Source organism: Oncorhynchus masou, chromosome 19 (genome assembly GCF_036934945.1).
Source record: "Oncorhynchus masou masou isolate Uvic2021 chromosome 19, UVic_Omas_1.1, whole genome shotgun sequence".
NCBI classification, from domain to species: Eukaryota; Metazoa; Chordata; class Actinopteri; order Salmoniformes; family Salmonidae; genus Oncorhynchus; species Oncorhynchus masou.
Genome location: NC_088230.1, coordinates 14,155,767 through 14,299,945, shown reverse-complemented (window position 1 = coordinate 14,299,945; position 144,179 = coordinate 14,155,767). Strand labels below are relative to the sequence as shown.

Below are 144,179 nucleotides of genomic sequence, written 5' to 3'. Positions count from 1 at the left end.
ACCGCTGGCTCTGCTCACACTGCCCTACCCTGTGCTCTGACCTCTTTCTCCCCTCTCTCTCCAGATGAAATCTCGCTTCTTGTGACGGCCGGCCGCCCAACAACCTGCCCGCTTGACCCTATCCCCTCCTCTCTTCTCCAGACCATTTCCGGAGACCTTCTCCCTTACCTCACCTCGCTCATCAACTCATCCCTGACCGCTGGCTACGTCCCTTCCGTCTTCAAGAGAGCGAGAGTTGCACCCCTTCTGAAAAACCTACACTCGATCCCTCCGATGTCAACAACTACAGACCAGTATCCCTTCTTTCTTTTCTCTCCAAAACTCTTGAACGTGCCGTCCTTGGCCAGCTCTCCCGCTATCTCTCTCAGAATGACCTTCTTGATCCAAATCAGTCAGGTTTCAAGACTAGTCATTCAACTGAGACTGCTCTTCTCTGTATCACGGAGGCGCTCCGCACTGCTAAAGCTAACTCTCTCTCCTCTGCTCTCATCCTTCTAGACCTATCGGCTGCCTTCGATACTGTGAACCATCAGATCCTCCTCTCCACCCTCTCCGAGTTGGGCATCTCCGGCGCGGCCCACGCTTGGATTGCGTCCTACCTGACAGGTCGCTCCTACCAGGTGGCGTGGCGAGAATCTGTCTCCTCGCCACGCGCTCTCACCACTGGTGTCCCCAGGGCTCTGTTCTAGGCCCTCTCCTATTCTCGCTATACACCAAGTCACTTGGCTCTGTCATAACCTCACATGGTCTCTCCTATCATTGTTATGCAGACGACACACAATTAATCTTCTCCTTTCCCCCTTCTGATGACCAGGTGGCGAATCGCATCTCTGCATGTCTGGCAGACATATCAGTGTGGATGACAGATCACCACCTCAAGCTGAACCTCGGCAAGACGGAGCTGCTCTTCCTCCCGGGGAAGGACTGCCCGTTCCATGATCTCGCCATCACGGTTGACAACTCCATTGTGTCCTCCTCCCAGAGCGCTAAGAACCTTGGCGTGATCCTGGACAACACCCTGTCGTTCTCAACCAACATCATGGCGGTGGCCCGTTCCTGTAGGTTCATGCTCTACAACATCCGCAGAGTACGACCCTGCCTCACACAGGAAGCGGCGCAGGTCCTAATCCAGGCACTTGTCATCTCCCGTCTGGATTACTGCAACTCGCTGTTGGCTGGGCTCCCTGCCTGTGCCATTAAACCCCTACAACTCATCCAGAACGCCGCAGCCCGTCTGGTGTTCAACCTTCCCAAGTTCTCTCACGTCACCCCGCTCCTCTGCTCTCTCCACTGGCTTCCAGTTGAAGCTCGCATCCGCTACAAGACCATGGTGCTTGCCTACGGAGCTGTGAGGGGAACGGCACCGCAGTACCTCCAGGCTCTGATCAGGCCCTACACCCAAGCAAGGGCACTGCGTTCATCCACCTCTGGCCTGCTCGCCTCCCTACCATTGAGGAAGTACAGTTCCCGCTCAGCCCAGTCAAAACTGTTCGCTGCTCTGGCCCCCCAATGGTGGAACAAACTCCCTCACGACGCCAGGACAGCGGAGTCAATCACCACCTTCCGGAGACACCTGAAACCCCACCTCTTCAAGGAATACCTAGGATAGGATAAGAAATCCTTCTCACCCCCCCCCTTAATGATTTAGATGCACTATTGTAAAGTGGCTGTTCCACTGGATGTCAGAAGGTGAATTCACCAATTTGTAAGTCGCTCTGAATAAGAGCGTCTGCTAAATGACTTAAATGTAAATGTATGTAAATGTGGGGTATCTGTATCCTTGCCCTCATACGAAAATAAATGTAAAGTATGCTGGGTTCAGAATTAAACTAACACAAGATGCAGATTGTCCTGCCAACACAACAGGGAGAAGGTTACCTTGTCAATAAACTTGACCCCTTTCCCATGCATTTGTTTGTCTAAAAATAAGGAACAGGCATCCGCAATAAACACTTTTTTGCATTGCTGTGATTGAAACCCAACACAATACCAGACCACTCAACATAAGGAACAAGACAAGTCAACTCGCCACAACAAACCCTGATCCAGACACAGAAAGAGTCTGACCAAGCACAGGAGAACTACAAGCCTGAACACTGTACTTGGAATGACTCACAGTTTCCATTGAACAGTCAGTAAATAAAGTAACATGTACAAATGGATCCATTTAGACCCATTTCCTGATTAATAAGATACTGTACTCCAGTGGAGGCTGGTGACTTGAAGAATTGAGGAGGATGGGAGAACCACTGTATACAAAGTGTGTTTCAAAAATCATATTTAGACTAATTATTTTAACCTAAAGAATTTTAATAAAGACATCTATAGTACAATATTATGGGGAAGGGGAATGAGAAGGCTACTTACACAGTGTCGGAAAACGATCACAGCAGTGTTTGAATGAGGTTATGTGGCATGCGTTATGGTGTTCAGAGGCTTGACCAGTGCAGGACAACATTTTACTGGGAAGACAAAAAACAATAACACAAGACACTACACACTACTACAAAAGAGCTAAGAATTAGTTAGTCCAAGCAAGGAGAAAAATCTTTGATGTGTAATAATGTGATTGAGTCTACATACAGTAATGAGAGAAAATTGATAGGGGTACTCACAGTGCTTGGAAGGGAAACATTCAATGTGCAGTGGATGAGCGGGCACATGAGACGTTGTGGCTTCAGTTCATGTCAGGAGAAAGTTGACAATGGTAGTGGAGTGGAGTAGTCATCACCTCTTAATCATGGACCATGAGGGGACTTAGCAGTAAATACAAATAGCAGATACATTCCATTACAGCTGCACCATCGTAGGTCTCTATGATGTTAAACTCAGATATCTCAAAATTCATTAAGTCAAACATAGACTGCACATCTCGCCCACTTGACACATCAAAGTGGCCCAAGAAACGTTCCTGAATAAAGCCCTGATCATCCACATACCTGACGAGAACTGACAACTGCAAGCGACTGGTGGCACCATAGGCCCCAGAGCGGTGGGGCAATATTTACCCCTGGGGTCTGGAGTTTTTCCTTATATGTTAACCTAACTAGGAACACTCTGGACCCTATAAGGTATGACAGTGATGAATCAGTTCTAAAAAGGTGTTATATGGGCTATGATGGGACCAGTTTTTCCTAATCATGTTTTTAAAAACTCTTGAAAAAAACTCCTGGCCTTGGGGGGTGTGAAAACCCTGTCAAACTGCAGCTACCTTATAATTGTTCATATAAATTATATTTAGACTAGATTAGGAGGGCGATTTCCTCTACCCAGATACATAGACAACAACTGATAGACAATAGAACTCACAGGGTTGAGCTTGCTTTATGCATGTTTGCATCATGCAAGCATATGGAACTGTAGGTCTTATTAACAAAATACTCATTATGTCGATTGATTAATTCCAGGTAATCATTTTGGATTAAAAACGTATAGGCAGTCTAGCCAGCCCATTTTTGAATATAATCTCAATTTGATCACATTCACATTTTCTCCTGACACACAAATGAACTGTTTGTTCAGATGTTCAGCATGTAAAGCATCTTAACATGCAATTACAGGCGGCTTGATGATAAGCTCCCTGTTAACCAGCTATACATTTGATACCAGTTGATACCATTGAATACCTTTTCATCCTTCTTCATGAAACTGATCTCAGGCAGAGGTCAACCCTCGCTTTTAATTCGCACCGTGTACCCCAGAGAATGAAAGGGGTTCTTCAACAAAAACTTCACCACATTTTCGGCAGCTTTGGCAATTCTACCATTCTGGAGGAGAAAACTGCACACTGGCACTGGTAGCTAGCTAGCTACTGAAGTTAGCAAGACAAATTTGAATAGATTGCACTAACTGAACACAAAAACAAAGTTCTAAACCCATAAAACTATTTATAATATACATCTCCTGTAATTTGAAAAAACTAATTTGAATTGAATAATGTCCCACAATGTCACCAACCTTCTCAACTTAGAACCCCCATAATATTCTGTGGCACAATCCCAATACAGCACACTAGGATGATCCTACATCTATGATTGGATGGACAACATGTCAGTTCATACTGCAAAAGCTTTGATTGGTTGGAGGATGTCCTCCGGAAGTGGTCATAAATACCATGTCTATGGAAGGGGGTGAGGCCTGTTAGCCTCCTAGGTTTTGTATTGAAGTCAATGTAGCCAGAGGAGGACAGAAGCTAGCTGTCCTCCGGCTACACCTTGGTGCTAGCCCAGACAGTGCTGTTGAAGTTACAGTAGACCTTCATTGTAAAACAGTGTATTTTAACCAATTATTTGGTGACATATGAATATATTTAGTATAGTTTTAAAAAGGATAACTTTTTAAATTTTTCAGTATAAAAACAAATATGAAATTTCACTGAGGACGATAGTCCTCCCCTTCCTCCCCTGAGGAGCCTACACTGCTGTACTCACACGTTTTGGGATACCTCGCTATTACTCCCAAGAGCTCCAGCTATTTATTTTGTTGTTCAGTGCCCTCTGTCCCTCTTAAAAAAACTAGGCCAGCTCCCCCTCAGGAGCAATCTGAGCTACGAGGGGGGAAGAGAAAAAGTTGGCCCACAACCCTGGGAATATCATGTGAAGCATCCAGAAATATCCTAGATGGCTGGAGCAGAAGCCCAGGCTCAGACACCTCCACTGACAGAGGAGGGGAGAAGACTCAGTGGAGGAGAGCGAGACTAACCAGAGAGGAAATCTTTTGCCTTTGGATAACTAAGAACTACAGGGAAAGGTAAGACATTTTCATTTACGTTGTTATTTGGAAATAGCATGAGGAAAAATGAGGGAATGTGTCCTTTTAAAGTAAGCATAATAAATAAATTAATAAAAAATGACTTTTTGTAATTAGGGTGAAATACCGCTTCAATCATGGTCTCTAGACAAAAGATACTGTGTCCCCTGCGAGGACCAGGCTTGGCCACCCCTGGTGTACTGTAGGTGCTTAGGAATGGTCCAACATGGTTGACATAATGCATAAAACATACTGCGTAACTGATACACTGTATGCTCTCTTTTTCTCTCCAGATCTAATATGGCAGTTGCCAGCATGTCCATGTCTGGCTCCACAACCAACCTAGACTCAGATGTTACATAGTAAATGTAAATATGTCTCTCTCCATTTAGTCATTACAACGTAGCTATAGCCAATATGACATATGGGCAACAATTGCCAGTCACGGTATGTTCAAGAAAATAATATTATAGGGCTTGAGGAAGAACATGTGCCACTATACAGACATCTCCATCAATTTAAATATACAGTTGCATTCAAAATGATTGGCACCCTCGATAAAGATGAGCAGAAAAGACTGTATAAAATAAATAATAAGAATACTGAGCTGTATTGTATGCTACATTTTTTGGAGGAAATTATCTTCTTTTTTACTCATACAATTGCTTAGAGATAGAGATTTTGTTTAACAAGTAATACTTTTTTCAGAAAATTATTGGCACCCCTGTTTTCAGTACATTACATTGCGACGATAACAGCAGTGTCTTTTTCGAAAATGTTGTATGAGATTGGAGAACACATTGGGAAGGATCTTAGATCATTCCTCCATACAGAATCTTTCCAGGTCCTTCATATCATTTGTCTGCGCTTATGGACTGCCCTCTTCAATTCAAACCACAGGTTTTCAGTGGGGTTAAAGTCCACTGATCCTGGGTCGAGGGCATCTTGAACTTTACCCTGTACCAGGACATTGTAGCCCAAGACCTGGTTGCCTCTGTTAAGAGGCTGAAACTTGGGCGCAAGTGGATATTCCAGAAAGACAATAACCCCAAGCACGTATAAAAATCCAAATAAATATGTTAATTGACCACAACTGTAAATTTTCCACTGTCCATCTCAGTCTCTGGACTTGAACCCCATTGAAAACCTGTGGTTTGAATTATTACCTATTACCTTTATTCTGCATTGTTGGGAAAGAGCTCACAAGTTAAGTATTTCATTGTACTGTTTTAAACCTGATATATCCAGTGCACATAACAATACTACTTTGAAACGTGAATGACTCATGTCTCATGTGCAAACTAATGACTTTACTTGTGCAGAGTTTACACCTGCTTAGCTAACGTGACTAATCAATGTACTCACTAATACTGCTAGCTGGCAAACCGAGACGCCCAGAGTATTGGTTTTGATATACAACACTTGGTTAACAGGCTGGCCACGTGCGAAACACCTGTCCCATAGCATCTCACAGCACTGGCCTCTTACCCAACGGGCATTTTGGGAATAGATCCAAATAACACGGTCTGAAGTTCACATGTCACCAAGGGGGAAAACAACACCACTGACGAAAACAAGTCTCCGTGCTGAGTTGGATGTACAGTTAGAGGCTCTAAAAGTTAGCTAGGTCAGGTTGCAGTATTGGCAGAACAATTGCTACAAGTGTACAACACGGCGCTCTAGCATCTCCTAGCGATAGTTTGTGTCATGGTCCCCTGGAGGTTTTTTGTCTTGTTCCCGGTTTGTTAGGGGGACGTCTCCAGGGGCATTTAAAGGACGTTCTTTCAGCGTTCTGTGCTGGTCCCCTCTGAGTTTTTGTCTAATTCCCGGCATTGAGGACAGGGACAGGAGATTATTAGGCAGGACATTCAGTGTATAAGTCGTCAGGACATCGTCTTATGGTCAAAGAGAAACGATCTCCTCCACCCCCAAGAAATTTGACCCGCCTACCCGGGCATGCTCATCCTCGTTTCATTACACATCACCGCCGGTTACTGTTTCAGAGCCCATCAAGGACCTGATTGGTGAACCACTGATCCATTCACAGCTTTGGCTGTTGACAAGGTTAGGAACTACCACACACAGTGCTTTTAATATACAGTGTTTTCAACTTACATATTTTAAATATATAATTGCATTGTGTATGTTAATTTACAGTAATTATTATTATTCCAGTGTTCTCACCTGGAATTTAAACTCACAACCTCGTGGTTCACAGATTTCCAATCTTCCTGTTACGCCACCGTGTCTGTGTCAACGCCAACTTTCACCTGTATTGTTACACTTTGCACTTCAAAGTAAATTTCAGATCTGTTAAAAATACACGGAAGAAAAACAAGTTTATTTTTACAGTGATTCAGGAGTAACATTAAAAAACACTAGATAGCTAACTATACAGTACATTGCACAGCCTCAAATGGCTGAAATAAGTCAATCAAATCACTGATGAGAGATTAGTCTGATTAAAACTTCTTCGGGATCGGTGTCCCTTCCACGGAACGGTTGAGCTAGCTTGGGCTAATGCAATTAGCATGAGTTTGTAAGTAACAAGAACATTTTCCAGGACATAGACATATCTGATATTGGCAGAAAGCTTACATTCTTGTTCATCTAACTGCACTGTCCAATTTACAGTAGCTATTACAGTTAAATAATAGTATGCTATTGTTTGAGCTATTGTTTGAGGTTTGTACATGAAAGTTTATTAATAAACAAATTAGGCACATTTGGGCAGTCATGATACAACATTTTGAACAGAAATGCAATGGTCATTGGATCAGTCGAAAACGTTGCACATACATTGCTGCCATCTAGTGGCTAAAATCGAAATTGCACCTGGGCTGGAATAATACATTATGTCCTTTCTCTTGCAATGTCAGGCATAGGTGTATAGGTGGCAGGGAAGTCAGGCGCAGGAGAGTCAAAAGGAGTGTAAAATGGAGTCTTTTAATAAAGTCCACATAGTATGCTCCATCACAAAAAAATGTACACAATCAAACAAACATGGGTACGAAGACCCGACACGCACCTATTCAACAATCAAACTACACTGACAATAAAACAATCTCTGACAAAGACATGAGGGGAAACAGAGGGTTAAATACACAACAGGTAATGAATGGGATTGGAAACAGGTGTGTGGGAAGACAAGACAAAACCAATGGAAAATGAAAAATGGATCAATGATGGCTAGAAGACCGGTGACGTCGAACGCCGAGCACCGCCCGAACAAGGAGAGGCAACGACTTTGGCAGAAGTGACATGCAAAACAAAGATGATAATACAAAAAAATAAAAATACAAAAGAGCGGGTAGTTTTTTCTTTTTATTATCTTTCACCAGAACTGTTGTGTTATACTCTCCTACATTCCTTTCACATTTCCACACATTTCAACGTGTTTCCTTTCAAATGGTACCAAGAATATGTGTATCCTTGCTTCAGTGCCTGAGCTACAGGCAGTTAGATTTGGGTATGTGAATTTAGGTGAATATTTACAAAAAGGGGCGTATCCTTAAGAGATTTTAACTGATGACTGAAATAGCAGTGCACTCTTTTGCTAAGTGCAGAGATGTGTTATAGTTAATTAATGTGTAGGGGACTTATGAAGAATGCTATACACTTACAATGTAGAAAGATCAGTATACTCCAAATCCAGAGATTGTGAATTCAAAGTCTAGCTGGAGTCTTATCAAAGTCTGTACTATAAAAGTGAAAATGTCAAATGTAATCATATTGTCATTGTTTAAAGTTTTGCACTATTTTAGCTGAGTAGCATCCTACTTACCTTGAAAACACCAATCCCATTTGATGACTTTACTTATAAAACAAATGTCCTGAGAACGTCTTGAAGATGTCCTCCCATGGTCCTCAACGACGTCCTAGTAACTTTCAGGGAACTAGACAACGTTTCCCTGTCCTCAGTGACGTCCTGGTAACTTACAGGGACCTACAAAAGGTCCCCCAGAGTACATTCCCTTGGGACCATAACGCAACGTCCTAATGACTAGTAAAATAAAAAAGTCCTGAACATCCAAAAAAAAGTATTGACATGGTCCTCAGTGATATCCTGGTAACTTACAGGAAACTACAAGAAGGTCCCTCAGGGGACGTTTCCTTGGGAACGTCATGAAACGTCCCCTTGTGGTCATTGAATGTCACATGGATAACTTCCTATCAGAAACAATTAGGAACCTATTCCTAATGTTCCCTAATGGACATCAAAATACCTTATTATAACATTATACTGCAACTTAACCGGGACCTGTACTGAACGTCCTCTTATGGTCCCGAGGTTAACCTCATGTTTTAATGTTCCTAGAATGCTCTCAGAACATCAGTGTGATAATGTCTCACCAAAACACTAAAAGGAACCTAATGGGAACGTTGCCTAAAGTCCTTAGGATGGCCCCTGTTTGCTGGGAACTTACTATGCATGTCTCAAGCCTACCCCTTAGAAAAGCTTTCAGAGGAACACGAGATTTGAACTAGGATTGTGGTAGTGGAGAGATATTTTACTTTAGTGACTGATACAGAGCTTTCCATAGTACGCATGTCAGTAATGAAAATTGATTAAGAAATCCAATAGTCAACTGCTCCTGTAGCAGGAGAAGGAAATGTGATGAAAGGAAGAAATATGACAAGGCTGTGGTGAATCATTTTGTCACAGGCAATGGAAAGCACATGCTGGCATATCAGAGGGGCGATGGCTCCTTTCAGTACATGCCGGAGACAGAGGATCTCCTTTCACAAAGTGACTTTTAACAACACATCTGTCCATAAACCATAAAACCTAAAGGATATGTGTATTTCGTTTAATCAATTATCCATAACTCAATGACACTAAACTTAAACAAGGCAATAGTAAACATGTCTTCCCGCACAAATGATGCAGAGCCTCACCTTGGACCAATCAGTGACAATTATTCAAACGTATGAGAGAGAAAAATGAGAGAGAAAAACTTGATAGCTCACAATGGACACGATGTCAGAGAACCAACTCCACTGCTTGATAGGGAGATTACAGGAGAAAAGCAAAGATAACAAACTTCATGGCGTGTGGGGAAATGTATTTATTTCACATAGTGTTTATACTTTTTTTTTTCCAAATCTCAATATCTGTTATCAAAAAATGTCGCTGCAACCAGCAATTCCAGGGGCCAAGCACGCTATAGACATATTGAAGCCACCATGTGGTCAATCGGAGTGACCTATCATTGTTCAAAGTTTTGTGACAGAAGTTCAGGCAGCTTTTAAAATAATATTTTTGTATACACTACTGTTCAAAAGTTTGGGGTCACTTGTATTATACAATGTCCTTGTATTAGAAAGAAAATCACATTTTTTGTCCATTGAAATAAAATAAATAAAATAAAATTGATCAGAAATACAGTGTGGACATTGTTAATGTTGTAAATGACTATTGTAGCTGGAAACGGCTGATTTGTTATGGAATATCTACATAGGCGTATCAGCAACCATCACTCCTGTGTTCCAATGGCATGTTGTGTTAGCTAATCCAAGTTTATAATTTTAAAAGGCTAATTGATCATTAGAAAAGCCTTTTACAATTATGTTAGCACAACTAAAAACTGTTGTCGTGAATAAAGAAGCAATAAAACTGGCCTTCTTTAGACTAGTTGAGTATCTGGAGCATCAGCATTTGTGTGTTCGATTACAGGCTCAAAACGGCCAGAAACAAATAACTTTCTTCTGAAACTCGGTCTATTATTGTTCTGAGAAATGAAGGAGATTCCTGCTAGAAATGTCCTAGAAACAGAAGATCTCATACAACGCTATGTACTACTCCCTTCACAGAACAGCGCAAACTGGCACTAACCAGAATAGAAAGAGGAGTGGGAGGCCATGGTGCACAACTGAGCAAGAGGACAAGTACATTAGAGTGTCTAGTTTGAGAAACAGATGTCTCATAAGTCCTCAACTGGCAGCTTCATTAAATATTACCTGCAAAACACGTCTCAACGTCAACAGTGAAGAGGCGACTCCGGGATGCTGGCCTTCTTGGCAGAGTTGCAAAGAAAAAGCCATATCTCAGACTGGCCAATAAAAAGAAAAGATTAAGATGGGGGAAAAAACATAGACACTGGACAGAGGAACTCTGCCTAGTAGGCCAGCATCCCGGAGTCGCTTCTTCACTGTAATAAAATTAATAGAAAATGGCTGAAATATTTTGAGTCTGTAAGTATTCAACCCCTTTGTTATGGCAAGCCTACTATAAATACGTTGTATGGACTCGTTCTGTGTGCAATAATAGTGGTTAACATGATTTTTGAATGATTATCCCATCTCTGAACCGCACACATACAATTATCGGTAAGGTCCCTCAGTCAACTTGTGAATGGCAAGCCCAGATTCAACCACAAGGATCAGAGAGGTTTTCCAATGCTTCGCAACGAGGGACACCGATTGGTAGATGTGTGTAAAAAAAAAAGAAGACACTGAATATCCCTTTGAGAATGGTGACGTTATTAGGCTTTGGACGGTCCCAGTCACTACAAAAAGGCACCCTTCCTTACTGTTGGAAGGAAAACACTCAGGGATATCACCATGAGGCTAAAGGTGCCGTAATTTAATGGCTGTGATGGGAGAAAACTGAGGATGGATCAACAACAATACTAACTTCAGTGAACCTAACTGAAAAGAAGGAACTCTGTACAGAATAAAAATATTCCAAAACATGCATCCAGTTTGCAATAAAGTAATACACAAAGTTAAACGTTTGGGGCAAATCCAATACTGAGTACCACTCTTCGTATTTTCAAGCATGGTGGTGGCTGCATCAGTTTTGACTTAAATCGGCTTGAAAATCTATGGCAAGACTAGAAACAATGGCTGTCTAGCTATGATCAACGACCAACTTGAAAGAGCTTGAAGAATAATGCGCAAATATTGTACAATGCAGGTGTGCAAAGCTCTTAGAGGCTCACAGCAAAAGTCTAACAGCTGTAATCCCTGCCAAAGGGGTCTCTAGCATGTATTGACTCAGGGAGGTGAATACTAATCTAATCAAGATATATTAGTGTTTATTTTTCATAAGTTTTTAACAAATGTTAAAATTTGTCTTCAACTTTGATATTAGAGTATTTTGTGTAGTTCGTTGACAAAACAATGACAAATCCATTTTAATCCCACATTGAAACACAAAAAATGTGAAAAAAGTAAAGGGGTGTTCATACTTTCTGAAGGCACTGTATGTACAAAAGAGCATGACTGTAGCTCAAACTTGGCAGGAGATAAACTTCTTCAAATTTTGGTTGGGGACAAAGTCAAATTTTCAGAAAGTATAATGGGCAGAGCTTATAGGCCTTATGGGAAACTTGTTTCTCATTAGGAGATGTGTTTATAACATGTTTTAATTAACTGCAGCTAAAAAAAGGAAAAGGAGATACAAAGTGTGGAAGTTCAGATTATTACTATAACGCCCTCCTTGGGCCAATCATTGTAATATTGTAAATGCCGGATCTCTATGGCAAGACGCATCATTCAGCCAAGTTTTGTCAAAATCGGGCCAGTGGTAAAGTTTGTACTCACGTACAGTGCGTTCGGAAAGTATTCAGACCCCTTGACTTTGTTGATGCACCTTTGGCAGTGATTACATCCTCAAGTCTTCTTGGGTATGACGCTACAAGCTTGGCACACCTGTATTTGTGAAGTTTCTCCCATTCTTCTCTGCAGATCCTCTCAAGCTCTGTCAGGTTGGGTGGGGTGTGGCTGGGCCACTCAAGGACATTCAGAGACTCGTACCGAAGTCACACCTGCGTTGTCTTGGCTGTGTGCTTAGGGTCGTTGTCCTTTTGGAAGGTGAACCTTCTCCCCAGTCTGAAGTCCTGAGTGCTCTGGAGCAGGTTTTCATCAAGGATCTCTCTGTACTTTGCTCCGTTCATCTTTCCCTCGATCCTGACTTGTCTCCCAGTCCCTGCCTCCGAAAAACATCCCCACAGCATGATGCTGCCACAATCATGCTTCACAGTAGGGATGGTGCCAGGTTTCCTCCAGACATGACCCTTGGCATTCAGGCTAAATATTTCAATCTTGTTTTCATCAGACCAGAGAATCTTGTTTGTCATTGTCTGAGAGTCTGTAGGTGCCTTTTGGCAAACACCAAGCGTGCTGTCATGTGCTTTTTACTTAGGAGTGGCTTCCGTCTGACCACTCTACCATAAAGGCTTGTTTGGTGGAGTGCTGCAAAGATGGTTGTCCATCTGAAAGGTGCTCACAGAGGAACTCTGGAGATCTGTCCGAGTGACCACCAGGTTCTTGTTCACTTCCCTGACCAAGGCCCTTCTCCCCTGATTGCTCAGTTTGGCCGGGCGGCCAGCTCCAGCTCTATTTCTTCCATTCAAGAATGATATGAAATATGTGACTCGTTTCCAGAAACTAGGCATATGCCGAGCATCACTAATTCACAGGAGAGCCATTTGAACATAAACTTTTTTTTTTATCAAAATGCGTTTTCTGGCAGAAATGCCTTCTGGAACATGTAAACTTTCACGTGCCTTAATAACAAATTTGTATGACATCTATAAATTCGAATAAAATTGTTAAGTTACGAGTCTCGTTGGTTTAGCCACAGAAAAAATAAGCAACCTTCCCGCTAGCCATGATTGGCTGAGATAATGAGTGGGCTCGACATGCTGAGAGATGAGTTCGGATTGGTTGGCCATGTAGGATTCTTCTGTCAATGACATGAGCTGGTCAGTATATGTAGGTAATCCTTTCTAACGGGTCTTTTTTTTAAAAGATATCACGTAGTTGCTCTCCACTTTCTGGAGGACCGAGTTTTGAAATCAGTGGCATTATGGCAGAATTATGTGGGATACAGCGATGGGGTAGTTATTCAATCTAGCTAGCTACATTTTTAGATATTACACGTTTCTAATTTTGTCAGAAAGTAATTTTCATTTCCAGTTACTGTACTGTTAGCTAGCTGGCTAACGTTAGCTGGCTGGCTTGCTAGCTAACGTTACGTGCATGATCTGTGTAGTTATATTATTCGTATCTCAGAACCATTTGCATTGCTAGTTATAGCCTGGTTTTGTTAGCTACCTGCAGATTCATGCAGGGTAGAAACATTATGAGTTGGGATTTATGTTCATTGTTTAGCTAGCTAGCTACATGTCTATACAAAAGACTCCCTTATGCAAGTAACCATTTCAATAGAATGTTAATTATGTTACTGCGACAACTGTCGATAGACGTACAGTAGCTGGTAAATTCACTCTGGCTATCTGCTCCGATTTCAGAGCACTCTAACTGATGAATTTCCGAACGCTCAACACCCATTGAATATGGTCGGTATCAGTAAACATTGACAATTTTTTTTAATTACATTGTTGCCAGCAGCACAGTTGCAGTCACCAACACTGAGTAACATAAAAACAGCCTAACCAGCTCTGCTAGGGCGAGTAAAAAGGTCAGATTTAGCTGTTCTCTGTAAACTAGCAAATGTTAGCCAGTTAGCTTGGGTGCTTGACTGCTGTTGTTAGGTCAGAACTCTCGGATCAACCCTACTCCTCGGCCAGAGCGTCCAGTGTGCGCTCTGAACACTCCGAGAGCAAAACACTCTGAATTTATGAACAGACAATCTGAAAATGCTCTGAGTTTATGGATGTCCAGAGTGCACTCTGAGCACACTGGCACTCCAGATTAAATGTGCGTACCCTCCCGTAGCATAAACCAGCCTTTAGTCTTGAAATCTTTGGTTGTTTAGTACATGGCCTCACACGTGAATCCTTAAAGAGATGAGTGGGGCTAAGGCTTTAGAGAATGTGAACGATGCTGAAAGGGTGTAGACAAAGAAGAGTTCTCCATTAGGTGTACCAGAACATTCAAGGGCCATTTTCTCAGAAGTAAGTTTGTCAACTTTCAAAGCAGAATTACTTTCCCATATACTATTTTCTATCTCTGAGTCTCTACTTTTCTCCAACATAAAAAAAAGGACAACGTAAGACTACTACGGTCTTGCTACATCGAGCCGGTCAGTGACATATGGTACTCAGTGATGTGTTGTGTTGTATTTGCACCAAACACAATGCTTTGTTTTCAGGACAAAAAGTTCATTTCTTTGCCACATTTTTTTGCAGTATTACTCAAGCCTAACCTTGACCGTGTGGCATTAGTTTTTATTATGTTTTAAACTAATTGCGCTGTGAATTATGGGCCTGCTCTGACATATGTGATAGTTGGCTTCTAAATGAGTTGGAAAAAGTGGGTTTGGTGTCAATTGATATCAGTTTGGTGTCAGAATGACATCTAATTGACTGATGGACACTGACTTGCTAGTTGACTTTTGTTAACTTGCAATATGTTTAAGCGGAGAGGGACCATCACCAAAATGGCATTCTGAAATCAACACAAAAAATGGCATCACCATAGTGTCCTGACTGTGCCGAGTTCAACGAGACGCCCCGCTTGACCGTAGCTCGCTCGGTCTGAGCGCAGCGACCATGAGAAAAGTAGGCCCAAAATGAAGCCTGCACGACAATGTCATTTGATTTTGGGTGACAGCGGCGGAACCGTTAGGTTTAGAAGGACAATTCAAACACAGGACTGTTCCTAAGGTCCTCCCGATCTGTGCAAGCCTAACCTTGACCATGTGGCATTAACCCTTCACAGTTAAAAGAAGGTGTTTACATCAAACAGTTTGCATTGACTTCTCTCCCCATAGGAATACATTGCCTGCTCCTCTGAATTCAACCTGAGGCCTATGTGGGTTATGAATGTCATATGAACCTGTCTTTGATGACAGTCCATCGGGACACTATGAGGTCTACCTGTGTCGATTCTAAGCTTCCTGGACCAACCGGAAGTGCTTAAAATCACCCTTAAAGTGTATATCCATACACTGCCTGCAATTTGATAGACATAGTGCATTGAACCCTGTGTAAATCAGTCAATTCTTAACGTAAAGACTTAAAACTCAGGATTCTGTAAAAGCATACCCCAATGAGGATATGTGTTGACTTATAGCTTCCTGTGCCAACCGGAAGTTCCATAATTGGTGTCTCAGGGGCTGTTTGGAAGGGTTAAAAAAATCAGATCTGTCCAAAACTTCATATGTGTGATTAGGCAACCCCCATGAACTGTAAATCAGTCATTTTCCCATAAAAATTCAAAGGAAAACTAAATAACACAGATACACAACTTGGAAGGAGGGACGTATTGGAGTGCGTAGAGACTGACACTGACCCAAAATAGTTAGCTTTGTTGGAGCTAAAAAAGAACCGTCAGACCTAGAGTTCCGAAACTTTAGAAACTTGTTCTAGACCTCAGGTCGATAGTGCGTGGTGAGTTAGGTGCCTCTAGAAGGTTCTCGGACCGAGAAACAGCCTCGTACATTTGCAATGACTTCAATTCATTTTGACCATTACAAAAATGGCGACATTTAGAAAAGTCTCAGAGACACAACACTAGGTGCATTGAAACCGGCTCGGCCCATAGAGACGGACCCCAACGTTTCTGTCCGATAGCTCATTCAAGAACCCCGTAGCAAGTAATTGAAAAAAGTGGATTTTCAGCACCAATTAGGGTTTTACTCGGGCAACGAAGGACCTATCGAGCCGAAACTCGGGATTCGGGGTCGCCTCACATAGGACTACACATAATGTCCAAACTGGACCCGCAGCTAGAACGTAACTATGTGTTTTACGTTTTTATTATGTTTTAAACTAATTGCGCTGTGAATTATGGGCCTGCTCTGACATATGTGATAGTTGGCTTCTAAATGAGTTGGGAAAAGTGGGTTTGGTGTCAATTGGTATCAGTTTGGTGTCAGAATGACATCTAATTGACTGATGGACACTGACTTGCTAGTTGACTTTTGTTAATTTGCAATATGTTTAAGCGGAGAGGGACCATCACCAAAATGGCATTCTGAAATCAACACAAAAAATGGCATAACCATAGTGTCCAGACTGTGCCGAGTTCAACGAGGCGCCCCGCTTGACCGTAGCTCGCTCGGTCTGAGCGCAGCGACCATGAGAAAAGTAGGCCCAAAATGAAGCCTGCAGCAGAAGGTCATTTGATTTTGGGCGACAGCGGCGGAACTGTTAGGTTTAGAAGGACAATTCAAACACAGGACTGTTCCTAAGGTCCTCCCGATCTGTGCAAGCCTAAACTTGACCGTGTGGCATTAACCCTTCACAGTTAAAAGAAGGTGTTTACATCAAACAGTTTGCATTGACTTCTCTCCCCATAGGAATACATTGCCTTCACCTCTAAATTCAACCTGAAGCCTATGTGGGTTATGAATGCCTTATGAACCTGTCTTCTATGACAGTCCATCAAACCACTATGAGGTCTACCTGTGTCGATTCTAAGCTTCCTGGAGCAACCGGAAGTGGTTAAATTCACCCAAAATGTATTTGGATGTACATCACCAGCAAAGGTGAAAATGACTGCATTCAACCCTGTGTAAATCAGTCAGTTTTTATGGTAAAGACTTAAAACTCAGGATTCTGTAATCCAATACCCCAATGAGGATGTGTGTTGAGTTATAGCTTCCTGTGCCAACCGTTAAGTGCCATAATTGGTGTCTCATGGGCTGTTTCGAGGGGTTAAAAAAATCAGATCTTTCCAAAACTTCATATATGTGATTAGGCAACCCCCATGAACTGTAAATCAGTCATTTTTCCCATAAAATTTCAAAGGAAAACTAAATCACACACACACACACAGCTTGGAAGTAGGGACCCATTGGGGTGCGTAGAGACATACACTCCCTGCATTAGTTAACCTTGTTGGAACTTTTAAAGAACCGTCAGACCTAGAGTTCCGAAACTTTAGAATCCTGTTCTAGACCTCAGGTCGATAGTGCGTGGTGAGTTAGGTGGCTCTAGAAGGTTCTCGGACCGAGAAACAGCCTCGTACATTTGCAATGACTTCAATTCATTTTGACCATTACGAAAATGTCAAAATTTAGAAATGTCCCAGAGTCACAAGACTAGGTGCATTGTGACCGTCTCGGCCCATAGAGACAGAACCCAACGTTTCTGTCCGATAGCTCATTCAAGAACCCCGTAGCAAGTAATTGAAAAAAGTGGATTTTCAGCACCAATTAGGGTTTTACTCGGACACCAAATGACCTATCGAGCCGAAACTTGGGATTCGGGGTCGCCTCAGCTAGGCCTACACATAATACAAGAAATGGACCCGCAGCTAGAACGTAACTCCGTGTTTTATGGTTTTTTTATGGTTTGAACCGAAGGCGTTATGAATTTTGGGCCAGCTCTGAAGTATGTGATAGTTGGCTACTAAACGAGTTGGGAAAAGTGGGTTTGGTGTCAGTTTGCATCAGTTTGGTGTCAGAATGATATCAAATTGACTGATGGACGGTGACTTGCTGGTGACTCTTGTCCATTTGCAAAATGTTTAAACGGTGAGGTACCATCACCAAAAGTGACATTCTGAAATCAACCCTAATGAGCGATGGAGAGGTACCAGAATCACTGCCCAGCCATCCTGAGTTCATCGGGCCAGTCAATTTGGCATTCCTGCACGATTTTTATAGCATGACAAATTCGTGATGGTGAATGCCCAGTTAACCATATTGCAAATGCACAGTGACTTTGCAAGAGTGAGAAAACATAAACAAATGGACATTCTGAAATCAACCCTAACGAGCGATGGAGAGGTACCAGAATCACTGCCCAGCCATCCCGAGTTCATCGGGCCAGTCAATTTTGCATTCCTGCACGATTTTCAGTGACTTTGCAAAAGTGAGAAAACATTTGCAATATGTTTTAACAGTGAGGTACCATCACCAAAAGTGACATTCTGAAATCAACCCTAACGAGCGATGGAGAGGTACCAGAATCACTGCCCAGCCATCCCGAGTTCATCGGGCCAGTCAATTTCGCATTCCTGCACATTTTTTATAGCATGACAAATTCGTGATGGTGAATGCCCATTGAACCATATTGCAAATGCACAGTGACTTTGCAAAAGTGAGAAAATATAAACAAATGGACATGATGAAATCAACACCACGAGTGATGGAAAGGAACAACAATCACTGCCCGGCCATCCCGAGTTCATCAGGCCAGTCAATTTTGCATTTCTGCAGGATTTTTGAGCATGTCAAATTTCTTATGACATTTGGCCCCCACAAAACATATGCCACTTTTTAAGGGTGTGTTAAGTTTTTTTTATAAAATTTAGCTATTTTTGACTTTTGACTTCCTATGAAATCATATTCCAAATGGAGAAAACATATGCCTAATGCACAAGTAAAAAAAAAAAATATATGATAATAAAATATGACTAAAGTATGTTGATACAGTTCTTATACGTGTGTAATTGACACAAAATTCTAAAGAATTTCGAAAAGCGGTCCAGAAAGCACTTTTTTAGGGGTGTGTGAAGTTTTTGACTTTTGACTTTTGACTTCCTATGAAATCATATTGCAAATGGACAAAACATGTGCCTTATGCGCAAGTAATAAAAAAAAATATGATAATAAAATTGGACAAATGTATATTCATACAGTTCTTACACATGTGTAATTGACAAAAAAGCGAAAGAATTTCGAAAAACGGTCCAGAAAGCACTTTTTTAAGGGGTGATAAGTTTTTGACAAAAAATTCATTTTTTCAAAATTTGGCTTTTGGATGTTGACTTGGGGTCCATTTCCTATATGAAAAACCAAGGTGGAGCGCACACACCACCTGTTGGATTTTTGAAGTGTTCCAACTGGCAATTGCCATATGGCATTTGCAAAACATTTTGCATGAATCAACGCCGATTTGGGTGGTATTGTCCATCGTGTACATGGTTTGTACTATGCCAATGGTTTCCCACCATTTTTATCCATTTCAGGGGGGTATTCCCTTACATTATTTAAGGGGTATATGACTGTGTCACGGACCCCTCTGGAACTTTCATCACGCACATCTGTCCCCTATTCCCACTGATTAGTATATATGTTACCTTTGTTTTCCATGGTCTTGTCGGTTATTGTTACAATGTCCGTTGGTGTGTGTGAATGCCTGTGCTGTGTGTTTTGGGCTTTCGTGCCCTTGTGGATTTTGCAGATGATTATGGGTCTCGTCCGTGCGTTAATCATTGTGCGCATGCGTATTTATTTTGGGTTTCAACCCTGTGTTTTGTGTACGTGTTTGTTTGGTCTTTGTCCCCATGTCTTTACACAGTACGCCGTAATTTGGCCTGAATAAAAACTCTATTACACATTCCTTTGCCTGTCTCCAGAATCTCTTCAAGCCAACATGACAGACTGAAGACCACCTCTAGGAGGCACCATTCTCTCTTTACTCAGCCAGGGGGCAGAAGAATCATGTCTAAACCAAATTTGGATGGAGAGAAATGCTATAGTGAAACGCTGGAAATGTCTGGAAATACAATTTAAAGTTTGGTGCAGATAGTCTTTCTATGTCTTTCTCTATGTGAGTTTGTACATTTTATCAGGAAACGTTTACTTTGCCATATACATTTTAAAACCGCACTATGAATTTTAGCCCAATAGCCAGAATTGGGAGCCATGGAAAGCATTGAACTACAAAAATTCAGCCGTGACAATATATTAGTATTGACAAAAGATATTCTGCTGGTTAAAGCAACTGATATATTATTTCATCTACTGAGGTCAGATTCAATTGATTTGAGCATTCTGTTAAAGTTTCTAGCAATGGCTTCATTCCAAGGACGGAAATATATCTACTCCCAAATGTATTATATTCATAATTTTGACAAAAACTACACTAAATCATGAATCAAATGACACAAATATGACTTACATGCTAACCACACTGCTCGTGTCACGTGCGCGATAATAAAATAAATGTACACATACATGTTATTCAATCATTACACCCACACTGCTAGCGAGTGTCTGCGTGGCCAGGAGCTAAAATAGAAATTGGTTCTAATTGTGACGCTCAACGCAATGCAAGTCCGGCCTCTCCCATCTCCTCATTGGTTTTTAGAAGCATATACCCACGTGGGTGATTGAAAGATGAACTTAGGTCCACACTCCGGTTGGTTGTAGTAATGCTGTAAAGTTGGGTGCCAACCACCATATAAAGTCCAAAGAAGAAAAAGAAGCCCGAAGGAAGGAGAAGAGATGATGAGAAACAAATTCAGTTTACCGTTTTATCTGTGGATTAATTGTCAGAGTAGAGGACCTTGTGCATTTCAGGTAAAATAACAACCCAATGTTTATATACCAGGACAAATTAGCTAGCAACAGCAAGCTAGCTCGCTATATTTCCATAAATGTTTAAAGCTTTTTGACCTGCCCCTAAATTAATCTAATTGGTTCAGAGTTTGTTTTGATATTTCAACCTGCATTACCTGATCGCTTCTGGTGTGGGTGAACAAAATCAATGTGCGCACGGACGCGCACATCTGGTTTGGTCAGCAGGTTAGACTTAATGATATTTTAGTAAAAATGACTAATACTAGACTAAATATAAAAAAGAGTGCCAAAATTAACACTGTGCTACGGTTAGGTTAAAATTATAAAGTAAATCTCAATGTGGCTTTTAAAGGAATAGACGTGAGACTGGTGAAAAAAAATATGGTGGAAGAAAACTCTTGCCCATGTTTACACCAATTCAATGCTTTTTTACTTTGGTAGTAAATACAAGAAGAATCAAGTTAGCTACTTAGCCGTCTTTGTTCACAAATATTGGGGTAAAACAAGCTCATATTATCACAAATCAAGGTAAGACCCAGATGCAGACTGTCGAAGTAACAATGTTTAATGTTCCAACAGAGGCAAGCAGAAGACAGGCCAAGGCAGGCAGAGGTCGGTAATCCAGAGGGAGGCAGAGGTACAAGTCGGCGGGCAGGCTCAGGGTCGGGGGCAGGCAGAGTGGTCAGGCAGGCGGGCTCAGAGACAGGACAGGCAAGGGACAAGACCGGGAGGAATAGCAAAAACAGAATAGAAGCAGGAATACTGGAAAACACGCTGCTTGACTTGAAAAACATACAAGACAAACTGGCACCAGACAGACAGAGAACACAGGTATAAATATACAGGGGATAATGGGGAAGAAGGGCAAAACACCAGGTGGGGGTGGAGACAAGCAGAAGGACAGGTGAAACAGATCAGGAAATGACACATTTTGGTTTCTAATGGGGTACGACAGTTGAACTAAGCTCATGAGTCGTTTATAAGTTTATAAGTTATATTCATTAATGGGCACATATCATTAATGTATAAGTCCAAAAATGTATTTAGCAACACATTTAAATAGACCACACAGGCTGATATAGGAAATATGACAACTAGACATAAACTGGCACCCAAGTCCTATTTTCCAGTCCACAAAAAAATCCCAAAATTATTACAAACATTCTCAAATTCAAATAGGTTCAAACTCCACAGAAAACAGTATATATCAGCCTCTGGTTTAGAGTTTACAGTAAAACTCGGAAATGCTTAACATTATATTATCATGCAATAAATAGAAGCTCTTCAATTGTCATGCAGTCAATAAAAGCTTCAATAATTATGCAATAAATAATCGAGTTATATGTGTTCTATGGAGTGGGCAAAGAAACAATAACAGCGAGAAACCGGACTGTACTGTATGCCCTGGGCCAGTTTTCTACGAGCAGCACCACTCGCTAGTCTACAAGCAACACCAAAGAAGAAAACAAAAACAAAGTAAAGCTAAAGCATTTACAAAATAGCTTTGATCCATATATCCCGGCCTAGAAGCCTACGTGTCCTCTTGCAGGCTGGACCGAAGTTTCCAATATTCCACGCCTTTAGCAGTCCATTGTTCTCAGGTGCGCATGACCCCGTCTCTCTCCTGAGAGAGGATGAAGTGAGGGAGAGACCACACTGCTGCAACTAGACACTAGGAGAAGCAGAAAATACCACAGGATGAGTGCCATTGTCTGGATGAATACTAGTAACTTACTCACTCCAAAATTGTAGGTCATCTGAAGATCGTCCCTTAATAGTACGGCTATAGAGGGTTGTCTGGAAGGCTGTAGTCACGGGTAGTATTGGCATCGAAGATTCGAGGTGAAGATGCTCTACGTGGGTGGCGAGTGGAGCTTCCCGTGTCTGGGCTGGGAGAAGGGGTCAGTTTCTCCTTCCCGGAGTTGCTTGGCTCTGTTTTGAATCGCTACTTTTTTATGCAGGTAACCAGGCAATGTAGAAACGCCAGGTAGAGGTCTGCTAACAATACTTCTGTGTCAAAACCTACAGAGGGGAAAAGTTCTCCAAACAATAGCACAAGCACTATACCTCAATCATTCAAACGAGTCTATGCTCAGTTCATAGTAGGTGATTGTTTGTTAATCAGTTCATGTCAGATCAATCAGGCCTGGGTACGGTTAGAGCGTTGGGCCAGTAACTGAAAGGTCGCTCGTTCAAATCCCCTAGCCGACTAAATATAACAATCTGTCAATCTGCTCTTGGGCATGGCACTTAAGTCTAATTGCTCCAGGGTCACTGTTGATAATGGTTGACATTGGCTGTGACCCCACTCTCCAAAGGTGTATAAGGGGGAGTTGGGAAATGCAATAAACACACACCAAATGATTATCAGTTCCATTCATTCTCAGTGTATGCACATTACCCACTGAGCAAAAACTGTTTGAATCAACATTGTTTCCACATCATTTCAACACAAAAATGTAATGTGATGACGTAAGGGGATTTCGGCTTTTTTTACCCAACCTTTAAACCTACATCCAATGACATGGTAAAACGTTTTGTTGATTTCACGTTGAATTCACGTTGGTTGAAAACTCAACCAAATGTAAATTAAAACTAAACGTTGAACTGAAGTCTGTGCCAATGTAACAGGGTTGGTTATGTTTCCACTTGCCTCTAAAGAAATGTGTATTTAATGTTCAAGCATTCTTATTGGTTAGTTCAACTCTGATGACAATAATATGATTGCTGTAAATAAGTGTGTTAGCTAGCATACACCGATGTAATGGTCACATAAGCCACTGCTAACACAGTTGTCTTCATGCTACAGATTTTGCCATCGACAGCCATCAATACCGTTCAGCCCTGCACAACTAACTTGCTGTTTCCCATTTAACAACAGGTATTTACACGTTATATTTTGTATTGTATTTTTGTATTTTGTTCGCCCAGTATGAAAATGTGATGCAAGGGATTTTGCCATCGATAGACATCAATACCGTTAGGCCCTGCACAACTAATGTGCTGTTTCCCATTTAACAACAGCAGAAATAAATGATGCTCAACTGGGACCACTGGCCGAAGTAATTTATTTTGAGAAAACACAACGCATGGAGAGTACATATAAATCTGTTACACCCAGTGGGTAGTTCATCACATTAGTTGATCTTTCATGTCTAAAGCGTAACGGCGCATACCAAAGTAGCACCAGAGCTTGGACCTCCTGATCCTCTTCAAACCTCTGGGGTGTGACTCAACTCAGACCCTGACCCTTCTGAAACAGACCCCACCGGTGGAACTCAACCTCCCAGGCCTATGTGGCTTAGCTACGGGATGTGTGCAGGCTGGCTCAGGAGAGGCAGAGGTTACAGAGGGCCCTACAGGAGGCACTATAAAGGAACCTCCAGGGGGCCCTATAGCCAGTGCTACAGGTGAGATTTCTACAGATGGCCCTACACAGGTGCTAAAGGGGGCCTTACAGGGGGCTCTACAGTCGATGGTACAGGTGGCCCTACAGGGGATGCAAGAGCAGGAAGTGTGGCAAGTGGCAGCTCCCTAACAGCAGGTCCTGGTGGAGGCAGTACTAGGAAAGGAAGTGCAGTGGTACAGGTAACTGGCAAAATAATGGTAACAATTGAGTAACTGAGATATCCAAAGTATATTGAAAGCAGGTTTATCCACACAGGTGTGGTTCCTGAGTGAATTAAGCAATTAACATCCCATCATGCTTATGTATAGAAATGCTGGGCAAGCCATTATTTTGGCTACGCCCCATAGGAAGGCAATGCCCCTATCCACAAGGCACGAGTGGTCACTGAATGGTTTGATGAGCAGGAAAATGATGTAAACTATATGCCATGGCCATCTGAGTCACCGGAGGTCAACCCAATTGAACATTTATGGGATATTCTTGAGCGGCGCCTGAGACATTGCATTTTCCATCACCATCAACAAAACACCAAATTATGGAATTTCTCGTGGAAGAAAGGTGTCCATCCCTCCAATAGAGCTCCAGACACTTGTAGATATGCCAAGGTGCATTGAAGCTGTTCTGGATTGTGGTTGCCCAACGCCTTATTAGGACACTTTATGCTGGCGTTTCCTTTATTTTGGCAGTTACCTGTACCTGTTCCTGAAGGACAGTGATGCTGTCTCATTGCAACCTGATGGGGCTCCACTGGTTCAGCTGGCGGATGTTCTACTTCAGCATGAGCAATCTCCGAATGGGCGGAGATTGTTGTGATGGATGGTACCGGTCCGACCCTCCCTCCCTTCAGGGCGAAGTGTATAGCAAGCACTATACCTCAATCATTCATAATAGAGTCTTTGCTCAGTTCATAGTAGGTGATTGTTTGTTAATCAGTTTGTCAAGTTAATCAGTTCTATTCATTCTCAGCCTATGCAAATTAGTTAATCTTTCATATCAGACGGTGAGAGCAAAACAGTAGTTGTCATTTGATAAGTATTGTTGATTTACCAAAATAGATTTCATTGCAATATTTACAGTTTTTTAATGACCACTGTGGAATTTCTTCTGATAATTGGGTATATTCTGCTTGAAGGTGACTTCCATGTATTTCTGATCACAGAAACAATCAAGTATATTTTGGTGGGGTGGGGAGATAAACTTTTTCTATGGGATTTCCTTAAATATGGGTATGATTGATCATCAATCATGCAATAGTCCATTTGTCCAGTAATTAAAAAATACTAATCGATTGTATTCATTAGGATGTGTAATAATTACATAGTTTCCATGTTTATGTGTTTCCACTTTTATGTGTCCAGCATTCCTGGATAAGTAATAATTGTTGATTAGAATGTGTGTGTGCGTGCTTGCACTTCACTTCAGACAAACTCCTCATGAGGGCGCCAAATAACTTTACAGAGCGTCAAACTACTATGGCTGACCCTGTAAAACACATTTCACACCACTTTTATTTTATTTTACTGTAGTTATATTGTTAGACTGTAGCATGGCTTTACCACACAACCCAGTCAAGTGCATTACTCATGCAATGTACTGTCCATGTTATGATGGCCCACATTTTTTCAAAAATAATCATCTACATTGTGTACATCTACATTTTATCTTGAAATGTTTGTCAAATTCGATCATGATCAATCATTAGATTAAAAATGTATATGGTAGAGGCAGACGTTCTAGTCTTGAAACACATCTGAGAAGCAATCCATTCTTTATCCATGATTGAGAACTACATTGTTCGGCATTCTAAACTTAGTACGGTATGTAATTACAAAACCTGTCAAGGTAAAGGAAACTAATAATCAACTGTTGATTGACAGATGAACAGCCCACCTTTTCTGCATAATCCATCACATGTGATCCATCCAGTACATATACTGTAAGATATGGGAGTCTGGTTCCACTTCCAGCACAGTGGTCTACTCTGTCTGAACTGAGGAAAGCCACATAATTTAATATTTATTAGGATCCTCTGACTCCGTCTTTACTAGCTCACAGATCATTTCAACTTAGTAAGAGCAAATCATAATGGTAAGTTAGGAAGCAGACATTTTATATACATGCATTTTGATATATTGTTTTTAAATATAAAAATATTTTGACATATTGTTTTTACAGATGATAACACACAATAGATTTATGTGACATTGCTGTTGTTTGGTTTTACTTGAGTTGAGTGCAAGACATATCTATGTCATTTTACATTCTGGATTGTTTGGTGCAATTTTTATCATGCTGCGCTAAATGTGAATGTAGAGATAACAATTTCATTGCAAATGTGGTCGAACTATAAATCACACTATTGTTTTTTACCACACAGTAGAATTTTATGGGTTGATAATACAACCACGCTCCTTCGTTGAGCAAAGGTTTTATTTCACTCACAGCGTCAGTCGTGTCAAGCGTTAGCATATAGTTGTCTAGTGCAGTCTTTACAATACATACCTGCGTGTTACTATACATACCTGTGTGTTACTATCTTTTCTATACATGCCTGTGTGTTACTATCTTAACAATACATACCTGTGTGTTACTATCTTTACAATACATACCTGTGTGTTACTATCTTTACAATACATACCTGTGTGTTACTATCTTTACAATACATGCCTGTGTGTTACTATCTTTACAATACATGCCTCCTGTGGCTTGATTATTCCACCGAGTCGATGATGAGGCTGCTTTAAGATACTTGAGGAGGTTGTTGTTGACCTTCTGTCTTGTCGCGGTGTTCTTGTTCTTTTGTTTTCCTGTTGCCTGGGCCCTAATTCTATCACCAGAAGGTTGGAGAGTCAAGCATCTCCTGTGTCTTCACTGAAGGTTGTGATGCATGTGTGTGTGTGTGTAAGAGAGGGAGAGAGGAAGTGTGTGTGTGCACGCACGCATATATGTGTGTTAGAGACCATCTACCAGGTGCATAGGATTAGGCTCTTGGCAGCCATTCAAAAATGATCAAATCAGCGTTTCGCTTAATTGCTAATTAACTCAACTAGGCTTACTTTGTGCAGTGCACTTGAGTCCGAGCCAGGTCTTTGTGGGGTTATTAGAGGTTGTGTTGTAAGTCATTGGGATCATGCTAACTAAGGTGGCAGTCCTGGCAAGTACATGTCCTTCAAGGTGTAATATTTCAAAGGTATCAATCTACTAACCGTGTTGAATAGGTCATGTTATCTTCTGAGGTGGTTAGCATACAAGATTTGCTGTTGTCCTAGGTTTGAATTAGACATTGACTGTTGGACGTACTAATGGACTGAACCAATGCTAACCCACTCACGGGGTGCCGGCGCTAATACTTTGATATTTGCTGGGTTTCCGTCATTGGTCATTCACTTTGTGAATGCCTATCACCCCTAAAGTAAGTTTTAATACTGATCTTTTAATTTGGTTTCATTACGACAGGAAAGAATGAAAGTCGACTATCTACAGAACGTGCCTTCATCAGATGCAACCAGAAGCTACACCTTCACCAGCAATGAGGGGAAGTGCTGTGCGGCATGGAGACGCTATGATGGGTCTATGTATTTCACTGCTGAGTCTGAAGAGTGAGTATGCCTCAACTTTACTATAGTATGTTCCCATATTACAGTATTTTAAGTACACCATAAAGGAGTAATCACCTAACCATGGATATGTTAAAACTAGCGGAACCCCTCGACAACATCCGCTGAAAAGGCAGAGCGCAATATTTCAAAAATATATTTTTTAAATATTTAACTTTCACACATTCACAAGTGCAATACACCAAATTAAAGCCTAACCTCTTGTTAATCTACCCATCATGTCCGATTTTAAAAAGGCTTTACAGTGAAAGCACACCATATGATTATGTTAGGTCAGAGCCAAGTCACAAAAACACTTACAGCCATTTTCCAGCCAAGAGAGGAGTCACAAAAAGCAGAAATAGAGATAAAATTAATCACTAAACTTTGATGATCTTCATCAGATGACATCATAGGACTTCATGTTACACAATACATGTATGTTTTGTTCGATAAAGTTCATATTTATATCCAAAAATCTCAGTTTACATTGGAGCGTTATTTCCAGTAATGTTGTTCCTCGAAAACATTGGTGAATTTGCAGAGAGCCACATCAATTTACAGAAATACTCATCATACACTTTGATAAAAGATACAAGTGTTATTCACAGAATTATAGATATACTTCTCCTTCATGCAACTGCTGTGTCAGATTTCAAAAAAGCTTTACGGAAAAAGCAAACCATGCTATAGTACGGCGCTCAGACACAAAAACAAGCCATACAGATACCCGCCATGTTGTGGAGTCAGTAAAAGTCAGAAATGGCGTTATAAATATTCACTTACCTTTGATGATCTTCATCAGAATGCACTCCCAGGAATCCCAGTTCCACAATAAATGTTTATTTTGTTTGATAAAGTCCATAATTTATGTCCAAATACCTCCTTTTGTTCGCGCGTTTAGTTACCAAATCCAAACTCACGAGGCGCGGGCAAGTCCAGGTTCAGACATAAAGTTCAAAATTATATTACAGTTCGTAGAAACATGTCAAACGATGTATAGAATCAATCTTTAGGATGTTTTTAACATAAATCGTCAATAATGTTCCAACCGGAGAATTCCTTTGTCTTTAGAAATGCTATGGAACGCAGGTCGCTCTCATGGACGCACGGTCAGCTCATGGCCTTCTGCCAGACCTCTGGTTGAAACAGCTCTCATTCTCTCCCGCTTCAGAGTCGAATCCTGAAACAACGTTCTAAAGACTGTTGACATCTAGTGGAAGCCTAAGGAAGTGCAATATGACCACATAGAAACTGCATATTCAATAGGCAATGAGTTGAAAAACTACAATCCTCAGATTTCCCACTTCCTGGTTGGATATTTCTCAGGTTTTCATCTGCCATATGAGTTCTGTTATACTCACAGACATCATTCAAACAGTTTTAGAAACTTCAGAGTGTTTTCTATCCAAATCTAATAACAATATGCATGTATTCGCTTCTGGGCCTGAGTAGCAGGCAGTTTACTCTGGGCACGCTTTTCATCCGAACGTGAAAATGCTGCCCCCTGTCCCAAACAGGTTTTAACTGAAAGTTTCATAGCTACCATAGCACTTAACTCCTCTTGAATACACAGCCCCACATCAGCAAGGGAGTAACAAAAATGTCAAATCAATGTTGACGGTCAATCGTCTGTGAACTAAAAAAACTGAACTCAACCGTCTGTTTGCAAATGTCTATGTTCTATTCTTTGCATCACTTGTTATTGAATACAACTCAAGTAGAGAACCTGCACTTAATTTTCTCTATTCTCTTTGAGGCTGGTCGACCCGGTCGTCAAAGCCATTAAGGGTGGTGCTGTGGGTGCACTGACGGAGATGGTGAAGACTGGGAGAAACCTGATGGAGAGGAATAAGTTGGGGTGGCTGCCTCTCCATGAGGCCGCAACCCATGGGAAGAAGGAATGCCTTGATATCTTACTGGAAGGTGAGCCACAACATTTTGGGATTGTGCCAATCCCCATACCATCACACCCTATTAAATATCAAAGCTGTTTTTGGAATTCCTGTTGCATCTGTTATTAGTCCCCTTCAACCAGGCATTGAATGTAAATAAATTAGCACTAGTGTCAAAAGAGACCTTTCAACTCACAATACTTACTGTATTAATTTCAAAACAACTTCTTGCTGAATACCAATGAGTGGATAGGCTAGCGATAATGTATGAAGGTTTACTGTGCTAATAAAGTGCCATGCCAGGTTTTTGACTTGACACGGTCTGATTTCACAGTATCTTCTCAATTCTGCAACGTCTAAATGTCTAAATGCCATGTGATTCTTAAACACCCAACATTTTAAACTGTCATTATGATCACACTTGCTCACACAACTACTAATCCTGTCCTGTCATTAAATCCAGCCCACCCTGAGGTGATTAACAGGCGCACAATGAAGGACCAGACTCCTCTCTTCCTAGCTGTGGTGGCTGAACATTTGTCCTGTGTCCAGTGCCTGCTGGAGAAAGGAGCTAACCCCGTCATCGCTGACAAGGACAGGGAAACCCCTCTATATAAAGGTACATACCTTACCTATGCATAAAGGACACCCGCATGCCATTCTTTGAGACAATGGTTGCAAGTTTGGGTAATGTGACGTTATTAAGTCACATAACCAATGACATAACAGTCTTACAGTGTCCATATTAAGACAGCATCAATCTTGCTCATTTCGTTTTTTAACATTCAGATTTATAGCCATAGGATGATCGGGTTATATTCAACAAAACATGTGTTCACTGTTTCTCTCCCTCTCTCTAACAATCCATCCATATGTCCCGTTCAAAGCTTGCGAGGGAGAGAATGTTGAGATGGTGGCAATGCTTTTGGGCTTCGGGGCCGGGGTGAACAAGCATTGTATTCAGGGCTGGACCGCCCTCCACGAGGCTGTGATCCGCAACAACATGGAGATATGTGTGCTGCTGATGAGGGCGGGGGCCAAGCTCAGTCCAGTCAACATGTATGGTATCACTCCCCTGTTCGCTGCAGCCCAGACTGGACATGCTGAAGTCCTGAAATTCCTCATCACCAATGGTAACCAGTATGCACTGGCTTGGGCGTTGATTTGTGCGTTGATTGGCTTAAGTGCAGATAAAAGCTTTTGTCATCAGCTTTATTAGATATGTGATTCCTATCACATTCCAGGTTGAATTTATTATATTTTTCGAAGTGTTTTTTTCTCCCGCAAGACAATGTGATCATTAAACCGAACGGCATGCCACTGAAGTCATACATCCTAAATGCTAAAGAAAGTTCCTAGTGACATTTGTCTCATGTAAAACATCTGTGTGGGCCCTTTGATGATACAGGTGCAGACGTTAACAGCCAGGCGAACGATGGGGCAACACCGCTCTATGAAGCCTGTAAGAATGGACATGGGGAGATCGTGGAGCTCCTACTGTCTCAGAAAGCAGATGCCAACAAACCCACCAAAGCTGGACTTCTGCCCATTCATATCGCTGCCCAACGTGGATATGATGAGTAGGTGGAAATATCATTCATTCTCATACAATAACTACATTGTTACGACATTATGAATGGATTTGATGACAATGAAATCGGCATTCAAAGATTTTGTGCGAGTAACGGTATCTATTATCGTCTCCCTTTTCACTTTATGGTGTTATGTGTATCGTCACTAACGTTTGTGAGGAAAGACCACACCTTGAAACATTTACATCTCCTCCCCTCTCGACAATCAATGTCTGTATATATATATACCACAGATTACCCATTATATAACCAGATATTCTAGTGGCCGTTCTAACAATGAAAATAAATGTCTTCAAAAATGGAAGGCAGTCGGGAGAGGCAAGATCAAGTGGGAACAACAGGCACTATGGTTTCTACTAGTTACCACAGCAACAAAGCCAAAATGGACTATATCCTAAAAATGTATGAAAACAAAAATTTGCTTTTTGGTTTTAATTTAAGGTTAGGGTTAGGCATAATGTTTGCAGTGTAGTTAGGGTTAGGTTTAGAAATCACAGAAATTGTAGAATCAGGTCAGGTTTATGACTTTATGACTAGTGACGACCAGGCACAATTCTGATATAAAGTGTTATTTCTCAAAGTTGCCGCGATGTCACGTTTCCTACTTATATCAGTATACTCGTACTTGTAAGCTAATGCACTTCTTAACATAGTAACAACCAAAATATTACAAAACTTATATTCGATCAAATCAAATCAAACCTGATTTGTCACATGCGCCGAATACAACAAGGTGTAGACCTTACCGTAAAATGCTTACTTACAAGCCAATAACCGACAGTGCAGTGCAAGAAGAGCAGTAAAAAAGAAGAAAAAAGAAGTAAAAAATAATAAAAAAAGTAACACAATAACATAACAATAACAAGGCAATATACAGGGGGTAGCGTGAGGTAATCTTTACATGTAGATAGGGGTGAAGTGACTATGCATAAATAATAAACAGCGAGTAGCAGCAGTGTACAAAACAAATGTAATAGTACGGTGGCCATTTGATTCATTGTTCAGCAGTCTTATGGCTTGGGAGTAAGCCAAACGTAACAAATCAGCCATTACATTTTATGTGAACTAAAATCGACACTCTCATGGACATCCATACAAAAACTTGTTTAAATGGAGAAAAAAAACGTATCGTACTGGAAAAGACATATTTTGGGTTGAGATATCCCTCTCGCTTCACCTCATCTTCTTTGTATATACTCACCCTATTCTGTTCCTGTTATTGTAATCTTTCGTTGCATTTCGAACTTGCTCCTGTCAAGTCTTCTCTGTTTGTCTCACAACCCCGTGATTGAAATCAGCTGGCTCTTGGGATTCATGCTTTAGAGTTTTATTTTGGTTAGTTTGCTACCGTCAGGCTCTTTATCCTCTCATTTCACGGACCAGCAAGCCTCCAGCCTTTTTGACATTTACTCTTCGACTCCAACATGTCTCAACCAGGGTGTATGCAGCCCATACTCAAGACCGCGCTTCCCCCGAGCACATCTACCTACGAGCACATCTACCTACCGACACCTCCACGGCCCTGCTTCAACAAATGCAAAAGAGCATCTCCCGGCATCATGCTCGGTGGACGAGTGAAACTTTTCTGAAAACAGCATACAAGTCCCGGCAATTCATTTATATATTCATTTTTATATATTTATTTTTATTTCACCTTTATTTAACCAGGTTGAGAACAAGTTCTCATTTACAACTACGACCTGGCCAAGATAAAGCAAAGCAGTGTGACAAAAACATCAACACAGCGTTACACATAAACAAACATACAGTCAATAACAAAATAGAAAAATATTTGTACAGCGTGTGCAAATGTAGAAGAGTAGGGAGGAAAGGCAATAAATAGGCCACAAAGGCAAAATAATTACAATTTAGCATTAACACTGGAGTGATAGATGTGCAGATGATGATGTGCAAGTAGAGATACTGGGGTGCAAAAGAGTAAGGGGATAAGTAACAATATGGGGATGAGATAGTTGGGTGTGCTATTTACAGATTGGCTGTGTACAGGTACAGTGATCGTTAGCTGCTCTGACAGCTGATGCTTAAAGTTAGAGATGGAGATATGACTCCAGCTTCAGTGATTTTTGCAATTCGTTCCAGTCATTGACAGCAGAAAACTGGAAGGAAAGGCGGCCAAATTAAGTGTTGGCTTTGGGGATGACCAGTGAAATATACCTGCTGGAGCGCGTTCTGCAAGTGGGTGTTGCTATGGTGACCAGTGAGCTGAGATAAGATGGGGCTTTACCTAGCAAAGACTTATAGATGACCTGGAGCCAGTGGGTTTGGTGACGGACATGTAGCGAGGGCCAGCCAACGAGAGAATACAGGTCGCAGTGGTGGGTAGCATATGGGGCTTTGGTGACAAAACGGATGGCACTGTGATAAACTACATCCAGTTTGCTGAGTAGAGTATTGGAGGCTATTTTGTAAATGACATAGCCGAAGTCAAGGATCGGTAGGATAGTCAGTTTTACGAGTGTATGTTTGGCAGCATGAGTGAAGGATGCTTTGTTGCAAAATAGGATACCGATTCTAGATTTAATTTTGGATTGGAGATGCTTAATGTGAGTCTGGAAGGAGAGTTTGCAGTCTAACCAGACACCTAGGTATTTGTAGTTGTCCACATATTCTAAGTCAGAACCGTCCAGAGTAGTGAATCTCGGCAGGCGGGAGGGGGGGGTAAAAATCGGTTGAAGAGCATGCACTTATTTTTACTAGCATTTAAAAGCAGTTGGAGGCCACAGAAGGTGTGCTGTATGGCGTTGAAGCTCGTTTGGAGGTTTGTTAGCACAGTGTCCATAGAAGGGCCGGATGTATACAGAATGAGAATCACAAGCAGCAAGAGCGACATCATTGATACGTACAGAGAAAAGAGTCAGCCTGAGAATTGAACCCTGTACCCCATAAAGACTGCAAGAGGTCCGGACAATAGGCCCTCCGATTTGACACACTGAACTCAGTCTGAGAAGTAGTTGGTGAACCAGGCGAGGCAGTCATTTGAGAAGCCAAGGATATTGAGTGTGGTGATTGACAGAGTTGAAAGCCTTGGCCAGGTCGATGAAGACGGCTGCACAGTACTTTCTTTCATCAATGGCGGTTATGATATCATTTAGGACCTTGAGCGTGGTTGAGGAGTGCCCGTGACCAGCTCAGAAACCCGATTGCATAGCGGAGAAGGTATGGTGGGATTCAAAATGGTCGGTGACCTGTTTGTTAACTTGGCTTTCAAAGATTTTAGAAAGGCAGGGCAGGATGGATATAGGTCTATAGCAGTTTGGGTCTAGAGTGTCTCTATCTTGGAAGAGGGAGATGACCATGGCAGCTTTCCAATCTTTGGGGATCTCAGATGATATACGAAAGAGAGGTTGAATAGGCTAATAATAGGGGTTGCAACAATTTCAGCAGATAATATTAGAAAGAGAGGGTCCAGATTGTCTAGCCCGGCTGATTGTAGGGATCCAGATTTTGCAGTTCTTTCAGAACATCAGCTGTCTGGATTTGGGTGAAGGAGAAGTGGGAGGGGTGGGGGGGGGCTTGGCCAAGTTGCTGCAAGGGGTGCAGAGCTGTTGGACGGGGTAGGGGTAGCCAGGTGGAAAGCATAGCCAGCCGTAGAAAAATGCTTGTTGAAATGAACAATTATCGTAGATTTATCGGTGGTGACGGTGTTTCCTAGCCTGGGAGGAGGTGGTCTTACTCTCCATGGACTTTACAGCATCCCGAAAACTTTTTGGAATTAGTGCTACAGGATGAAAATGTCTGTTTGAAAAAGCTAGCCTTAGCTTTCCTAACTGTCTGAGTATATTGGTTCCTGACTTCCCTGAAAAGTTGTATATCGTGGGGACTATTCGATGTTAATGCAGAACGCCACAGGATGTTTTTGTGCTTGTCAAGGGCAGTCACGTCTGGGGGGAACCAAGGGCCATATCTGTTCTTATTTTTACATTTTTTTGAATGGGGCATGCTTATTTAAGACGGAGAAGAAAGCACTTTTGATGAGCAACAAGGCATCCCCTACTGACAGGATGAGGTCAATATCCTTTCAAGATACCCGGGCCAGGTTGAGTAGAAAGGCCTGCTCGCTGAAGTGTTTTAGGGAGCGTTTGACAGTGATGAGGGGTGGTTATTTGACCGCGGACCCATTACGCATGCAGGCAATGAGGCAGTGATCGCTGAGATCCTGGTTGAAGACAGCAGAAGTGTATTTGAAGGGCAAGTTGGTCAGGATGATATCTAAGAGGGTGCCCATGGTTATGGATTTAGGGTTGTACCTGGTAGGTTCCTTGATCAGTTGTGCGAGATTGAGGGCATCCATCTTAGATTGTCCGATGGCCAGGGTGTTAAGCATGTCCCAGTTTAGGTCACCTAACAGTACGAACAATGAGATAAATTGGGGGCGATCAATTCACATATGGTGTCCAGGGCACAGCTGGGGGCTGAAGGGGGTCTATAACAAGCGGCAATGGTGAGAGACTTGTTTCTGGAAAGGTGGATTTTTAAAAGGAGATGCTCAAATGGTTTTGGCACAGACCTGGATAGTATGACAGAATTCTGCAGACTATCTCTGCAGTAGATTGCAACTCTTTGGCAGTTCAATCTTTGGCAGTTCAATCTTGTCGGAAAATGTTATAGTTAGGAATGGAAATGTCAGGATATTTGGTGGCCTTCCTAAGCCAGGATTCAGACACAGCTAAAGCAGTGAATAAAACAAACTTAGGGAGGAGGCTTCTAATGTTAACATGCATTTACGGTTACAGAAGTAAAAAAAATGAGAGCGCCTGGGGAATGGGAGTGATGCTGGGGGCTTCAGGGCCTGGGTTAACATCTACATCACCAGAGGAACAGAGGAGAAGTAGGATAAGGGTACGGCTATAAGAACTGGCTGTCTAGTGCGTTCGGAACAGAGAGTAAAATGAGCAGATTTCTGGTCGCGGAAGAATAGATTCAAGGCATAATGTACAGACAAGGGTATGGTAGGATGTGAGTACAGTTAAGGTAGACCTAGGCATTGAGTGACGATGAGAGAGGTTTTTTCATCTCGGGAAAGTGTGCAGTAATTAATCTCAAAGCAGTTCCTGTTCCACATTCTCTGTGTTATCTCCATAGTTATTTGATATATTATGGGCTGGCATCAAAAACCATACATTTCAATCACCATACAGCTGCTAGGCTGCTAGGAAAAAGGGTTCCAAAAAGGTTATACGACTGTCACTGTGGGTGAACCCTTTGAAAAAAAACTTTTGGGCTCTCCCACAGGGACAGCAGAAGAACCATTGTATGTTCTGGATGTCACATTGTGCCGTTTAAGACAAGAATCTCATCGTTCTAAGCATTCTCCCTTCAATCCTGTTTTACCTTCATTCATGTTGTGTCATTGTGGACAGTGGTGTAAAAAGTAACAATAATTAAAATGACTACTTACGTAGTTTTTGGGGGTACCTGTACTTTACTTTATTAATACTTTTGAAAGCTTGAACTTTACTCCACTTGTCACGCCCTGACCTTAGAGAGCCTTTTTATTTCTCTATTTGGTTAGAGAAAGGCAGGGTGTGATTTGGGTGGGTATTATAGTTTTCTATTTCTTTGTTGGCCGGGTATGGTTCCCAATCAGAGGCAGCTGTCTGTTGTTGTCTCTGATTGGGAATCATACTTAGGCAGCCTGTTTTCCGGCCTAGTTTGTGGGATCTTGTCTTTGTATAGTTGCTGTTTAGCGCTACAGAGCTTTACGTTCGTTTCGTGTTTTGAAGTTTTTTGGTGTCATTTGAAAATGAAGTAAAATGTACACCTACCACGCTGCACCTTGTTCTCCTTCCAACGACGGACGTAACACCACTACTTTCCTAAGTAAAATAATGTACTTTTTACACCTACATTTTCGCTGACACCCAAAAGTACTAGTTCAATTTTGAAAGCTTAGCAGGACAATAAAATGGTCCAATTCATGGACTTATCAAGAGATTATCCCAGGTCACCCCTACTGCCTCTGATCTGGCAGACTCACTAAACACAAATGCTTTGTTTGTAAATTATGTCTGAGTGTTGGAGTGTGCCCCTGGCTATCTGTAAATGTAAAAACATACAATAATAATTGTGCCGTCAGGTTTGCTTTATATAAGGAATTTTAAATGATTTTTACTTTTGATACATATGTATATTTTATCAATTACATTGACTTTTGATTCTTAAGTATATTTAAAACCAAATACTTTTTTTGACAATTGGGTACATTTTCCACCACCAATTGTGGATAAAAGTGCTGCTGTTGGCACTTTTATTATGCAATTCATTTAATTAAAAAGTATTGTCCAGGGTCACATTTACCACAGTCCAGGTGAGGGCAGGCCACATATATCATTAGCTTGCATCAAATTGTTGCATTATGCTCATTTCAACTAAATACTAAACATCCTTATGTAATGGCATGGCGTCCATCCTACCATGATTGTTTTTGCTCTCTCTTGCTATCTTGGCTCTCTCCCTTTTACCATTTATCTTCCACTAAACTACTTCTCCCTCTCTCTGGTTAGTCGACTATGGCCGCCCCTGTTGACTGGGACGACAACCATATTTCACGTTTCAAGTGTTATTAGTTGTACAGCATGTACGGGATACACATGGCATTCACCATCAAACAAAATTCTTACCTTCAGGTTCCTTCTCGACAATGGAAAATAATAAGAAATAAGAAAAAGTGAATAGGAACATAAAGTAAATGGCTCAGTAGAATAAACATACTGTAATACAGAAAGGCACAATTTATAGTCCAATATTTACATGTGTTTTGTGGAAGGTGGGATTGGGGGGCAAGTGTTTAAATTGTACAGTATTTAACAATCATAAATAGAGTCTTGTAGCAGCAGTTTTGCTGTGTGTGTGTGTGTGCAGCATGAATGTGTGTGTGAGTGCATGTGTGCTAAGGTGCGGAGAATCCGAGCAGGTGGTCAGTCCAGTTCAAGTGTCCAGCAGTCTGATTGCTTGTAGATAGAAACTGTCTCTGAGTCTATTGGGATCAGACATCATGCTCCAATACCATCTGCCCAACGGTGAGTGAGTAAGCAGCTTGTGACTGGGGTCTGTGGGTTCCTTGACAATGCTGTTGGCCTTCCTCAGGAACCATTTCTAGTAGATATCCTAGATGGGTGGGAGTACGGTCCCAGTGATGTACTGGACAGACTTCACCACCCACTGGAGGGCCTTACGGTCGGGGACTGAGCAATTCCCATACCAGGCCGTGATGCAATCTGTCTGGGAGATCTAAATGGTGCAGTGGTAGTATTTGGAGAGGACCTGTGGTGGCATGTCAAATTTCTTCAGCCTCCTTAGGAAGTGGAGACGCTTTTGCACCTTCTTGCCAAGAGTGGTGGTGTTGTTGGTACATCCACCTCCACCATGTTCCCCACTGCCCGACGACACCACCCTCACGAGGGATGTCGCCTCCACTGCCTGATATTCATTCCACCACCACCAAATCGGCCGCAGCCCAATTCTTCCTCAGTAATTACTTCTAACTACAAGATCCGAGGTCAAGATCACGCCATAATCTTTACCACCAAATGCTGTAAGAGGACTGCACCACCTCTTTTTGCGTCACCTCAATTCCCATCTCAGCTCAGACGTTTACCATCCATTTCATCTACCCCTGACCTCTGGACATTCAGGGCATCAGAACTACCATCCATCCATTCAAACCATCAAGCCCTCTGACATGTTCACGTTCTTGGACATCTCGGGAGTCCTGACCCTTCCTCTATGGGGATTAACTCTGGGCCGAGAAGCAGAGACCACCAGGACTCCCACCCCAACACTGTCTTCATCTCTCCCTCCCGATCCTTTAATGACCAAGTAATCAACAACCTGAACCATAAAGCTCCTTCAACCATCCTTAACCATCAAGCGCCATCGACCATCCTGAACCATCAAGCTCCTTCAACAATCCTGAAACTTCAAGTTCCTTCCACCATCTCGATCTATCAAGATCCTTCAACCACCCTGAACCATCAAGCTCCATCAACCATCCTGAACCATCAAGCTCCTTCAACAATCCTGAACGTTCAAGATCCTTCCACCATCCGGTCTATCAAGATCCTTCAACCATGCTGAACCATCAAGCTTCGTCAACCATCCAAAACTGTCATGCTCATTCAGTCATCCAGAGTCATCATCCAATCATGCGACAGCACCTCTCATGACGCCTACCTAGAAGTTCTCATTCCACAACCACCTAAAAATCGTCTAACCTCATTTCGAAGCCTGCATGACGTCATTCCATATTCATACTTTGTAACCTTTTCCTGCATTAAAATATCTCAAACATATTTATGTTGAAGATGTGGTCTGTACCTAATGTAGTGAACCAAAAGTTATTGTTAGACAAAGCAGAATGTGCTGTAGATCGTCACCTAACCACACTAGGATTCTTTGAACCTCTTCGCTAATCTCCTATCCCGTCAACTATTCCCTATGCTTTTCCTATTCAGGATCGTGTCCAGACTGATCCAAGTCACCAGTAAGTCCAGAGTGCGACGCAGTGGCATCAGTCCCCTCCATCTTGCTGCCGAACACAACAAAGACAACACCCTGGAGGTTCTGATCGAGGCAGACTTCGACGTCAATGCCAAGCTGTCCACCGACCGCTCTTCCATATACCAGGATCGACGAACCACTGCACTCTATTTTGCAGTCAACAACAGCAACGTTGATGCTGCCGCCATGCTTCTTGAGGCCGGCGCAAACCCCAACCTGGACATCTTCAACCCGCTACTGGTGGCTGTGAAGCAGGGTTGTGTCCAAATGGTGTGCTTACTGGTGGAGCACAGGGCAGACGTCAATGTTAAAATCCCAACTCACCCACCTCGTTCCCGGCAAGTGTCATGTTTTGTATGAAGTATCTATCTCTGCTCAAGTACCTCTTGGACAATGGCTGTGATGCCCTATCCTGTTTCAAGTGTGAGCATGGCACCAAACCACACCCACCGATGAGGAATGTATACAAGGATGACCTGGGTCTCTGCCACGAGGAGCCAGGTGTGCAGGTAGGTGGGATTAGCAGAAAGATGGTTATTTTGTGGTTTGAGAGAAAAATATGTTTGGGCAAGAGTTAGAACAGGAAATTACGTGCTAGGTGGTTGGTTGGGGGTGGTCGACATGGGAATGTCAATAGTTTGAATCCAGGCATATTTAGTTTTTTACTGTTTTGTTTTCTAACCTTTACCTTAACCACTTGTTTGCATGCCAAAGTAGAACCTTACCCTAACCACTCACCAGCATGCCTCAACATAACCTGTTCACCTTGCATGTACATTTCTGTCATTTTGAGATTCAGAGAATGAGCGATTCTCAGGCTCTTAGAATTCTGTGTTTGTTGTGAGATCAAGTTGGCCACTTGTTTATTTAAATTTGATGGTAACGGTAACCACTGAGCTGGCCCCCCAAAACCAGAGACTAGGGAGCAGTTTTACCACAGAATTCAAATAACTCAAATAACTTATGGCATTATGCTTCTAAATGCATTATGTATAGCATTACTTGATTCTGTCAAGGCTCAGGAGAAGACCCAGATGCAGACAGTTTCGAAGTAACAAAAGTTTAATACAAAAACAGGAGGGCAGGCAAACGACAGGTCAAGGGCTGGCAGAGGTCAGTAGTCTAGAGCAGAGTCCAAAAGGTACAGAACAGCAGGCAGGCTCAGGGTCAGGGCAGACAGAATGGTCAAAAAAATGGGAAAGCTAGAAAACAGGACCCAGAGACACAAATAGGAGCATTGGGAAAAAACGCTGGTTGGCTTGACGAAACAAAACGAACTGGCAACAGACAAACCCAGGTATAAATACACTGGGGATAATGAGGAAGATGGGCGACACCTGGAGGGGGGTGGAGACAAGTACAAAGACAGGTGAAACAGATCAGGATGTGACAGATTCCTTTTTCTACTCTACTGTCAGTTCTGTGACATTATCTCCAGTCCCTCAATACGTCATTGGGCAGGACCCATCATAGATGCACTTCTAGACTACGTCGGTAATGTGCAGCTGTGCTCCAGACTCATTGAACATCTGGACAGCTACGATGCCTGGGCCTGTATCAAGGAGAAATCGAGTGAGTACCTTCTTCATTAGGGTCCAACTGTCTAAACAGGTTAGATATATTTAGTTTGCAACAACCTTCAAATGTGTCAAAAAATACATTTAAGGGTGACATTTTCCTAAAGTTCCCCCTCACAGATATTGTTCGAAACAAAGTCACAACATAAATTGCATTGCAGACTATAATTTCACATAGTTTACAGCGCAGGTGGCTTTGCGACAGGACAATGTTGCCCTAAGACATTTCCTAGTGAGTACAGGATTTTCCTTCTTCCATATGCTTTTATAACACTGTAACTAAAGATGATTTTATGGAGAACCTATACTTGTGCATGCCAATCCTTTATTCAACAGTACCCCCACGGAGCCTTTTGCAGTTCTGCAGGCTGAAGATCCGACAACGGGTGGGAGTCCACAGACTGAGGCAGATCAGCACCTTACCCCTACCGGGGAGACTTGTCAACTTTCTGAACCATGAGGAGTGATCCATAGCACAATAAGGACATTGGCATGGAATTCAATACTGTAGAGTTGCTAACATTCTGTTTATGCATGTGATTGTGTCTGGTTAAAGGTAAATTCTATATGCATGCAGCTAATTATAATATAAGGATTGACAAAGTTCATATGAGTTTACCACATCCTGAATCAATGCAGATTTAATTGTTATTCTTTTACATTTTGGTTTACACACAAACATTTAGGAAACAATGTGGTAAGCCACCGAACGTTCCAAACAAACCCCTTCATTCAAAGAAAATTGAAGGAGCATGACAGGCCTGGAATTCTATTTCAATGCAGAGCGCGCAATCCGGACTTGTTTGAACAGGAAATCTTGCATGTCGTTACAATGGTGCTCTTACTTGATTTCACCCTTTATGAAAATTTGTTTTTTAATCTTGTTGCTTTTATTTCTTAAAGTAGAAGTGAAAAATGTACGTATCAGTATTTTGTTATTATGTATGGAGTGAAACTTATATTCAATAATTATTGTGTGAATGCACATGCCTAATAAGCTCCCACCTTTATATGTCTATCCATGTTACATGTACCTACACAGTGTCACGTTATAAATTCGATTTTTGTTGTGTTATTCATAAGTTACTGTTGAATGGCTTGCAGCTTTAAGACTTTGTGTCATCAACCTTGGGAAGTTACATATTCATAGGAAATAAATTAACTAACACACACATACATCCCCCTTAAGTGCTACAGCCCCCTCTCCATTCCATTTTCGCAACAGAGCCCAGTGTTTTGAACACAACACTCCCTGCGCCCTTTGACCCCCAGCATTTTCAAGTCCCCTGCACCTGCCTCCCCTAGCCAGTGTCTCTCAGAAGGTCAAAGAGACTATGAGGCTCACAGTAGATGGAAGCATCGGCGGATATGCTGGCTTTGCATATCATTGTGTTCCCCCATGAGGACGGCTAAAAATACATGGGCCACTATAACCACCACCTGCTAGAAGAGGCCGGAGCGCTGGTTCAGGGTCAGATATTATTTTTAATCCTCCTGTTGGTTAAAGTTAGGATTTGCGGTTTGATAATCTGATCCTGGATCTGTGGTTAAAGGAGTCTTCTACCTCGAGCGAGTGTGTTTTTGGTACTGATGGGGAGCACAGAAGGGATAGTTCGGAGCTCTCTCTAGAATTGAACCAGTAAGAGAATCTGTAAGAACAGAGTTTGTCAATGACAGTCCTTGGTTCCCAATAAGTATGCAGGTTTATGGAAGGGGATTGCTAGTTCAAATCCCAGGTCTGATGGGGAAAATCAGGCAGAATGTAATCAGCTTCCCTAAAACTAAAACCCTTTCTTAGGGCTAAAAACCAAAACAGATTTGTGGACATGGACCACTTCATCATAACAAATGTCACGGCTTGAATGTTTGGATCATAGTGCTTATAAAATAGCGTGAGGGTTATGGGTCTGAAAATAATTGTGGTTAGACTTGTACTGCTTTTTAAATTGTTATGTATGGATTATGGATGTGTTAAGAAGTCCTTATGTTGGTACCATTCATTAAACTGTTACCCAACATGGAATACACTATGTGTTAACTTTAAATCACTGTGAATTAAAGTTTCTGCTAAATGTACCAAGTAACACCACTGATTCCCTACACAAGGGCTGCCCAAACCTCTTCCTGGTGATCTACCATCCTACAGGTTTTCAGTACAGCTGATTCTACATATTAGCAGCTCACCAAGACCTTAGCTAGCTGAATCAGATATGTTAGGTTAGGGTTGGACTGAAAACCTACAGGATGCTAGATCTCCAGGAAGAGGGATGGACAGCTCTGTGCTACACCAAGGGAAAACAACCACATGTAGATCTTACTGAATATCTACACGCCACTAGGTGGTAATATAGCTCCACTGCATTTCACAGAGACCAGCAGGATCATTCAAATGGCTAACTAACAGAACAATATTCAGTCTTTATATCTGCAAGTTGTGTCGAAATTTAAATTGTTCCTATTTCCTGATGCTATCTTGATCTATGTTTTAGAAATGAACACTAGGAGAGAGGAAGTACATAGGCCTAGACCATTCTGAAAATATTGCATTCTTGGATGGCATATAAGCCTTTGCACCTCGTCAAATTAACTATTAATTAAGCCTTTGCCAATTTCATTTTACATATTTTTATGACATAAGGGCACTGGAACAAATAAAACCAAATCAAATGCAACTTTATTTAGGGCTCTAATCAATCCGCATTGCTTCAGCATGCTTCAGCAATACAGAATGAATAGAGCTCTTAAGGAGCATTTAAACATATCAACACACTTTACATTCAAATTAACAAAGTAACACATATATATTTTTAAATAAGACAAACTGTTTTGTTGTAAAAAATACAGAAAAATTATATAATAAACAACGAAAGAAGACTTGTTTTGGTTCAATTAGCCAGATGAGGAAACTCCTTTTGGCACTCGGTTCAACTGGCCAATCATCTCACAATTCCAACTGTAGGCTGCAGTCCCTTGTGTGTCCCAAATGACACCCTATTCTCTCTATAGTGCTCTATAGTCCCAACTCCCAGTTGCCATTTGGGAGACAGTCCCAACTCCCAGTTAGTCACTTGTGAAGTTGGGCCTGTGTCAGAGAGGTCAAGAAAGAACATGAATTATCTCCAAACCAGTGGTTAGGATGAGGCTGGGTTTATTACCCTTTGTTTTGGGAAAAAGTCTGGAGTGGACAAATAATGCTGACCAAAGGCGGTCCACTGCAGGGTAGTCTATCACATTCTCCTGAGTGACGACAACAACACTGTTGTACAGGCCTGACTATTGAAGTTGGAAAATTGTTTTGTTGAGAATACACAGTTGTCTATGTCAGACTACAACAGCTTTAGGATTCATTTTCAGCTCAAGGACCAGGGAATAATGGTTACACTTTCAATGAGCCACTTTTTTGTAATGCATAAAAAATTATACATACTTAAGGATTTATACGGACTGCGCCCGAAATGGCATCCATTTCCCTTCATAGTGCACTACTTTTGACATGGGCCCACAGTCCCCACCTCGAGGACAAAATATTTTATTGGCCCCTCTTGGTGGAGGAGAGAAATTGTGCTGCAATTTTACACATTTTGTCATGTGGCGTAGAGAAAATGTTGCAGTTTTTAAGAAAATTGTCTGCAATTCTACACATTTTTCCATGGGGCAGAAATAACATTATTTCAGGTGATTCTACTCATTTTGCCATGGGATGGAGAAAATGTGCGTAATCTGTGTATAATTTAGTTAGAGGAGCCTCTGATCCTATCTGTAGGGAGCCTCATTGAACTCACGGCCCCAACTGTTCGCCACCTCTGTCACACAATTCCCCCGTCAGCCACACATGACGGAAAAACACCCTTGCTAGGGAACATTCAGCACCCTGTCTCTTTCTTGCTTTTTCACACCCGTCCTTGTAACAGAACGACGGATGACACGTGAATTGACAACATGGGGTCTTTCTCTTCTTACACTCAGGAAAAGCCCTCCTTTCTTTCACCCGTCAGCCACACATGACAGACAAAACACCCTCGCTCGGGAATATTCTGCACCTCTGTATCTTTCTCACTTTCTCACACCCGTTCTTTTAAAAGACCGACGGATGACACGTGAATTGACAAAATGCGGGCTTTCTCTTCTTATAATCAGGAAAACCCCTCCTTTCTGCATGTGTTTTTGGTTGTTTTTGCTGTCTTTTGTTTGAATATGGATGCCGACTTCTGTTGGTTGGGGTGTGTGGTGTATTGGGGGCCGCAAAGGGACCCCCTGTCAGTTGTGACTACTCTGTGGTAGAGTGAGGAGGTGTGGACTGTCAGACTTTGAAAAGTGGCCCGACACCCATTTGACTTATTCACTGACCCGGGCCTACGGCCCACTGCTTCCATGCTGTCAATCACAGGAAGGTGAAATAAGGCTGTATTTTGAGCTACCAAGGCTCTCACACAAACACATACTGTATGTATTAGGTATCATCATACATGCTGATGTGAACATTGAAATTCAATACTATAGAGTTAAAATTTGAATACAAATTCCCTGTGTGGGAATGTGACATCACGTGACATCAAAATGATGTCATTTCCTGGTTGTAAACTATTTTGGGTGTTTCTTTTGCAAACAGCTAAAGATGTATTTTCATTATGAAATTAAAGTTCCAGTTCTCTGCCCCTTCCACTTGGAACAAGTTACAAAAGAACATAAAATGACAGGAGCCTTGGTTTACAATGGAGTAATGAAGCAACACAAACATAGGCACAGACACATGCATACACACACATGATAACATATGCGCTATACACACACGTACACATGGATGTTGTGTTGTAGTTATGTGGTAGTGGAGTAGGGGCCTGAAATCTGTTATGAATGTATTGTAATGTTTTAAAAATTGTATAACTGACTTAATTTTGCCAGAATCCAGGAAGATAAAACCTGATAAAATTCAAGTTAGTTAAGTCTAGTTGTTATCTGGTCAGACAACCATATAAGAAAATACAGTGCATTTAGAAAGTATTCAGACACATTTTGTTACGTTACATCCTTATTCTAATCAATCTACACACAATACCCCATAACGACAAAGCAAAAACAATAGAAATGTTTATAGAAATGTTTCCAAATGGATATAAAAAAGGAAAAATCACATTCACATAAATATTCAGACCCTTCACTCAGAACTTTGTTGAAGCAACTTTGGAAGTGATTACAGCATTGAGTCTTCTTGAGTATGACGCTACAAACTTGGCACACCTGTATTTGGGGAGATTTTCCCATTCTTCTCTGTAGAACCTCTCAAGCTCAGTCAGGTTGGACGGGGAGCATCGCTGCACAGCTGCGTTCGATCGGGTTCAAGTCTGGGCTCTGGCTGGGACACTCAAGAACATTCAGATACTTGTCCCAAAGCCACCCCTGCGTTGTCTTACCTGTCTGCTTAGGGTCGTTGTCCTGTTGGAAGGCGAACCTCTGCCCCAGTCTGAGGTCCTGAGCGCACTGGAGAAGGTTTTCATTAAGGATCTCTATGTACTTTGCTCCCATCATCTTTCCCTCGATCCTGACTAGTCTCCCAGTTCCTGCCGCTGAAAAACATCCCCACAGCATAATGCTGCCACCACCATGCTTCACCGTAGGGATGGTGCCAGGTTTCCTCCAGACGTGACACTTGGCATTCAGGCCAAAGAATTCAATCTTGGTTTCATCAGACCAGAGAATCTTGCATTTTGACAAACTCCAAGCGGTCTGTCATGTGCCTTTTACTGAGGAGTGGCTTCCGTCTGGCCATTCTACCATAAAGGCCTGATTGGTAGAGTGCTGCAGAGATGGTTGTCCTTCTAGAAGATTCTCCCATCTCCACAGAGGAACTCTGGAGCACTGTCAGTGTGACTATTGGTTTCTTGGTCACTTCCCTGACCAAGGCCCTTCTCCCCCTGATTGCTCAGTTTGGCAGGGCAGCCAGTTCTAGGAGAGTCTTGGTGGTTCCAAACTTCTTCCATGTAAGAATTATGGAGGCCACTGTGTTCTTGGGGACCTTCAAGGCTGCAGAAATGTTTTACCCTTCCCCAGACCTGTGCCTCGACACAATCTTGTCTCAGAGCTCTACAGACAATTCTATCGACCTCATGGCTTAGTTTTTGCACTGACATGCCCTCTCAACTGTGGGACCTTTTATAGGCAGGTGTCTAATCATGTCCAATCATTTGAATTTACCACAGGTGGACTCCAGTCAAGTTGTAGAAACTTCTCAAGGATGATCAATGTAAACAGGATGCACCTGAGCTCAATTTCGAGTCTGATAGCAAAAGGTTTGAATAACTAAATGTGGAAAAGGGGAAGGGGTCTGAATACTTTCCGAATGCACTGTATTTAATTTTCTTGTTGCAAAAAATATGTTTACAAAACGTCCTGTTACAACTTTGACATCATTGCAGCCATTTTTACCGACTGCGGCTGGGAACAGAAAAAAATGAAATTGAAAAAGTAGTGATTTCATCCTGCGCTGAAGACTGGAAGACTAAACATGTAAACACTCCACATATCGATGTGAAATAACAAACAAGCTCTTCAGCCATAACACCCCACATGAAAGAAATACTATGGTATATTTATATACTATAGTATTGACTGTAGTGTTTTTGCAGACATGACTGTAGTATTCTATAGTATATGCAGTTTACTACGGTATAAATACTGTCATATTTCTGTAGTTTTTGCAGACTTGACATATTTCCCAAAGTGATTTTAATAAATCTTCTTTGACATAGAAGTGGGGTCTTTCTCCTTGAGGAAACCTACTGGACAAACCCGTTTGATACCGGAGCTCCGAGGCATGCGTCGAAGCAGCTAACTTCGACGTAGTGTGCCGGTGCGTGTATCACTATAATGGAAGCTCTGTTCTGTGAAGGGAGCAGTACACAGCGTTCTATGAGATCTTCAGTTTCTAGGAAATTTCTTGCATGGAATAGCCTTCATTTCTCAGAACAAGAATAGACTGACGAGTTCCAGAAGAAAGTGATTTGTTTCCGGACATTTTGAGCCTGTAATCGAACCCACAAATGCTGATGCTCCAACTAGTCTAAAGAAGGCCAGTTTTATTGCTTCTTTAATCAGCACTACAGTTTTCAGCTGTGCTAACATAATTGCAAAAGGGTTTTCTAATGATCAATTAGCCTTTTAAAACAATAAACTTGGATTAGCTAACACAACGTGCCATTGGAACACAGCAGTTTTGGTTGTTGATAATACACTTATGTAGATATTCCATAAAAAAAATGCCATTTTCAGCTACAATAGTAATTTACAACACTAACACTGTCTACACTGTATTTCTTATCAATGTAATGTTATTTTAAAGGACAAAAAAGGTGCTTTTCTCTCTAATACAAGGACATGTTTAAGTGACCCCAAACTTTTGAACAGTAGTGTACGTCATCAATGACGTCCAAAGCTTTGTTTGATTACATGCTTTTTCAAACCGTGTGTTGCAAAATCCCACTGATTTTGCTGTGGTCCAGGTGCTTTCACCGTAGGTATAACTAGGATTTTATATTAAAAGCTTCTCCTGGTAGCTTAGTAAGTACAGTAGGGAACTACGGAACATTCATGGATGTGAGGGTATGAGATAGAATCCCGTTGAAGACGCGCTGTTTTGGAAAAGATTTATGTGAAACCACACTTTCTGCACTGTTGTTCAAATTATTTGCTTTATTTCGTATAGTATAAGCTTTCATACTCCCTCCTCTCCCCTGTAACTATTCCCCAGGTCATTGCTGCAAATGAGAATGTGTTCTCAGTCAACTTACCTGGTAAAATAAGGGTACAATTAAAAAATAAAAATTAATGTCTTAAGCATTCTAAATAATGCCATAGATTCCGTTTTTGAAAAATATTAAACTGAAGGCAAAAAATGGAAGCATAATGTAAGATGCGAACCTACTCTAGCCTTCCAACTGAAAATAGGCTACTAAAGCCAACGACTTACTGCTGCACTATATAGTTTTTCTGAAAACAGTGTATCTGAAAATCACACACCGCTATTTATTGCTGACAAGTAGATGTCACTAATTAAGCTCAAATTAGCCCCAACGCCTTGGTAATCCTATCACTAACAAATACTCAAAGAACACATTTCCCATAACCTGTAGGTAAGTCTGGCATCTGAACAGAGAGTTCAGTACTTCTGCTTTTTTCTATAACCTGTAGGGAACACACTATATGGTCTATATTTGGGATGTAGGTTTCTCACTAATGGGTGGGACAAATTGGGATGATGAGGATGGGTGGGGTATATGCAAAATGTAATACTGTACTGTTAGTATAGTTTTAAAAAACAATTTTTGCGGGACACTGTGGTGTATTTTCGGACTTTAGTTTAGTATTTACAACAGTATTTCTTTCCGGATAATACTCTAGTATTTACTATAGTATTCTACAGTATTCTACAAAATTCAATGGTAACTACTACACAAGATCGAAGGATACCACAGTGTGTAGTATAGTGTTCTACAGTATTCTAAAGTTAACTACCAAATTCTATAGCAAGTACTAGTAAACTGTAGTATTGTTTCATGTGGAACAGTCTGGGGATGGCTTAAAGTGCTATTTTCTGAAGTTGTTGTTAAAGTTATTGTTGTTGATGACTCACCCTGACCAATAAGTTGACCACAACAAACATCAGCGCATTTCTTTTGGTCGGGAACTAGGGGACTGAGATCACACAGATATCCTGCAGATTATTTTGAAAGGGAATTACCTGATGACCATGCTTCAATGGGGGAAAAATGTCTATAACATCATAATTTGTAAGTGGAGGTTCCTCCAGGTAGGAAATTGAGGGTGGTTCTCCTTAGCCCCCACTGAAGTGCGTACATTATGCTGTACACTCACAGACAATCATGCATGTCCACACACACACACACACACACACACACACACACACACACACACACACACACACACACACACACACACACACACACACACACACACACACACACACACACACAGTTGTATTTGCCTGCATCAGGACATCGTTCCCCTCCTTTTTGGAGCTTCTTTAGATACCTCCCATCTTAGGCTGGAGCTATTTCAGTTGGGTCATCCAGACGACTAGACAAGGGTCTCCCTCTCCCTGCTTCCCTCGGCCGATTTAAAGGCTGTCACTTCCCCTTTGGTTCCCGCGCCCATCCAGCCTCCCTGGCAGTGCGACCGATGCATGAGTGTTCAAAATGGCCCAGACTGTCTAATCGCATTATCTTCAAATTGCACATCTGAGTCGAAGAGGTTGGAGCATGGTTCAGAGCATTGCTCATTTGCATTCCTTTGGTCGCTCTTGTTCTCTACTGTAACCCCCCCATCCATCCCTTCATCCCTCTCTCCCTCCCTTCCTGACTATCACCACTTGCACATATTTTGTACACTGACTGTGTCACTTGTGTGATAACTTATGCAGTACATCATGTGTGCTTGGTCTGCTTCACCTGATATCAGATATGTGTGGATCATACATTTCTGAAATGTATGACAAAGGTCAGTAAATAAAATTACTTCCTGGGTATGATACATTTGTTCATATTTCCTTCTCTGGTATTGGCTGACTTAGTATAAGTCCATACAATACATGGGTGGGACCTAATTTGAAATCCTATTCAAAATCAGTCCTAGGCAAAAAGTTAGCTTTCATTTTAGAGGGATCCTGGTACACACACACACACTTTTGATTGGCATGTAGACACGCAGCTGTCAGTTTAATTGACCTGCGGCGGCCCGTAACAACAAACCATCTTCTTGCCGAAGGCAGCCACATGATTGACAGCGAAGCTATCCTTCCACTGAGGAAGGAGCTGCGGGTATGACCGAGCAATCCATCAGCACTCCACGACTTTTGGGGGAAAGCCACAACGACTAATGAGGACGTGAATATTAAGTCTGGGGTCGGTTCACGTTGTTGACACTTTGCTGATAGGATGCTTTGATTTGTTGTGCAAGGTGCAAAGCAGAAACACTGGCTTGGTGTAGTTCAAAACTGCATTGCTGTTTCTATTGCTTTGACACAGCTAAATAAAAAAAATCCTTTACATCTAGAGAGTCCTGAATAACAAAACTGATTTGCCAGTTCTGACCAAAGGCGCGTTGGAGGAAGGAGTATGTTTTGGTTAAGACCATTGGAAGTGAGAACATGGAATGTGCCATTTCCCACAGCATGAAACTATTCTTTCAAATCTAAAAGTATACAGTCAAGTCCCCTGTTTACCCTGCTGAAACATACAGCATAGACGAGCATAGGCTGGTGACCAGCCCTCATTGTGTTTTTACTGGTGACCAGCCGTCATTGTGTTTTCACTGGTGACCAGCCTTCGTTGCGCTTTCGCTAGTGACAAGCCTTTGCTGTGCTTTCGCTGGTGACCAGCCTTTGCTTTGTTATCACTGGAGACCAGCCTTCACTGTGTTCTGGACACTAGGGACCAGTATAAGCTGGTCACCAGCGTACCAGCATATACTGGTCACCCGCAAAACCAGCATCAAGCTGGCTTACAAAGTGATGTCTAATTCCTATTGGAATCCAGCCAGAGTGGGGTAGTGACGTGCAGCTTATAAACGATTTGTTCTTTTTGAACTACTCTTTTTACTGACTCGAGTGTCATGATTCGTTTTTTCTGAGCAACACATTTTTGTCATTCTTTTGACCTGCTGGCTGCAATGAATTCTACAGCAAGATTAATATGCAATCCTCCACACCGGAGATGTATTCTGACCAATACCTGGCTGTCATATATGCTCTCAAGCAAAATAGATAATGCTGCAGGGAGCATAAAGGAGAAAAATACATATTTAGAACTGATAATAGATCTCATTAACTAATGTAATTAATGTATTATTGAGTGTTATGATGGAAACATCTTTGTAGAACCAACTCGTCCGGTTGCGGCCACAACTATTTTTTATTTTTTTATTTTACCGTTATTTTACCAGGTAAGTTGACTGAGAACACGTTCTCATTTACAGCAACAACCTGGGGAATAGTTACAGGGGAGAGGAGGGGGATGAATGTGCCAATTGTAAGTAATCGTTAAGGACTGGGGAGTTTTTCAGGACAAAGAAAAACTGAATGGAGCTAAGCACATGCAAAATTCTAGCTTTCCACCAGACACTTGGAGATTAATTCACCTTTCAGCAGGACAGTAACCTAAAATACAAGGCCAAATCGACATTGGAATTGCTTACCAAGAAATGGCTGAGTTACAGTTTTGACTAAAGTCTACTTGAAAAATTATGGCAAGACCTGAAAATGGTCATCTAGCAATGATGAACTATCAATTTGACAGAGCTTAAAGTATTTGTAAAAGTCTAATGGGCAAATGTTTGGCCGCCTTTCCTTCCAGTTCTCTGCTGCCAATAACTGGAACGAACTGTAAAAATCACTGAAGCTGGAGACTCATATCTCCCTCACTAACTTTAAGCACCAGTTGTCAGAGCAGCTCACAGATCACTGCACCTGTAAATAGCCCATTTGTAAAATAGCCCATCCAACTACCTCATCCTCATACTGTTATTATTTATTTATTTATTGCTCCTTTGCACCCCAGTATCTCTACTTGCACACTCATCTTCTGCACATTTATCACTCCAGTGTTTAATTGCTATATTGTAATTATTTCGCCACTATGGCCTATATATTGCCTTACCTCCCTTATCATTCCTCTTTTGCACACACTGTATATAGACTTTTTCTATTTTATTATTGACTGTATATTTGTTAATTCCATGTGTAACTCTTTGTTGTTGTTTGTTGCACTGCTTTACTTTCTCTTGGCCAGGTCGCAGATTGAAATGAGAACTTGTTCTCAACTCTGGATGGCTCTGATTTTTACCCGCACCCTCCTGCCCGCCTAGTATCACTACTCTGGACGGTTCTGACTTAGAATATGTGGACAACTACAAATACCTAGGTGTCTGGTTGGACTGTAAACTCTACTTCCAGACTCACATCAAACATCTCCAATCCAAAGTTAAATCTAGAATTGGCTTCCTATTTTGCAAACAAAGCATCCTTCACTCATGCTGCCAAACATAACCTTGTAAAACTGACCATCCTACCAATCCTCGACTTCGGCGATGTCATTTACAAACAAATTGGATGCAGTCTATCACAGTGCCATCCGTTTTGTCACCAAAACCCCATATACTACCCACCACTGCGACCTGTACGCTCTCGTTGGCTGGCCCGCGCTTCATACTCATCGCCAAACCCACTGGCACCAGGTCATCTACAAGACCCTGCTAGGTAAAGTCCCCCCTTATCTCAGCTCGCTGGTCACCATAGCAGCACCCACCTGTAGCACGCGCTCCAGCAGGTATATCTCTCTGGTCACCCCCAAAATTAATTCTTCCTTTGGCCGCCTCTCCTTCCAGTTCTCTGCTGCCAATGACTGGAACGAACTACAAAAATGTCTGAAACTGGAAACACTTATCTCCCTCACTCGCTTTAAGCACCAGCTGTCAGAGCAGCTCACAGATTACTGCACCTGTACATCTATAATTTAGCCCAAACAACTACCTCTTCCCCTACAGTATTTATTTATTTATTTTGCTCCTTTGCACCCCATTATTTCTATCTCTACTTTGCACATTCTTCCACTGCAAATCAACCATTCCAGTGTTTTACTTGCTATGTTGTATTTACTTCGCCACCATGGCCTTTTTTTTGCCTTTACCTCCCTTATCTCACCTCACTTGCTCACATTGTATATAGACTTATTTTTCTACTGTATTATTGACTGTATGTTTGTTTTACTCCATGTGTAACTCTGTGTTGTTGTATGTGTCTAACTGCTTTGCTTTATCTTGGCCAGGTCGCAATTGTAAATGAGAACTTGTTCTCAACTTGCCTACCTGGTTAAATAAATGTGAAATAAATAAAACAAACTTTTAAAAAACTAGCCTACCTGATTTAATAAAGGTGAAATAAAAAAATAAAATAAAAAATGTTGCACATTCCAATGACTTACCTAGAAAGACTCACAGCTGTAATTACTGCCAAAGGTACTTCTACAAAATATTAACTCAGGTGTGAATACTTATGTAAATTATATATTTCTGCAAACAATTTTCAATACATTTGCAAAAATTGCATATAATTTGTTTCACTTTGTTATTAGCGGATATTTTGTATAGATGGGTGATAGAAAAAATATATTTTATCCATTTTGAATTCAGGCTGTAACACTACCAAATGTGGAATAAGTCAAGGGGTATGAATACTTTCTAAAGGCACTGTATATCCACACACTCAACATTTGGGAATGGTTAGGGTACATTGTTTTAGACCATGCCGCCAAATATGCTAATGTGCCCCCACCAGCACATTGCTCCTACCTACATTTCAAAGTGCAGTGAAAGTAAGGTAAACAATCATTCATTTTACAACAATAAAACCTTAATTCAACTGTAAAAATACAGTATTTTTACTGCAACTCAGTAGCTGGTAACGTACTGTCAAATGACAGGTAATTGTTTACAGTGTCTGCCATACGCACATATACTATAAGTATAACTGTAGAACCTGTAAATGGTCTACCTGGAACCAGTGGTTCTTCGTGACAGAGTTGGAACTCAAAAGGCTTCCCCTACATGGACAAATCGAAGGGTTCTACATGTTTCCCTAAAAGGTTCCTCCATTCGGGACAAATTACATAACTCTGTAACCAGAGAGTTCTTCATGACAGGGTTCAATGTAGAACCCAAAAGGGTTCCCCTACAGGGACAAAATGAAGAACCCACGAGGGTTCCTTGGGAGAGGGTTCTAAAACATCAAAGGGTTCTACATGACACCCAAAAGGGTTCCCAAATAGGGACAAATGAGGGAATATCTGTAGGTTCTAATCTTTTAATAATCTTTATTATACTCTCCAGCGGTGTATCAGCAAATTCAGTTTACTGGCAACAGAGGTTGTGAGGCTCCCAAATAGTCCGAATTTTGCTGGTCTGCAAAACCACGGCCATCATTATGTTAACAGGAGCTGAGAAACATGATTTATTCCTTTCATAATGTTAAGAGAATGCGATTGCGCGTTTAGGGACCTGTTGTGAAGCCTAAACATGCAATTTCTTTCAGCAACATAAAAGCTGACAGTATATCATTTTCAACCACATAAAATACAACTTCCTAAAATTGAGTTACACCCTCTTTGCCCTCAGAACAGCCGGGGACCCTAATCGGCCGCTTATGTTGCTTATGCCTGGAGCCAGCCCAGATTATACTATATTTAGAAAGCATATAAGTCATTCCAAGCCTTATTCATACAGTTTTGTTGAATAGGAAGTACATCAAATGAAATATATAATATTTTCATCATATACAACTTTCACCATATACAACTGTGTACTTGAACTTGTGTCCTCTAAAGTGACTACACCTCAGCAATTTATATTTACAAAAATGGTCAGAAAGGTTTAAACCTTTCTTAGAGTATGCAGCATTACTAGTTATTGTTTACTGCTTATCATGATAAATAATTACTTTTGGGGATGACGTACATTATTACATTTTAGATTACATTTAGTTACATTTAACTGGTTAACTCCTGCGACCTGTACAGGTTTCTTTGAAGTGCGTTAATGCAATCAGTCATAAAGCAATACAAAGCCTATAATGTACTATGTAAAGGAATAAAGCACACATAAAAAGCCTGTTGCAATAAATACCTGTATATAGAGGTCCTTGAGGACTAAAAGTAAGTGCCCACTGGGCACACACTGGCTGAATAAATGTTGTTTCCATGTCATTTGAATGAAGTTACATTGAACAAACGTGGAATAAACGTTGAATTGACTGTGTGTGCCCTTCCAATGTTGTGTTCATCAAGTTTTTCTGGGCCAAATCCCAATTTGAGATTTTTGGGGGTTTATTAAATCATGCATTGATATCAGTGAGAAATGTGCACAATGCATTTTCAAAGGGTTGATCCCTGATTGGAAACAGTACAATCCCTCCAACAACGATCCACACAGTCTTGGATTCATTGAGGAAGCAATATGGAACAAACTGACAATAGATCATATTCAATAGTACAATTTTATTGAAAACTAAAAAAAAGTCAGCAGGTTGCAATTTAAATTAGTTCAATGCACAATATATATATATGTATATATTTATTGTTTTGGTATGTGATGCATACATTGTGCAACAACCTTTAATTACTCAAATATACATGAATGGCTTGTTCCAGACACACAACAACATTTACTCAACTCAGACTGGTAGCATTTCAACATCTTGTTTCTTAATATTTAATCCTATAAACGTACAGTATGTTATTTACTCTGTACACACGAGAAACAGTCAAGAAGACAAGTCTTAAATACTGATATTTACATTCATGCTATTTTTGTTATACTTATTTTGTACATTATAATACACCACTATGTTCATGTAGTGGAGTTATCTGTAGGTATAGACTGTATGGGCTGTAGGTATAGACTATGCAAAGAGTGTGTCCAGTATGATTTCTTTTGTAGCATGAAATGAAGAATGACGGACAGCTTGGACATACAGACAGTTACCTTTGTGTGCAATATGATCTTTGAGCTCTGTTATCATTGTATTTTACTCTTCTTCTGATGTGAATAAATGTTTGATTTTAATGTATGTTGAATTTCAGCATGTTAACCCATTATGACCCACTTCCCTACAGCCCACTAAAGCTGTGTATCCTTAGGGAGAGGGGGATTGGAAGAATCACTCTTCAGAAGAAATACAACTTTTGATCTAACCACAGGCTGATCAATCGGCAAAAAGGATACACGTCAAAATGTTCCCAAATGTTTACGTAGATTAAAGGGATAGCACAACCAAATTACAAAATGACATGTTTGCTTCCTAACCTTCCGAACCGTAATCAGTTTGCTTATGCATCTACTGATCACTATCGGCTTACAGCATTTTCCAATCACATGCAGTATTAGCAATGGCTTCTAACCAGGTCAATGACTTCTCACCAAGTCACATTTCTACACAATCCCTTTTGGAGACTTTGGGATGATTTGAGCATGAAATGTAATTCATGATGATATTGGGTACATTGACTTTGAGAAATAATCAACCATGTTAGCTACAACACTTTTAGGTAACACACCTTGAAAACAATGCAGTACCAGACATATTGTAGGTGGAGTAATTTACTGCGGTAGCAATTAGGGACTGTTCGAAAATTACTGCATGGGAGGGGGGTTCCAACTAGAGACGTCATTAAAAAAAAACGTTTAAAATGCACCCCCCTCCCCAACGTAAAACATATTTTCACATGACCCTCCCCTTGTAATTGAAAATAATTAAATACACTCCCCCTTCATTGAATTAACTCAAAATAATGATTACAACCACAGTAATAGTGATAAAGTAGTCCTACCTCCTTAATACCATCAGGGGTGCATATTTGCAGGTCAGATAAAAAAAAGTACCCATTAAAAACACATATCATGCAATTCTAGTCAATGTACATGACTGAAGATATTAGCTAAATGTATTTTTTTTTATAGAATTTTTTTCTGAGCTAATAGTCGTCGGGCCAGAACATAATATAATAGCAGCCCGATTCATAGGCCTACACTATTTTGAACACCATGTTGAACACATCTGTTTAGTACATCACTAATTCAATGACAATAACATACTCGTGTAGATAAATGGCTCTACTCAATCTACATCGTGGAAGTTCAGCTTTACATCGTGATTGAAATGTAAAGGCAATGTTCACGGTAAAACTCTGCATTCGTCAGCTCAATCGGAAAATACCTTTACATTTCTATCGCAGGATCTGTCACGCTTCAGCGTTACAGATTGAATCGAGACCAAAATGTCACTAGGTGAATTAGTTTTGTCGCTTATGTCTATTTATCTGTGCGTTGATTGGGGAAAAACAGGCAGCCTACCCTACTTTTTATTAGCTCAAAACAATCAGCTTGGTTGCAAGAGAAACTGTCGCTCCCAAAATGTCCCAAGAGAAAGGCCGATTTAGAAAATAGAAGTTTCAGGGAAGAATGAACAGATAGATATGTATTAACTTTACCACATTTCTCCGATGCTAAACCAGTGTGTCTTGTTTGCAACCAAACTGTCGCTGTTTGCAAATAATTAAATCTAAGATGTTATATGATTCTAAGCATTGTAAAATAGCCTACTTGCCACTCCAGACAGAAGCCCGACCCAGAAAAATGTAAGCTTTAACTGCTGGCTGCTCTTCCATGGCTTAACCCATCAAGAGACAGTCACAAGCGCATTCCTAAAAACTGCCTGGGTTTAAAAATCTTCCCTTTTAGAGAAAGTGAATAGCTCAATTGGTAGCGACAGAGTTACACATTGTAGGCCTATTAGATTACTTCCCAAGCAATGTTTTTTTCAAATATTCTCGGCTATAAAACTTCATAGCTTAACCTCTGAATGACAGAGACAAACCAAAGATATTCCCCATATGCATCGGAGTTGCGTCTTTGGGCATTTTGCAGCTTGTTTCTAGCATAAAGCATCGGGGGAAAAACATTGTTATGAAGTCACTTTATATATGCAGAATCCGTTTTCATTTCTTCAAAATCTTAACCTAACAAGGGGTATGATTTTGCCAGTTTCTTTAACAAGAAACTAGGCTATGGCATACTCTCACATAGGCCTACTCCTTCAATTCGAGCACTGGTTTTAACTTAACAGACCAAGCCATTCACGGACACAGAGGTATTTAAGGAGTGGTGACACTATTGGAGGAATTGGCCAACAAATCTATGAATGGCCTTTAGTTTTGTCTGTTAAAACAGGTAGGCCTACCTTTTATTTCTTAAATAGGAAGAAATCGGCTTCAACACATAGATCTGTTGTTGTTAGTCAATTAGCATCATTTCATCCTCATGTGCTGTCCACCTCCTGATTGATTGCACCGTGGCTTTCGCTTCACATTTCTGCACCACAAAGCTTTCATGGAAGCACTCGAAATCTGGCTTATTCTGAAAAACATGTTGTTTTGTGGCCTTTGGAGTGGCAAATATCAAAGGTACGAGTGTGACGAATATGAGCCCAGAGCCGACGGCGGCAGCCAATGTGGGTACTGTGGCATAGGCTAGTGTATAAGGTAGGCCCATGCAAGCAGATGGGTAAAGTTGGTTAGGATGGAATAAATTATATAGGAAAACCTGCAAAACCGAAAATATAAACCAGGGGAAAAATGCAATACCCTCTCCTGTGCCCAATAAAAATCTACACAATCCTCCCCAAAGCAAAAACAAAAGTTACACACCCCTCCATTATTTTGGAGCGCCCCTCCTGCGCAGTCATTTTACAACTGTCGTTTAGATATGTATCCAGTAGACTATTAGGGTAGAAACTGCAGGTTAGCCATTAATGAATTGCTGAACCCTGGCTTTGTTAAGGGTGGAAAGCCCATAGGCAAAGCTAACATACAAAGTTTTCAGTGCATTTAAGGTGTAGGTCATTAACCCAAATCCAGAAGACTGAATCCTGAAGCCAAACTTTACAATAGAGACTTTGACAAAAGAGTACAGAATGCAATTTTGGAATGCATTTTTTGGGGAAACATATACTTACAAATAAAAATAAAAAGGTTAATTCTACCTTTCTTAAAGGTAGACTCAGCAATATTGCATCATCATACACAGCGGGGCAATAACAAATGAACAAACTTGAAAGACTGCCGCTATTGGCTCTTCCCAATTCGAGCCCCCTCTTGAGGCATGCCCACATTTCTGTAAGCAGGAAGTCACTCCGCTGTGCATCATGTCATATTGCTAAATCCACATTGAATATAGCCCCTGTAAAAACTCTTTGAGTCACATATGTGTAATTCTATGGGCTGAGTTCTCCCATTGATTAATATAGTCTAGACATACAGATCTGCGTCGGAAAGCACTAAACAGGATCCATAACTGGTCGGCATTGGATACTCTCATGTCCTATTTTCATAATAAGGAAACAACCCTTGGGAACATATCTCATATCCTTTCAAATTGCATAGTCAGAGACCAAAAGCAATACATTGAACCTTTCACAATGACAGTTCTTCTTTCATCATATTTTGGTGTACAGACCACTGCAATCCTTGTCCATCAACATGATTTTGTGTTTCAAGTAGAATGTCAATTAACAAAAGGCGTCATCAAGGAACCTTCAGAGGCAGGAGAGGAAGGGGAAGGGGGGGAGGACAAGACAATGAAATGTGGAGGGTTGCGGGAAGTGCAGAAAGAGAAAGACAGAAATCATTGCATTCAACAGAAAGTGCATGCGATTTTTTATCCTCTGTATTTCGTGTCGCTTCTGTCCACTTAGGGGTCTCCAAGGTGATGTATGGACTTACAGATTTGGCCAATGTGCTGGCAGCTGTTATCGAGTGCCCGCTAGACATCGAGTCCACACTAGACGAGCCATCCCGTTAAGGCTTCCAGTGCTAAGCCCTCAAGCCCTGCGTGTGAAGGAGTCAGCTACTGAGTTCCAAACCCGGATTAATATATTTATCAATGCCATTCTCTTTCACAGACCTACGGCCAAGCTCTCTTTCATATGGTCCCACAATGGTCTGAAGCATGATTTGCTGTTGGGTTGCAAGTTCATACTCTCCCTCCTACCAGCCCCCCTGCCTTCTCAAAGTCAAGGAGGGCTTCTTGTCATTTCTAGTGGTTTGGGGTTGTGGTTGCCGTGATCCTTCTATCTGGGCACTTCCTACACCCCTGTGTTGTTGGTGTCCACCGTCTTCTTGCTGCGCAGGCTCATGGCGTACTCCCCTCGGCTTGTTCCATTCTCCTCCTTCCGTAGGGGTTTCCTATGACACAGGTGACAAAAATAATCAGATGTCAACATGTGAACAGTACTGCTCCTGTGACTACATCTGATGCATACAGTTGTTCTATGTCTTGCGCCTGTGTCCTTTAACTCCCTTGTTGGTTCATTTGAAATCAATTGACTCTGAAGAGTATATCCACATTCATGGTAGAGAAGACAAGCATTGGCCAATCTGTCGCAAGTCAAAAGTGAAATGTGCATGCACCCTCCACAAGATTCAAAGCATTTATGCTTACGACACAAGTGGGGAGAATATTATATTGACTGCAGATGGATACAATGAAGCTAGCAATCTAGCTAGATACATAGGTTCAAATTGTTTACAATTACTTATAGCTATTAGCTTACTATTACTTCAGCTACAGCAGCTAGCTAGCCTGCCAACTTAGAGACATTACTGTGCAGCCGTCTTCATCGACCTGGCTAAGGCTTTCGACTCTGTCAATCACAACATTCTTATTGGCAGACTCAACAGCCTTGGTTTCTCAAATGATTGCCTCGTCTGGTTCACCAATTACTTCTCTGATAGAGTTCAGTATGTCAAATTGGAGGGCCTGTTGTCCGGACCTCTGTCAGTCTCTATGGGGGTGCCACAAGGTTCAATTCTCGGGCCGACTCTCTTCTCTGTATACATCAATGATGTCGCTCTTGCTGCTGGTGATACTTTGAGCCACCTCTACGCAGACGACATCATTCTGTATACCTCTGGCCCTTCTTTCACTGTGTTAACTAACCTCCAGATGAGCTTCAATGCCATACAACTCTCCTTCCGTGGCCTCCAACTGCTCTTAAAACTTCTTAGGGCTGAGATCCCGCTAACGGGATTGATATGACAACAGCCAGTGAAAGTGCAGGGCGCCAAATTCAAAACAACAGAAATCCCATAATTAAAATTCCTCAAACATAGAAGTATTTCACACCATTTTAAAGATACGCTTCTTGTTAATCCCATCACAGTGTCCGATTTCAAATAGGCTTTACAGCGAAAGCACCACAAACAATTATGTTAGGTCAGAGCCAAGTCACAGAAAAACACAGCCATTTTTCCAGCCAAAGAGAGGAGTCACAAAATTCAGAAATAGAGATAAAATTAATCACTAACCTTTGATGATCTTCATCAGATGACACTCATAGGACTTCATGTTACACAATACATATATGTTTTGTTTAAAAAATCAATAACGTGCCAATATACATTGGCGCGTTATGTTCAATAGTTCCAAAAACATCCGGTGATTTTGCAGAGAGCCACATCAATTTGTTTATGAAAATACAAGTGTTATGCATGAAACTTCAGATACACTTCTTCTTAATGCAACCGCTGTGTCAGATTTCAAAAAAGCTTTACGGAAAAAGCAAACCATGCTATAATCTGAGTACAGTGCTCAGACACAAAAACAAGCCGTACAGATACCCTCCATATTGTGCAGTCAACATTAGTCAAAAATAGCTTTATAAATATTCACTTTGATGATCTTCATCAGAATGCACTCCGAGGAATCCATTCGATAATGTCCAAATAGCTACTTTTGTTAGCGCGTTTTGTAAACAAATCCAAAGTCAAGAAGGAGCAGACGAAATGTCAAAAAGTTCCGTTACAGTCCATAGAAACATGTCAAACAATGTATAGAATCATATCAATCAATCTTTAGGATGTTTTTAACATAAATCTTCAATAATATTCCAACCGGAGAACTCCTTTGTCTGTAGAAAAGCAATGGAACAGAGATCGCTCTCACGTGAACGAGCATCACGAGCTCAAAGCATTCTGCCAGACCTCTGACTCATTCCCCTCTCATTCGCCGCCACTTCACAGTAGAAGCATCAAACTAGGTTCTAAAGACAGTTGACATCTAGTGGAAGCCTTTGGAAGTGCAACATGACCAATATCCCACTATCTTCAATAGGGAATGAGTTGAAAAACGACCAACCTCAGATTTCCCACTTCCTGGTTGGATTTTTTCTAATGTTTTTGCCTGCCATATGAGTTCTGTTATACTCACAGACATCATTCAAACCGTTTTAGAAACTTCAGAGTGTTATCCAAATATACTAATAATATGCATATATTAACAACTGGGACTGAGTAGCAGACAGTTTACTCTGGATACCTCTGGGCACTGCAAAAATCCCTAAAGCTGGAGACTCTTACCTCCCTCACGAGCTTTAAGCACCAGATGTCAGAGAAGCTCACAGATCACTGCACCTGTACATAGTTCATCTGTATATAGCCAATCCAATCTACCTCATCCCCATACTGTATTTATTTATTTATCTTGCTCCTTTGCAACCCAGTATCTCTAACTTGCACATTCATCTTCTGCACATTCTACCATTCCAGTGTTTAATTGCTATATTGTAATTACTTCACCACCATGGCCTATTTATTGCCTTACCTCCCTTATCCTACCTCCTTTGCACATGCTGTATATAGATTTTTCTACTGTATTATTGATTGTATGTTTGTTAATTCCATGTGTAACTCTGTGTTGCTGTATGTGTCAAACTGCTTTGCTTTATCTTGGCGAGGTTGCAGTTGCAAATGAGAACTTGTTCTCAACTAGCCTACCTGGTAAAATAAAGGTGAAATTTAAAAAAATATTTTAACAAAATAGTTTGCCAGCAACACTTGTCTTACTAGACAAGGCTAGCGAGTTGGCTAGCCATGCACAGAATACTACATATTGCCTATCAAGCCATTAGCATTCTAACAAATGCTAGCAAGGAAAGTAGCCAAACTGGATGGAAGTGAGCAAACCTCAGTCAACCAATCATACCATCTGACACTCATTTCAGAAATGAGGAGGTGTGTAACATTTTCCATTGCCCTCCACTAAAGCCAATGCGTATATCACTTGTCTTTTCTACCAAAAATCTGTCTTAAGCATAGGTAAAAGATCTGAAGATCTTGAATAGTTAATAGACTCCAAGCTACTGTATACCTACTATTATGTTGAAAAGCACTGTGATTAAAAGAAAAAGCACACAGGTGTTGGTTCTGAAAGCCAACTTTGATATTATGATTGTAGAGGAAGGCCTATCTAAACCATAAACATACCATTGGGGAAGTTACTGGCTACGCACAAGGATTTAGTCAGAGTTTAATGCATGTGACACATTAAACACATCTAATAAAAAAAGAAGAAGAATGGAATCTAAATTGAAAATGTGACACTTCTCCCAAGAGGTATACTTCCCTACAGATAGATAAGACGTAAATCCACACAACAGCTTTAATTTGTAATTGTGAATAAAAAATGGCCACCAGCGTTTAAGAGCTTAGACCTGGAGAGAGCTGGGCCTGGTATAATGCAGCCAGTGAGCAGTATATTGCAGTGGCTGATTCACAGCTGCTGAGGGTCATCAAAGTGAGTTATCCTGTTCTCCAAATGACTTTCTGCCGCCTTTAATGGCCCCGTGAGCGAACACAGTGGCCTCCTTCCCTAACTCAACCTACCCATCCTGTCGCTCTCCTAATTAAGAGATCCAAGATATGTGACCCTTTCAGGCAAGGATCCAAATAACTCAATTATGGGTCCCTGCAGGGATGGCAAGACTGGGCATGATCAATGTGTCCAGGAGGTCCTGGGAGGGCTCTGTGTTCGTTCTCCCCATAATGTCACTTTTAGATGATGTGGACCGTCGTGCTGTGTCCATAATGGTAACAGACAAATAAGATGGACATACAGATCTCTATAAGATCTCTTGGCTTTTTCAACCAGAATAAAGTCTGGATATGCTGTCTGCTTTTTCAGGGAAAGACACTGAAAATGGCTATATGCTCCTCATACGTAGCTGTAGTGTGAGACAATCCCCTTTGTTGGCATTATCATTTTTCGCCCCATACTTAAATCGGCATATCAGCATATGAGGTATCTCAACTTTGCATGGTGACGGTTTTGGGATACAAGGCCTCTGTCTGTCTGAAACCCTTAAAAACAAACAAATGGGAAACTTTCTCAGTTCTGAAGCCACTCAGCCCATACACATTAATCCAGTCACTTTCCCCAGAGCCACCTCTCTTAAAAGTTTCAGCAATGGTCGGGACTGCTTTTGCTCATTTGTGGTGATACTGTAAAAACAATCTGGGTCCCTCAGAGATGGGTGAATGAGACACGTCCTGTAGCCAGGCCATTTGTCCTCCAAACATGATTTTGATGGAATATGGCCCATCCTCAAGGACTTGAGGATGTGCACTCATGAGGGACATAGTACCATTTTCTGTTTATCATTGAACATCACATTCGAGTAATGTGCGCACATCCCGAAATCAACAAGCTCTGTAGCAGGATAGCTAATGCTGGGACCTTGACAAACTTAACAGTGAGCGAGTGATGACCATGAAAACATGCAGAACTGATGGCTATGTTCAACAATTATATTATTCTTCTATTACTCTATTTGTGATATTTCACTTTGCCTCGCTGGATTTCTAGGTAATCAATCCTCTGATGACATCTGTAATGTTGTAGACGATAAGCATGTGATTACGTGTTTGTTAACTTGCACGAACTGCATTTGAAATTGCATGTGATTGTATCCACTGCTAGGTACACAAAGAAGTTTTGGAGGTGCGCATGGAACTTTTCATGATACGGACAGGAAATGGGTCTATATACGAATGAGCATCCTTTATGATATCAGAATAAACTTTTGTTCAAATGCAGTAAGCTCAGTCAGCCATTTAAAAGGTCAAATCTTTTGTGAGGAGACAATCTTTGCAGACCGCAACAGCCTCCTAACCTTCACGCCCTTCTTCACACACCGATTTAAGGCATGGTACAGTACCAGAGACTGACGTTCACAGCAAAAAAATTCACAGCACACGAATTGAGGGCCCCAGATGCTTTCAAACATAGTCTGCTGCTACAGGCTACCATGCCATCCAAGGGTCATTACCATAATACATACAGTACACCAGGGTCTATCAGAGAAGACAACATGGATCATTGCTGAATATGAGTCAGGGCACGAAACTCCCAGTCTTTCATTGTCAAGGCTAACGCTAATTCCTTATGCTGACCATGTAGTTATTCAGTGGCAGAGGAGTCAGTGACACAACCACAGAATAAATATTCTCAAGTAGAAGCCATGGGTCTGTGATTCATTTACTATAATCACACCATCACTCCTGTCCCTCTGCTAGTAAGCCCTCTGTCTTTTTCAAGGAGTCATCCTGAGCAAGTGAGCGACTGAGAACTATCAAGCCCCAAAATGGCTGCTGAGGGGGCCAAAAGCCACTCCTCTATTGGTTGTCCCCTCTTCAGTTACAAAGTAGTGAGTCAAATGTTGTAGGGCCTATATCATAAGTTGAAAGTCACTGTGCCTCTGTTAGAAGTAGACTAAACTGCCTGATCTGTTTCAAAAGAAGCCATTTATGATCCAAGTTCCTTCTCAAGATGAGTAGGCTATAGGCAGCAGTAGAAGTTATGTAGTTATTTTGATGGCTGTAGTAGTCTTTGTTGTTTTGGCCACTGGTCAAGCCATACTCATTGTAACTGGCAGCTCTGTGGTGGCTCTCTGCTCAGGGCCTTGGGGCCTTACATAACATGCCAGGGGGAGAGTGAAGAAATTAGCTTTCAGCAGAGTCGCTGTGTCACTCCATTCATTTGGGCTGACTCAGCTGGCAAACACACACAAACATGAGCACACACACACACACACACTCAAACCTTCCTCTCCTCCTTCTCCTGACGGACAGCAAAACGTTGAGACTGAGGTCCTAGCAGCGACCAGACCCTTTCCCATGGTCCTTAAGAGGACTTGGCGACTGCCTGAGTTGACTGTGTGTGTGTGTGTGTGTGTGTGTGTGTGTGTGTGTGTGTGTGTGTGTGTGTGTGTGTGTGTGTGTGTGTGTGTGTGTGTGTGTGTGTGTGTGTGTGTGTGTGTGTGTGTGTGTGTGTGTTTGTTTGTGTGTGTGTGTGTCTTCACAGGGAAGTGGTAAGGCAAACATGTCTTCCAGTCACAGCAGTGACTTCAATCACCATTACCAGCAAATGGAGATCAAGTAAACATTTACAAGTACAGCACTTCTTATCTCTATGTACACAATGATACACTATGCAGTAAATACTACTGTGACCCAAAACAGAGACTAATGTTTCCTGTATAAACATTTTCATTAATTAAACAGATGCAACTTTGAGCGTTACTCAAATATACATTTTATTTACAGCAGCATAAAAAAAAGAAACATAAAAAAACCTGACAGCATGACACATTCAGGATAATAATTTAAATGTAATCTTGGTTCAACCAGAACTAAAGTCTTGTGTAATTGGTCAGATGCTCAATTAAGTTCTGGGTCCATATGTGTTAATTAAGAGAAGAGGAACCGTAACAAAGAGCACCACCCTCTCTCTTTGCGATTCACCGGCAAGTCTATGGGCCAAATGTCCCCCCCCCCTTCCGAAACTCAAAAGATGCTAACACCTGTGAAATCGTGATTTGTCCAAAGCACCGGAACTAATGCTGCTCGTTATCACACGCATCCCATTGTATTCAAATTGGGATATTGATATGGGTGAACTGTAAAACACCTCTCAAAGTGTGAGTTCAGAAAACGTTCAGGATTCAGCAGCATGTTTTTTTCAATGTAATGGTAAGTTCACATGGTTCTGGTAAATTCCAGAACTTCCAGATGAACTTTTATGACGTGGGTGTCAACATTGAAATACTGTTATGAACTTGAGTGAAGACCCAAACGCGGTTTTAACAGAAAACAGAGTTCTTTAATAAAAACAGGAATGGCATAAATCCTCTTCCAACGTAGTCAATGGAACAAAAGAACGTAGTATAATGCAGGTTGCACCTGCCATGCAGACTCCGACAGGACAGGACAAGGAGGAAGCAAACGAGACGACAGCTTGCTTCTGGCATCAAAAAACACAAACAAGAATCAGACACTGAAAGTAGCAGGAACAGAGAAAGAAATAGAGACCTAATCAGAGGGGGAAGAGAGAACAGGTGGGGAAAGAGAGAATGAGCTAGTTAGGAGAAATGTAGAACAGCTGAGGGATGAGAGACAGAGAAGGTAACCTAAAAAGACCAGCAGAGAGAGAGAATGAAGAGAAAGGACAGGAACAGACATAACAAGACATGACAGTACCCCCCCACTCACCGAGCGCCTCCTGGCGCACTCGAGGAGGAAACCTGGCGGCAACGGAGGAAATCATCGATCAGCGAACGGTCCAGCACGTCCCGAGAGGGAACCCAACTCCTCTCCTCAGGACCGTACCCCTCCCAATCCACTAGGTACTGATGACCACGGCCCCGAGGGCGCATGTCCAAAATCTTACGAACCCTGTAGATGGGTGCGCCCTCGACAAGGATGGGGGGAGGGATGAGCGGGGGCGCGAAGAACGGGCTTAACACAGGAGACATGGAAGACCGGGTGAACGCGACGAAGATAGCGCGGGAGAAGAAGTCGCACTGCGACAGGATTAATGACCTGGGAAATACGGAACGGACCAATGAACCGCGGGGCCAACTTGCGAGAAGCTGTCTTAAGGGGAAGGTTTCGGAAAACATTCTCGATAATGATCTGAGCCGTCTCCTTAGCAGAAGGGAGCTTATCGAGAGGAATGAAATGAGCCGCCTTAGAGAATCTATCGACAACCGTAAGAATAACTGTCTTCCCCGCTGATGAAGGCAGTCCGGTGATAAAATCTAAAGCGATGTGAGACCACGGTCGAGAGGGAATGGGAAGCGGTCTGAGACGGCCGGCAGGAGGAGAGTTCCCAGATTTAGTCTGCGCGCAGACCGAACAAGCGGCGACAAATCGACGCGCGTCACGTTCCCGAGTGGGCCACCAGAAACGCTGGCGAATGGAAGCGAGCGTACCCCGAAGGCCGGGGTGGCCGGCTAACTTGGCAGAGTGGGCCCACTGAAGAACGGCCGGACGAGTAGGAACGGGAACGAACAGAAGGTTCCTAGGACAAGCTCGCGGTGACGGAGTGTGAGCGAGTGCTTGCTTTACCTGCCTCTCAATTCCCCAGACAGTCAACCCGACAACACGCCCCTCAGGGAGAATCCCATCGGGGTCGGTGGAGACCTCAGAAGAACTGAAGAGACGAGATAAAGCATCAGGTTTGGTGTTTTTTGAGCCCGGACGATAAGAAATAACAAACTCGAAACGAGCGAAAAACAGAGCCCAACGAGCCTGACGCGCATTAAGTCGTTTGGCTGAACGGATGTACTCAAGGTTCCTATGGTCAGTCCAAACGACAAAAGGAACGGTCGCCCCTCCAACCACTGTCGCCATTCGCCTAGGGCTAAGCGGATGGCGAGCAGTTCGCGATTACCAACATCATAGTTACGTTCTGACGGCGATAAGCGATGAGAGAAAAACGCGCAAGGATGGACCTTGCCGTCAGAGAGAGCGCTGAGAAAGAATGGCTCCCACGCCCACCTCTGACGCGTCAACCTCAACAACAAACTGTCTAGAGATGTCAGGTGTAACAAGAATAGGTGCGGATGTAAAACGATTCTTAAGAAGATCAAAAGCTCCCTGGGCGGAAACGGACCACTTAAAGCACGTCTTAACAGAAGTAAGGGCTGTGAGAGGAGCTGCCACCTGACCGAAATTACGGATGAAACGACGGTAGAAATTAGCGAAGCCCAGAAAGCGCTGCAGCTCGACGCGTGACTTAGGAACGGGCCAATCAATGACAGCCTGGACCTTAGCGGGATCCATCTTAATGCCCTCAGCGGAAATAACGGAACCGAGAAAAGGGACAGAGGCGGCATGAAAAGTGCACTTCTCAGCCTTCACATAAAGACAGTTCTCCAAAAGGCGCTGGAGGACGCGTCGCACGTGCTGAACATGAATCGAGAGAGACGGTGAAAAAATCAGGATATCATCCATGTAAACGAAAACAAAAATGTTCAGCATGTCTCTCAGGACGTCGTTAACTAGTGCCTGAAAGACAGCTGGAGCGTTAACGAGGCCGAAAGGAAGAACCCGGTATTCAAAGTGCCCTAACGGAGTGAAACGCACTCGTCCCCCTCCCTGATGCGCACGAGATGGTAGGCGTTACGAAGGTCCAATTTGGTGAAAAACCTGGCTCCCTGCAGGATCTCGAAGGCTGAAGACATAAGAGGAAGCGGATAACGATTCTTAACTGTTATGTCATTCAGCCCTCGATAATCCACGCATGGGCGCAGGGACCCGTCCTTCTTCTGAACAAAAAAACCCCGCGCCGGCGGGGGAGGAGGAGGAGACTATGGTACCGGCGTCGAGCGAAACCCGACAAATAATCCTCGAGAGCCTTACGTTCGGGAGCCGACAGAGAGTATAATCTACCCCGGGGGGGAGTAGTTCCCGGAAGGAGATCAATACTACAGTCATACGACCGGTGTGGAGGGAGAGAAGTGGCCTTGGAACGACTGAACACCGTGCGCAGATCGTGATACTCCTCCGGCACCCCTGTCAAATCGCCAGGCTCCTCCTGTGAAGAAGAGACAGAGGAAACAGGAGGGATAGCAGACATTAAACAGGTTACATGACAAGAAACATTCCAGGATAGGATAGTATTACTAGACCAATTAATAGAAGGGTTATGGCGCACTAGCCAGGGATGACCCAAAACAACAGGTGTAAAAGGTGAACGAAAAATTAAAAAAGAAATGGTTTCGCTATGATTACCAGAGACAGTGAGGGTTAAAGGCAGCGTCTCACGCTGAATCTTGGGGAGAGAACTACCATCTAAAGCGAACAAGGCCCTGGGCTCCCTAACTGTCTGAGAGGAATGTCATGTTCCCGAGCCCAGGTCTCGTCCATAAAACAGCCCTCCGCCCCAGAGTCTATCAAGGCACTGCAGGAAGCAGATGAACCGGGCCAGCGGAGATGGACCGGAAAGGTAGTGCGTGATCCAGAAGGAGAGGCCTGAGTAGTTGCGCTCACCAGTAGCCCTCCTCTTACTGATGAGCTCTGGCTTTTACTGGACATGAGGTGACAAAATGACCAGCGGAGCCGCAGTAGAGACAGAGGCGATTGGTGATTCTCCGTTCCCTCTCCTTGGCCGAGATGCGAATACCCCCAGCTGCATAGGCTCAGCATCCGAGCCGGCGGGGAGGGTGGCAGTGATGCGGCAGGTGGCAGTGATGTGGAGAGGGGAGCAACGGAGAACGTGAGCTCCTTTCCACGAGCTCGGCGACGAAGATCAAACCGTCGCTCTATGCGAATAGCGAGAGCTATTAAGGAGTCCAGACTGGAAGGAACCTCCCGGGAGAGGATCTCATCCTTAACCTCGACGTGGAGACCCTCCAGAAAACGAGCGAGCAAAGCCGGCTCGTTCCAGTCACTAGAGGCAGCGAGTGCGAAACTCAATAGAATAATCCGTTATGGATCTATTCCCCTGACATAGGGAAGACAGGGCCCTGGAAGCCTCCTCGCCAAAAACAGAACGGTCAAAAACCCGTATCATCTCCTCCTTAAAGTCCTGATACTGGTTAATACGCTCAGCCCTCGCCTCCCAGACTGCCGTGCCCCACTCACGCGCCCGTCCGGTAAGGAGAGAAATGACATGGAGTAAGTGTTGGGCTGGAGAGAGAACACCACATCACACTGAGTGAGGAATGAGCGGCACTCAGTGGGCTCCCCAGAGTAACACGGCGGGTTGTTGATCCTGGGCTCCGGAGACTCGGAAACCCTGGAAGTGGGCGGTGGATCGAGGTGGAGTTGGTGAACCCGTCTTGTGAGGTCGGAGACTTGGACGGCCAGGGTCTCAACGGCATGTTGAGCAGCAGACAATTCCTCCTCGTGTCTGCCTAGCATCGCTCCCTGGATCTCGACGGCGGAGTGAAAAGGGTCCGGAGCCGCTGGGTCCATTCTTGGTCTGATTCTTCTGTTATGAACTTGAGTGAAGACCCAAACGCGGTTTTAACAGAAAACAGAGTTCTTTAATAAAAACAGGAATGGCATAAATCCTCTTCCAACGTAGTCAATGGAACAAAAGAACGTAGTATAATGCAGGTTGCACCTGCCATGCAGACTCCGACAGGACAGGACAAGGAGGAAGCAAACGAGACGACAGCTTGCTTCTGGCATCAAAAAACACAAACAAGAATCAGACACTGAAAGTAGCAGGAACAGAGAAAGAAATAGAGACCTAATCAGAGGGGGAAGAGAGAACAGGTGGGGAAAGAGAGAATGAGCTAGTTAGGGGAAATGTAGAACAGCTGAGGGATGAGAGACAGAGAAGGTAACCTAAAAAGACCAGCAGAGAGAGAGAATGAAGAGAAAGGACAGGAACAGACATAACAAGACATGACAAATACATTTTTGAGCAGACAAATCTGTGAAAATGCTCTTCGTCCAAATTTTGCACAAACTGTTTAAGATGGTTTTCTTGTTGAGAAGACATAATATTTACAACCAACTTTACCAACCAACCAGGGAAATATGTCATGTTATGTTGTCTATTTTGATCAACCAAAAATGACATCAATAAGACGTGTCAGATTTGCCTATTGGGCTAGATCCCTACCTGTCTTGACCTGGGCTCAAACCAGGTGGCTCGAAACAAAAACACTTCATACTCAAGGAGTTCTCATTCAAGGGTTTTTCATTATTTGTACTATTTCCTACATTGAAGAATAATAGTGAAGATATCAAAACTATTAAATAACACACATGGAATTCTGTAGTAACAAAAAAAATGTTACATTTTTTTGATATTCTTCAAAGTAATCACCCTTTGCCTTAATGACAGCTTTGCACACTCTTGGCATTCTCTCAACTAGCTTCACGTCCAACTCATCCCAAACCATCTCAGTTGGGTTGAAGTCAGGTGATTGTGGAGACTAGGTTATCTGATGCAGCACTCCATCACTCTCCTTCTTGGTCAAATAGCCCTTACTCGGCCTGGATGTGTGTTGGGTCATTTTCCTGTTGAAAAACAAATGATAGTCCCACTAAGCGCAAACCAGATGGGATGGCGTAACTCTGCAGAATGTTGTGGTAGCCATTCTGGTTAAGTGTGCCTTGAATTCTAAATAAATCATAGACAGTGTCACCAGCAAAGCACCCCCACACCATCACACCCCCTCCTCCACGCTTCACGGTGTGAACCACACATGTGGAGATCATCTGTTCACCTACACTGCGTCTCACAAAGACACGGTGGTTGGAACCAAAAATCTCTAATTTGGACTCATCAGATCAAAGGACAGATTTCCACTGGTCTAATGTCCATTGCTCATGTTTCTTGGACCAAGCAAGTCTCTTCTTCTTATTGGTGTCCTTTAGTAGTGGTTTCTTTGCAGCAATTCGACCATGAAGACCTGAGTCTCTTCTAAACAGTTGATATTGAGATGTGTCTGTTACTTGAACTCTGTGAAGCATTTATTTGGGCTGCAATCTTAGGTGCGGGTAACTCTAATGAATTATCCTCTGCAGCAGAGGTAACTCTGGGTCTTCATTTCCTGTGGTGGTCCTCATGAGAGCCAGTTTCATCATAGCGCTTGATGGTTTTTGCGACTGCACATGAAGAAACTTTTAACGTTCTTGAAATTTTCCACATTGACTGACCTTCATGTCTTAAAGTAATGATGGACTGTTGTTTCTCTTTGCTTATTTGAGCTGTTCTTGCCATAATATGGACATCGCATTTGACCAATTAGGGCTATCCTTTGTGTACCAACCCTACCTTGTCACAACACAACTGATTGGCTCAAACACATTAAATTCCACAAATGAACTTTTAACAAGGCACATCTGTTAATTGGGGCAGCAGGTAGCCTAGTGGTAAGAGCGTTGGGCCAGTAACTGAAAGGTTGCTAGATTGAATCCCCGAACGGACAAGGTAGAAATCTGTTCTGCCCCTGAACAAGGCAGTTACAAGGCAGTTAACCCACTGTTCCTAGGCTGTCATTATAATTAATAATTTATTCTTAACTGACTTGCCTAGTTAAATAAAAAATGTAAATGCATTCCAGGTGACTACCTCATGAAGCTGGTTGAGAGAATGCCAAGATGCGCAAAGCTGTTATCAATGCAAAGGGTGGCTACTTTGAAGAATCTCAAATATGTTCGCACTACTATATGATACCATAAGTGTTATTTCATAGTTTTAATGTATTCACTATTATTCCACAATGTAGAAAATACTAAAAATAAAGAAAAACCCTTGAATGAGTAGGTGTGTCCAAACCTTTGACTGGTACTGTATATTGTAGAAAGCAGGTGCTTCCACACAGGTGTGGTTCCTGAGTTAATTAAGCAATTAACATCCCATCATGTGGTGTATAAAAATGCCCAGTTGCCCAATAGAGATCCAGACACTTGAAGAATCTATGCAAAGGCGCATTGAAGCGGTTCTGAAGGCTAGTGGTGGCCCAACGCCCTATTAAGAGACTTTATGTGGGTGTTTATTTTATTTTGGCAGTCACCTGTAGCTAGCAATTATAGTTAGTGAGTTTCTTCCTGCCCTTTTAGTCTGTAATTTACTGTGTGGGTGTACACTCACATTTCACATTACCTACAGAGTATCCCTGGACAGGGAACCTCTAACCAATAAGGCCACTCTAGTATTTATATGTATATGTCCCCATCCTAGCCCGGCCCAGTTTGGAATGTGCTGTGCTAGCTCTTCCCCTTCTCTTTAGAAATGTACTCGCTAGCACCTGCAATCCCCATCCATCCACATAAGACTTGGAGTGTGTGTGTGTGTGTGTGTGTGTGTGTGTGTGTGTGTGTGTGTGTGTGTGTGTGTGTGTGTGTGTGTGTGTGTGTGTGTGTGTGTGTGTGTGTGTGTGTTGTATGGTAGAGCGTTGTGCGTGCATGGTGGCACCATGGGGATGTTTCATTGCGGAGCTGAGTTCGGGGAGAAAAATACACACAGACGCACACAGACGGCCCCCTCAATGGGCCCTCGGCTCTGGCCCCTCAATAATAGATTGACAGGTGGTTCATAACACATTGCAGGTGAACATAAATATTTCAAGACCCTTTTACGCAAGCCTCTCACTTTGTAGAAACCAGATGGACTGTGTTTGTGAGATTGTGTTTTCGCAATATTTGTTTTTTTTACATTTGCAAAAGTACTGTCTTTGGCGGTTGCTCCGGCAACAAGCAAGCTCACATAAAAGAAGTACTACAGTTTACTATAGAATACTATAGTACTTACTATATAATTATATAGTACTCTGCAGTAAAACTGTAGTATACTGTAGAAAACTATACTACACACTGCAGTATCCCTGGATTGTGCAGTGCTTACTAAAAGTTTTTGTAGTATACTGTAGAATACTATACTCATACTGTAGTATCCCTCGATCGTGTAGTGCTTACTATATAATTTTGTAGTATACTGTAGAATACACTACACACTGTAGTACCTATCAGTCAATACCGTTTTTCTCAATCGTATCCAAGCAATCTGTGTATCTTTGTTGAAACGTATCTATAGCAGAACAGCACTGTTCAAATGCTCAAATACATTTACAGAACTTCTGATAATTTTCTTGCATTAGTGAATACAAAATTCACTGTTAATGAAGTGTTCTGTTCACAGAATATAACATCGCTTTCATCAAAAGAGAAATATGTGCAATTGTGATCAATGCTACAGAAAATCAGTAAAATATTACTGCACAAAATTCTAAATCATTACTGCACAACATTCTAAATCATTCTATCAGTGTCATACCATGTACAATATATGGAAAGAGGGGATTGTCACTGTTGTGATTTTATACAATATTGCGGAAATGCTGAGATGCAGAGAATGCAGTTGGTCACTTCTAAGTAACTTTGGATTACTCCTAAGTCATCATCTTCAACATTATGGGTACTGTTGCTGTGCACCAATGGAAAGTCTAAAGAGCAATGAGCAAACCAGCCCTTGTATTGAATATATGGAATAGGATTGTGATGATACCGATGAATGAATCCTGCAGACAATGTGCTTTTAATTTAAAAAAATTATCAGGAACACAACTTCATTTAATGTGCATGAAATTGTTTGTTTGACTCTGCATAAAAGGAGAGTAATTGCCCATAATTCTGTACCTTTGGATAGTTATTCTTCCAATTATGATCATCATGATTTAGTGACTGCAAAGAAAATGTATTGAACTACTGGACATTTTGTCTGCTTGAACTCAAGAGATAAGCATGATTGCATTCATCTTTTCGCAGGCAGTCATGTTCTTTTGTTAAATCTATTTGTAAGTTTGATGGTATAATGTAGTTTTGATGAATGTATTTATGTTTCGAGAAGGCAAAAACATTTTGAAAATGCATTTATTGTTTTGCAAAAGGCCACAGAATTCTGTGTCTTGTGGATTCTGTTTTGAAAATTGACAACATTGTTCCAAAAATAATGCTTGTACCCAATTATGAAAAACTGTAATACCACTCACTTACTATTGCATTTTGTACTACACTGCAATAGACTGTGCTATAAGACAGGGTACTATAGCACATACTTTAGTTTACCGTAGTATACCATGGTGCGTACAAGCTAGGTCTACAAATAAATGTCTGACATTATTGACACCCTTGATAAAGATGAGCAATGATGACTGTATAAAATACATAATTCAATACTGAGCTATATTTTATGCTGAAAAATATTGGGAAATTATATTATTTTATAGTAATACAAGTGCTAACATGATTACGTGATAATCCTGAATAAATCCTGAATAATGATAAGTGAGAAAGTTACAGCGGGTCAAAATCATACCCCAAGACATTCTATCCTCCCCTGTTATTGGTAATGGTGAGAGGTTAGCATGTCTTGGGGGTATGATCGTTGTCCCTGATTGTTGTCCCTCTGTAACTTTCTCACTCATCATTATTCCCAATTTATTCAGGATTATCCGTCATCATGGTTACATTCATGTAGAAGTGTTTGAAACATATTATATACAGTACTTATTTACAATGAAAGTGACTCCAAAATGATTTATTTTTCCCTCTACCTTTTTGAGAGAAAAAATATGACTTGTTAAACAACATCTCTTTCTCTGAGCTGTTGTATTAGTGCACTCTTAGAAAAAAGGGCTCCAAAAGGGTCTGCGGCTGTCCCCATAGGAGAACTGTCACGCCCTGATCTGTTTCACCTGTCCTTGTGCTTGTCTCCACCCCCCTCCAGGTGTCGCCCATCTTCCCCACTAATCCCCTGAGTTTTAATCCTGTGTTTTCTGTCTATCTGTGCCAGTTCATCTTGTTTGTCAAGCTTACCAGCGTTTTTTAGAATGTGGGGTTCGCATCCCACATCCTACTTAACCTTTTTACCTCCAGGGTCAAAAAAATGTAGGATGCTGAAGACAAAAGATTATCATAGGCTGTACTAAAAATAAGGAATTATTTGAACAACAATGGAAAGATACTGTGGCTTCACAAGTTATTTTACAATCATAGCCCGGATTCAATTTTGTGCCTATGCTGGTGTCTAATCCCAAATCCCGGTCCCTACCGGCTGAGCTGTTGTTCAGGTGCTGTAAACTGATAAAAAATCTAACTACATTGGTAAATAGGGTGTCAATGTTTGAAAGCAAATAGGGTGTCGTTGTTTGAAAGCAACTTTGCATCGAAAACAACACTGGCATCACACCGAAATCAGTGGGATCTCGCATTTTGCAACACAGAGTTAGAAAAAGCATGTGATCAAAGGAAGCTTCAGACATCGTTGATCACGTGCTACTGTTACTTTGAAACTATCTGTTAATGCTTTGAAATGAGCAACACATTTATTTATTTTTACAAACAAAACTTTTACTTAAGACTGTGGCTCCATTGCATGATTTAGGATGTAAAATAAACAACTGAACAGCCTATGATTATCAAAACTCATAATTTAAAAGTTAGAAATACAATGTAGCCAGTGTTTCACAGAAAATAAAAATAATATGGTGATTTGATCCTGTGCCACCACAAGGCAAGAGACTCAATCACCACTGCTCTAAAGGCAGAGCAATCCAAGATGGCGTAGCAATCAGACGTCTTCGTCTTGTCGTGTCCCATGTATATAATTGTTTTATATATTTTTCTTTGCATATCTCTTTTTTATATATTTTTTTCTAAACCTGAACTTCAAAATACTCTCCTGCAACCCGCCTCACCCAATGTGGTGTGGATCTGTTTTTCTAAAGTATTTTTTATTTACCTAGAATCCAGAATCACCCAACAGAAGCTAGCCAGCTCCCTAGCTACTAGCTATTAGTCAGCTAACCACTGCTCGCAGTCATCAGCTAACGTTAAGCTCGGAAAGCTCTCGCCTGTTTGTACAACGCGACTCAAACCAGGGAATACCGGACCTATTTTCTCTCCATATCCCCGGATTCCTACTGCAAATTCTGGACATTCGCCTGGATCATCGCAGCTAGCTAGCTGCTATCCGAGAGACTACTCCTGGCTAACGTCGGTCACGAAGCAAGCACCAATTAGCCTGGAGCAAGCCCATGCTAAGCCCTTTCTCCTGGCTAGCTAAAGAGGCCCATCAGCCACTCCTGGGCTACAATACCCGGACCCCTTCTACTGCCGGTACGGGGCACGGAACCCCGCCGATCCTTCACGACTGGAATACGACACAATCTGCTAGAGGTGATACTCAACTGGCCTCTACATCGCGACGTCCCCTAAATGCCCATCTGCTAGCCGCGGCCCACTAGCTGTCTAGAGCATATTGGACTGTTAGCTGTATAGATCCATCGGCCAATTTCTTGGGCCACTATACCTATTTTGCCAATTGAAATTGGACCCCTCTGCAACTTGAAACCCTACTAATCCATCACGACTGGTCTATCGACGTCACCGCACGCAGAGGCTAAAACAGACTTTCCTCCGTCGAGACGTCCCTCTAAGGTCCTTCTGCTAGCTTGCTAGCCCCGGCCTGCTAGCTGTCTGAATCGCCGTGTCTCCAGCCGGCCCAACCACTCACTGGACAACTAATGATCACCCGGCTATGCATGCATCTCCCTAATATCAATATGCCTTGTCCATTACTGTCCTGGATAGTGATTATTGTCTTATTTCACTGTAGAGCCTCTAGCCCTGCTCAATATGCCTTAACCTACCATGTCGATCCACCTCCCACATATGCAGTGACATCACCTGGTTTAAACGTCTCTAGTGAAAATATCTCTCTCATCATTCCTCATTGCCTAGGTTTACCTCCAATGTACTCACATCCTACCATACCTCTCTGTCTGTACATTATGGCTTGAATCTATTCTATCGCGCCCAGAAACCTGCTCCTTTTACTCTCTGCTCCGAACGCACCTGACGACCAGTCCTGACAGCCTTTAGCCATACCCTTATCCTACTCCTCCTCTGTTCCTCTGATGATGTAGAGGTTAATCCAGGCCCTGCCGTGCCTACCTCCACTCCTACTCCCCAGGTGTTCTCATTTGTTGACTTCTGTAACTGTAATAGCCTTGGTTGCATGCATGTTAACATTAGAAGCCTCCTGCCTAACTTTGTTTAATTCACTGCTTTAGCCCACTGTGCCAAACCGGATGTCCAAGCCTTGTCTGAATCCTGCCTTAGGAAGACCACCAAAAACACTGAAATTTCCAACCCTAACTTTAACATTTTCCGACACAGAACTGCCAAAGGGGGCGGTGTTGCAATCTACTGCAGAGATAGCCTGCAGAGTTCTGTCTTACTATCCAGGTCTGTACCCAAACATTTCGAGCTTCTACTTTTAAAAATCCACCTTTCCAGAAACAAGTCTCTCAGCATTGTCACTTGCTATAGACCACCCTCTGCCCCAGCTGTGCGACATGCTTAACCCCCCGGCCATCCTACAATCAAAGCTAGATGCCCTCAATCTCACACAAATTATCAATGAACCCACCAGGTACAACCCCAAATCCGTAAACACGCACACCCTCATAGATATCATCCTAGCCAACTTGCCCTCCAAATACACCTCTGTTGTTTTCAACCAAGATCTCAGCGATCACTGCCTCATTGCCTGCATCTGTAATGGGTCTGCGGTCAAACGACCACCCCTCATCACTGTCAAACGCTCCCTAAAACACTTCAGCAAGCAGGCCTTTCTAATCGACCTGGCCCGGGTATCATGGAAGGATATTGACCTCATTCCGTCAGTAGAGGATGCCTGGTTATTCTTTAAAAGTGCCTTCCTCATCATCTTAAATAAGCATGCCCCATTCAAAAAAATGTAGAACCAGGAACAGATATAGCCCTTGGTTCTCTCCAGACCTGACTGCCAGTGACCAGCACAAAAACATCCTGTGGCGTTCTGCATTAGCATCAAATATCCCCCGTCATATGCAACTTTTCAGGGAAGTTAAGAACAAATATACACAGGCAGTTAGGAAAGGTAAGGTTAGCTTTTTCAAGCAGAAATTTGCATCCTGTAGCACAAACTCAAAACAGTTCTGGGACACTGTAAAGTCCATGGAGAATAAGAGCACCTCCTCCCAGCTACCCACTGCTCTAAGGCTAGGAAACACTGTTACAACCGACAAATCGACTATAATTGAGAATTTCAATAAGCATTATTTTACGGCTGGCCATGCTTTCCACCTGGCTACCCCGACCCCAATTCTCAGCCGTCCACCCCCCACAGCAACTCGCCCAAGCCTCCCCATTTCTCCTTCACCCAAATCCAGATAACTGAATTTCTGAAAGAGCTGCAAAATCTGGACCCCTACAAATCAGACGGGCTAGACATCCCTAATGTAGACAACCTCTCTTCCTATAATTATCTGCCGAAATTGTTGCAACCCCTGTTCAACCTCTCTTTCGTTTCGTCTAAGATTCCCAAAGATTGGAAAGCTGCCGCGGTCATCCCCCTCTTCAAAGGGGGAGACACTCTAGACCTCTCTTCCTATAATTATCTGCCGAAAAGTTTGCAACCTCTGTTCAACCTCTCTTTCGTTTCTTCTGAGATTCCTAAAAATTGGAAAGCTGCCACGGTCATCCTCCTCTTCATAGGGGGAGACACTCCAGACCCAAACTGCTACAGACCTATATCTATCCTACACTGCCTTTCTAAGGTCTTCGAAGGCCAAGTTAACAAACAGATTACCGACCATTTCAAATCCCACCGTACCTTATCTGCTATACAATCTGGTTTCAGAGCTGGTCATGGGTGCACCTCAGCCATGCTCCAGGTCCTAAACGATATCATAACCGCCATTGATAAGAGACATTACTGTGCAGCCGTATTCATTGACCTCGTTAAGGCTTTCGACTCTGTCAATCACAACATTCTTATTGGCAGACTCAACAGCCTTGGTTTCTCAAATGATTGCCTCGCCTGGTTCACCAACTACTTCTCTGATCGTATGAGTTCAGTGTGTCAAATCGGAGGGCCTGTTGTCCGGACTTCTGGCAGTCTCTATGTGGGTTCCACAGGGTTCAATTCTCAGGCCGACTCTCTACTCTGTGTACATCAATGATGTCGCTCTTGCTGCTGGTGATTCTTTGATCCACGTCTACGCAGACGACACCATTCTGTATACCTCTGTCCCTTCTTTGGACAATGTGTTAACTAACCTCCAGACAAGCTTCAATGCCATACAAATCTCCTTCCGTGGCCTCCAACTGCTCTTTAAATGCAAGTAAAACTAAATGAATGCTCTTCAACTGATCGCTGCCCGCACCAGCCCGCCCGTCCAGCATCACTATTCTGGAATGGGGTGTATCCAGTATCTCCCAGTATCTCTACTTGCACATTCATCCTCTGCACATTCTACCGTTCCAGTGTTTAATTGCTAAATTGTAACTACTTTGTCACCATGGCCTATTTATTGCCTTACCTCCATTATATTTGCACATGCTGTATATAGACTTTTTCTACTTTATTATTGATTGTATTTTTGTTTATTCCAAGTATAACTCTTTGTTATTGTATGTGTCGAACTGCTTTGCTTTATCTTGGCCAGGTCGCAGTTGCAAATCAGAACTTGTTCTCAACTAGCCGACCTGGTTAAATAAAGGTGAAACAAAAAATGAATAAAAGAGCCACCTGCCAGGTGAGAAATACTGTAGAGTATTTAATATGTCGACTCAGCCTGGAAGTAGCATCCAGCAGAAGTCAAAGCTTTGTATGTCATTTATCATGTATTAACTGCTTGTCAAGTTTGGGTTTAAAATAAACGTTTTCAAATCACTTTTATATATTACCAAAACACTTTGGATCAATAATGTGATACCTAGGGACTGTACGTCATTTACAGTGCCTTCAGAAAGTAATCAGACCCCTTGACTTTTTCCACATTTTTGTTACGTTACAGCCTTATTCTAAATTAATTAAAGATTTGTTTCCCTCATCAATCTACACACAATACCACATACTAACAAGGCAAAAATAGATTTGTAGAAATGTTTGTTCATAAAATTAAATATCACATTTACATAAGTATTCAGACCCTCAGACCCTTTGGCAGTGATTACAGCATCAAGTCTTTTTGGGTAAGAAGCTACAAGCTTGGCACACCTGTATTGGGGAGTTTCTCCCATTATTCTCTGCAGATCCTCTCAAGCTCTGTCAGGTTGGATGGAGAGCGTTTGCTGCAGAGCTATTTTCAGGTCTCTCCAGAGATGTTCCATCGGGTTCAAGTCCGGGCTCTGGCTGGGCCACTCAAGAACATTCAGAGACTTGTCCCGAAGCCACTCCTTCGTTGTCTTGGCTGTGTGCTTAGGGTCGCTGTCCTGTTGGAAGGTGAACCCTCACCCCAGTCTGAGGTCCTGAGCACTCTGGAGCAGGTTTTCATCAAGGATCTCGCTGTACTTTGCTCCGTTCATCTTTGTCACCTCCCTGACCAAGGCCCTTCTCCCCCAATTTGCTCAGTTTGGCCGGGAGGCCAGCTCTAGGAAGTTTTGGTGGTTCCAAACTTCTTCCATTTAAGAATGATGTAGGCCACTGTGTTCTTGGGGACCTTCAATGTTGCAGAAATGTTTTGATACCCTTCCCCAGATCTGTGCCTCAACACAATCCTGTCTCTGAGCTCTACGGACAATTCCTTCAACATCATGGTTTGGTTTTTGCTCTGACATGCACTGTCAACTGTGGGACCTTATACAGACAGGTGTGTGCCTTTCCAAATCATGTCCAATCAGTTTTTACCACAGGCGGACTCCAATCAAGTTGTAGAAACATCTCAAGGATGATCAATGGATACAGGATGCACCTGAGCTCAGTTTCTAGTCTCATAGCAAAGGGTCTGAATACTTATGTAAGTAAGGTATCATTTTAAAATGTTCAATACATTTGCAAAAAATTCTAAAAACCTCTTTTTTTTATTTAATCCATTTTAGAATAAGGCTGTAACTTAACAACATTTGGAAAAAGTGAAGGGCTCTGAATACTTTCCGAAGGCATTGTGTAACGTGTGATACCTGGAGAAAATCAGACCTCTCTGAAATAAAAATGGATAGCCCTCCCTTCAGTAAAATATATTTTTTACCTGATCCTCCCTGAACGCTTGAAATAAACAAGTCACCCTCCCCTATACCCAAAATAATAATTAAAACAAAGTGGATAACAGAGAACATGCTTAACATTTACCCTCACTCCTAGGACAGACCAGATCCTTAGATATGCAGTTTTAGAAACTGTTCTTCGTTTTGTAAGCATTACATGGCAAAGTAGCCTGAAGGTTGTGGATTCGCAGACCACCACGGACAACGATAGAAGAGAAAAGATATAAAAGCACTGCATGAATCTATAATCTAATTTGCGCTCCGAGAAAATATAATTTAATCTGTCAAATAGGTAGGCCTACCTCTTATTTCTTGAATAGGAAGAATTAGCCTCCAACACAAAAATCCCTCTTGTTGTTAGCAGCCTAAACCCAAATTAAAATGAAGATTGTTTAAATGAATTATGCCTTCTCAAATTAGCCTACATTCAGCACCCATGCTCGGTCCATCTCCATGGCTGCTGCTTGATAGTAATGTCAATTATGTAAATAACAAGAATATTTCTTATTGTGAGGTCAATAAGTGTGATAAATAGCTTCATTATGGGCAATGAAACATATTGTTTTTATAAAAATCAATTATAGCAGGAGCAAGCTTACCTCCGGTGCTCCTTCTCATCTTTGCGTTCTCCCTCTCAAACTAAACAGGACATTAGTAGGCCTAGTCCACTCACACAGATATTGTATCTTTGGACAAATAAAACAATATTTTTGGAAGAAGTCTTTGACTCAACTCCTGAAGTGCCACAGCACAGTCATTGGTTAGGCAGCAAAAAAGTGTTTACATCAGCGAGAGCAGTGCAGGCTGGGGCTCATGATTAAGAACACCTATTCATTACAGTGTGTAATGCAGTGTAGCCTAGTTTCAATGGCGCCGCAGGGGATGGCTGCCGTTTTATGGGCTCCTAACCAACTGTGCTATTTTGTGTGCTTTTGTACATAATGTTGATGCTACCATCTCTTATGACCGAAAAGAGCTTCTGGATATCAGAACAACGATTACTCACCTCAAACTGGACAAAGATTATTTCTTTGATGAGTCCGACATGAAGGATATACTGCCAAGCCCAAATCCCTGTCATTCACATGAAGACGGAAATACAAGGGGCGGAGATTGGGGTGCTTTGTTAGAATCGAGACTATCTTACCAACGGGACATTAAAATCTCTAATATCTTTTGTTTCACTGAGTCGGGGCTGAACAATGACACAGATAATATACATTTGGCTGGGGTGGCTACTTTGATAAATCTCAAATATAAAATATATTTTGATTGTTTGACACTTTTTTGGTTACTACATGATTCCATATGTGTTATTTCATAGTTTTAATGTCTTCACTATTATTCTACAATGTAGAAAATAGTCCAAATAAAGAAAAACCCTTGAATGAGTAGATGTGTCCAAACTTTTGACTGGTACTGTATTTACTAGGCGGTGTCAGAGGAAGAATTGTCAAAGACTCCACTCACGTGTCATAGACTGTTCTCTCTGCTACCGCACGGCAAGCGGTACCGGAGCGCCAAGTATAGGTCCAAAAGGCTCCTTAACAGCTTCTAACCCCAAGCCATAAGACTACTGAGCATTTTACAATTTACATTGACACCTCCCTTTTTGTTTTTACACTGCTGCTACTTGCTATATTTATCTATGCATAGTCACTTTAGCCCAACCAAGATGTACAAATTATATTGACTAACCTGTACCAAATCAAATCAAATCAAATTTTATTTGTCACATACACATGGTTAGCAGATGTTAATGCGAGTGTTGCGAAATGCTTGTGCTTCTAGTTCCGACAATGCAGTAATAACCAACAAGTAATCTAACTAACAATTCCAAAACTACTGTCTTATACAAACAAGTGTAAGGGGATAAAGAATATGTACATAAAGATATATGAATGAGTGATGGTACAGAGCAGCATAGGCAAGATACAGTAGATGGTATCGAGTACAGTATATACATATGAGATGAGTATGTAAACAAAGTGCATAGTTAAAGTGGCTAGTGATACATGTATTATATAAAGATGCAGTAGATGATATAGAGCACAGTATATACGTAAACATACAGAGCCTTGCGAAAGTATTCGGCCCCCTTGAACTTTGCGAGCTTTTGCCACATTTCAGGCTTCAAACATAAAGATATAAAACTGTATTTTTTTGTGAAGAATCAACAACAAGTGGGACACAATCATGAAGTGGAACGACATTTATTGGATATTTCAAACTTTTTTAACAAATCAAAAACTGAAAAATTGGGCGTGCAAAATTATTCAGCCCCCTTAAGTTAATACTTTGTAGCGCCACCTTTTGCTGCGATTACAGCTGTAAGTCGCTTGGGGTATGTCTCTATCAGTTTTGCACATCGAGAGAAATTTTTTCCCATTCCTCCTTGCAAAACAGCTCGAGCTCAGTGAGGTTGGATGGAAAGCATTTGTGAACAGCAGTTTTCAGTTCTTTCCACAGATTCTCGATTGGATTCAGGTCTGGACTTTGACTTGGCCATTCTAACACCTGGATATGTTTATTTTTGAACCATTCCATTGTAGATTTTGCTTTATGTTTTGGATCATTGTCTTGTTGGAAGACAAATCTCCGTCCCAGTCTCAGGTCTTTTGCAGACTCCATCATGTTTTCTTCCAGAATGGTCCTGTATTTGGCTCCATCCATCTTCCCATCAATTTTAACCATCTTCCCTGTCCCTGCTGAATAAAAGCAGGCTCAAATCATGATGCTGCCACCAACATGTTTGACAGTGGGGATGGTGTGTTGTGGTTGATGAGCTGTGTTGCTTTTACGCCAAACATAACGTTTTGCATTGTTGCCAAAAAGTTCAATTTTGGTTTCATCTGACCAGAGCACCTTCTTCCACATGTTTGGTGTGTCTCCCAGGTGGCTTGTGGCAAACTTTAAACGACACTTTTTATGGATATCTTTAAGAAATGGCTTTCTTCTTGCCACTCTTCCATAAAGGCCAGATTTGTGCAATATACGACTGATTGTTGTCCTATGGACAGAGTCTCCCACCTCAGCTGTAGATCTCTGCAGTTCATCCAGAGTGATCATGGGCCTCTTGGCTGCATCTCTGGTCAGTCTTCTCCTTGTATGAGCTGAAAGTTTAGAGGGACGTGTCAGGATTTGGCCAGGGTTGTTCCGGGTTTTGGTCACTAGATGCCCCCATTGTGCTTTTTGACCTTATGTTTTTTCCCTTGTTCCCCATTATTATTTGCACCTGTGCCTCGTTTCCCCTGATTGTATTTAAACCCTTAGTTTCCCTCAGTTCTGTGCTCTGTGTTTGTATGTTAGCACCCAGCCCTAGTGTTCTGTGTATTCTTGTCGATTCCGGTGGATGCTCTTGTGGAATTCTGTTTTTGTTTTTGAGTATCTCTTGAGGCTTTTTGTGCTATTCCTACCACCTTTTGGATTTGCCATTTTTGTATTTAAGGACTTCTACTTTTTACTTTATTAAATACACCGTCTTAAGTACTGCTGTGTCTGCCTCATCTTCTGGGTTCTGCTGACTATTCGTGGCTCAGTTGGTTAAGTGACTGTTTCTCACTCCGGAGACCCAGGTTCGTAACCGGGTCCTGACAGGACGGCCAGGTCTTGGTAGATTTGCAGTGGTCTGATACTCCTTCCATTTCAATATTATCGCTTGCACAGTGCTCCTTGGGATGTTTAAAGCTTGGGAAATCTTTTTGTATCCAAATCCGGCTTTAAACTTCTTCACAACAGTATCTCGGACCTGCCTGGTGTGTTCCTTGTTCTTCATGATGCTCTCTGCGCTTTTAACGGACCTCTGAGACAATCACAGTGCAGGTGCATTTATACGGAGACTTGATAACACACAGGTGGATTGTATTTATCATCATTAGTCATTTAGGTCAACATTGGATCATTCAGAGATCCTCACTGAACTTCTGGAGAGAGTTTGCTGCACTGAAAGTAAAGGGGCTGAATAATTTTGCACAATTTTTCAGTTTTTGATTTGTTAAAGTTTGAAATATCCAATAAATGTCGTTCCACTTCATGATTGTGTCCCACTTGTTGTTGATTCTTCACAAAAAAATACAGTTTTATATCTTTATGTTTGAAGCCTGAAATGTGGCAAAAGGTCGCAAAGTTCAAGGGGGCTGAATACTTTCGCAAGGTACTATATGAGATGAATAATGTTGGGTATGTAAACATTATATTAGGTAGCATTGTTTAAAGTGGCTAGTGATATATTTTACTTCATTTCCCATCAATTCCCATTATTAAAGTGGCTGGAGTTGAGTCAGTGTGTTGGCAGCAGCCACTCAATGTTAGTGGTTGCGTTTAACAGTCTGATGGCCTTGAGATAGAAGCTGTTTTTCAGTCTCTCGGTCCCAGCTTTGATGCACCTGTACTGACCTCGCCTTCTGGATGATAGCGGGGTGAACAGGCAGTGGCTCGGGTGGTTGTTGTCCTTGATGATCTTTATGGCCTTCCTGTAACATCGGGTGGTGTAGGTGACCTGGAGGGCAGGTAGTTTGCCCCCGGTGATGCGTTGTGCAGACCTCACTACCCTCTGGAGAGCCTTACGGTTGTGGGTGGAGCAGTTGCCGTACCAGGCGATGATACAGCCCGCCAGGATGCTCTCGATTGTGCATCTGTAGAAGTTTGTGAGTGCTTTTGGTGCCTCCTGAGGTTGAAGAGGCGCTGCTGCGCCTTCTTCCCGATGCTGTCTGTGTGGGTGGACCAATTCAGTTTGTCTGTGATGTGTATGCCGAGTAACTTAAAACTTACTACCCTCTCCACTACTGTTCCATCGATGTGGATAGGGGGGTGTTCCCTCTGCTGTTTCCTGAAGTCCACAATCATCTCCCTAGTTTTGTTGACGTTGAGTGTGAGGTTATTTTCCTGACACCACACTCCGAGGGCCCTCACCTCCTCCCTGTAGGCCGTCTCGTCGTTGTTGGTAATCAAGCCTACCACTGTTGTGTCGTCCGCAAACTTAATGATTGAGTTGGAGGCGTGCGTGGCCACGCAGTCGTGGGTGAACAGGGAGTACAGGAGAGGGCTCAGAACGCATCCTTGTGGGGCCCCAGTGTTGAGGATCAGCGGGTTGGAGATGTTGTTGCCTACCCTCACCACCTGGGGGCGGCCCGTCAGGAAGTCCAGTACCCAGTTGCACAGGGCGGGGTCGAGACCCAGGGTCTCGAGCTTGATGACGAGCTTGGAGGGTACTATGATGTGAAATGCCAAGCTGTAGTCGATGAACAGCATTCTCACAAAGGTATTCCTCTTGTCCAGATGGGTTAGGGCAGTGTGCAGTGTGGTTGAGATTGCATCGTCTGTGGACCTATTTGGGCGGTAAGCAAATTGGAGTGGATCTAGGGTGTCAGGTAGGGTGGAGGTGATATGGTCCTTGACTAGTCTCTCAAAGCACTTCATGAGTGCTACGGGGCGGTAGTCGTTTAGCTCAGTTACCTTAGCTTTCTTGGGAACAGGAACAATGGTGGCCCTCTTGAAGCATGTGGGAACAGCAGACTGAGATAGGGATTGATTGAATATGTCCGTAAACACACCAGCCAGCTGGTCTGCGCATGCTCTGAGGGCGCGGCTGGGGATGCCGTCTGGGCCTGCAGCCTTGCGAGGGTTAACACGTTTAAATGTTTTACTCACCTCGGCTGCAGTGAAGGAGAGTCTGCATGTTTTCGTTGCAGGCCGCCGTGTCAGTGGCACTGTATTGTCCTCAAAGCGGGCAAAAAAGTTATTTAGTCTGCCTGGGAGCAAGACATCCTGTTCCGTGACTGGGCTGGTTTTCTTTTTGTACCGTGATTGACTGTAGACCCTGCCACATACCTCTTGTGTCTGAGCCGTTGAATTGAGATTCTACTTTGTCTCTATACTGACACTTAGCTTGTTTGATTGCCTTGAGGAGGGAATAGCTGCACTGTTTGTATTCGGTCATGTTTCCAGTCACCTTGCCCTGATTAAAAGCAGTGGTTTGCGCTTTCAGTTTCACACGAATGCTGCCATCAATCCACGGTTTCTGGTTTGGGAATGTTTTAATCGTTGCTATGGGAACGACTTCTTCAATGCACGTTCTAATGAACTCGCACACCGAATCAGCGTATTCGTCAATGTTGTTGTCTGACGCAATACGAAACATATCCCAGTCCACCTGATGGAAGCAGTCTTGGAGTGTGGAATCAGCTTGGTCGGACCAGCGTTGGACAGACCTCAGCGTGGGAGCTTCTTATTTTAGTTTCTGTCTGTAGGCAGGGATCAACAAAATGGAGTCGTGGTCAGCTTTTCCGAAAGGAGGGCGGGGCAGGGCCTTATATGCGTCGCTGAAGTTAGAATAACAATGATCCAAGGTTTTGCCAGCCCTGGTTGCGCAATCGATATGCTGATACAATTTAGGGAGTCTTGTTTTCAGATTAGCCTTGTTAAAATCCCCAGCTACAATGAATGCAGCCTCAGGATGTATGGATTCCAGTTTGCAAAGAGTCAAATAAAGTTCGTTCAGAGCCATCGATGTGTCTGCTTGGGGGGGAATATATACGGCTGTGATTATAATCGAAGAGAATTCTCTTGGTAGAAAATGCGGTCGACATTTAATTGTGAGGAATTCTAAATCAGGTGAACAGAAGGATTTGAGTTCCTGTATGTTTCTGTGATCACACCACGTCTCGTTAGCCATAAGGCATACGCCCCCGCCCCTCTTCTTACCAGAAAGATGTTTGTTTCTGTCGGCGCGATGCATGGAGAAACCAACTGGCTGCACCGACTCCGATAGCGTCTCTCCAGTGAGCCATGTTTCCGTGAAGCAAAGAACGTTACAGTCTCTGATGTCCCTCTGGAATGCTACCCTTGCTCGGATTTCATCAACCTTGTTGTCAAGAGACTGGACATTGGCGAGAAGAATGCTAGGGAGTGGTGCACGATGTGCCCGTCTCCGGAGTCTGACCAGAAGACTGCCTCGTTTCCCTCTTTTACGGAGTTGTTTTTTGGGTCGCCGGCTGGGATCCATTCCGTTGTCCACTAGCACAGCAGCTAGCTAGCTAACGTCCACTAGCACTGTAGAAACTTTTACACTCAACGACTCGATTAGTGTAGTGTTAGCTAGCTACATAGTTGTCTTTGCTGTCTTCGTATCCAAGGTAATTGTGTAGTTTAGAGTGTGTAGACTTAGAGTGATTATCTTAATTTACCGAGGTTAGCTAGCCAACTATTTGTCGTCCTTAACGTAGGAGTCACTGCTAGCTAGCTAGCCAACAGCTAGCCAACGTCTTCCGAATTGAACTTCAACAACCCGGTCAACATTCCGCCTCGCTCCACAGGTAGTATCACATTTTCATTTCACTTCATTACAGTCCAACGGTTTGATTTGTTTGATCGTAGCTAGCTAGCTACATAGCCGTCTTTGTATCTAAGACAATTGTGTAGTCTGGAGCGATTTTCTAGGTTAGCTAGCCAGCTATTGTCGTTCTTTTAACGTAACGTTACGTAATCAACACTGCTAGCTAGCCAGCTAGCCCCGAATAGCAGCACTGTAGAAACTATTACACTCGACGGAACGACTTGATTAGTGTAGTGTCAACAACGTAGCCACTGCCAGCTAGCCTACTCCAGCAGTACTGTATCATTTCAATCATTTTAGTCAATAAGATTCTTGCTACGTAAGCTTAACGTTCTGAACATTCGATAAGTGTAGTCCACTTGTCATTCCAATCTCCTTTGCATTAGCGTAGCCTCTTCTGTAGCCTGTCAACTATGTGTCTATCTATCCCTGTTCTCTCCTCTCTGCACAGACCATACAAACGCTCCACACCGCGTGGCCGCGGCCACCCTAATCTGGTGGTCCCAGCGCGCACGACCCACGTGGAGTTCCAGGTCTCCGGTAGCCTCTGGAATTGCCGATCTGCGGCCAACAAGACAGAGTTCATCTCAGCCTATGCCTCCCTCCAGTCCCTCGACTTCTTGGCACTGACGGAAACATGGATCACCACAGACAACACTGCTACTCCTACTGCTCTCTCTTCGTCCGCCCACGTGTTCTCGCACACCCCGAGAGCTTCTGGTCAGCGGGGTGGTGGCACCGGGATCCTCATCTCTCCCAAGTGGTCATTCTCTCTCTCTCCCCTTACCCATCTGTCTATCGCCTCCTTTGAATTCCATGCTGTCACAGTTACCAGCCCTTTCAAGCTTAACATCCTTATCATTTATCGCCCTCCAGGTTCCCTCGGAGAGTTCATCAATGAGCTTGATGCCTTGATAAGCTCCTTTCCTGAGGACGGCTCACCTCTCACAGTCCTGGGCGACTTTAACCTCCCCACGTCTACCTTTGACTCATTCCTCTCTGCCTCCTTCTTTCCACTCCTCTCCTCTTTTGACCTCACCCTCTCACCTTCCCCCCTACTCACAAGGCAGGCAATACGCTCGACCTCATCTTTACTAGATGCTGTTCTTCCACTAACCTCATTGCAACTCCCTCCAAGTCTCCGACCACTACCTTGTATCCTTTTCCCTCTCGCTCTCATCCAACACTTCCCACACTGCCCCTACTCGGATGGTATCGCGCCGTCCCAACCTTCGCTCTCTCTCCCCCGCTACTCTCTCCTCTTCCATCCTATCATCTCTTCCCTCTGCTCATACCTTCTCCAACCTATCTCCTGATTCTGCCTCCTCAACCCTCCTCTCTTCCCTTTCTGCATCCTTTGACTCTCTATGTCCCCTATCCTCCAGGCCGGCTCGGTCCTCCCCTCCCGCTCCGTGGCTCGACGACTCATTGCGAGCTCACAGAACAGTGCTCCGGGCAGCCGAGTGGAAATGGAGGAAAACTCGCCTCCCTGCGGACCTGGCATCCTTTCACTCCCTCCTCTCTACATTTTCCTCCTCTGTCTCTGCTGCTAAAGCCACTTTCTTCCACTCTAAATTCCAAGCATCTGCCTCTAACCCTAGGAAGCTCTTTGCCACCTTCTCCTCCCTTCTGAATCCTCCTCCCCCTCCCCCCCCCTCCTCCCTCTCTGCAGATGACTTCGTCAACCATTTTGAAAAGAAGGTCGACGACATCCGATCCTCGTTTGCTAAGTCAAACGACACCGCTGGTTCTGCTCACACTGCCCTACCCTGTGCTCTGACCTCTTTCTCCCCTCTCTCTCCAGATGAAATCTCGCTTCTTGTGACGGCCGGCCGCCCAACAACCTGCCCGCTTGACCCTATCCCCTCCTCTCTTCTCCAGACCATTTCCGGAGACCTTCCGCCTTACCTCACCTCGCTCATCAACTCATCCCTGACCGCTGGCTACGTCCCTTCCGTCTTCAAGAGAGCGAGAGTTGCACCCCTTCTAAAAAAACCTACACTCGATCCCTCCGATGTCAACAACTACAGACCAGTATCCCTTCTTTCTTTTCTCTCCAAAACTCTTGAACGTGCCGTCCTTGGCCAGCTCTCCCGCTATCTCTCTCAGAATGACCTTCTTGATCCAAATCAGTCAGGTTTCAAGACTAGTCATTCAACTGAGACTGCTCTTCTCTGTATCACGGAGGCGCTCCGCACTGCTAAAGCTAACTCTCTCTCCTCTGCTCTCATCCTTCTAGACCTATCGGCTGCCTTCGACACTGTGAACCATCAGATCCTCCTCTCCACCCTCTCCGAGTTGGGCATCTCCGGTGCGGCTCACGCTTGGATTGCGTCCTACCTGACAGGTCGCTCCTACCAGGTGGCGTGGCGAGAATCTGTCTCCTCGCCACGCGCTCTCACCACTGGTGTCCCCCAGGGCTCTGTTCTAGGCCCTCTCCTATTCTCGCTATACACCAAGTCACTTGGCTCTGTCATAACCTCACATGGTCTCTCCTATCATTGCTATGCAGACGACACACAATTAATTAATCTTCTCCTTTCCCCCTTCTGATGACCAGGTGGCGAATCGCATCTCTGCATGTCTGGCAGACATATCAGTGTGGATGACGGATCACCACCTCAAGCTGAACCTCGGCAAGACGGAGCTGCTCTTCCTCCCGGGGAAGGACTGCCCGTTCCATGATCTCGCCATCACGGTTGACAACTCCATTGTTTCCTCCTCCCAGAGCGCTAAGAACCTTGGCGTGATCCTGGACAACACCCTGTCGTTCTCAACTAACATCAAGGCGGTGGCCCGTTCCTGTAGGTTCATGCTCTACAACATCCGCAGAGTACGCCCCTGCCTCACACAGGAAGCGGCGCAGGTCCTAATCCAGGCACTTGTCATCTCCCGTCTGGATTACTGCAACTCGCTGTTGGCTGGGCTCCCTGCCTGTGCCATTAAACCCCTACAACTCATCCAGAACGCCGCAGCCCGTCTGGTGTTCAACCTTCCCAAGTTCTCTCACGTCACCCCGCTCCTCCGCTCTCTCCACTGGCTTCCAGTTGAAGCTCGCATCCGCTACAAGACCATGGTGCTTGCCTACGGAGCTGTGAGGGGAACGGCACCGCAGTACCTCCAGGCTCTGATCAGGCCCTACACCCAAACAAGGGCACTGCGTTCATCCACCTCTGGCCTGCTCGCCTCCCTACCACTGAGGAAGTACAGTTCCCGCTCAGCCCAGTCAAAACTGTTTGCTGCTCTGGCCCCCAATGGTGGAACAAACTCCCTCACGACGCCAGGACAGCGGAGTCAATCACCACCTTCCGGAGACACCTGAAACCCCACCTCTTCAAGGAATACCTAGGATAGGATAAAGCAATCCTTCTCACCCCCCCTTAAATGATTTAGATGCACTATTGTAAAGTGGCTGTTCCACTGATGTCAGAAGGTGAATTCACCAATTTGTAAGTCGCTCTAGATAAGAGCGTCTGCTAAATGACTTAAATGTAAAAATGTAATGTAAATGTTGTCCTGGGTGAAAGGCAGAACACAGGATCCGCTTCGCGTAAGTCATATTCTTGGTCGTACTGATGGTGAGTTGACGCTGCTCTTATATTCAGTAGTTCTTCTCGACTGTATGTAATGAAACCTAAGATGACCTGGGGTAATAATGTAAGAAATAACACGTAAAAAAACAAAAAACTGCATAGTTTCCTAGGAACGCGAAGCGAGGCGGCCATCTCTGTCGGCGCCGGAAGATATTTGTCGCCCCGTACATTGACTCGGTACCGTGCCCCCTGTATACAGCCTCATTATTTTATTGTGTTACTTTTTCTTTTCTTTTCTTTTTTACTTTAGTTTATTTTTTTAAATATTTTCTTAACTCTATTTCTTGAACTGTGCTAACATGCTCTTCATATATCCTAGGCCTACAGACTATAGTATAGGCTACGGATCATTTCATTGAGACCACACTAGGCACACTTGATACATGACCCTCCCCCATTTTCCTCCAGGTAACAATTATGTGCATTTCGACCGCTCCATTAACAAGAACAACTACTAGAGCTGTTTCATTTACAATCACTGTTGGAGAAAGAAAAAACATCTAAATAGGATCTCTCAGGAGTCGATACTAGAGTGCTGCGGATTTCCGGATAGATTACTCCTCCTTGTGACAAAAAGCTTCCAGCAGAGGCCGGCGCTCTGTTGCAAGTTCGACACCTGTCAGATGGTAATGTGAATTGTTACTTTGATGCAAGCATTGATACGTTGTGTCAAATCAGTAGTGGTTTGAAAACTGCATCAGCGTGTCGGAGCTCTGGTATCAATCATCCCATCACTAGTGAATACTATAGTTAATAAATATATTAATACTGCAGTATTTATACCATAGACAGTAATTATACAATGGTATTATTTTATGTGGGAGAGTATCTCCAAATACCTTGATCAACATAGATGCTTAGATCATGGGTTCAATTACCTCTAGGGCCATACATACGAAACCTGTATGCATGACTGTAAGGAGCTTTGGATAAAAGCAACTGCTAAATGACAAATATTTGAAAAAACCATGTGAAAGGTTTGACTGGTTTAACCATGTATTAACGAAACCATAACCCTATCCAAATCAGGCATGGGCAATCCCTGCGAGATCAGGGATCGAATGTACTTGTCCTCATGCTCAGTTGTACACCGGCAGGGTAGCCTAGTGGTTAGAGTGTTGACCGAAAGGTTGCAAGTTCAAATCCCCGAGCTGACAAGGTTTAAATGTGTCGTTCTGCCCCTGAACAGGCAGTTAACCCACTGTTCCTAGGCTGTCATTGAAAATAAGAATTTGTTCTTAACCTCTTACACTTATGGTGGCGCTATTTCATTTTTGGAAGAAAAACGTTCCCGTTTTAAACAAGATATTTTGTCACAAAAAGATGCTCGACTATGCATATAATTGCTACTGTTCGAAAGAAAACACTCTGACGTGTCCAGAAATACAAATATCTTCTCTGTGCGTGCCCTAGAACGTGAGCTTCAGGCAAAACCAAGATGACTTGGCATCCAGGAAATGACAAGGATTTTTGAGGCTCTGTCTTTCATGATCTCCTTATATGGCTGTGAACGCAAGAGGAATGAGTCTGCCCTTTCTGTCGTTTCCCCAAGGTGTCTGCAGCATTGTGACGTATTTGTAGGCAGATCGTTGGAAGATTGACCATAAGAGACCACATTTACCACGTGTCCGCCCGGTGTCCTGCGCCGAAATTGGTGCGCAAAAGTCACCTGCCAGTATTTTTCCATGGGGCAGAGAGAGAAGCAAGCTTCCAAGAACTGCATGTCAATGAAGAGATATGTGAAAAAACACCTTGAGGATTGATTCCAAACAACGTTTGCCATGTTTCGGTCGATATTATGTAGTTAATCCGGAAAAAGTTTCACGTTGTAGGTGACTGCATTTTCGGTTCGTTTCGGTAGCCAGGCGCAATGTAGAAAACGGAACGATTTCTCCTACACACAGACGCTTTCAGGAAACACTGCGCATTTGGTATGTGGCTGGGAGTCTCCTCATTGAAAACATCAGAAGCTCTTCAAAGGTAAATGATTTTATTTATTTGGTTATCTGGCTTTTGTGAAAATGTTGCGTGCTACATGCTACACAAAATGCTATGCTAGCTTTGCATACTCTTACACAAATTAATCAATTTCTATGGTTCAAAAGCATATTTTGAAAATCTGAGATGACAGTGTTGTTAAGAAAAGGCTAAGCTTGAGAGCAAACGCATTATTTTAATTTTATTTGCGATTTTCAGAAATCGTTAACGTTGCGTTATGCTAATGAGCCTGAGGCTTAGTCACAATCCCGGATCCGGGATGGGGAGTTTCAAGAGGTTAACTGACTTGCCTAGTAAAATAAAAGTTAAAAAAATAAAAAATTAAACCGGAGCCTCCCACTCCTCTTTTTCTATTCTAGTTAGAGCCAGTTTGCGCAGTTCGGTGAAAGGAGTAGTACACAACGTTGTACGAGATCTTCACTTTCTTGACAATTTCTCGCATGGAATAGCCCTCCTTTCTCAGAACAAGAATAGACTGATGAGTTTCAGAAGAAAATTATTTGTTTCTGGCCATTTTGAGGTGGTAATCGAACCCACAAATGCTGATGCTCCAGATACTCAACTCGTCTAAAGAAGGCCAGTTTTATTTCTTCTTTAATCAGCAGAACAGTTTTCAGCTGTGCAAACATAATTGCAAAAGGGTATTCTAATGATCAATTAGCCTTTAAAAATGATAAAATTGGATTAGCTAACAACGTGCCATTGGAACACAGGAATGATGGTTGCTGATAATGGGCCTCTGTACGCCTATGTAGATATTCCTTAAAAATCTGCCGTTTCCAGCGACAGTCATTTACAACATTAACAATATCTACACTGTATTTCTGATCAATTTGATGTTATTTTAATGGACAAAAAAATTGCTTTTCTTTCAAAATCAAGGGCATTTCTAAGTGACCCCAAACTTTTGAACGGTAGTGTATTTCCTTTCCTTGTACTTCCATCTCCAGTCAACAACAACTATCCATCATGTTGTTCATCTGCAGTTTCACTGAATTCTGCAAAGCAAAGGTGGCCAGCGCAGGGACAGAGCAGCATTGACTCATTCTTGGCCACCATAGGAGTCCATGTGCACAGCCAGGGCCCCCCAGGCAGAAGGCCATAACAGAGGCTATACTGCAAGACCTGATCATTTCCTGCATCCTGCCTATGTCCTTAGTGGACAACCCTCACTTTAGGCATTTCATGTCAGTGGTAGACGACTTAACACCGAACACAAAGGCGACAATAAAAGTGCCCTAGAGAAAACAGAATCAGTGTCTGTCACTGTAGATACAGTGGCAAGAAAAAGCATATAAACATATTTTTGCATCTTCAAATAATATTTTTGCAGGAATCTCCTTGCGAATGATTTTGCAGAAGATTGTATCTGAAAAGTATCTTCAAATAATATTTTAGCAGGAATCTCCTTGCAAATTATTTTGCAGAAGATTGTATCTGAAAAGTATATTTGAAAATACATTGATTTCTGCATAAATTGTTCCAAAAATGTGATCTGTTTTTCATCTAGGTCACAACAATAGACAAACACAGTCTGCAATCAATTATACATTTTGACGTCTTTATTGAACACACCGTGTAAATATTCACTGTGCAGGTGGGAAAAGTATGTGAACCCTTGGATTTAATAAATGGTTGACCCTCCTTTGGGAGCAATAACCTCCACCAAATGTTTTCTGTAGTTGCGGATCAGACAGTTTTGGTGTGAACTGCTCTCTTGAGGTCATGCCACAGCATCTCAATCGGGTTGAGGTCAGGACTCTGACTGGGCCACTGCAGAAGGTGTATTTTCTTCTGTTGAAGCCATTCTGTTGTTGATATACTTCTGTGTTTTGGGTCATTGTCCTGTTGCATCACCCAACTTCTGCTGAACTTCAATTGGTGGACAGACAGCCTAACATTCTCCTGCAAAATGTCTTGATAAACTTGGGAATTCATTTTTCCATCGATGATAGAAAGCTATCTAGGCCCTGAGGCAGCAAAGCAGCACCAAACCATGATGCTCACTCCACCTTACTTTGAAGTTGGGATGAGGTTTTGATGTTGGTGTCCTGTGCCTTTTTTTCTCCACACAGTGTTGTGTGTTCCTTCCAAACAACTCAACTGTAGTTTCATCTGTCCATAGAATATTTTGCCAGTAGCGCTGTGGAACATCCAGGTGCACTTTTGCAGACTTCAGACGTGTAGCAATGTTTTTTTTGGACATCAGTGGCTTCTTCCGTGGTGTCCTCCCATGAACACCATTCTTGTTTAGTGTTTTACGTATCGTAGACTAGTCAACAGAGATGTTAGCATGCTCCAGAGATTTCTTTAAGTCTTTAGCTGACACTAGGACTCTTCTTAACCTCATTGAACATTCTGCGCTGTGCTCTTGCAGTCATCTTTGCAGGGCCGCCACTCCTAGGGAGAGTAGCAACAGTGCTGAACTTTCTCCATTTATAGACAATTTTCTCTTACTGTGGACTGATGCACATCAAGGCTTTTAGAGATACTTTTGTAACCCTTTCCAGCTTTATGCAAGTCAACAGTTCTTAATCTTAGGTCTTCTGAGATTTCTGTTGTTCGAGGCATGGTTCACATCAGGCAATGTTTCTTGTGAATAACACATTTTTATAGGGCAAGGCAGCTATAACCAACATCTCCAATCTCGTCTCATTGATTGGACTCCAGGTTAGCTGACTCCTGACTCTAATTAGCTTTTGGAGAAGTCATTAGCCTAGGGCAGGGCTGCGTAACCCTCTTCCTGGAGATCTACTGTCCTGTAGGTTTTCAGGCCAACTTAATTTAGGGTATCTGATTCAGATAGTTAAGGTCTTGTTGAGCAGCTAAAAATGCCAGGCCCGTAGATCTCCAGGAAGAGGGTTGGGCAGCCCTGGCCTAGGGGTTCACATACTTTTCCCAGCTTAAATTATTTATTCAATATATTCAAGAAAAATACAATAATTTGTGTGTTATTAGTTTAAGCACACTATGTTTGTCTATTGTTGTGACTGATGAAGAGCAGATCAAAATTGATGTCCAATTTATGCAGAAATCCAGGTAATTCCAAAGGGTTCAAATACTTTTTTATTGCCACTGTAAATGGATTGTCAGGGCCATGAGGGGCTTCATAGGAGTAACGGCCCATTGTAACGGCCCATTACATGGTCCATGGAAGAGAAAAAACTTCCAGACTGGAGTCAGTTCTGTTGAGCTGTTATACTGGGGAAAGAATCAGTGATGCATTTGAAGTAATCTGTGATAATGTTGGCATAATACATACATTTGATTATATCATATGTGATAACGCTGCAAATATGAAAAAGGCCTTCACAGTTTGTTTCCCCAAAGCAAGCAATGACCATGATGATGATGATGATGTGTATAAACCCAGCCTATGGGAAGAAATAGGTGAAGAGTACAATGCTGGTGTAGAAGCTATCCAAACCAACTGCAGGAAACAGTGCTTACAGTGCTTTGCCCATTCATTACAACTGTGATTTAGAGATGGACTAAAGGAAACAAAAATCATAAACTGTGTGATGGCTAAGGTAACTAAACTTTGCAGCTTACTACATACTACCTGTGGTCTGAAAGAAGCATGTGAAGCTGAGTTCGGAGCCAATCGTAGTATCCTAGCTGCTGTGTCTAACAGATGGAATTCCATCCTCTGGCTTGTTAAAGCATTCACCAATCTGAATCAACAAAGCCTCAATACTCTACTTGAGGCCCAAGGACACAAGGAGCTCTGCTTATCACCAAGGGTATGGAGACACAGCTATTGGAGCTAGTGGACATTTTGGACCCTTTTGTCCAGACCACCGACTTTACTCAGGGGGGGAAAGTGGTGACTCAGTGCTGCCTTCCTTGTGTACTGTCACTCAACTATCCTCTGCAAAGTATACTGAGCACAAGTCGTCACCTAGTCAGTCTAGTAAAAGCACTGTGGCAGTCACTCAAACGCCGATTCCAGGGGGTGTTTGTGAATGTCAGAATGATACACTTGGATGAACAGGCATCAAAACTTCCATTTGGTGACAAATGTACACTACTGTTCAAAAGTTAGAAACTTTTTTTTTAAAGAAAAGCACATTTTGTTGTCCATTAAAATAACATAAAATTGATCAGAAATACAGTGTAGACATTGTTAATGTTGTAAATGACTATTGTAGCTGGAAACGGCTGATTTTTAATGAAATATCTACATAGGTGTACAGAGGCCCATTATCAGCAACCATCACCATCACTTTGAGAAACAGACTCCTCACAAGTCCTCAACTGGCAGCTTCATTGTATAGTAACTAGTGCCTAGAAGACCAGCATCCCGGAGTCGCCCCTTCACTGTTGACGTTGAGACTGGTGTTTTGCGGGTACTCTTTAATGAAGTTGCCATTTGAGGACTTGTGAGGCGTCTGTTTCTCCAACTAGACACTGCAATGTACTTGTCCTCTGTAATGTACTTGGCCTCTCACTCCTCTTTCTATTCTGGTTAGAGCCAGTTTGCTCTGTTCTGTGAAGGGAGTAGTACACCGCAATTAGCCTTTTAAAATTATATACTTGGTTTAGCTAACACAACATGCCATTGGAACACAGGAGTGATGGTTACTGAAAATGGCCTCTGTACGGCTATGTAGATATTCCATTAAAAATAGTCATTGACAACATTAACAATGTCTACACTGTATTTCTGATCAATTTGATGTTATTTTAATGTACAAAACATTTGCTGTTCTTTCAAAAACAAGGACATTTCTAAGTGACCCCAAACATTTGAACGATAGTGTATACATAATGGCTGTACTGTAGGACCCATCTTTTGTCTGTTCTGGCTTGATCATGATGTCCTCATACCACATGGAGATAGAGAGAGTCTGATTGGTAGGTACAATGCATTGCAAAATGCAATGTTTTCTATGTCACTTGCATTCAAATAATAATGTTATTTTTTTCATATATAATGTGTACTGTTATATTCTTGATCATATACATCTTTTTTTTCAGTCCTTGTTTTGGCTGAGGCATGGAAAGTCACCGTTACGGAGAGGAGCAGTGGAGAAGAAGAACAACAACCTGCCAAAACCTCCAGAATATTCTCTGGCTACCGCAACAAGATCAGCAAGAAGAAAGGAGACATAAAGTCATCTGTCAGAGCAGAGATTATTCGCTACATTGAAGTGTCTTCTGATGAAAATGAAGTTGATCGCTTGGATTTTTGTAGAATCCATGCAAAAGACTTTCCAAGGCTCAAGCAGGTAGCAATGACAGTGTTGGCTGTACCTGCCACCAGTGCCCCAGTGGAGAGAGTGTTTAGTCATGGAGGCCTCATCATGCACCCTCATCGTGCCAGGCTCAGTGCAAGAATGCTGACAAACTTGATCTTTCTGAAATGTAACCTGTCTTCAACATAAATGTCCTCTGTCTTAGGGCACAGCATGTAATTTGCTACTTTTACAGGAAATTGTATTTCTGTTAAGTGTCCAGGTCAGTAAGTATATTTTAGGGATATAGGTCATTACTTTTGATATGTAGGACATTTTAGTAGTGTAGTTATTGAACGGCAGGGCCTAATGGTTAGAGTGTTGTACTAGGAACCGAAAGGTTGCAAGTTCAAATCCCCGGGCTGACAAGGTACAAATCTGTTGTTCTGCTCCTGAACAGGCAGTTAACCCACTGTTCCTAGGCCGTCATTGAAAATAACTGACTTGCCTAGTTAAATAAAGGTCAAATAAAAAACAGTTGTCAGTCATTTTGGTTTAACTTCCCTCACCTACAGATTTTCTGTTTGTGTGGCAGAATGACGTGAAATATAGACATGTCTGCTACACAATTCTATGCACTTTAAAATGTTATGTCTGCTTTTTTTTCATATCCGGTACAATGACCTTTATCAATGTAAACTGTCTACATTTTAAAAAGACATTTATTTTGATTTAAATAGTGCCTGATGTGCTTTATTTCATTCAAGTGTGAACCAATGAACAAGGAAGTCTCTTCAAATAATTTACAAGGTTTATAGACCTAACCCACAGCAGGAAGAAAGCCATTGCCAAAAGGGACTTGAGACTTGACTTAGACTTGGTCCTAAAAGACTTGAGACTTGACTTGGACTCTACCTCAAAGACTTGTGAACATCTCTGGCCTCGAGGCACGCCCCTGTTCAAAAGTAAAAAAAATTGTCTTGGCACTCCTGTGTCCCTTTTCTATCTCTCTCCTACCCCTCAACCTCTTTCAATGAAACATAAGTCAACGACAGCACAACAACAACTGCTTTTCAGAAGGGGGGTGGGGGCGGCAGCGATTGTTTATGCCCAAGACCACTGCCTGCCAACAAGAGGGATGCCCTAATGTTCGGCACCCTTTGGATATATTTTATTTGTGCTGATATCAGTCTTCCAGGAGCAAGCGTCTCTACCCTCCACCCCACCCCATCATCACCACATCCCCATTCCATCTATCCCCCCCTCCCACACACCCCCAACCCAACCTCTTTGTCTCTCTAGCAAATGATGTAGAGGTGTATTTTCGAATAAAAACCTATCCCTTCTCCTTCCCTTCTTCCTCCTCTGTGTCATCTTTGCCCTCCATCAGGGACAGGAGTCTCTCCCTCAGGCACCCTGACAAGGCGATAGCCAAGTACACTTGGAAAGCCCATGGTTGACACTTCTGCAGAGTTATATAACTCCGTTATTTCTCCCTTGGCCAAACATTTCAAATATTGTTATTGATTGAGCCAGTCCATATGACTGGCCCAATACAATTAGAGGGTAGGACACAAACTATACATTCAATGCCACACGCACATGCACGCACACACACACTGTTTTTGATATCCAAATGCCCTGGTGCTAGCCTCCCAATAAGGAAGTGTCTCACCAAAACAAACAATGGACCACTGACCAGCACTTGCAGATTCATGATTCAATCATTCTCATGTCACAACAACACAGTGCAAGCCTTCCCCCCAAGGCTGCCTCTGCTTTCTCTCACCAGTCAGCATTTCCTTTAATGGCATGTCGTTACTGTAGCGGTTCTCCTAAGCTTTAAGAGTATGGCGGCCGTAAAACGGTGATAAGGTAAATGGTCGGTGTGTTTTTTGAGATGGTGTGCTCTTTGTGAGAGACTGAGCCCCGTGGTACTGTTTTTATTCCACTGTTCACTGAGCGTCACTGAATAATGGGTCTAAATGCCCACAAAGAAAGACATAAAAAATACAAAAAAAACCTGACTCTGCTAGACTTAGCATGCTCATTAGGGAGAAAATTGCTGCCAGCTGGGGTTCCCATCCTGAGTTTATTTGCCCCCACTCAAATTATCAGGCACAGAGAAAGAGAGAGAACAAGAGGGGGAGGGGAGGAGGGGCAGACTGCACATGGGAAATGAGTGCACCCTGGCACATTTCCAGGAACGCCACTACAGGCGTGACAACAAAATATACAGTTTATTTACAGTAGCCATACAAATTGGATATATTGTATATTGCATACTGGGGCGGCAGGGTAGCCTAGTGGTTAGAGCATATACAATATATAGTAACCAGAAGGTTGCAAGTTCAAACCCCCGAGCTGACAAGGTACACATCTGTTGTTCTGCCCCTGAACAGGCAGTGAACCCACTGTTCCTAGGCCATCATTGAAAATAAGAATTTGTTCTTAACTGACTTGCCTAGTTAAATAAAGATACAATTCTGGATATAAAGTGTCATAATTCAAGAGCAATACTTCTGATAAACCTGTTTCAGTGCTGGTCAGATACCATGTATTGTTCAAATGTATCATTTATGACAAAAAGTTAGTTTTTTGGTTCCAACCGCAGAGACGCAGAGTCGGTGAACGGATGATCCCCGCATGTGTAATTCCCACTGTGAAGCATGGAGGAGGAGGTGTGATGGTTTGGGGGTGCTTTGCTGGTAACACTGTCAGTGATTTATTTAGAATTCAAGGCACACTTAACCAGCATGGCTACCACAACATCCTGCAGCGATACGCCATCCCATCTGGTTTGCGCTTAGTGGAACTATCATTTGTTTTTCCATATGACAATAACCCAACACACCTCCAGGCTGTGTAAGGGCTATTTGAACAAGAAGTAGAGTGATGGAGTGCGGCATCAGGTAACTTGGCCTCCACAATCACCCAACCTCAACCCAATTGAGTTTGCTTGGGATGAGTTGGACTGCAGAGTGAAGGAAAAGCAGCCAACAAGTGTTCATTATATGTACGAACTCCTTCAAAACTATTGGAAAAGCATCCCAGGAGAAGCTGGTTGAGAGAATGGGTGTGCAAAGCTGTCATCAAGGCAAAGGGTGGCTACTTTGAACAATCTCAAATATATTTTGATTTGTTTGACACTTTTTTGGTTACTACATGATTCCATATGTGTTATTTCATAGTTTTGATGTCTTCATTATTATTCTACAATGTAGAAAATAGTAAAAATGAAGAAAAACTCTTGACTGAGTAGGTGTGTCCAAACATTTGATTGGTCTGTATATCCCAAATTGTAAGGGATTTCCTCCTCTTCTTCCAAAGAGGAGAGGCGAAAAGGATCAGAGGACCAATATGCGGCGTGGTAAGTGTCCATGGTTCTTTTTAATACGTAAAGGTACACATGAACAACTGACTACAAAAACAAGAAATGTGAAAAACCCCAAACAGTCCTATCTGGTACAGAGACAGGAACAATCACCCACAAACACACAGTGAAACCCAGGCTACCTAAGTATGATTCTCAATCAGAGACAACTAATGACACCTGCCTCTGATTGAGAACCATACTAGGCCGAAACATAGAAATACCCAAATCATAAAAAAACAAACATAGACTGCCCACCCCAACTCACGCCCTGACCATACTAAATAAAGACAAAACAAAGGAAATAAAGGTCAGAACGTGACACAAATACATAGCTTATATGCATTTTCTCAATTTCAGGTGCTTCCACTATGTTGTTGTGAGAAAAGTGCAGCAAGTTTGCAATCCAAAAACTGTGGCCTACTACAGTACATCAAACAGGATGCTAAAAATATCAACAGAAATCTACTTTGAGTCTGCCGAGACCTAGAAAAAGGAGATATATTTAGAATCCTCCTGACCCTTTATGGGAGGAACAAGCTTATGACTAACCATAACAAGCCACAGTAGTAGGTACCCTCTCACTGGATGACTCAATCATTGGAAAGTAAAAATGAGCCCAAAACACATTATACACAAAGGTTTACTTAGAGGATTTTTCTTGAGGAAATATTATCAAGAGAAAAGTTTGGCAGAGGACAAAGATAGTTAGAAAAGAGTGGTGTGATATCTTCTTTTTGGGGGGGTGTTTTTCTTAAAACTGCATTGTTGGTTAAGGGCTTGTAAGTACGCATTTCACTGTAAGGTCTACTACACCTGTCGTATTCGGCGCATGTGACAAATAAAATTTGATTTTGTCTTTTATTTCTCTTCATTGTCTTTCTATGTGTGTGCCTCCCTCTATTTCTTCCCCCGTTCCCTCCAGTCTGTCACAACCTCATTGTTTGCCTCTGAGGGAACACAACAAATCAGATACCCTTCTCACTCCATTTTCCTGAACTATGGCATTGCCTCAGAAAGAGAGAGAGTGGGAAAGATAGAGAGAGAGAGAGGGGGGAGGGGGTGGAGAGAGGGGGTGGAGAGAGAGGTGTGGGAGAGACAGGTGAGACAGGTAAAAGAGAGAGAGATAGAAAGATGGCGGGATGGAGAAAAGGAGGGGGGGTGACCGAGGGAGAAAGGGATAGAGGGATTTGATAAGAAAAATATATTTGCCAGGCCTGAATATTTGGGATAATAAAATCGAGTGATGTGGTGATATGGGGACAGCAGCCAATTCTAAAAAGCTCCAGTGGATTCCTGGGGAAAGCCTTAAAACTGGCACATACCTTTCTGGTTCTGTGCGAATGAATGAATCCGTCTGTCCTCCGATCAGCCAACTTCTATGCCTGAGCAGATCAGGCATACATAATAACGCACTCAATCCAAATCCCAGGAGTCTCCTTCGATTTTGACTGCTCTGATGCATCTGTTTGGGGCCATTTCCCTTGAAGTTATTTTTTGGAAAGTCTTTTATCTACTTCCCTAACGGTATGTCAATGTTAGCTAGACTCAAGTGCAGCTCAGGACACATAGGCACTGACACACACACACCACTCTTCTGGCTCCTAGCTCACCTCAAAGAGTAGCTGGATCAGGCTGACATACTGTAGCTCAATCAGGCTGACGTACTGTAGCTGAATCAGGCTGACATACTGTAGTTAAATAAGCCTAACATACTGTAACTGAATCAGGCTAACATACTGTAGTTGAATAAGCCTAACATACTGTAACTGAATCAGGCTAACATACTGAAGCTAAATCAGGCTGGCATACTGTAGCTGGATCAGGCTGACATACTGTAGCTGGATCAGACTGACATACTGTAGCTGGATCAGGCTGACGTACTGTAGTTGAATCAGGCTGACGTACTGTAGCTGAAAAGGCCTAACATACTGTAACTGAATCAGGCTAACATACTGAAGCTAAATCAGGCTGACATACTGTAGCTGGATAAGCCTAACATACTGTAACTGAATCAGGCTAACATACTGAAGCTAAATCAGGCTGGCATACTGTAGCTGGATCAGGCTAACATACTGTAGCTGAATCAGGCTGACATACTGTAGCTGAATCAGGCTGACATATTGTAGCTGAATAAGCCTAACATACTGTAACTGAATCAGGCTAACATACTGAAGCTAAATCAGGCTGACATACTGTAGCTGGATAAGCCTAACATACTGTAACTGAATCAGGCTGACGTACTGTAGTTGGAACAGGCTAACATACTGTAGCTGGATCAGGCTGACATACTGTAGCTGGAACAGGCGTACATACTGTAGCTGGATCAGGCTGACATACTGTAGCTGGATCAGGCTGACCTACTGTTGCTGGATCAGGCTTACATACTGTAGCTGGATCAGGCGTACATACTGTAGCTGGATCAGGCTGACATACTGTAGCTGGATCAGGCTGACCTACTGTTGCTGGATCAGGCTTACATACTGTAGCTGGATCAGGCTGACATACTGTTGCTGGATCAGGCTGACATACTGTTGCTGGATCAGGCTTACATACTGTAGCTGGATCAGGCTGACATACTGTTGCTGGATCAGGCTGACATACTGTTGCTGGATCAGGCTAACATACTGTTGCTGGATCAGGCTGACATACTGTTGCTGGATCAGGCTGACATACTGTTGCTGGATCAGGCTTACATACTGTAGCTGGATCAGGCTGACATACTGTTGCTGGATCAGGCTGACATACTGTTGCTGGATCAGGCTGACATACTGTTGCTGGATCAGGCTTACATACTGTAGCTGGATCAGGCTGACATACTGTTGCTGGATCAGGCTGACATACTGTTGCTGAATCAGGCTTACATACTGTAGCTGGATCAGGCTGACATACTGTAGCTGGATCAGGCTTACATATTGTAACTGGATCAGGCTGACATACTGTAGCTGGATCAGGCTGACATTCTTCCCCAGCTGTCAGCTGTGATCTTTTCACCCATTTTGAGGATTGAAGGGGAAAATATTCTACTGGAGAGCTGCATTCACTGAGTTGATTGACATCCACTGAGGTTCGCTGACATTGAACTCATCTCCAACAGCTTGAGGTGTCAGCATGCTCACTCTGATAACCATGTTAGGGCTAGCAACATGATAGGAATGGCTCTGAGTATGTCTTTGTAGTGTTGTATGTTGATATTAATTATTTTTTTAAAGCCAAATATCAGGTTCAATACTGATCAAATCACAGGAGAATAAGTATTGGCAGGGGAAGAATGGACAAAGCTAACTATGGACCAATCACCCTCATGAAAGCTGATTATAAGATCTTTACAAAGGGTTTACAAATACTATATATAAGGGATTACCCACATGATCGGTGGAATCATGTTGTATTACACTAAGGCCCCTTCTATAGAAGTAGAAGACAATGTTACCTTGGTGAGACTGAACATAGATTATCCTAAATGTATCCCAACATGTTTGGCACGACAAGGACTGGTAAAGAAAGGAATGTTAGCACTAACAGACTGGATTTCTCCAGACTATCAGGTTATAGATTGTGTCCTAAATGTTTACACAGTGTCTTTGTTCACAATCTCCTGCCAGTGCACACACACTTCTTCTGAAAACTTGAAGCATCAACCAGTGAGGTGGGTTTACCTGGCAGGATTATATATATTAAGTATCATACTGTATCACTCATGTTTAACCATTGTGTAATTTTCTGTGATCATGGGAGGAAAGAGCTGACGTGTAAATAGCCCAATGCAAATTCAATGCAAGGGTATGTGTACGAGTCAGAAAGAGTGAGGCCTACCTCTTTATGGCCTTATAGCAGATGATGACCATCAACAGGAGGAAGGCAACCGAGGCACAGCCCACAGTCCCCAACACCACGATCTCCTTCCACCACGGCTTCATGGGAGGCACTGTGGAGGGAGCCACTGCAGAGAAAGGCAGAAGGGAGGAAGAAAAAGAGATGACCTTTTCAAGTTTAAGTTCATTTTCGTTCAAGTTCCATTTCACATCAAACACATGGAGGAGAAAGTAGGACCCAGTGAGTCACATAACCAGTTTACAACCAACTGATCTCTGTTACAACCAGGTAAAGCTGGCATTTTTTATGAGGAGATAAAGACATCATGGGGAAAGCCGTCCTATTTCGGTTGTTATCTGGTCAGTTAACAAGATCACAACCACATAAAGTTGCATTATATGATGAAAACAAAGATAGATGAGATAAAACAGTAGACAAAAATATGAAACAGCCAGATAGTCTAACAATAAAATCACCTGATGGCTTGCATGGCTCAATAGTAAAGACATGGCGCCCCACTCCAGATCATCCATCATGAATTACCCCGAGAGAGAAATTCTATAGGATCATTACACCACTAACTCAGCCAGCAACCTATTAGCGCTATTGCGGGTCCTGGACATTGCCTGTGCCACTTCAAAGTTTGGATTAGTTTCTACTTTTTCAGTGTGGGGACATTTTGAGCAGCAGTGTTTTATCGAGCATGGGTTTGAATGGAACCATAAAAGGCAGGATCATCCAGAAGGGGACGGCTCATTCACGGCTTAATCGCCCGGAAGCATCAGATGGGGGAGCAGCCTGTTCTGTGGGCCCACCAAGGGCCTTTCTGAATGGATGTATGGCGTGGTGTGCTAGCTGTGTTATTTTGTCTGTTCTCTGTGTGGCTTTGGGTCTCAAACTCAAGGTCTGGGGGCAACATCTGGCTTAAAACCAGGTGTCTTATGGCCCCGCACTGATATCTGAATCAATCTATCTACATACATACATACACGCACACAAACACCTCCTGTTGTGCAGGAGCATACACACACACACACACACACACACACACACACACACACCCCCCCCCACACACACACACATAAATTCACACAAACGAAACCATGTCTCAATTGTCTCAAGGCTTAAAAATCCTTCTTTGACCTGTCTCCTCCGCTTCATCTTGACTGATTGAAATGGATTTAACAAGTGACATCAATAAGGGATCATAGCATTCAACTGGATTCACCTGTTCAGTCTATGTCATGGAAAGAGCAGGTGTTGTTAACGTTCTGTATACACAGGCTACAGTACAATCTATAGTATATGTTTCTTTCTTTTAATGTTTCCAACAGTGATTTAAGGTGATACAAACAACAAGGCCAAAAATAACTTGAGTTGTCCTTGGGCCGTATTATAAATGTAGAATTGATTTGGGAGGGGGAATCTGAGATGGATAGCCAGATGATCCCCTACCCCCCTCCCCATTTGGGGTTAATTGTTTCCGGGAACACTCAAGCCTGGTTCTCCGGCTGATAAGCACTTCTCCAGATGGATAAGTAATGCATCTCTGTCTCCTCTGTGACAGCCGATAAGATTCCTCGGATAAACCGTCAAAAGGGAAATGGAGGGAACACCTTAATCGAGTCTGTGACGAGGCCCACCTGTTGTTCACTTGCGTCACACCACTCCAACTCCTGGCAGAGGCTTTTCAAAACTCTGTGGCTGATTTACTATGGGATGTGTGTGTGTCTGCTCGCTCCATGTTGATTCCAGATCATTGCAACATTACATCATCTCCTGAGCATAAGACCCTGCACATCCTGCAGGTCATCTTCAACATAAGGTTTGAACATTCCCATATTAGGAATGGTTTAAATAGCCAAAAATAAACAAAACTTTGCAACGGTAATCATTTTCAGACTAATATTATTATTGGGGGAGAGGGCAGTGTTTTTCAGTGTTTTCCCAAACTGCTACAACAGTGTAGCTCCATCAAGGGCATCAAATCCGTGATGCATTGAATGACGGGCTGATCTTCAAATAATAATGGGTAGTTATTTATCACGCAAAGTGATGTGTAAATCAGTCAGTGGACTGTTGCCGACTGCAATGCAGTCGATGTTAAACAAGCCCATAGACAGACCAAGGATGGATGCACAATGCTTCCATAACTTTCATTGAATCACCTATTGCACAATACTCAGGACGACACGATCTCTCTTAAGGCACCTGCATGATTCCCATCTGAAACGGTTCGGAACAGTTTGTGCATATAATATATATTCTGACGACATTTTGTGACATTTTGTTAGTTTTTGCAAAGGTTTTTTTAGTCTGTTCGTGCACACAAATTTTTCTTCAGGCAAGCCACAGTTCGGAAGCCGAATTTTACGCCCTTTCGTCGGTTATTGGTCAGATGTTTTGATTAAGTGTTTGTTGTCATTCAATGATAGACGTTTTTATGCACATTTTTTCACTTGCCAAATACTGCACCAAACATCTTAGTTAGATGTAAAACTGTGCAACTAAAATCTCAAGCAAAAACATCAACATTAATGACAGATTTCTTGAGTTATCTTCGATTAATTCTGACTATTTTGAGAAAGTCTATACTGGCTATGGCATCTCAAGATGGACAAACAGTGCTACTGCCGCTTTTAAGGGAGTATGTGAGCACACTCATTTCGGTTCGCCTAGCTGAGTTTGGCCTTTAGTGTAACTACGCAACCCCCATTCCATCTGTATGAAGGAAATCACCAGATGGCTCTGATCCCAGGTGACTAAAACACACACGTACCCAAACACAAGTACCACAAACACTCAAAAACACACACACCGGCCCACATACACGCACGCACACACCACACACACACTTACATGAGCATGCAAACACATACACACAATCATAGGCAACTGCACTCATACGGTGCAGACACACTTGGATTTATTAGGTAAGAAACCCCAAATTTGCACGACCCAAAGATAGGGAATGAATGGCCGGTATTTATTTCCAGCATTAGGCAGAGAGAGAGAGAGAAAAGAGAGAGAGAGGGGGAGAGAAAGACAGACAGATACATAGAGAGGGGCAGTGGGGATGCCAAAAGGGAGAGTGCATGGGCTTGCTGAGCTCCCTGCCACCACATCCCCAGTCCCTTAGACAAGCAGGGATGTCACTGTCCATCTCATCCCTAGTGCTGACCAATAAAAACAACACCAATCCTCACTCACACACAAGCGTGCACAAACAGACAAACACGATCACACACACGGCACATGCACATAAAAACAAGCACACATATGCACACAATCATACACACACACACACAAGGACCCATAAAAAATTACTGTTTGATCCTTCCACAGCAACATTCTTCTGATGTTTGATTCTTACACTTATTTGGAGAGACTTGTGCATATTTTATGGCTGGGGTGAGGACGGACCCAGAGCGAGGACTGACGTGAATAATCTCTGGTTAACAAGGGTGCGAGGCCGAGGGCCCCTAAGGCTCCTGCTGCAGCCTCAGACTGCTACAAACGACACGCAGCCTGTCCTCGGAAGACTCCTCAACCTCAACTGCCTCAACCAACGCAGTTCAACTGCCACCAAAGCAATATGTCTGCCTCCACAGTGCCCTGCAGGCCTCCGGGCTAAAGAACCCGATAATTGGACTGTCATACGTTTCATGGGAGGGAAGTAACAAAAGGAGAGATACCAAGGGAGGAAGGGAAGAGAGGCACCCACTGTCACGGCTTCTTCAACGTCATTGTAATACATTGGTTAAACAGCTAGGATTACTGTCCCTGCTGTGCATTCAAACTTTTTCATGTGTGTCAACATGAGGGTCTACGTACGAGTGGTACAGAGAAATAAACCCACATGCAAACGCCATGCTCTACCAACTGAGCTACAGAGAACCACCAGAGTACCACCTTTGGACGAAACCAAAGACCATTAGCTTACTGGGTAACGACTGGTGAATCATTCGCATTTCAAAATGTTGCACTTACAATTACATCACTCAATATCTGACGCCGTTTCCTTTCTCTTCCCTATAGTGACTAATATAAAATAAGAGAGAAACTTTTCATTTCATAGCTAGAGATGAGAAAACAATAAATAGTACATTATTTCTTTGTTGAGCACAAAAAAAAACTTCCTCTCTTGATGGCACTGTCATTTGCTTTTGTTTGGATAAGTCACTCAGTCCCTCTGTATAGGGACCAAGCTGGGGTCTGGCATGGCAATGCGATTCATCTATAGTTTTGCAAGGAATACAAAGGCCTCAGTCAGTGAGTAATAGAGATAAGCTGTAATAGTCAAGGACCAGGATGTAGGACCTGTACTGTTGCCATATGATCTGTCTCACCCATTTAACTATAACGTCACATGGGGTCAGAAGTGGGAACTAAACCATAGCCTCCACTTGACTCACATTGCTCTGCCCAATCCATACAACTGTAACGTAACAAATAGCTGTGTAATAGGCTGTAAAAGGCTAGTTATGCAGTACTTTTACAGTTTTTGATGCTTTACTTGGAAAACAACATTAGCAATGGTAAGAAGGGTTGCAAAGGGTCGGAAACCTTCCAGTAAATTTCCGGAATTGTTACAGAAATTTTTGATGGGAAGTTAAGCCCGGGAATTTGGGGAATTTTGCGTAAATTCATCAAAAAAGCTAGCTTATAACGGTGAACCTTTTTTTGTGGGATCCACATAATGCAAATCTAGGTCTTGTGACATATTTTGGTTAAACCATCCCCAATTCAATGGAATTGCAATCCTCTGCATGTACAGTGCATTCTTCCATCACATGTACAGTGCACTCTTTCCATAACATGTACAGTTGATCCTCAAGATCTTGCACACTATTGAGATCCTATTGAGCCCACACTACTACACTGTCTGAGCCAAGGACTACATGCTTGAATATATTTTATATGACATACATGATTTTTTGTTAACTAGTTAATAGTAGCCTACAGTAAAGTGTGTTTAAATAAAGTCTAACTTGTTAACAATTTCTGCTAGTTAGTTTTGCTACCATGTGCGTTTTAGCTTGCTTTAATCTGCTACCTGAGGAGTGTTAATTCACCTGTTTCCATACAGGGTTCAGCTTTTCTTTTCTTAGTCAACCTTGTGTTATTTTCCTTTGTGTTCCTGAACGTAGCACTGCTTCTTTGTGTTACAGAACGTAGCCCTGTCTTTCATTTTTGTTCATTGTTTTCACCTGTGTTCGTTTCTCACCTGGTCTCATCACCTCCCTATTTAGTTCAGTTCTATCTGTTTGTATAGTTGTGAGGTATTGTTTGTTTTTGTCTGCCTGCCTGTGACCACGATTCCTGCCTTCTGCGAAGGTTTAATAAACATCTGCCACGCTCTGTGTGTGAATCTACACCTTTTTGTCCCTGGGTATTCATTACACTTTCATTTTAAAACATGTATCTTACAAAGGAGTTGTTTAATCTAACTACTTATCTGTACATGGAATTGGAATTGTGGTTTTGTACACATTTTCTTCTAATCTTTACAGGAAAATGCCTCGGCCTTATCTGATGTGTGGAGACATTTCACTGCAGCTAATGTGAAGAATGCAACAAAGATGCAGAATCATCTGGCCAAGTGCATAAAGTTCCCTCAGCGCTCACAACAAGCAACCTCTGACAAAAGTCCCTTTACTTCTATTCGAGGTGAAAATCATGAATCAGACACCTTCTCGATAGCAACAGCTCATGGTCCTCCTGGAATCAGAGTTTTTTTTGACTCAATGGAGGAACGTAGTCAGAGAAATGCTGATGAATGTCTTGCTCAAGGTATGTAGGCAACTGGTTCACCTCTGATGCTCACAGGCAATGTGTATTGGAAGAGATTTCTGAATGTTCTTCGCCCAGCGAACATCCCTCCAACAAGACATGCTTTATCTAGTAATTTGCTGGATGCAGAGTTCAACAGAGTTCAAGTGAAGGTCAAGCAAATCATAGAGAAAGCAGACTGTATTGCAATCATATCTGATGGGTGGTCAAATGTTCGTGGGCAAGGAATAATTAACTACATCATCTCCACCCCTCAACCAGTATTCTACAAGAGCACAGACACAGACACACTGGGCTCTACATTGCAGATGAGCTGAAGGCAGTCATCAATGGCCTTGGACCAGAGATGGTATTTGCACGGGTGACAGACAATGCTGTGAACATGAAGGCTGCTTGGTCTAAAGTGGGAGGAGTCCTACCCTCACATCACACCCATTGGCTGTGCTGCTCATGCATTGAATCTGCTCCTCAAGGACATCATTGGCGCTGAAAACAATGGATACACTCTACAAGAGAGCCAAGGAAATTGTTATGTATGTGAAGGGTCATCAAGTTATAGCAACAATCTATCTCACCAAGCAAAGTGAGAAGAATAAGAACACCACATTGAAGCTGCCCAGCAACACCCATTGGGGTGGTGTTGTCATCATGTTTGACAGTCTCCTGGAGGGGATGGAGTCTCTCCAAGAAATGGCCATATCACAGTCTGCCGATATGGACAGCCCCATCAAGAGGATCCTCCCGGATGATGTATTTTGGGAGAGTGGTATGCAGCCTAAAACTCCTGAAACCTATAGCAGTAGCCATTGCACGGACTGAAGGAGACAATGCCATCCTGTCTGATGTTCAGAAGAAATCTGTACTGCCCTGCCCACTTCACTGTTGCTCCAAGCAGAGGAAACTGCAGTTCTGAAATACACCAAAAGTGTGAAGACCTACCTGAAGCCCATACATGCCGTAGTGTACATGTTGGACCCAAAGTATGCTGGCAAGAGCATCCTGTCTGGTGCAGAGATCAACCAGGCCTATGGTGTCATCACTACCGTGTCTCTCCACCTTGGCCTGGATGAGGGCAAGGTTCTTGGCAGTCTGGCGAAGTACACTTCCAAGCAAGGGCTTTGGGATGGAGATGCAATATGGCAGTCGTCCCTACATATCTCATCAGCCACCTGGTGGAAGGGACTTTTTGGATCTGAGGCTCTTTCTCCTGTTGCCTCCATCATCCTCCAAATCGCACCAACATCAGCCTCCTCCCAAGCACGCAACAGGCTGACCAATACAAGGGTTCAAAAATTGGTGGCCATTCGGGCAAATTTTAGGCTTTTTGAGACTGACAACGAGTCATCCTCAACAAGGTTGGAAAGTGACAGTGAAGATGAGTCCTCAGAGTCTGATGTTCAAGATGTGGACATGGAAGCCCTAGAGCAAGACAACCAAAGCTTTAGTTTTACAGATGTATGTTGAAAGTGTTTTTGGGAGATGCGATGGATCATTCAATATTCCCTTTCTTTTGTTGTTCAGTGAAAGCATCCCATGTGAATAGTCAACTCATTTAACTAAAGTTCAATTCGTAACTAAATTGTTTTTCAAATTACTATTGGAAGGATTTAATAATCTGCAATTATGTCTTCTTATAATAAGGTAAAAGGTTTATGTTTCTGTCTCCATATCTCCATGTCTCCATGCTGTCCGGACCTCTGGTAGTCTCTATGGGGGTGCCACAGGGTTCAATTCTTGGACCGACTCTCTTCTCTGTATACATCAATGAGGTCGCTCTTGCTGCTGGTGAGTCTCTGATCCACCTCTACGCAGATGACACCATTCTGTATACTTCTGGCCCTTCTTTGGACACTGTGTTAACAACCCTCCAGGCAAGCCATACAACTCTCCTTCCGTGGCCTCCAATTGCTCTTAAATACAAGTAAAACTAAATGCATGCTCTTCAACCGATCGCTACCCGCACCTACCCGCCTGTCCAACATCACTACTCTGGACGGCTCTGATTTAGAATACGTGGACAACTACAAATACTTAGGTGTCTGGTTAGACTGTAAACTCTCCTTCCAGACCCATATCAAATATCTCCAATCCAAAGTTAAATCTAGAATTGGCTTCCTATTTCGCAACAAAGCATCCTTCACTCATGCTGCCAAACATACCCTTGTAAAACTGACCATCCTACCAATTGGATGCAGTCTATCACAGTGCAATCCGTTTTGTCACCAAAGCCCCATATACTACCCACCATTGCGACCTGTACGCTCTCGTTGGCTGGCCCTCGCTTCATACTTGTCGCCAAACCCACTGGCTCCATGTCATCTACAAGACCCTGCTAGGTACAGTCCCCCCTTATCTCAGCTCGCTGGTCACCATAGCATCTTCCACCTGTAGCACACGCTCCAGCAGGTATATCTCTCTAGTCACCCCCAAAACCAATTCTTTCTTTGGCCGCCTCTCCTTCCAGTTCTCTGCTGCCAATGACTGGAACGAACTACAAAAAGCACTGAAACTGGAAACACTTATCTCCCTCACTAGCTTTAAGCACCAACTGTCAGAGCAGCTCACATATTACTGCACCTGTACATAGCCCACCTATATTTTAGCCCAAACAACTACCTCTTTCCCTACTGTATTTAATTTATTTATTTATTTTGCTCCTTTGCATCCCATTATTTTTATTTCTACTTTGCACATTCTTCCATTGCAAATCTACCATTCCAGTGTTTTACTTGCAATATTGTATTTACTTTGCTACCATGGCCTTTTTTTGCCGTTACCTCCCTTATCTCACCTCATTTGCTCACATCGAATATAGACTTGTTTATACTGTATTATTGACTGTATGTTTGTTTTGCTCCATGTGTAACTCTGTGTCGTTGTATGTGTCGAACTGCTTTGCTTTATCTTGGCCAGGTCGCAATTGTAAATGAGAACTTGTTCTCAACTTGCCTACCTAGTTAAATAAAGGTGAAATAAAATAAATAAAAAATATGATATGGTAAATATATTCAATGCAAAAAACATCTACATTGATATGGTATTAATAGGAATTTGCATATATTTCCGTTAATGCCCAGATATTCCCGTTAATTCCAACGGAATGTTTCCACCTCTGAATATTCCCCAAAACGTGCAACCCTAATGTTAAGTAGCACAACAGCATTCATACAGTAACTCCCTTCTTAAGTGTATTCCCTTATAGACTATAGTATGGTCCCTGTCTTCTTCTACTGCTGGCTGACAAGACAACCACAATTTCCCTCTCTGGGGATCAATAAAGTTTACTCAAAATTCTAATGTAATGCCTTGCCAGCAGTTCCTCTCATGAAAAGCTCTGAGGACATTACCAATCCCCGTGGGTCCATTCCAAGAAACCATGGTGTAAACACAGCTGAGAATTTCCTGTTAACGCTAGCTATCATCATGAGCCCTTTTACCCCGGAGCAAGACCCCAGAGACATTGACTGGTGAAAACAACATCCCAGAATACATAACCCATGGGACTTGACTTCACACTGCTGAGGGTTTGTTCAATGTTTGTAAAAGTGTGTTAGAGAGTGAGTGTGTGTATGTGTGGGGGGGGGGGGTGTATGAATGTGTGTTCCATGCATGAACCTGTGTGTGTGAGTATGTCTCTGGTAGCATCCATATCCATGAAGTATACTGTGTGTGTCTGAAGTGTGTGTGTGTGTGTGTGTGTGTGTCTGAAGTGTGTGTGTGTGTGTGTGTGTGTGTGTGTGTGTGTGTGTGTGTGTGTGTGTGTGTGTGTGTGTGTGTGTGTGTGTGTGTGTGTGTGTGTGTGTGTGCGATTGTGTGTGATTGTATGCTTCTGCACAGCGAATACACATTACATACTTCACAGGGGATGACTGTGATAGATTGCCGTATGTATACTTGTGTTGTTCCTGTGTGTGTGTGTGTGTGTGTGTGTGTGTGTGTGTGTGTGTGTGTGTGTGTGTGTGTGTGTGTGTGTGTGTGTGTGTGTGTGTGTGTGTGTGTGTGTGTGTGTGTGTGTGTGTGTGTGTGTGTGTGCTCCTGCACAGCGAATACACATTACATACTTCACCGGGGATGACTGTGATAGATTCCCCCTCTTCTCTCTAAGACAGGAACAACACAAGTATACATACGGTAAGGAGCCAGGGCAGCACCATGACTTCAGCAAGGGAGCAGGGCTATTAGATTAGGCTATTTTTATACCTGCCCTGGACCTTAATGGAGTTATGAGGCTCTGCATTGCCAGGCCAAACTGATTGCAGAACTGAGGGAACTGATAGCATGCAGGATACAAAAACAAACAACAGTCCTCGGCCAACAAGGCTTTTTCAATTTTCAACATGGAATGCAAGGCACTACTATTTCTTAATGTTGCTGGACCCCAGGAAGAGTAGCTGCTGCCTTGGCAGCCACTAATGGGGATCCTTAATAAATAAAATACAAATAATAAATAATAAAATACAAATATTGTCATGTTTGGCCCGTTTGTCACGACTTCCGCCGAGGTTGGCTCTCCTGCCTGTTCAGGCGGTGCTCGGCGGTCGTCGTCACCGTCCTACTAGCCACTACCGATCCCTTTTCGTGTATCTGTTGGTTTTGTCTGATTGGTTTCACCTGTGTGTTGTTTAGTTAATTAGTGTCTGTATATGTAGTAGGTTGTCCCGCCCTTGTTTTGTGCGGGATTGTTATTTTTGTATTCATGTCAGTCGGTGTAGTTCTTGTGTTGTTATTCTCCGGTCTGTCTTTAATCCTGTGTTGGATTGTTCACCCTGTGTGTGTTGGGTTGACTGTGTTTTTTGTTCGCCGGAGAATAAACTGTCATATCACTATCTGCTCTCTGCGCCTGATTCCACCCACCTTGTTAAGACGTGACACTGTTGTTCTAGTCCAGCTCTGTCTGGCGAAGTTCTCTTTAAGACCGAAATATATTTGGATATTGACCAACAAAAAATTGATGAGCTGAAAAAAAAGATCCCAGAAACATTTCCATATGCACAAAAAACGTATTTCTTTAAAATGATTTGCACAAATTTCTTTACATCCCTGTTAGTGAGCATTTCCCCTTTGCCAAGATACTCCATCCACTTTACAGGTGTGACATTTCAAGAAGCTGATTAAACAGCATGATCATTACACAGGTGCACCTTGTGCTGGGGACAATAAAATGATATGCTAAACTGTGCAGTGCACAGATGTTTTCCACAGATGTTTTGAGGGAGTGTGCAATTGGCATACTGACTGCAGGAATTTCAACCAGAGCTGTTGACAGAGAATTGAACGTTAATTTCTCTACCATAAGCTGCCTCCAAAGTAATTTTAAAGAATTTGCAGTATGCCAAACCGGCCTCAGAACCGCAGACCACGTCTAACCACGCCAGCCCAGGACCTCCACATCCGGCTTCTTCCCCTGCGGGATTGTCTGAGACCAGCACCAGGACAGCTGATGAAACTGTGGGTTTGCACAACCGAAGAATTTCTGTCAGAAACCATCTCAGAGAAGCTCATCTGCATGCTCTTCGTCCTCACCAGGGTCTTGGCCTGACTGCAGTTCAGCATTGTAACCGACTTCAGTGGGCGAATTCTCACCTTCGATGGCCACTGGCAACGGAAGTGTGCTCTTCACGGATGAATCCCAGTTTCAACTGTACTAGGCAGTTGACAGACGGCCTGTATGGAGTGTTGTGGGCAAGCGATTTGCTGATGTCAATGTTGTGAACAGAGTGGCCCATGGTGGCGGTGGGGTTATGGTATGGGCAGGCATAAGCTATAGACAACGAACACAATTGCATTTTATTGATGGCAATTTGAATGCACAGAGATACCGTGACGAGATCCTGAGGCCCATTATCGTGCCATTCATCCGCTGGCATCACCTCATGTTTCAGCATGATAATGTACGGCCCCATTGTCGCTAGGATCTGTACACAATTCCTGGAAGATGAAAATGTCCCAGTTCTTCCATGGCCTGCATACTCACCAGACATGTCACCCATTGAGCATGTTTGAGATGCTCTGGATCGACGTGTACGACAGCGTGTTCCAGATCCCACCAATATCCAGCAACTTCACACAACCATTGAAAGGGAGTGGGACAATATTCCACAGGCCACAATCAACAGCCAGATCAACTCTATGCGAAGGAGATTGTTGTGCTGCATGAGGCAAATGGTAGTCACACCAGATACTGACTGGTTTTCTGATCCACCCCCTTACCTTTTTTAAGGTATCTGTGACCAACAGTATATCTGTATTCCCAGTCATGTGACATCATAGATTAGGGCCTAATGAATTTATTTCAATTGACTGATTTCCTTACATGAATTGTAACTCAGTAAAATCTTTGAAAGCATCACACATTAGCTAAGTAGCTCAGTTTGTGGAGGTAGTGGCAACAATATCAAACGTAATATATAATAATATATGCCATTTAGCAAACACTTTTATCCAGAGCTATTTAAAGTCTTGCGTGTATACATTCTAGGTGGTCCCAGGAATGAAACCCACATCGCCATGCTCTACCAAATGACCTACAGAGGACCACCCAAGTACCACCTTTGGACCAAACCAAAGACCATTAGCTTACTGGGTAACGATTGGTGAATCATTGGCATGAAGTAGCACCTCCCAGGCACTAGGAGTGCTGGTGAGCCGGTGGCAACCATTCATATTGGTGACAATTGAATATCAACAACTGAATATCAACGTTGCCCATCTGAGTGCCTAATCACAGAAGGCATGAGGGTGATTGGTTTCAATGCCAGTGCCATGTTGTTTGAAATAGGGGCTGTGACCATTGAGATCCTATATGTAATTATATGGCTGTGACTGTCTGTCTGCCCCGGGGCTTTGGGGTGGACAGTGGAAGAGCTGCACTGGGCGGAATACGCCCCCCAGTGGTCCCACTTGGCCATCCCAGAATCCCTTGCTGGGCTCTAGCTTCCTGGCTGAGACGGTTGCTCATCAAGCTGACAGGCCTCCAGCCCAGAGACTGAGTCACTGCCACAGGTGTGTGTGTGTGTGTGTGTGTGTGTGTGTGTGTGTGTGTGTGTGTGTGTGTGTGTGTGTGTGTGTGTGTGTGTGTGTGTGTGTGTGTGTGTGTCATCGGCCCAGTAAATAGAGGATGTTTGCTTCATATCAGGTAATATTCTCTTCAGTGGTTTATTTATTCCATTTATTTTCAATTCAGCCAATTCAGGAACTGAATTGAAATTGTAATACATTGAAATTCTAAAAGACTGAAACTATCCTCATTGAACATATAAATAGCTATTTTCAATGTGGGATTTCAAATAATCTTCTGAATTGACCGATTAAAAATGGAGTTTACCCGAACACAGTCACAAAGGTTATAGCGTAACATTAACAATGTTAGCTAAAAAACATTCTGAGAACATTGTCAAACAGTTTTGGTACCAGTGCCAAGTCAATGTGCAGGGGTATGAGGAAATTGAAGTAGATATGTACATATAGATAGGGGTAAAGTGACTAGGCAACAAGATAGATAAACAGTAGCAGCAGCTTGTGTGGAAGCGTGTGTGGCGAATGTGTGCCTGTGTGTATTTGTGAGTGAGTCCAGTGTGTGTGCATAGTCAAAAAGTGTTAGTGCAAAAAGGGTCAATGCAGACAGTCCGGCTAGCTATTTGGTTAACTATTTAGTAGTCTTATGGCTTGGGGGTAGAAGCTGTTCAGGAGCCTTTTGGTCCCAGACTTAGTGCTCCGGTATCGCCTGCTGGGTGGTAGAAGAGAGAACAGTCTATGACTTGGGTGGCTGGAGTCTTTAACAATTTTTAGGGCCTCCCTCTGACACCGCCTGGTATAGAGGTTCAGCCCCAGAGATGTACTGGGCTATACACACTACCCTCTGTAGTGCCTTGCGGTTGGATGCCGAGCAGTTGCCATACCAAGCGGCGATGCAGCCAGTCAAGATGCTCTCAATGGCGCAGCTGTATAACTTTTTTAGGATCTGAAGGTCCATGGCAAATATCTTCTGCTTCCTGGGGGGTTGTGTTTGGACCATGATAGCTCCTTAGCAATGTGGGCCTATCCACTACAGCACCATCGATGGCCCTCCTTTTACTGTAGTCGACGATAAGCTCCTTTGTCTTGCCCACGTTGAGGGAGAGGTTGTTGTCCTGGCATCTCACTGTCAAGTCTCTGACCTCCTCCCGATAGGCTGTCTCATCGTCATTGGTGATCTGGCTCACCGTCGTTGTGTCATCTGCAAACTTTATGATTGTGTTAGAGTCGTGCGCAGCCATGCAGTCGTGTGTGAACAGGGATTACAGGAGGGGACTAAGCACGCACCCCTGAGGGGCCCCTGTGTTGAGGGTCAGTGTGGCAGATGTGTTGTTGGCTACCCTCAGAAAAGATAACTCGTTGTGTGACTGTGGTTCCCACATAACGGGGGTTGGTATTGTCTCGTAGGTGGCTCATCCACATGCTCGCCTGCCAGCGTGCAGCAGCTTCAAAGGTCATCTCAGCACTCGCTGCTCCACAGCCAGCTAGCCTTCCCCAGTCCACACTCTCTTACTCATCACAGAGAGAATGAGAACAACTGGTTTGCGACTATCACCATCTCCACAATCCACCAACAGCAGCATAACATGAGCTGAGGCCATTTTCAACTCACATCAAAGACAGTGGTCCCCTCGGGACTAGGTTGGAGTTTTTCCTGGACCATCGATACAGTGTCAGATGTTTTGTCCTCCTGATAATGGTTAGAGTTAGGAATGGGAGTAGGGTAATCTGATCCGAGATCTGTGATTAGAGGTGACCTCAACCTGGAGCATCCTGTTGTCATGTAGCATAAATCGAATTTGTGGAATCACGGCCAGCTTTTCTCATTAATGTTAAAGAAAGTTCAAATGAGCAAAATGGCAAAGAACTGAGGCAAAGAACAGAGAGCTGCCTATACATGGTGGAGGGAGGAGTGTATGTGTGTCTGTACTGGATGAGCAAGGACACAGAAGAGGTCTATATTGAGAGAAATATTGCCGTCTAGGCGCCTACCAATGTAACCAATGAAAGCTTCCTGGGGTGCCGTGGTTGGCTGGGGCAGCAGGAGAGAGATCTACAGTCGATGGCTCAGTCAAATCCCTGGCCCACCTCTTAAATCCTCCTTTAATTAAAGTGGAAGTGCTGGAGCAGGTCCAGAGAGGGAGCCTGCATACCAGAAGGATACTCACACTGGTATCCTTTTAACCACAGATCTAGGATCATGTTCCCCCACCACCGATACTAACCGTAATCATTTGGGGGATTAAAATATTTATGACCCTGGATCAGTGGTTAGGTTAGGAGAAATTCTGACCTGCTTTCATGGAGTTTCAGGAATGAGGTGAACACCTACAGTACACTACCCTCATTACGCCAGACAGTTAGAACACCAGGATTTCCCCCATTCCATCCCTTATCTCCCATCTCCCATCCTATGAGGTAGGTAGCTGAGGCAGGTCACAGTGCCATCAGGGCTGTGACAGTCATGGAATTTTGGACGACGGTTGTTTGTCAGCAAAATGTCCGCTGTCACCATTATAGTCGTTTGAATAGCAAATGTATATATTTTTAAACAGTAACTGTATGTGCTGCTGTTGCTGCAGAGAGAGGGGGGCAGTTTTTCTACAACACCTTGCTGATACAAGGAACGACAGCGTTTCATCACGTTGTACAGAGTCTTGTCACAGCGGAAACGCGGACGTGCCATCTCTTTGAAAGACCGACCATCACAAATCAAATCTCATTTTTATTTGTCACATGATTGATAAACAACAGGTGTAGACTAACAGTGAAATGCTTACTTCTGGGCCGCCCTTCACAATGACACATAGAGAACAATAGAAAAATAATAACACAAGGAATGAGTAACGATAACTTGGCTATATGCAGTACACGTGGTACCAGTACCATCTTCAGTCAGCTGTTCCACAACACAAAATTCTAAAACTGGATAGTTTGGCATCCTCTCATATCTTCTTATGTCGTCTGTTAGATGTAAACCAGGCTTATTTACACTTTGCTGCTTTTGGGTAAAGTTTTTACGATTTGAATATGAAGTAGATTTTTTAAAATTACAGTCTTCATCTATATTCGTAGGCTACATGAATATGAAATTAGTGTGCCATCTGAGTGGCACACTTGTCCACACACACACACACACACACACACACACACACACACACACACACACACACACACACACACACACACACACACACACACACACACACACACACAGTAGGATTAATCAACAGATTGTAAACAAGTGGTTGACAAAGCCCTCACACTCATTCACATTATCAAGCTAATTAGCCTTAAATTAGCCAGCAGGTATGGGTACATAAAGAAATCATTTCACATTTCCAGGCCCCTTACATTCGCTTAACCTGTCCTCCATTCACTCACTTACCGACTGACTTATTTACTTTCTTACTTATTGACTGACTGATAAAATGTACCTTTGCCAATAACTGCCAATCTTCTAATGCCCCACATTACTAATGGGTGCTGAATAACCTGGATCTGAGCTCAAGATCAATCTGGGGGTCCCATCAACAAGATTGGCTGCTGGATAAATCTGAACTCGAGGAAGTGTGTGTGTTTGTGTGTGTCTGTGTGTGGTAGGTGCATATGCCGTGGGGGTGGTTAGGCACTTCTATATTCCTCTGGCTATAATGTATTAGTTATACGCATTATGACCGTTTGTATTATGAAGATGTGTTCTCAATGACTTGTTCAAAGATGAAATAAATAAGCAAATGGGTTCTGCGATCAGTTTAGAGGGAAGGAGCCCAATCAGACAACTACTTTAGATATGAACTTTAAAAGCTTATTTGGCTACAAATGGAACCAATGCTACCAATGCTATTACATGTTGCTGCACTTTTCTGTAGTTACTGTGCTTTTCAGTACTGCACTTATCAGCAGTAACTGGCAAATATAAATCAATAATACAGTGCTCTTTGTTACGAAAACAACTACGATGCTACATATTGCAAGAGCAACTTAGTGCTAAGTGCTACTAACAAGCTAGTGTGGCACAACAATATCCTGGTACTGGGTAATGGGTACTGTCTGACATGTTTTTCCCTTTATTTCAAATGACAGCTCTACGCTGAAGGCACAGAGATACTTGCTACCTTCCAAAAAGGCACCCTATACCTCCCTATGTGCCCTGGTCTAAATTAGTGCATTATAAAGGGAATAGGGTGCCATTTGGAATGCAGGCACTGTAGAAACAAGAGGCATCTAATGCCAACCGCAAACTAAACCCAGCACTATCAGAGATGGGTTACTTTTGTACACCTTAGGACTTATTATGCATTTATGTAACTTGGCCCGGGAGAGATGGAGAAGTTACTTTACACCTTGCTTTCAGCGGTGCTGCTATGAGAGACTTCTCATCATCAGTATGTACAGCTACATGGCACAGCCCACATCAGCTAACCACTTCAGTGTTGTGGGCGCCGCATGACAACATACAGGCCTGGACTAGTAAGCCACGTGGGCTCACTTCAGCAAACACTCCAGTGCCGAAATACTTCACGATCTAACTTACACAGTTGCGTAACGCCACGCAGATGCGGCATTTAAGTGTGACGGTGTTAGTGTGTTATCTCCGGCAAATGCTAATGCGAGACAATTCCACTTCTGATTTCGCAATCTTTCCCACTTTGCCGCAGGTGGAGAAAGGAAACAGTATCGTTCCTGTACACGTTCCTGAATAATTAAACAAGGAGAATGATAGGGGTGGGGGGTTGGATACAGCAATCGGCATGTTCCAAAAAGATTTTCTAATGTTCTGACCACGACAGTCGGCAGCACCTGATTGATTCGGCTCGGAGACAGCTGAGCCAAATGGCGCAACAACCCCCCCCCCCCCCAACACACACTCTCTCTCTCTCTCTCTCTCTCTCAAGGGGGTTTATTGGCATGGGAAACATGTGTTAACATTGCCAAAGCAAGTGGGGTAGATAATATGCAAAGGTGAAATAAAAATAAAAATCTCTCTCTCTCCGACTTCCTACATGAACCGGCTGCCTAATTACTCTTGACATGGTCTGAATTAGCATAAACAGGCATATGAACTCTACGCTAGCTAGCACACTCACTCGCAAAGCCCCTGCGGATTGATAGCCCGGCAGGCTCGATGGGCTCTCAGTCTTTCTCTCCCTCTCCCTCTCCCTCTCTCTTTATCTCTCTCCTCCCTCTCCTCTGTAACGTTGATTGGCAGGAGGGGGAGTCAAGCCGACAGGCCTCCAGGGAGGAAGCTGACACGTAAAGAATAGCCCTTGTCATATCAAAGCGGCGCGCGTCACACCGTTACTTACTCACACGCGCACTTCAAACCTCATCATGTCTCGTCATGGACGAATGGACGGGATTCAGTTTTTCGGATGGGTCCGAGACTAATTGAAAATGAACAAGGGCTGAATAGTCACCGGGCTTTTTTCAACAGCGGCTTTATTTAGCAAGGGTGAACAACAAACGCCCCAAGGAAAAGACGGGGGGATAAATAAAGATAGCCTACATATCTGTTCACGGAACATCATTCATCTTCAAATTGCTGGAAAGATGAGAGCGATTATACTTTTGTGATCCGTGTACTTTGAGATAAATCTTTGCTCGTTAAGGAAAAGAACACCCTGGATTGAATATGGCTGTCTATTTATAACCTCTAAATCTTCCCAACAGGATAGTTTGATAAACCCCTGTTATTTAAGTAAATTCCTAAGTAAAGTCCTTGATGAATTAAGGTTGCTCAGACACCCAATGGCCCAAATGCCCACTGTATGTATGAATAATGAATCCTTATAGATATGACGATTGTTGCAATGGCTCAGTGGGTTAGAGCATGCTGCTGGCAATACCAAAGGGGTATACTACGAATCTAGCTAGATGTACTCAGGCTTTTCTGAAATTATCCAGCTTCAGTTATCTTCACATTCCAGCTCGGGCTTCATCCATGTTACGAAGGTAGATTTTCGTTGTGTACCCGCCGCTTACCTGACCACTCGAGCCGGGCTTGTAATTGCGTGTTGGTGCCTCACTGCTTCCACTGAGCCGGGAAAGGGAGGTGGTGGGGGGGTTAGTGGGAGATGTGGTGGCCGCCACACGTTAGACCCACTCACGTTTGTTTGAGTTGGAGCGCTGCTGAGCTGAGGTTTCCCGTGGTCACCCAAGGGGATACACTCACTCTGCAGTCGATGGTTCTCTCAGACCTCGTGCATGACAAGGCATCAGCAAGCGGGGCCTCACTGTGCTGCACCGGCAAGTCACTTTGGATGTTAAAATTTACTGCAGCCTGAGCCAAACTTCAGTTTTAATCCTCAGTTTTTGGGGATGGCTGTAGGCTTGAATAAAATCAGGGCTAAGTAGACCAGGTCGCTGAACGTTTAAAACGCCTTTTTTGTTGTTGAAGCTAGTCTTTTTTTTTACGATTCTTTCTCTCCTTTAAATCTTTTATCACTCTCTCCCTCTCTGTACAGACAGGTGCAGGAGGCTTTGTTGGCCCCCTAACTTTCTCATGCATATTTGAGGCATTGATTTTTAGATATACTTATGTTCTTACCCCTAAAAAGCCTACTAGATTTTCTCACCAAAAAGCCCTCAAGTGGAATCTTCACAACAATACCATTCAGACCATATCATTCAACACACCCTCATTCCTAAATGCATCCACACAAGCTTAGTGAGAAGTCATACTTCTGTGGAGGAAGTGTTTTGAGATGGTCTCACAGAACCATGTTTGTTTATGTCACAAAGTAGCAAGGCCTCAAAATCCTAGGTCATGTCAACAGAGTAAATCTGAACGCCAGAAATGAATGTTTCCTTTTACTTACTTACCAGATAAATTGAATGAAAGACATGGTAGAGAGAGAAACATTTAGAGAGAAAGGGAGGATGATAAAAGCTCTCTTCTGACTGGAGCAGGGAACCAGACACACTATCAATAAAACAAACCCCAGCTTCTCCCTCACTTCTCACTGGCTTGTTTTTTTTTCGCTCCATCCATTGCCAAGGTTTAAACAAAAGCCTGGAACGAATAGCTTTCAAAAGCATTATAGCAGATTGATGGCGCAACCTTCACCGTGCCATACCCGCGAAGTATCACTGATCAATAGTCTCTCAGTGCATGAGGCCAGGCTAGCTAGAGGCTCAAAGACAGATCTAAGATATAAACTTCTAGATGGGATGGAGCTGCCAGGCTGTCACCGCTAACAGCCTCATACTTTACGGCCAGGCCCACAATTCAAACCCGAGAGGCCAGTTCTAGGAACATTTGAATTGCTTAAAGAAGGAAAGCAATTTGCTAATATGTTGACTGGCCAAAATATAGGTGCGTTCAATGCTATTCTATGGGTTTAGACCTTAGCTAATGTTGATGGTGATGGCTAGCATTGGTAGGAGTGGAGGAATCTCAGTGTTTACGCTGTGGGGCAAAGAACTTAGACTATGATCGTCTTTGGCCTATATCACAGACTGGGGAAAGGTGAATTCACTCCCCACAAGGAAACAGAGAGCCATGCTGTGGTCACACAGACAGTGCTGCTGGCTTCTGCTGGTTGACACCATCCTGCTCAGGTCCAGATTAGCATAAAATTGGGTATTTGGCATTTGAGCCTGAAAATACAGTATAGCATGCTAATAGGGTAACATTTACATTGTTTTTTGGGGGGGGTTAGAAAATGACCTAAGCAGTTGATGGAATTGGTTTGTTTAACAAATTCAAAGTGTGAATTGCAGTCTCTCGTTGCCCATATAGTGCTTTAGAAGTAATGAAACGAGTACATTTGTAATTTGGCTGAACTATACATTTAAGCTGCCCATAGACCATAGATAGTAGCATTTAGTATGCACAGCCACATTGACGCATAAGAATATATCTCATTCAGAACAAATGAGCATAGTCAAACAGGGGCCTTCTAGGCATCCAGGGGTGAGATTACTTATCCGTTTCGCCTGCCACAACGATCTGCTATTGGTGAGGCAGTGTAGTTTGTGACCACAGGCAGTTCACAGCTCCAGTTCACGAATCGTTCTCACTTACTCATTTTCAATGAGTTCAACTGATAATTTACTTAAAAATATAAACATTGGCAAATGTTTGATGTTTTCAAACTTCAAAAAGGGTTTGTAGTTGAGACTAACCCCCATCCCAACCCATCTGTTGTGTAGCTCCATCCAGCTATCACTTGAACTCTGAGTATGTGGTGGGTTGATTTGGGTGAGACAACCTCTGACCCCCGCAGAAAAGTATCAAGGCTGGAAGCACCTCACAAGTCATGTCACCTTTCAGGAAGTGATATCAATGCTCTACCTTACGGTAGTAGGCTAGTAGGCTATCAATCAAGGCCAGTCATCTAATTCCTGAGGGTGGAGTGAGCGGGGGCGGGATGTTACTTTGCAAACCAATCAGGCCAATGACAAAATCATCATATAGGAAAGTCCAATACTTACCAGTGAAGGCCAGAAGTCTGGGGGGTGGAGGAGGTGGGGGTGGGGGCGGCAGGGGAGGGTAGGGTCTACATTGGCATGCCAGCTGGCAGCTCTCACCCGCCCTCTCTGCCACGTTCCGCGCACATGAACTCTGGGGCTCTCCCTGAGTGAACTGCACAGCAGAAGGAGAGAGAGTGGGAGAGGGAGAGAGAAGGAGAGAGAATTCAAGCCAATTGGTAAGGCAACACCATAGTATAGCAGTGCTAATTTAACAAAAATAGTAATTAGTAAGTATTACGGAATTACCATATCACCATTTCATTCGTACGTAAAATGTAAGTAAATAGTAGCTAACAGGTGGACTGTTAAATTAAGGGTATCTATTGTCCTGGCTCATGTAGGACTGGATAGCGTGGATGGATTGGAGCAGGTTGAAACAGGGAGGAATCTCTTATGACGTTCAAGAATATGTATTTGGTGCCCTGGTTGGTGAGAATTCCACAAAATGCATACTTAAGATGGGTGCACTATAAAAGGTGCTTGGTGAAAGTCTACACACCCTTGCACTGTTTTCACATTTTTCTGCCTTAAAATGAAATTGAAAAAGGATTACAATTTATTTTCTCTATGTATCTACACAAACTGCTGCACATGTTTAATGTGAAAGTAAAATTATATAAATGTGTCTTAGTTAATAAAACATTTAAAACGAAGATGTCTTGATTGCATATGTCTTTCACTTGGTGAAAGCCCCTTCGGGCAGCCATTGCAGCTGTGTAAGATTTTACCAAATCTGCACAACTCTTATTAGGGAAACATATAATTATTGTTTTTGTCAAAACAAAAAACTCTCCTGCTGGTGGCAAGCATAGACATAAAACGATGCTGCCAACACAATACTTGAAAATACAGAGGGTTTCACAACATTTAATTCACTCCACATTTACTGGCCTGTATGACAAGGTGAAAAGAAGGAAGCCGGTGTTAAGGAATCCATTCCAAATCATCCATTATGTTTGCAACAAGGCCCTTCAGTAATACTGCAAGATAACATGACAAATAAATATTTGTTTTGTCTTAAATTCAAAACTTCAGGCTTGGGTCAAATCCAATACAACAAATCACAGATGTGTATCTTCAAGTATTGTTGTGACAGCGTCATGTTATGGGTATGCTTATTATGCAGGGACGGGGGAGTTTGTCAGGATCAAAGTAAATATGAAAGGAGCAAAACCAAAGCAAAAAGTTTCAGGAAAACTTGCCCCAGTCTTCTGAACACATAACCTAGTTTTATTTTTCAGCAGAACAATTACATACATTTAAATACCAAAGGCACACCAGAATGCCTTTTCAAGAGGTGTTGAGTGTTCTTGAGTGGCCTTGGCTTGAATCTGCTTCACAATCAGAGAAGAGGCTTGAATATTGCTGTCCATCAATGATTCCCAACTAAATTTACTGAGCTTGAGCAATTTTGACAAAACCAATGGATATATAGTATGTTTCCCTAAGTTGTAGAAAGTTGTGAATCTTATTCATGATGTTTCACAACTGTAATTGCTGGCAGAGGTGCTTCCAACAAGTTTTCTCTCTGTTGTGTGAAGATGTGCAATCAAGACATCTTTGGCATATTTTTATTAGTTAAGATACAGTACATTTCTATAATGTTTCTTTCACTTTGAAAATGTTGAGCAGGTTGTGTAGGTATGTATGAAAAGATTTTAGATACAGCTTCAAGGAAGCAAAATGTGAAAACTGTGCAATGGGTGTGTAGACTTTCACTAGGCAGTGTACACTAAAATGACATGATGCTAGCATACCAACTTGTTTACATTGGGCAGAGAGTTCCTGGAAATCTCACTATACTGCAACACAGCACCCAGTACTTGGGTCCTAACAACGCAGATCAGGGTACCCTAACACCAAGAACTTCGATTTCCACTTTTCTAATGAGTGAAAACGAGTCTAGGAAATAGGACAAAATGGGAGAGACTAGTGCCCTTTTCACACAGAGCCAAGCCGTGCAGAACTGAGCTATACTGTGCTTACCTGGTCGTATATCAGTGATTTGCAGTCAGGGTAGGCAGTACTTACCCAGTAATAATCTAATATGAAAAGCTGTTAAGAAAAATATATATATACAAAATTGTCATTATTTTTTGTTATCTACTGTTTTTTTCTCAACGATTATGGTGTTTTTTTGCTCAAAATCTTATCCTGGGATAACCTTTCCATGCATTCAAATCCATTCAATCGTTGACACGTGCGGCAGTTCATGACTCCAGTCACTGTTAATGGACAGGGTTAGCATATAGGCACCTATAGGCGTCGCTGCTTTGCGGCTTTGAATGTCAGAAGGTGAATTCACCAATTTGTAAGTCGCTCTGGATAAGAGCGTCTGCTAAATGACTTAAATGTAATGTAAATGTAACAGAGCTTGAAGTAGCTTCATTTGTTGCAGCCGAACAGTGAGCAGCTGAACCGTGAGTACTGGACTGTCCACTTGTCTAAAACATCATTACCAATTAATACTTTTTACCCAGACTTTTACACATCTTGGACATTTACAGTGCATTCGGAAAGTATTCAGACACCTTCACTTTTTCCACATTTTGTTACATTACAGCCGTATTCTAAAATTGTTCCTCATGAATCTACACATAATACCCCATATTGACAAAGCGAAAAACTGTTTTTTGGCAAATTTAGAAAACATTTAAAACAGTTGTAGAAACATCTCAAGGACGATCAATGGAAACAGGATACACCTCAGCTCAATTTCGAGTCTCATAGCAAAGGGTCCTAATACTTATGTAAATAAGAAATACTTATTTACATAAGTATTAGGACCTGAGCTGAGGAGTATCCTGTTTCCATTGATCGTCCTTGAGATGTTTCTACAACTTGATTGGAGTTCACCTGTGGTAAACTCAATAGATTGGACATGATTTGGAAAGGCACACACCTGTCTATATAAGGTCCCACAGTTGACAGTGCATGTCAGAGCCAAAAACCAAGCCAGGTGGTCGAAGGAATTGTCCGTAGACCTCTGAGACAGGATTGTTTCAAGCCACAGATCCGGGGAAGGGTACCAAAAAATGTCTGCAGCATTGAAGGTCCCCAAGAACAATCATTCTTAAATGGAGGAAGTTTGGAACCACCAAGACTCTTCCTAGAGCTGGTCGCCCAGCCAAACTGAGCAAATGGGGGAGAAGGGCCTTGGTCAGGGAGGTGACCAAGAACCCAATGGTAACTCTGACAGAGCTCTAGAGTTCCTCTGTGGATATGGGAGAACCTTCCAGAAGGACAACCATCTATGCAGCACTCCACCAATCAGGCCTTTATGGTAGAGTGGTGAGATGGAAGCCACTCCTCAGTAAAAGGCACATGACAGCTGCTTGGAGTTTGCCAAAAGGCACGTAAAGGACTCTCAGATCATGAGAACCCAGATTCTCTGGTCTGATGAAACCAAGATGGAACTCTTTGGCATGAATGCCAAGCATGTCTGGATGAAACCAGGCATCGCTCATCACCTGGTCAATTCCATCCCTACGGTGAAGCATGGTGGTGGCAGCCTCATGCTATGGGGACGTTTTTAAATGGCAGGGACTGGGAGACTAGTCCGGATGGAGGGAAAGATGAACAGAGAAAATTACAGAGAGATCCTTGATGAAAACCTGCTACTGAGTGCTCACCTTCCTACAGGACAACGATACTAGAACGTGAAAAAACAGTTTGGTACTGGAATTGTTGTTACTTTCGGTACTTCTGTCAAATGTGTCACACGTCGTCTACTGATTGAGAGAAGATCAAATCTGTCTATCAGCGCAGCTTACTCATTGCTTGCTTTAGCCTGCCATGAGGAACCACTGAACTCACTTGGAGTCTGGGCTGCATCACCATTTATGTCATGCAGCACAGAAGTTAACACACTTGAATAATCATCGAGATCATCTTTACTCAAGCCTGGAATGGACTCTGTGTGTGAATGACCTCATGGTCATGGTCATGTGTGTGAATGACCTTAAAGAGAAGGCGCACACTTATATAAAAGAAGAGATTGCTTCTTCTATGCAAATGATGTTGCTCAGAACAATAAAATAAGTCCCAAATGAAAGGTAAACAGATTGTTTTGCATCTGTCGACTCATGAAATCAGCCAAAACAAGCTCAAGAACTCAATACATGCAAACACTCCTATTCAATACGCATTCACCTGTATTGTGGATAGGCCTAGGCTACATCTTGATTCACCCAGTTTATCAATAGAGATTTACAATTCAAATCAATTATAAAGATTATGTTGTTATGTAGTTAGATTTGTATTAAAAACGTATTGTATAATTGATTAATTAATGCATACATAAAATAATTGAACTTAATGATATTGAACTGAAAAGATCTGTCAGGATCAGGTGCCATTCTGAGATTTTGGCTACTATGCCTTCTTTTTTTGCCATGGTATCATTTTCATATCATTTAGGTATCAGGTATCGTGATGGTATCGATTATCGTGCTACTAAACCTGGTATCGGTATCGAAGTCCAAATTTTGGTATAGTGTGAGCTGCGTGGGAGAACTGTGCTACCAGCTACTGTTTGTGTGTCTGTGACTTTTTATGTCAGTGTGACAATGAAACCAAAGGAGACCTTGGGGATGCATCTCCCACACGACCATGGGCCTTCAGTGTGCATGCAGAATAAAATAATGGACATGGGGTTCTGCTGTGACTTCCTCAACGCTATCACAGAGAGGTTCACCCTGAAGGACAGACAAATGGACTAAGGTACAGTAGGCTAAATGCATTTTTCTTAACAATTTGCGGGTTAGACTACTGTTGAATGAACATTAAAAATGACAACATCCCTTTGATACATTTGATTTATCAAGCTAGAATTTCATTTTGCTTAGAATTTCTATTTTTTAATTTAAACTGTATTTTTCGGTCATTTCAATTGTTGATATGGACATTTCATTATAACCTTTTATTACGTGTGTGGGTGTAATAATATGGTTGGTTGTAACTGTGGATGCTACATCGGTCTATGGCTGAGCTGAGTTGAGCAGTGTGTCATTTTGTTGGAAGATATGAAATATTCCACAATCTGTGGCTACGTTGGTATTTACATTTGGTGACTTACATTTTTTTTTCAGTTATTAGCCCATGTCACTCTGGTGGCGCTATCTGTTGTATGGTGACCTTGGGCTTCACCAGGGTTTATTTGTGAGTAAATCTGGCTTTGATAATAGCCAGTGCCTATCCTGCCACCGACCACACTGTACGTCACTGTCGTACATCAACCAAAAATGTATGCACTGGCATTGGATAAAAGCACCTGCTCAATAGCATTCTCTATACTTTTACATTATATTATAACCATAGTTGCTGGAACTGCACCATTTGAAAATAAAACAGAACAGTATGGTTTGCGTCGTCATGATAGTATGAAAAGGGTATAAGATACCAAAGGCTCCATCCAGTATCTGAGACAGACGGCACTATGTGAAAAGACCCTAAGTCAGACTCTGATGGCGTTTCATTAGTATCCATAGGGCCCACTGTAGGAGATCCCATCCTCAGTGCAAGGCAGCCATGTGGCCAGCTTTCCACCACAGATGAGACTCCCACCTGAACCCCAAGGCCTCACACTCTCTGTTACACACTCATGCACACATTCTCAATCCCTCACACACACACACATCTGCACACAGATATGCCCAGCAACCACCCAAATACTTAGTCCCACACACACATGCATGTATGCACAACATACACTCCATCACAGTTCACACACATCCACGCAGGAACACATACACACACACACACACACTCTCGCTCTTCACACACTAATGATCGAGAGAAGAGATTCCCACCCACTTACAAGAAGGGTAGGAGAGAAGAAAAAGGATAAGGGCTCGTCTAGGAGAATGCCCACCCCCACTCCCTCCCTCCCCCACCCCCCGGAGGTGAACCCTGACACTGCCTCCCCCAGCAGTGAGCCTGGTGGGCAGCCCCGTGGACGGGAAAGGAGAGCGGAGCGCTGGAGAGCTCAGGGGCTCTAGAGTAGAGATCTAGTGCATGGTGGGTAGCAAAGCTCTTTGCCTGGGACACTTCAAGCTGAAGCTCCCTCCTGCACCCACGCCTCTGAGTGAGCGCCTAGCATTAGCCACGCGCCCAGTTGAATGCAGCGTCTAAACGCATTAGCTCTCTCGCCACTGATCCAAATCCAAATACAATCGCCCGCACCCCTTCCCCCGCATTGTGCTTGTCATAACTGAACAGGAGCTAGGTATTCTACAAACGTGACCATTCCACTGAGTATCAAACTTGGATTGTCCTCGTAGATTATCCTTTATTAGTATGCTGAGTTTATGCCTAGGCATTAGCTCAGAGGCTAACAGGTCTCAAAGAATGTTACCTGTCACATAGTTTAGGAACACAGGATGCTGCTGAGGGGAGGACAGCTCATAATAATGTGAATGGCATGGCATCAAACACATGGAAACCATGTGTTTGATGTATTTGATACCATCCTGCCTACTCTTCTTCAGTCATTACCACGAGCCTATCCTCCCCAATTAAGGTGCCACCAACCTCCTGTGTTCAGGAACCACCTCTGTTACACACCCTACATAGCATGATAACAGAGAACTTGTGACAATGGTATAGTGTGTATGCGTGTCTGAGAGAGAGAGAGAGAGAGAGAGAGAGAGAGAGAGAGAGAGAGAGAGGCAATTAAATAATAATTAACACATGGCTCAATGGCCAACTTGGTCAAGTATACATAAGCATATTTTGTCAGGTCCGGCAACCCCTCTCTACAGTGCCTATACCCTCTCTCACCCACCCACTCCCTTTCTCACAAACACCAAACACAGGCACTAACTCAAGAATGCATGCACCCTAATTTACACATGTTATGCATACACATTTCCAATTTACTCAGTGAGACAGTGGAGTTGCATCATCAATCAACTGACATTAATTACTTCCAGATTATCAACTCCAAAAATTGGTACCATGATAAGTGGCAGTCAACTGTAAAGGGACTATACTTTAACCACTGATGCAGAGTATCTTGTCAGTACAATGTACCCACTCATTTCATGGTGCATGAACCGATAACTTGGCAATTTACCATCATTATTCCCATTACACAAACCCCCTTCCCAACATCACATAGACAACGCTTAGTGGTATAAGAATGGTGCGTAAACTAGTATGGTGTGCTACAATAGAAAACGTAATTAACCCACCTGGAAAAAAAGTAAAAACGACGTTAGAAAGCTGTGACCAAAAACAAAATGCGAAAAACCTAAAATGAGCGGCAATATCTCTCGGACAAGCATTCCTCCTTCGCTCTCACAGCCCTCGTGTAAAGGAAACAAGCATGAGACGCATAACACTCGTCTATTTTCAAGAACTTAATCCAATGTCGACTCGACAACGAAATCTCTGTTGGACGTTTCCAAAAAGTGATTCTGCCACATTCTTGTCCTGTTTTCACAATTGTTGGTGGCATGAGAGAGCTTGAACAACCATCCGTCCTGCATCCACAAACCTAGTTAATTTAATTAGGCCTTTCTAGAAAGTTGGAATCACCGCGCAAATGTGCAGCGCTTTTTGGTTGGTATCCACAGCTGAAAAGTCCAAAGTTCTCCCATATAAAATCAGCGGGCCGTGATGTTTTAGTTGGTAGTCGCAGTTTGGGAGTCATCCCTGCCCTTGCATTTAACTCGAATGACGGCCAGGGATGAGCCACGAAAGTTAGACATGCTGAGAATAAGCGCACACCGCCTATCCCTATAATTTATAATTCCGTGTACATGTGTACTGAATGAGCTACACGGCTCTTGGTAATATGTCTTGGTTTATTGAGGCAAAAATTGCGGAGGCATCTTCAGAAGCCTGAGAGTTAACATTGCCTGTACACATAGGCTACACTTGGGTTGAAGCGCATTAGGAAAAATACGTGCAACATTAGTCCCGCGCGAAATTCGGTGGTGAAAAAGCAACAATTCTGCCTATAACGGCTCTAATGCATTATCATCAAATCAATGCCATTCACTCTCTGCAAAGTGTCACTGAACATGTTAAAAAATAACTGTGTAGAGAAGAGCGACGGTGCGCGAGTATCAATATCAACTCCGCCCGTAATGATGGGCATCAACAATTGCTTGGGTAAGTCACAGCGTAATTTCAGTCAGTAAACACACACACACATTCAGCGATTTGAGCGAAACAGACAGATATGGTAAATGAAGAATATACTGTAAGACCGCGTTGGGGGAGTGAGAGAGATCTGTGTGTGTGTGTGTGCGTGTGTGCGTGCGTGCGTGCGTGTGTGTGTGGGTGTGTGTGTGTGAGAGAGAGAGAGAGAGAGAGAGAGAGAGAGAGAGAGAGACAGACAGACATTTCTCATGTCTCTATATAGGGTTGTATCGGTTTTCTGCAGTTAGTGTGAGATGTGCATGCTCATTACATTTGCTCTTGTTTGGAATATTTATTTCGATGCATATAGTGTGTCAGGATAATGTCAATGTATATTTGGTGCATCCTAGGAGCAGGCACAATTCATTTGAATAATCATTATTCTGGATTCAATTCATGATGAAAGTCCTGTGTGCATTACCATGTCTTGTATAGTTCTGTAAATACATAACTTGATAAGAGCAGAGAAGAAAAAAAGAATCACCTCCACACTCTCCCATTACGAACAAGGCATGCTGACTGTCGACTGAGGTTTATTTATGTGTATTGTTAATTGCTGGTAATGCAAGTGTAGTGGAATTGCTAAGAAGGGGAGAATGCGCCACTCCAAAGTTCATGCAAGACAGACCTGTTTTATTTATTTTTATTTAACCTTTATTTAACTAGGCAACCTTTATTTAACTTCTGTAACTACTAACTAGCACTAGGCCTATCCGTTGAAACAAGGTTGGATATGTTTCCACTTGACAGTGCAGATATATTCATTCAATATGTATGTATTTATATTGGTTGGTTCAAGTCATGACATGCACGTGATTGGTCATGTTCTGAAATAGTGCATTCTATTTACGTATTTACAATGGGTATGAGTTCACCATGTACATTTCCAGATAGATAGATAGATAGATAGATAGATAGATAGATAGATAGATAGATAGATAGATAGATAGATAGATAGATAATGGCGGCTTCCTGGGATGTCCTTTTGTATGTTATTGCAAGTTAGCTAGCCTGCTCTAATAGTATGTTATTGCTGTAAGAGCGAGTTAGCTAGCATGTTCTAATTGTACTGGCCGCATTAGCTCCATGCTAATTCACAGTTATTTCCATGCTAACAGAGGAATCTACAGCCATACTGTTGTCCTGCACATCTAATGTGCTTCCTTGTGTCTATCGTCAGGTACTTACATTTATTTTATACTATTTTGTCATTGTTTTGATGTTTGATTACAAAATACAGAGTCTGATATTGACATGCAAGTGACGAATCACAAATCTACAGCCATCAAAGTACTGTTGTCTGGCACATTTAATGTGGTTCCTTCTACTGTCAGAATAAACACCAATCAACTGGGATCGCATGCGGGGCAGTTCTTTATTTAAAAACACAACGCAAGAGAGTTACGAAGTACGATCACATCTGCTACACTGGTCCGAGACCTGTGTTCTTGTCTTTGTGGGATATCTGTTACACTTTGGTGTGTTTAAAACCCTACAATAAAACACAGATAAACGATATACTGTTCTTACACATGTCAAACTGTGCGACCATCACATCACAAATTGTCTGGCATTACAGTGTGGTTACTACATGATATGGCCCTACAACTCACGTTACACACACTTCACATACTGGCTTGCTCCACTTGTAGGCACACCTAACTTGTTAAAAACAAGTGAGTCCAGGACAGGGTGTAGCCAACGAGTACCCTTGATGAGACTCTCACACTCAGAGAAGTTCATCATTCATATTGATGGTGGTAATAACAAACCATTCAGATAGTATTCACAATTTGTTACATCAATGTATACTTTCAGAATTAGTGGCCCAGCATTTGAATTGAAAGTGTCCATACTATATTTTGAAGTGGTGTTAGTCTATAGGGCTCCTAGTGTCTCATTAGTGTAGTATAAGCTGTTGCCAGGAGAGGCGCTGTGGCTTTTCATCACTCTAAGGTGGCGCATGTTCCCCAACGTCCTCGTATGCCACAGATAATCTCCTGGAGCTGCCACAGCTGCAGGCCTGCAGCCATGAGCTAATTAAAGTATACACTTGCCAGCCCAAAGTATACACTTGCACACTCTCTATTTAGAAACGGTGGATATTCCCTTCAGCCAATGCTTACACCAATCTTATGCTTTAAAACCCTCCATATACACCACACCATTTTTTTTAAACAATGAGCCTTATCCCACTCTAGTAGTAAGTTGAGGTGAAGGGTCACTCACCGTCATTAGCCAATGGCATCCATGACGTAACGTTATGTTAGATCAGTGCTCAAAAGGAATACACGAGAAAGGATACACGAGAAAAACAAGTGGTCCATAAGTTACGATATCGGCTAACGATAAAAGTGCCAGCCATTTCTTTCTCGCTCTCGAATGGAATATTCATGGATTTAGTTAGCCAGAGAGATTTATCATAAGAAGGAGACCTCCCCCCATACATATTGCTGCCAAGGCACAGCGGCAGCGAGCTAATGTAGACAGCTGAAGTTTTACTGCACCGGGCAGGGCTGCAACCTGTTCCCCCTTTTATTTGAATTAGTCAGAGGCGCCCTTCAATGTGATTATCCCAGACGAGGTCTCCCCATTAGATAGCAGTGGCGGTAAATCCTCTCAGGAAGACATATTATATAAATGCATTGGCCTTGTTCTATGGTCCGAGCAGTGAAAGCTGTCTACACACACACCTAAAAGAAAAACATCTTGGGAATTGGTTGTTTCTGCTATCATTAAGGGATGGATTTACAATGGCTCCATGAGAAATTCACTTGCACCGGCTGCTCTGCTGGACAGAGTTGTCGAGACTATAGCCCCAAGCTTAGACTCAGACTGAAGCAGTGGGGACAAATCATTTAGCACTATTCCCAAACTTGCCAAGGCTGGTCTAAGTGAGAAAGTTATTTTTGTTGTTGTTGGTTTCTGCTCTCTTCAAATGTAAAGCGTCAAAGACACTAGACAACCTGCTTTGCTTTGCTTGGATCCTCCCCCCGGTGGAAGAATAAAGGGGAAGCTGCTGACCTTCATCAAGGCGAATGAGGGCCTGCCATTAGTGATAGGCAAGAGGCCGAGTCAATGCCATTTCATTAGGGGAGGCATGGGGGGACTCCGGGGGAGATTAAAAGCTGGCAGTCGAGGAGGGAGACGTAGAGGAGATGGGCAGCTTGGCGCTGCTCAAACGCTGCCAGGAACCCAAGACAAGCTTGGGTCTGCATCGAGGGCCCTTTTTTCTCAAGCTCTTCCTCCCACATTCCCTCCCTCTGTCTGGGGTGCTGACCCAGCTGAAAAAGTGTCATAATCTGATTGTACATTGAAACTGCAATATCTAACTTTTTGGGCAAGCTGACCAAATTCACATAGAATTTGTCATTCTCATTGAAAGCAAGTTCAATATGCGGTAGATCTGTTCTATGTTCGCTATTTATAAGCTTCCCGTTTATAAGTTTTGTTTTGCATCTTTCATTTACGGTTTTGTACACCAGATTCAAACAGCTGAAAATATCATATTTTTGGTTATGGAAAATATAGTTCACAGTAGTTTAGAAGGTACAATGATTCTCTACACAATGACTGCTTGTTTTGTCACATAAACTGAAATTAGGCGAAAATTTTAGCAACCAGGAAATGGCAGAGCGATTTCTGCATATTGCACCTTTAAGGTAGATTTGACCTACAGTTCATTCAATTGAGTAGAGATCATTAGGCCATGGCTCAATTACGATTGGCGTCTCTTTTCCTCTCATTCCTTCCTCCACCTCTCTCTCTCTCTCTCTCTCTCTCTCCTGCTTGTCAATGTTGATACTTTATCTCCCTCTCTCTCCTTAAAATGTCCCTTGACATCCCTTGGAAGGTACGAGTTAAGTTTCCTCCGAAACCGATGATGGCGCAGAGGGTGACTCTAGCTGATACAGATGACGGTGGGGAGAACTGTATGGCACCAATTAAGTATATGCGTGCCACGGCATTGGCGCCATCCTTATAGCTATAAAGCTGTCGGACAGACCTTTTAAATGTCTCCTCAGGTCTGTTTTATGAGAGAGAAGTCCAAATGAAATCATTGCCGTAACTCCTGTGATGACTGTCCTGAGACCATAACCGTCAACCATGTTTACAGACAGTAAATATATCATTTTAATGACACTGATAATGCCAAAATGATGAGGTGAGAGAGAGAAGTGGATTTAAGGCGATTAAATATTTTTCACCGTCTCAATTGCTCCCCAGTGACATCATTAGCTGTAAATGAGGTCTGGTCGACCAAGATGTCTTTTAGTACACTATGGAGACGTGGTTTGTCTTACGTTATAATAACGTTAGGAGATATTTTCACATGACAACCTTCAGTCTGACCTCTTTCACTGGACACTACTGTGGATATTACTGTGAGCTGACTCATCTGCCGTGACTACATTACAGGAGAAGTTTCAATAGAGTAGTGTTGTCCAGATGTACTACTTGCCTACACCTGGCTGAGCACGCCTGTTTTTTAAGACTTGTTACAGGAAACTGAAATTGGACAGGTCTGACTGGCGCTATCAAGCTCTGCAGATTGCCTTTTGTTTTGATCAATATATGATATATAGAGTTCGTTTGGAAGTTCGTGTTCAGACAACTTCCTTTTTCCAAATGTTGTTGTGTTACAGCCTTATTCTAAAATGGATCATTTGTATTTCTTTTTTAATCTACACACAATACCCCATAATGACAAAGTAAAAACCATAGGTTTTTCAAAAACATAAATAACTTATTTACATAAGTATTCAGACCCTTTGCTATGAGACTCGAAATTAAGCTCAGATGCATCCTGTTTTCATTGATCATCCTTGAGATGTTTCTACAACTTGATTGGAGTCCACCTGTTTGATTGGACGTGATTTGGAAAGTCACACACATGTCTATATAAGGTCCCACAGTTGACAGTGCATGACAGAGCGAAAACTTGGCCATGATGTTGAAGGAATTGTTTGTAGAGCTCAGAGACAGGATTGTGTTGAGGCACAGATCTAGGGAAGGGTACCTAAAGGACTCTCAGACCATGAGAAACAAGATTATCTGGTCTCATTAAACCAAGATTAAACTCTTTGGCCCGAATGCCAAGCGTCACGTCTGAAGGAAACCTGGCACCATCCCTACGGTGAAGCATGGTGGTGGCAGCATCATGCTGTGGGGGTGTTTTTCAGTGGCAGAGACTGGGAGACTAGTCAGGATCAAGGGAAAGATGAACAGAGCAAAGTACAGAAAGGTCCTTGATGAAAACCTGCTCTAGAGTGCTCAAGACCTCAGACTGGGCTGAAGGTTCACTTTCCATACCCAAGAAAACTCGTGGCTGTGATCGCTGCCAAAGTTGCTTCAACAAAGTACTGAGTGAAGGGTCTGAATACTTACGTAAAAATATATTTCAGTTTATTTTGAATAAATTTGTAAAACAATTTAAAAACCTGTTTTTGCATTGTCATTATGGGGAATTGTGTGTAGTTAGATGAGCAAAATAAACAATTGAATCCATTATAGAATATGGCTGTAAAGTAACAAAATGTGGAAAAAGCCAAGGGGTCTGAATAGTTTCCAAATGCACTGTATGGTCCTGTGTGGATCAGTTGGTACGGTAGAGCATGGTGCTTGTAATACCAGGGTTGTGGGTTCAATATCCACAGGCGACCAGTATGAAAAAGTATGAAAATGCATTTATTCACAACTGTAAGTTGCTTTGGATAAGA

The 144,179-nt window shown here is 42.6% G+C and overlaps 2 protein-coding genes and 1 long non-coding RNA gene across 3 annotated transcripts; 2 read left to right on the top strand and 1 right to left on the bottom strand.

The window, feature by feature from the left end:
- The first annotated feature begins 4,610 nt into the window (after positions 1-4,610).
- Positions 4,611-5,355, top strand: LOC135505846 (uncharacterized). Its single transcript, XR_010450319.1, has 2 exons — positions 4,611-4,749; positions 5,043-5,355. It is a non-coding gene; the product is annotated as an uncharacterized LOC135505846 (long non-coding RNA).
- Positions 5,356-27,788: 22,433 nt separating this feature from the next.
- LOC135505845 (ankyrin repeat and SOCS box protein 2-like) lies at positions 27,789-41,973 on the top strand. The gene is given in 9 exon segments (XM_064925034.1): positions 27,789-27,925; positions 29,682-29,848; positions 30,281-30,436; positions 30,705-30,950; positions 31,226-31,397; positions 39,884-40,239; positions 40,242-40,438; positions 41,348-41,501; positions 41,843-41,973. Coding segments are annotated over 9 exon segments (1,716 nt in total).
- Positions 41,974-60,426: 18,453 nt separating this feature from the next.
- On the bottom strand, positions 60,427-137,695 carry prima1 (proline rich membrane anchor 1). The gene is made up of 4 exons (XM_064924613.1): positions 137,505-137,695; positions 130,273-130,423; positions 109,027-109,153; positions 60,427-61,305 (listed from the first exon to the last, which is right to left on the bottom strand). Exons 1-4 carry the CDS (start codon positions 137,595-137,597, stop codon positions 61,206-61,208), a joined length of 471 nt encoding a protein of 156 aa, XP_064780685.1. The 5' UTR covers positions 137,598-137,695; the 3' UTR covers positions 60,427-61,205.
- Positions 137,696-144,179: the final 6,484 nt, after the last annotated feature.

Coding starts and splice junctions, on each gene's coding strand:
- prima1 (XM_064924613.1), bottom strand. CDS start 137,597: ATGCTTGTCCGAGAGATATTGCCGCTCATTTTAGGTTTTTCGCATTTT. Junction 130,424..137,504: donor CGTTTTTACTTTTTTTCCAG/GTGGGTTAATTA, acceptor TCTGCTGTGCAG/TTCACTCAGGGAGAGCCCCA. Junction 61,306..109,026: donor TGCTATAAGGCCATAAAGAG/GTAGGCCTCACT, acceptor CCTGTGTCATAG/GAAACCCCTACGGAAGGAGG.